General features: G+C 50.6%; 5 protein-coding genes, 1 non-coding gene and 1 pseudogene across 30 annotated transcripts; 2 read left to right on the top strand and 5 right to left on the bottom strand.

The window, feature by feature from the left end:
* Positions 1 to 3,744: 3,744 nt before the first annotated feature.
* Tnnt3 (troponin T3, fast skeletal type) lies at positions 3,745 to 20,745 on the bottom strand. 18 transcript variants are annotated; one of them, XM_021199629.2, is made up of 18 exons: positions 20,671 to 20,741; positions 17,894 to 17,928; positions 17,704 to 17,717; positions 16,791 to 16,808; positions 15,485 to 15,502; positions 15,286 to 15,300; positions 14,265 to 14,276; positions 14,042 to 14,056; positions 11,848 to 11,886; positions 11,272 to 11,290; positions 8,929 to 8,974; positions 8,252 to 8,368; positions 8,083 to 8,160; positions 7,639 to 7,752; positions 7,423 to 7,532; positions 7,173 to 7,263; positions 5,403 to 5,443; positions 3,834 to 3,978 (listed from the first exon to the last, which is right to left on the bottom strand). In XM_021199629.2, the coding sequence occupies exons 2-18, from the start codon at positions 17,908 to 17,910 to the stop codon at positions 3,924 to 3,926; spliced, it is 819 nt and encodes a 272-aa protein (XP_021055288.1). In that variant the 5' UTR covers positions 17,911 to 17,928; positions 20,671 to 20,741; the 3' UTR covers positions 3,834 to 3,923. The 18 variants fall into 18 exon arrangements, with proteins under 18 accessions (XP_021055335.1, XP_029394762.1, XP_021055353.1 ...); XM_021199676.2 differs by lacking the exon at positions 11,848 to 11,886 and having other exon boundaries at positions 3,745 to 3,978; XM_029538892.1 differs by lacking the exons at positions 5,403 to 5,443; positions 11,848 to 11,886 and adding an exon at positions 6,072 to 6,112 and having other exon boundaries at positions 20,671 to 20,744.
* Positions 20,746 to 22,597: 1,852 nt separating this feature from the next.
* Positions 22,598 to 28,308, top strand: LOC115065499 (proline-rich protein 33). Its single transcript, XM_029546735.1, has 2 exons — positions 22,598 to 22,666; positions 26,480 to 28,308. Exon 2 carries the CDS (start codon positions 26,487 to 26,489, stop codon positions 27,804 to 27,806), a length of 1,320 nt encoding a protein of 439 aa, XP_029402595.1. The 5' UTR covers positions 22,598 to 22,666; positions 26,480 to 26,486; the 3' UTR covers positions 27,807 to 28,308.
* Lsp1 (lymphocyte specific protein 1) lies at positions 25,020 to 59,108 on the bottom strand. Of its 5 annotated transcripts, none has more exons than XM_021199394.1 (11): positions 58,954 to 59,108; positions 35,471 to 35,614; positions 33,337 to 33,495; positions 31,312 to 31,408; positions 30,887 to 30,979; positions 30,655 to 30,698; positions 30,442 to 30,523; positions 29,565 to 29,699; positions 29,180 to 29,257; positions 28,937 to 29,043; positions 25,020 to 25,383 (listed from the first exon to the last, which is right to left on the bottom strand). In XM_021199394.1, the coding sequence occupies exons 1-10, from the start codon at positions 59,019 to 59,021 to the stop codon at positions 28,954 to 28,956; spliced, it is 990 nt and encodes a 329-aa protein (XP_021055053.1). In that variant the 5' UTR covers positions 59,022 to 59,108; the 3' UTR covers positions 25,020 to 25,383; positions 28,937 to 28,953. The 5 variants fall into 5 exon arrangements, with proteins under 5 accessions (XP_021055053.1, XP_021055064.1, XP_021055071.1 ...); XM_021199405.2 differs by having other exon boundaries at positions 25,020 to 25,378; XM_021199412.2 differs by lacking the exon at positions 58,954 to 59,108 and adding an exon at positions 47,623 to 48,144.
* A 16,136-nt stretch (positions 59,109 to 75,244) lies between these two features.
* Tnni2 (troponin I2, fast skeletal type) lies at positions 75,245 to 77,906 on the bottom strand. The gene is made up of 8 exons (XM_021209069.2): positions 77,854 to 77,906; positions 77,206 to 77,235; positions 77,007 to 77,013; positions 76,517 to 76,558; positions 76,298 to 76,426; positions 76,069 to 76,158; positions 75,567 to 75,743; positions 75,245 to 75,433 (listed from the first exon to the last, which is right to left on the bottom strand). The coding sequence occupies exons 2-8, from the start codon at positions 77,211 to 77,213 to the stop codon at positions 75,338 to 75,340; spliced, it is 549 nt and encodes a 182-aa protein (XP_021064728.1). The 5' UTR covers positions 77,214 to 77,235; positions 77,854 to 77,906; the 3' UTR covers positions 75,245 to 75,337.
* Positions 77,907 to 79,313: 1,407 nt separating this feature from the next.
* Syt8 (synaptotagmin 8) lies at positions 79,314 to 84,662 on the bottom strand. Of its 4 annotated transcripts, none has more exons than XM_021208705.1 (9): positions 84,551 to 84,662; positions 81,469 to 81,672; positions 81,198 to 81,385; positions 80,718 to 80,816; positions 80,430 to 80,588; positions 80,189 to 80,356; positions 79,947 to 80,052; positions 79,724 to 79,857; positions 79,314 to 79,640 (listed from the first exon to the last, which is right to left on the bottom strand). In XM_021208705.1, the coding sequence occupies exons 2-9, from the start codon at positions 81,566 to 81,568 to the stop codon at positions 79,407 to 79,409; spliced, it is 1,188 nt and encodes a 395-aa protein (XP_021064364.1). In that variant the 5' UTR covers positions 81,569 to 81,672; positions 84,551 to 84,662; the 3' UTR covers positions 79,314 to 79,406. The 4 variants fall into 4 exon arrangements, with proteins under 4 accessions (XP_021064364.1, XP_021064381.1, XP_021064374.1 ...); XM_021208722.1 differs by having other exon boundaries at positions 81,198 to 81,367; positions 81,469 to 81,579; XM_021208715.1 differs by having other exon boundaries at positions 81,198 to 81,367; positions 81,469 to 81,579; positions 84,562 to 84,662.
* Positions 84,663 to 94,834: 10,172 nt separating this feature from the next.
* Positions 94,835 to 94,942, bottom strand: LOC115063071. Its single transcript, XR_003842951.1, has one exon. It is a non-coding gene; the product is annotated as a U6 spliceosomal RNA (small nuclear RNA).
* Positions 94,943 to 102,081: 7,139 nt separating this feature from the next.
* LOC110332098 lies at positions 102,082 to 103,706 on the top strand (annotated as a pseudogene).
* Positions 103,707 to 104,305: the final 599 nt, after the last annotated feature.

The raw sequence follows: 104,305 nt of genomic DNA, 5'->3' as shown, positions 1-104,305 counted from the left end.
CCTCCTCCTCCTTCTTCTTCTTCTTCTTCTTCTTCTTCTTCTTCTTCTTCTTCTTCTTCTTCTTCTTCTTCTTCTTCTTCTTCTTTTGATTTTTAATCCTCCATTACTGTGAGTGGCATGCTTAGAACCAGGGCTTACTGGGGTTTCCAGTTCCCCACTCAGTTCTGAACCATAGCCAGGTTCTGGTACATGGAGCCCTACTGCTCAGGGTAGCGGCCTATGGTGTTCCCAGCTTAGTCATTCCGTTCAGGCAGTTCTGGGCTGTTCGGCTGCCTTTCAGAACAAGGCAAGGACATGAGATTGGTTTCTGTATCCATGAGACTCAACACTCTTTGTATTAATTTTTCTATATACATTTCTGGAGAAAAAAATCTAAAAAAGTGCCCAGTCACACACTGTGTGTGTGTGTATGTGTGTGTATGTGTGTGTAGCCTGTGCATGGGTGTGAGAGTAAGTATGTCGTATGCCGTATATGAATGGATGAACACCCCTGGGCCAGGGTGTGTGTTGAGGTGTATTCACACATATGAGCGACTGTATTTGTGAGGGCCATTAGTATGTGCACACGTGGAGTTTTGAGCTATGTTGGTGTATGTGGATACTGGGTGTGGACAAAGAGGGACTTCTGCTTGGTCACACTTTACCCAGTCTCCTTTGTCCCCTGCCTGCCGTCCTATCCCTGAACTTCCTTGTACAAAAGAAGGAACACTAGGGCTGGAGAGATGTCTCAGCGGTTAAGAGCACTAACTATTGTTCCAGAGGTCCTGAGTTCAAGTCCCAGCAATCACATGGTGGCTCACAGCCATCTGTAATGGGATCTGATGCCCTCTTCTGGTGTGTCTGAAGACAGTGACAGTGTACTCACACATATAAAATAAATAAGTAAAAATTTTTAAAAAACAAAAATAAAGAAGTCTCACTACTAAGTCAGGTCAGCAAGCCCCTCTCCTGACACCTGAGTACCCTCATGTGTTTTTAGGGTGCTTCTTATTGGTTGAGATCAGATTTGTGTCTTGCCATATGTTACTTTGTATTATGCACATTTAAAATATGTTTTAATTTTATTTACTTATTTATTTATTTAATTTATATGAGTACACTGTAGCTGTCTTCAGACACACCAGAAGAGGGTATCAGATCCCATTACAGATAGTTATGGGCCACCATGTGGTTGCTGGGATTTGAACTCAGGACCTTCAGAAGAGCAGTCAGTGCTCTTAACCGCTGAGTCATCTCTCCAGCCCCCTGTGTTTTTCTTTCTTTTTTTTTTTTTTTCAAGACAGAATTTCTGTGTAGTCCTGGCTATCCTGGAACTCACTTTCACAGAGATCTGCCTGCCTCTGTCTCTAAAGTGCTGGATCAAAGGCATGTGCCACCATACCCAGCTTGGTTTTGTTTTTCTAAAGAAATTAGGCTGTGTTTTGCCCTGAGAGGTTGCATTTTATATGCAGTTTTTGACTCCATTGAGAAGATGAGGGTGGCTGAGTGCCTTGGTGGACACAGGAATGATACCATCTGCCCGGCACCACACAGGACACACAGATAGATAAATAACACTCTTGAGAGTAGGAAGGCTGTCACCCTAAAAATGTATTGGGGTGAATTGGAACTGTAGGGGCACACAGGCATATTGAATTAATACCAGAGAAGCCAGACCCAAGAATTCACAGACCAAGAAAAAGGTGGACATCCCTCACCCAAACTTCCTAAAGAGGTAGAGACCTGATACAGGGGATGGATGGAAATGTCCCTTTTGCCCCAGCCATCTAACCACCTACCCAGTGTGTGTGTGTGTGTGTGTGTGTGTGTGTGTGTGTGTGTGTGTGTAGAACTGACAGGGAGAGGATATCTAACAGGGAGAGGGACTTCTGCTCAGTTTGGTGCACACTGTTGATAGCTTATTCAATTGCTATCCCCCTGTTCCTTTGTCTGGACCTGCTATCTATCTATCTACCCACTGGCTCATCTAGACCCAGCCCTGCCCTTCACTTCACCTCACTCCTACTACTGCTCAGCTCTGACCCTACTGCAGGCCCGATGCTACAGAAACCACTCCAGCCTCTCCAGCCTCTGCTTTAGCATCCTGCTCGTTATCTTATCAATATGGAGACTCTTATAGCCCTAGCAACTTCCCAGTTTTGGCTTCTCAGGACTCTGAAACTTCCTGCCTCTTTAAACCTTTGTAGCCATTATGTAACATACATATATAGATAGAGCTATAGATAGATATATTTACTGTGTGGTGTGTGATCTGAGAGTCAATATTAGTAATTAAGATTGGAATGAGAGAACCTGTGTTTGCCTCGGCCAGGCTATCAAAGATAGCAGGATTATCTGGCAAATGTTGCCATTGAAATGGCCTTACCTTGTGAATATACTGCTATTAATCAATACATTCTGACATTGTGGAAAGACACAAACATGTTTGTCTATGTTTCTCACTTAGCATATTGAGGATACCACCCAAGCTATGTCTAATCCTCTAGTCTTCCTTCAGCAGCATCATATGAGGTCTACTTAGCCGGAGACCGCTACCCTGGTGTCTCAATCACTGTTCATTCCTGCCCTTTGGTTCTATGTTCCCTGCCCATGACAGATTGGCTGAACCCATCTCCAATGCAAGGTATGCTGCTGGCCCTAAAGTTGGTTTGATGTTCATAGAATCTTCCCCATTGGGCTGCAGCCAGGGTCAGTGAACAATTTTTTCTTTAACACTGTGCACATGCTGGACACAGAGCATCCAGATACATAACCATACAGTATATTTACAGCCCTGTGGTGTGTGTATGTCTCCGTGTGTGTGCCTGTGTGTGTGTCTCCCACAGAAACCAGAGCAATGTGTATTGGGGTGCACAACCAGATGGGGTTTACACCACCCTCTGTTGGGGTACACATTCAGATGGAGTCTGTATCACTGTATGTGTTGGGGTACATGCACAGATAGAGCCACACTGCTGTCTAATGGGGTACATGTACAGATGGATTACATGTGCTCTCTGGAGGTTGTATGCTGCCCTCAGGGGCCTGGTGAGGGCTGACTACACTCCCTGTCTTTCATTCAGGGCACTGGCTGCGGCTGCCCTGCCTCCCCAGTCTTCCTGGAGGTGTCTGTGCACAAGCCCCTTCCTCTATGAATACCTCGCTGTGCAGGGCTCCGCGTCTTGATCCAATTTCTGTGATTTATATTTTCCATAATTCTATTTGGTCAGGACTTTCAAATTTATTGTACAGTTGTGTTCTGTGTTCCCTGTAATATAGGAGAACGCTGTTTGCCGAGCTTGCTCCCTCGTGGGAAACGTGCTTTCCTGCATTCCTCTCCCCCCTTGATGTGCTCGCCGGAGCCCCCCTCGCCTCCCCCCTTTCGGGGTGTCTGCAACGTCTCCAGGCAGCCAGCCTTCCTCCCTAGCCCTCCTGAGGCTGGGCTGTTTCTTCTTTAAACAGTGCTTTTTTTTCTTCCCCTTGGGCTGCCCAGGCAGCTTTCTAACACGGAGGGCTCTTGCTCTGGTTCTGGGGACAAAGAAAATCTAGGAATAAAAAAACCTCTGATAAGAACAGCTACAGACCGAGTCCTGGAGGTGCATTGGGGTGCAGCACCCTGTACAGTTGAGCCCTAGTTGCCAACAGCAGTAAGATACCCTGAGTTTTCCAGGGCCGTTCTGAAGTGTGCTCCCATGATGCTCCCTGTCCTGCAACACTTCCAGCTTCCCTAGGTCCCTTATGCATGATAACATAACACATAAACAGTAGAAGGGAGTCTGATAACTTTATTTCTAGACCCCAGAAGGCGAGGGCATTGCAGCAGGGTGGGTCCTGAGTTCCCAAAGATGCCTGGGCATGAGAACTGGAGAGTGCCAAGCTGGAATACGGGGCCCTGGCGGGAGTCAGGGTTGATGGTCTCTGCTGCAGTGCACCTCTCTGCTCTTTTACTTCCAGCGCCCACCGACTTTGCCCTTGGCTGTGGCACCGGCCTTCTTGCTGCTGCAAATGGGAAGCAAAATGTACTGAAGGCTCAGAGGGTCCAGCCAGCTACAGGAGACCTTTAGTTCCCATCTCCTCAAGCTGTCTCCCCGACTTCAACTTCGAGTGCACACACCTCGTTCCAGCCTGAGCTGACTCACCTGCAGGAGGCCTGACAGGACCTGGGCACTAGTGGAGTTAGAAGAGTGTTAGCTGGTTATCTAGGCTCACCTGTTCTCCTGCTTTGGCCAGGGGGACTACTGCAAGCAGACCCATGCCATATGCTACCTTTGAAAAGTAGTGTTTTTGAAAAGCCTGTGCCTTTCAGGATGGCAGCTAAGGATAGCCAGTTCCAGGACTTAGGGACCTCATTCTCTGAGGCCTTCTCTACCCCAGCAAGCTGGAAGCAGGATAAGTACTGTGCGAGGCTCTGGGCTGGCAGGAGGATGAAAGTACATGAGCTCTGGAGCTACCCCAGTGGGATCTTGGGCTGGTGATGTGGCCTCACGGGCCTTCCTGAGCACCCTGACACATGTGTATACCCATGAACACATGGCATTTCATCAAACCAGCCCATCATGAGATGTGAGCCCATAGCCCCTTCCTGTAGTATGGAAGGAGGGAGAAAAACCCCAAGAAATGGGAAGTCTAAGCAGCTCCACATGATTTTTTTTCTTCAAATGTAAAAGCCCCATGTCAGGGTCAGCCTCAGACACCTAGCATTATATCAAACTAAGAACCCGGCAAGGGGGTCACTGTTGCAACAGGTCCTGGCGTCCTGTGAATCTGGTTCCTTGTGTGGAACGGTTACCCTCCTGAGGGATCAGTTCATTTATTCATTCATCCATTCTCCATAAGCCCTTCTTTTCTCCTCCCATCTTCTGTATCCCAAACTGGCCTTGAAGTTTATTCCACATTCTATCTTGAACTTCTGATCTCCCTGCCTCTAAAGTTCTGGGACTATGGATGTGCTCCAACTAAGGTACTCAGATCCAACTAAGGACCTGTGTCTGCTGGACAAGCACTCTACCTACTGAGCTATACCCTCACACCACCTCTTGTTGTTGTGGTGGTGGTTGTGGTTGTTGTTAATTGAGATAGGGCTTCATGTAGCCCAGGCTGGTCTTAATCCTGCTTCCAACTCTGGAGAGGCATTGAGATTGCGGATATTCATTACCACACCCTGTTACAGGCTCACTGCTGGTTAGCACATCATAGAGGGGGACTGTATCACCTCCCCACCTGGCACCTCCTACATGCAGGAGAGGAAGGAGCCAGGGGGTTCCAGGGCCCAGTTAGTCTTGTTATTGCCCTGCTTAGGGCCAGCTACCAGGAACCCTCGTTCAGGAACTGGCTAAAATGCCTAGGTCCTACGTAGGGTTGTAGGTGGCTAGCCTTGGGGACTCTAGGCCCAGCATAGAGCAAGAATGGGCTGGGCTACTTACTGCTTCTGGGCTTGGTCAATGCGGCTCCTGAGGGTGGTGATCTGTAACAACACAGGTGACTTACTGTGACAGGGATCTGGGAAGCCCAGCCAGGCACTGGCCAGGGGACACATGTCTTCACCACAGGGCAGGCCAACTGTGGCATCTCCACTGTATCCTCACTGCAGGGACACAGCCTCCTGTACCATTTTCCTTACTGTCTCCTGGCTCCTTTGTGTGAGGGCACTGTTCTTTGTCCTTGGGCTGTGTCTTGACTTGCTCTCTCTAGCTACCACACACAGCAGCTCCCAGCTGGACACTTACCTTGTGGCTATGGCAGGAAGCAGACAGTCACAAGGGACAGGGTGGAAGTAAGGCCTTTAGACCTCCCTAAGTTCCACCACTGACTCCTGCTCCTTGGTCCGTGGAGCCTGCTCCTGACTCGGTGGCCCAGAGGCTCTGGCACCAAGTGGACTTCTGGGAAGGCAAGGGCCTTCCTTTCTCATCTGCCAACGAGGGCATCAGGCCAGCCTCATAGCCACCAGCAGAAGTCAGGAGGGAGGAGCTGGGGCAGGAGGGAAAGGCCCTTTGCCACCAGTGTCCTCAACAACCCAAGTCTTTGCCATGCGAGATGCTAGCTGAGCATTCCACACCCACAAGCCTGGCCTACAGCAGGCTCTGCCTACTCACAACTTGGCCAGCATCTCCACTCTGGCCCGGACAGTCATGATCTAGAAAAATCAAGATGGTTACCAGGTTGGGTGGGCAGCTGAAGCTTCAAGGCCCTGATGTGTATTGTGCCAGTCTTCTGATGAACAGGCAGACTCTTTGAACCCAGGGGACCAGATATGGGCAGAGTGTATCTGGAGGTTATAGGTTCCTGACCCAACTCCTGTTGCTGGAAAGAGTAGCCTGGCATCTGTTTGGTGGAGCCTTCTTTGAACTAGCTTCTGGGGTAGCCTTGAGGCTGAGGGATGAATCTCTTTCTAGGGATGGCCAGTGATGGAGCTGTGGAGACCAAGGCTCTTCAAAGTTGAGCAACTAAGACCTATGTCATCTACCCAGAGGTTGCAAGAAGGTTTTAGCTCATCTTCCCAGAGGTTGGAAGAAGGAGCCAGGACTCGATGATTGTCTATCTTGATGGCTATGGAAGATGCTCGTGCATGAGCTCCTACCTCTCCCCTCACTGGGCACTGGAGGGTCAGGAGGGAAGGACAGCACTGATTGGCCAGTGAACCCAAGGTATTTGCATTTGCCCTAAGCACACTAGGCACTAGGACAGGTGCCCTTCCCCGCATCCAGGGTGTGTAAGAACAAGCTTGCTTCTACCTCATTCCTCAAGGAAGGGCCTGCCCCATTTCTGCAGCCCCTTACCTTGCCCTCAATACCTACGAAAGTTGCAACCCCATTCCATATGCCCTGACCTTCCTCCCAGGCCCCAAGAGACACAGTATTGAACTCTCCTTTTTCACTTTCAGATGACATATGAGTCACCCTGGCTATAGGCTTGCCTTCCCTGAAGAGGAACCTCAGCAGTTGGAGAACACCTAACAGTTCCAGCTACAGCACTGGCCAATTCAGATGAAGGGCCCAGGCTGATGGATCAGGCTTCCGCCCTGCAGGACATTCTCCAGTAGTGGCCCTAGCTGGGCTTAGTGAAGCCAGGTCTCAAGGCAAGGGTATGACCAGAGTGTGACTAGGATGTAGGGAGAGAGTTGACCACCCCCACCCCAGCTCCCCCAGAGAGTAAAAGACTCTGCAGGCCCCAAAACCAGAGATGCCCGGACTCACATCATATTTCTGACGTTTCAGCTTCTCCCCAAACTCAAATTTGTCAGTCTCCAGTTGGTACAAGGTATCCCAGAGTTCCTTGGCCTTGTCCCTGGAAGATGGAAAAGAGGGGGTTTGATGGGGTGAAGCTAGAAAGGCAGAGCCCAGGGCCTTGCTTCCTCCTCCAGCAACCACAGAGAGCTGTGACTCCATTCTCTGGGGGAGAGGAGGGAAAGGCCCGGCCCAATTTGGGAGCCCCCTCCCCCCTCACCTCAGCTTGTCATCGCTGAGATGGTCGATGTTCAGGGGCTTGCGTCTCTCGGCAAGAATCTTCTTTTTCATTTCCCGGGCTGTCTGCTTCTTGCCTCTCTTCTGGTCAGCCTGGGGAGGGGAGAGGGGATGGAGGGCCCGGTCTCAGAAAGGTACATGGGACGAACACCAGCCTCACTTGAAGGTCATCCTGCGGGGTCCTGAGTGTGTCCCTTACCTTGGCCAGGTAGCTGCTGTAGTTGGCACCCATGGAGGATAGAGCCTTTTTCTTCTTCATGTCATCTTCAGCTCTCCTCTTGGCATCCTCCTCCTCTCTTCTGGCCTTCTCCTCCTGTGGAGACCCCATGCCCCACCCCAAGATCCTCAGGGGCTGTCCTTTGAGCAGGCTTCAAGGACTAGCTCTGGTCTTAGAAACTCCTGGAAGGAAGGTGTTCTTTTTCAGGGTTTCTGTAGAGCAAGAAGTACTAACCCGGTAGTACTAATGCCAGGTAGTGCAGAGTGGCAGGGAGGAGAGAGGATAGGATTAGAAAGGAGCACACAGAGCTAATCCGGTAGCTCTGATTGTTGGCTCTAACAGAGGCTCCCAGGATAAGGAAAATCTAAGACCCTGTGCTTTTCTGGCTACATAGGCTTGGAGAAAGCGGGATGTCATAGTCCTTACCGCCAGTCTGTTCTGGCGTTCCCGCTCCTTCTCAGCGCGGATTCTTTGTTGCTCAGCCCTCTCTGCACGGCGCTTCTCCTGCAGCCAAGAGGGCAAACTGGTCAGCCCCTCCCTGTCGTGCCCAGTCTCTGCAGAGTACCCAGCAACCTCCCAGGACAGCAGTACTCACAATTCTTTCTTTAAGTGCAATTAGCTCCTCTTCTTCTTTCTTCCTAGCTTCAAAGTGACTGTCAATGAGGGCTTGGAGCTCCATGAGGTCCTTGTTCTGGCGTTTCTTCTGGATGTCCTGGGGGCGGGGGTGGCAAGAGAAAAGTTTCTACCCCTTCTTGCCAGCCTAGAGTCCACCTCCAGCTAGGGAAACCTTCTGTCAGGTCCCTACGACTGCTGCCTTCCTGAGGCTCAGTGTGGCCTTGGGCATAGGGTCATGGAGGAACCTAGGCCCTGGCTGATCATAAAGCCAGTACCACTCTTGAGGTGGCCTGGCTCAGACTTGGCTCTGTTATCCTCAGAGATAGCCTCTTGGGCCTGGCAGAGAGGAAACCGTGAGATTAACTTGCTGCAGACATGGATGAGTGCTTAAATAAATAAATGGACAGATGAATGAGACAGTTGAGAGACGGGCTGGGCTGATGAGTGGATGGATTTGTGGGTACAAGAATGTATGGAGGGAATGGGAAGGGACGTTGACTTCCTGGGGTCTAGGAGTGAATTAGGGGAGTATGGCCTAGAGTTGGCCTGTCTTGGGTCTGGCTGCTTGAGAAGACATGACCTGAAGCCTAACCTGAAGTTCATAGGTTTTTAGTTCATAAGTTTGGGCTCAGGGTGTTCTGGGCCCCATAAACTTACATCAAAGTCTACTTTCTCCCCTTCCGGGATCTTAGGAGCAGTAAGTCTGGTGAAGAGACACAGAAGTTGTTTCATAAGCAGGGACAACTGGGACCATCCCACAGAGGAGCCCAGCCAGCCTCGAATCTAGGCTGGCCCTCCTCTTTCTTGCACCCTGGCACCCAACAGAGCATGTCTGTCTCAACTAAGGCTACTTTGCCTGGTTCTTGGTTCTTGGGTTTCTAACCCATGCCCCTGGGAGTAGTTTGTCCCTTCCTAGAAGGTATCACCCCGCTTGTGCCCATCTCTGTTTTGCTCACTGCTTCATGCCACCTTTCTCTGACACATAAACACATGGAGCCAGGTCCTAGCAGAAGGCAGGGTGACTGGCTACCACAGGCCCTCCAGGGGCAGTGAGTGACTGGCATCCGCTTCTGGGGTGAGACCTGTCCTGTGGCTCTGGACACTTTTAATCTTTCTTTCTGAGCACCCAAATGAACGAGAGCCTGTAAGGGGGAAAGGAGCCCCCAGCCCGCTGGCCGAGCGACCCCCTCCTCCTGCCAACACATTCCAGATGGAGCACGGAGCCCAGACAACCGCGGCTTTTAGAAGCAGGCCACAGAAGAAAGGGGAGCTGAATAGCGATCAAAACCTGGAGAGGGAAGGGGTTTTTCTAAGCTCTGAAGCCCCAAAGTCCCCTCCAAGGGAAAGCTGTGCAGATGATGTTGTGCAAATGAAAAACTTATGTATGTGGGGGGAAAAAAGAGCAAAAATTGAAACGCAGAGGGGGAAAAAAACCAGACTGAAAAAAAAAAAAAAACCCTTTTCAGCAAATACAGAGAAGATTTATATCCCTGAGTAAACGGGCGATTAAGCAAACACGGAGACGTGTCAGCTATGAGATAAACGAGCAAGGGGCACAAGCCACTGACTTGCAAAGAAAGATGACCAGTTAACAAACATGGACGGTTAGTGGTGGTGCCATCAGAGGAATGCTAAGACAAACAACCATGAGATGCGGTTGGCTGTTCATCAACGGGTGAGGGGCAGACGCCTGTTCCCGCCTTTGGGCGCAGAGGGTGTGGGACACAAGCCTGCTCCCAGCCCACATAGGAGACCGCCTTGGCTGGGCCCTGATGGAAAGCAGCTTGGCAGTCAATGTCAAAATCTTCAGAGCGTTGGTCTTCTTTGACCCAGTAATTCCAGTTCTGGGAATGTGGCCTAGGCAAATAGCCCTCAAGATGGAAAATGATTTCTGCCCAGTGTTATTTATGATTGTAAAATATTGGGGGAAGCCTGTGATCGGGGAATGGTTAGGAAAATTATGGTTTGTCCAATTGATGGAATATTATGTGGCCATTCAAAATATTTAAGAAGACTATGTAAAAACATGGAAAAATACTTATGAATAGTGCTAAATTTTTTTAAAAGCAGAATTCAAGGCTATATAGACAGTCCCGTGCTTGAAAAAACATAGTCAAGATCTTTATTTTCCAAGAACTTCATGTAGAAAAAGAACAGGAAGAAATAAAGATCTTTTTTCCCCTCCCTGGTCCTTTCCACAGTCTGGCTGGTGGGTAAGTAGGAGAATTATGGATGGATTTTTTTCCCCTTCATTTGACTTTTATGTATTTTCCAAATTTTCTTAATGAGGTGTTTTATTTTCATATTGAGAACATAAATAATTTTTCTAAGATGAGAAACTATCTCAGAATCCTGCATTACTTTATGTGAACTTGATTTAAAACAGCATTCAAGGAAGGATGTGGGCCAGCCACACTCTTCACCCAGCTCCGTTCTTCTCTGGAGGATGGGGAGGGAATGAGGGGCAAGTGCCAAAAGTTCAACCTCGTTCAGAGTGGGGGAACCGACAGAGAGGTTCAAAGGGACCGGAAGGAGTGAGGGCATGGAAGATTGTGGATTTATCTACCTCCTGGTGCACTCACAAGTAAGTGAGGCCAGGGTAAACCCTCTGCAGAGTGGCTCACAGGGGGCTCAGCCCATGAGCAGTCTGCTCTTTTGGACTAGGTAGGGCCTCATCTCAAATGGGAAATCCTCCTCTCAAGACCATTAAAAAAAAAATCTATCTGGAGACCTGGGCAGTATCCAGCCTGCAAAGGCATGGCAGACATGTGGTGCCTTCAGTCTCAGTTCCGAGCTTTAGTCTATGGCCAGTGGCCTCCTCCTTGGCTGTACTGCCTGATGGGAAAGAAGCAGAGCCTACTGTCTTTCTATTCATTTCTACTGGCAACTATGGTCCCTAGTATCCTCTGCTGCTTGAGCTTTCTTCTAAATCAGGCTTGGGCATCCCAACCCACCCTGTTCTGGGATTCCCCCGTAGCTCTGCCTGGATCCCACACTTACTTGGGTCTTGGTTTCTCCTCTGGTCATGACAGCCAGGATGGGAAGAGGAAGAAAAAGATCAGGTCAGAGGGGATGGAGCTTCCTGCTGCAGGCTGGGGGGTTCTACTCAGCCCATCCAGGCCACCCTCCTTCTCTGAAGCACTGTGCTTATGAGGTTCCCTAGGGACTCTAAGAAGGACTTAGGGTGTGGGTGTGAAGGCAAGAAAGGGAGAAACCACAGAATGATATACATGTCTCTAGAGGGTTGGGAGGGAGGGAAGGTAAGAAGACAAGAGGCCTGGAAAGTCTGGGTGACATCTGGGATGCTGGCTTGTCTCTACTGACCAACCACCTGCTTCTAAGTGGCAGAAGCCTGACCCTAGCCCCCTAACTCCATGGTGGATGCAAATAAAGCCTTAGCATCTTGTCAATGAGGAACCATGCCAGGGAGAAAAGAAAGACAGACAGATAGACATGGATGGATAGAGTGGAAGGGCTGGAGAGTCAACAACAAAGACACACTGAACTGTTGGTTCTTCTTGCCAGAGGCCTGTGCAGGTAGAGCAGGGGGCTGCGACAGCGGCTGGCAGGCCTTACCTTCCTCGTCCTCCTCCCGCTCCTCCTCGGCAACAGCATCTTCATGGTGTGGGCGCAAGCGCACATGCAAGAAAAAAGCCACGCAGCTGCAGAAGTGCAGAGGCCACACAGCAGCGGTGGCCACATGGAACAGCAGAGGCAGGCACGCACAGAGCCCCCTGCCTGAGGGTGGCAGGGTGGCTCCTACACCTTCCCATAGGTCTCGTCCCCTTCATGGATACTTGCTGTCCAGGCTGGCCTCTAACGCTCAGTGTTGCTAAGGATGGCTTTGAACTCCTTATCCCCCTGCCTCCACCTCTCAAGTGCTGTGACGATAAGTGTGTTTTGCCACACCTGATTTATGCAGTACTGGTAATTGAACCCAGGGCTTCATGCATGCTGGGCAAGAAAGCTTGGCTGTGAGGAGGGAGCATGGGGACTGGAGCTAGGTGTCCCACTGGGAAGATCCTGAAGCTGTTCTCTACCCTCCAGCTGTCATGGAACCTTCCATTGCCTTCTACCACCTAGCCTTGTACCTGGGAACATACTATGGTTTTTACAGTCTCTTTATTGCAAACTCTTTGTAAAAAGTCTTTGTTCATAGAGTCTGCCTAGGATCCAAAAATATTTTTTTGGCTCATCCGTATCTGTGAGCTTTGACAGGTTCAGCCCTAGGACAGGGCCTCCTGATCCTGAGAACCTGCCCTCTGACCCCTGAGAGGCTTTTTCCCATGCATCTTGGTGGGGCCTCTCTTCTTCCCTTCCTTTAGAGCCTTGCTAGGCCGGTTGTCCTGAGGAAAGGCTGCTTCCTCTGAGTGTGACACACTCCAGCGAAGGCTCGGCCTGGTATTGACCACAGCTGCTCACTATCACCCTTCCTTGCCCTGCCCTTTAGCCCTGCTCTGGCTTTAGCAGAAGCAAGGCTGTTGACATGCGTGCATTCACTCTGCCTGGAACACAGTGAAACCTGACAGGGAAGCATCTGGGACTCCTAGGACATTTGCACTTGGCCAGGAGCCAACAAGCCCCATCCAAGGTGTGGGTGGAGGTCTTGCTGCCTGCTCTGACCCGTGCCCTTCTGGAATACCTAGCTCTCACCCCTCTGAAAGACATGGTTACTTAGCAACCAAAGCATGTGACAGCACTGCCTGAAAAGGCAGCTTAGATCTACAGGAGAGCCTAGTGCCACTCTTGCCTAACATCTTAGGAGTGGCTGTCCAGGGCTCCATGGAGAGCTGCAGAACCTTAGGGAGGAAGTGAAGGGGCTGATGGGCTCACCCTACCCTTATGACATTCTGGGGACAGAGAAGGATGGGGTGCTCCCAAGAGTTGTATGAGAGGCAGCTGCATAATGGCAAGGCGAGGCTTTCCCCGCCCCTGTCTGTCTCCCCACCCTTCTGTCTGTCAGAAAAATCTCAGTTCTGGTTCCGGGGAGGCCTGGCAACCTAAGGTGTGTGACCTGAGAACATCCCTGGGTCCCTTTAGCATGTTCTAACCCAGGTGCTTCCTTTCAGGCCCAGGCACCAGGAGTCTGCCAGCATGTAAACAGAGGGGCTGAAATGGATTCCCGGAGTTCAGCCCCTCCTCCCTTCCCCAGTGTAACCAGCCCTGCTGCTAGGCTGACAGCCCCCCTCCCCCAACCCTGTCAGTTCTGCTTGATGGGTGTGTCTGGCGCAGGCCCAGGCCCTGGATGGGATGCTGGGATCTGACTGATTGCCTGTTCACATGCATGGCCCCTGGCAGTTCCAGGTCTCTGACATCCCCACCTTGGGCCTCAGCCTGACTTTCTGCTTTACCCCACTTGCCCCTCCGCCCTCCCTTCAGCACCCTCCTTACTTTCCTCCCTCTGGCTTGAGAGCCGAGCCGGGTAGGCTGGAGGCTGCCTATCCAGACTCCTTGCTTTGCTCTATACATCCCGATGAGGCCACAGAGGGTCCCAGTGGATCTCCGGCCCATATGTCCCACTCAGTCTTCCTGATGGAGGTGCAAGAAGAACCTGCTGTTCCTCGGCCTTAACCACTGTGACTGGGGACTGCACTGTCAGCCATCTAGCCAGGAGATCAGGCTAGCTTCCCTATTCTGTACTGTCCTCAGCCCGGAGGCCTGCAGGGCTTAGTTGGTAGCGGGTCCTTTGGAGAGGGTGTGAGAGACTGTTAATCAGAGAGGGGTAAGGGAGGAGGGGAAGGCCATGGCTGTGAGGAGGACCTGCACCTACCTTCTTGGACTTCCTCTGTGGAGCAGCACCAGGGGAGGAGAGAGGGAGGGAGGAGAGAGAATGAATGAGTGGAAGGCAGTGTGGGAGAGGGGGACAGGGACAAACAGGTGTGTAGTAGAGATTGGTAAGTGGCACGGCACCCTCTTGTTCCTTTTTGGCTGGCTCCTGCACACACCCCCACATAGCCACATATGTCATGTGGCATTGAAATCAGGTCACCTACCTGGTTCGGGGGCTAAGGAGGGCCACGGAACAAGAGGCAAAAATCACAGGTCAGAGGTCAGAGGTCAGAGAAAGGATCCAGGTTAAAAGGAAACAGCCGATCACCGAGGGGTGGGATACGTGCAGGAAGCGAGCAAGATACTGTTAGAGTTAGCTGGGGTCATGACACCCTCAATCCCAACAGCCCAGATTCTGACAGCCCCACCCCCCCCCGGCTCAGAATTTGGGAATAGGAGGGGCTGAAGAGAACAAAACTCACCCCCCAACCTGTTCTGCCTTACAAGTAGGGAAACTGAGCTGAGGGTTGGGACACTGGCTCTCCCTTTTGTCACAGAGTGACATTTGGTTTCTTCCCTCATCTGCCCACCTCCTGTTTGCCCTCGTCTGGGTCTCAGTCCAGAGCTGAAGCCTACTTGGAGGCTCTGATACCCCAGGGGAGCAGAGTCTATTCCAAATACTTCTCTTGCCATCCAGAGCAAGGTGCAAAAGCCCTTTCCTTGGAACTCTGCATGGTCTAACCCCTAAAGAGGGTTGAGATGGGGCCGGGTTGATGGGGAACACAACTGGATAGGAAAATTGACTTGGTCTGTCCTCATATCAGGCCCTGAAGCAGGGCCTCTGGCTAGTCCTGCATCTCTCTCTAGTGACCTGAGCTCTTTGGACATTTATTTGGTTTGGTGGTTCTGGCCTAGCAAAGGTCTTGGTCATCACCATGGACTTCTACCGACTTATCTAGGGAAGCGGACTCGGCCCATATCTGGCTCTATAGTCTCCCCCACCACTCCTGCATGAGGCTACCCTCTCTGGCAAAATTTGGGGCAGCTGTGCAGGTTCTGGGGATTCTTGGAGTTCTCATTCTCTTTGGACAAGCATTGGCCATGATTAGTGGGTTACATGGGGCCACATGGGGGGCCCCTTGGTTGGCTGGCGCCTCCTTGCTTTCCCACCCTCTTCCCCACACCACATGGCTCCAGCCAGACCCTGGGCTCCACATGGGGACCAGAAGTCCTGTATTCTCATACCTTCCTCCTGGACTTCTGTGGCCGAGGAATGCCAGGTAGTGCAGAGTGGCAGGGAGGAGAGAGGATCGGATTAGAAAGGAACACACAGCAGGCCCTTAGAGACAGAGGCTGATGTCACAGCCCTATGAGAGGGGAGGTTACATCAAATTCGCCATTAGAGGGCAAGGGCAAGTGGGGGTCAAGTCCTAAGCCAACTCACCTTCCTCTTGGGCCTCCTCTGAGGATAATCAAAGGTGACAGAGAGATGGCATGTAGGGAAGAGAATGAACAAGGACAGACATTAGAAACAGGGGGTTTCCTGAGTTCTCTTGGGTCAAGCATGAGGAGCAGGTCAGATTCCCATGCTTGGCCCACAGCAGCTAGATGCAGTGAGCAGGGATCCTCAAGCTTCAGCCACCAATGTTCCTGCTGGGGTACTGAGTTTGCACCTTCCTCAGGTCTGGACCTCTACTCCCTATATCGCATGACTAGGTGATGGTAATTCTGTTCTATAGGGTATGGAAGTGAGGATCAGGGGTGAGCTCATGTGTTTAACCATTTCTGACCTAGAAGTTCCCATCTAGCTGCCAGGAATGAAGGTAGGCCAAGAGTCTTTGAGAAAACAAGACCCTATGGCCAGCCCTAGGGAAGGGCAGCCCCCCCCCCCCCAGGGCCACATTTCACTCAGAAACCAGCCTTTCCATCTTCTGACAGCAAGATGTTTGCTCAGGTTGTTAAGGTAGCAGGTATTTTCAAAATATTTTGAAAACACAGCACCCAGCAGCCTTTGCAGGATGGCCTGTCTGGTGAGTTGCGTGAAGTCTCCCTGAACTGAGCAGGTGCCAGGAGCAGATAGCTTGTCAGGCCTGGGAACCACTGTGCTGGGTGGCTCCCAGGTGCACCAAGACTCAACGTTTTGCCCGCCCACACCTGCCCAGGCACGACAGAGCCAGGGAGGGGTCTCCGGCAGCCCAAGGGTACAGTGAAGGAGAGAAGAGAGAGAGAAAAGGTAAGGACAGAGACAAAGAAATAGAGAAAGATGACAGAGACAAAGAGACAGGGATAGAGAAAGGCAGAGATAAAGACAGACCCAGAGACATGGAGACAAAGAGAGACAGAGAAAGCTGGAGAGACAGATAAGGAGACTAAAAGAGAAGGTACAGTTCTCTTTTACAGGGGTTACAGTGTGCAAGGTCAAGACCCTTGTTATTAATGAATGAGTTTTAATGGCCAGAAACACACCCCACTTCACACACCATGGACACAGTGACCACCGGGCATGTGTGAGTGGTTAAGGAGTGTCTATTAATCCATCGAAGAGATAGAGGATTAACAGTTTAATTAATGATCAAGCCATTGACCATTAATTAAATAATGGCATTATTAATCACTAACAGTTAATTAATAACGGGTGATGATGGTTAATAGTGCATTCATGAGGAAGGGAGTAGACAGTTAATTGTCAGCTCAGGGAGGGTCCCCCAAGGCCTTCCCAAGGGTGGGCATTGAGAGGCCTCCTGAGTTACCTTCCTCTTCGTATTGTTCTGCATTAGAATAGAACAAAAAAAAAAAAAGGAGCCAAGTTAGCAGAGATAGGACTGGAGGGGGTGAGACATTTGAAGGACAACTGGCTCTGTCCCTAGACAGCCTGGTTCTTTCATTGGCTAGACATCAGACTGGGATCTTCAGTCCAGAGATGCTTTGTAGTAGCATGGGGAGATGGTCAGTCAGCAAAGTGCTTGACATATAAGTCAGATCCCAGGATTCAAATAAAAGGCCAAGTGTGTTTGCACACTCTCATAATCCCAGGGCTGAGGAGGCAGAGACAGGAGGACCCCAAGGGGCTTGCTGGCCAGCCAGCTTAGGGTAATCATCAAACTTCAGGTTCAGTGAGAGAACCCCCTGTCTCAAAAGGCAAGCTCCTAAAAATGACATCCAAGGTTGACCTCTGGTCCACACATATGAACACATCTGAAAACACACACATACACACAACACACATGCACACACACATACACACACACACATGAACACAGAGGCTTTGTGGCCTTTTAATCTCAGCCACAAGGTAGATATTGGATGTCTCTAGATCTTATGTCCTACTGTGGCCATGTGAGTGACCAAAGGTGACAAGGAGAGGGAAGCTGCCCACCCAGACTCGAGTTCTCAGGGCTTCACAGACATGCAAGTATACAGGATTGGGGCAGGTCAAGGTGTAAGCACCTCGGGGGAGGGGGTGAGTAAGCCACAGATTCAAGATAATTTGGGAGAGGGATGTTATTGAAACTCAATGACTGATCTAGCTGGTCAGGGACTCTTGGGCAATGGGTCCCCAAGGAATGAGTTCTATCCATAGTCAAAGCTCTCCTCCCCACAATGAGAGCAACTCACCTGTCTAGAGATGGAAGTAAATAGAGGGAAAATAGAGAAGACACTTACCCTCAACTTGTTCACTGTCATGGTGGGGTGAGTAACGGTGGAGAGAGAGAGAGAGAGAGAGAGAGAGAGAGAGAGAGAGAGAGAGAGAGAGAGAGAGAGAGATGAGCTTGAGCGACTGACTTGAGCCAGATGTCTGTAGGTGCCAGGAGTCCCATCCCACCAGCAAGAGAGGTGACCATATAATACTCACGTTTCCTCGTCAGACATAGTGGCGGTGGGTTGTATCTGGAAAGGGAACATCAGCAGAAGGGACAGTGAGGAATTACCTTGGGTTAGAAGCCTCACAAGAGTGGGCTCTCAGAGACTGAGGCCTAGAGGGGATGTGTGTAGACTGCAATTGAGGGCTACTTTTTGATTCCCCTGATTGGCCTTTCTCCCCATGACTTTGATCCCCCTTCTGCTTTTCCTGGCTCCAGCCTGGAATTTAGACTCCATAGCTGATTGGCTATTGGAAGGTTGTCATATGCATTCCACCCTGGACAGATGTCCCCTCTCCAGCATTTTCATGGAATGCCATCCAAACATGCACAGGTTGTGGGTAAGAGCTTCGGGAACCTCTGGATCTGGGGATATCCTTGCTTGTCTCAATTGATGGCCTCTGGCTAGGGAATCACCTCAGAATGGATGAGCCCAGCTTTAAGGGGAAAGATATTCCGTCTGCCAGCTCTTCTTTCCTGGGTGAGCTCAAACTTCCTACTGTGCCTCACGTTTTCCTTGGGAGTCCAAGCTCCATTTGGGGGTACCCCAGGTCCTCTTTTGAGTTCTCTGAAATCCTCTGAGGTACCCCTTTAAATTAGAGAGCCCATACACATTCAATCTCTTTGTCGCCATTCCTGTGAAATACATGGAGACTGAATTCACCGGGGTGGGTCTGAGAAACTTCTCTGTGGGAAACCAGAACTTCACACCCATGTGCTGAATGGATTGAGCTAACAGAGCCTCAGATCTCCTAGCACTATGTCTGGGTCTGGATATATAGGCTCGGGCATGGCGGCTATCAGGAGAGAACTTGGTTCCTGTGAACGTACAGTGTCTGGGGCCTGGGAACCTTCAAAGAACTGTATCAGAATGTTGACTCAGGGTTTGACAAACAAAGGTAATAAAAACACAACACAGCTGACTTGAAGACAATAGCTCTGGTGTCCCCAGGGAGCACATATAAGAAAACTGTTGTTCAGGGGCTAAAAATGCACCAGCAGCTTGGTGTTAAGATGGGGGCTGTTTTCTAGGCCCTGTTGATAACATTAGCTTTCCCAGAACAACTGAAACTTCCTGCAGAAATTAACCCACAGATACCTGTGAGGCCCGTGGCCAAGCACCAGACTCAGCCCTGCCTCATCCCAGAGCCTCTGTGTAGACTTTACCAATCACAAGTAAGCCATCTGGCCAGAGCTGCCCCATCATCTTGCTCTGCTCTGATCCCTACCAGTATTAACTGCCTTCTTTACTGTCTTCTGCACTTCCCCCTCCAACAGGGGCACTCTGTGGGGTGGAGCAGTTGAGCCAAGGCCCCATCTGCTTTGCTACCTCTGGTTTCTACTGGACCCGCACACCTGTCAGCAGTGGAGAGAGGGGGTAGTGTGTGTGGGGGGGCTGTCGTGCCAGCAGTGGAGGGAGGGAGTAGTGTGTGTGCATGGGGTGTCATGCGTTTATAAGGAGCCAGTGGCAGCTGAAGTGTCCAAAAATAGGCATCAAAATTAGCAAGACTCCTCTGTCCTGAAACCCAAGATGGCAGGGGGGCAGGGTACTGAGAGCAACCTAGCCATCTTGGCTCCCCTCCTGGCTCCTAAAGGCATCCATCCAGCAAGGGCAGCCTTGCACCCTTCCAAAGTAAGGTAGCAATGCCCTTGTTTGAGGTTGAGAAACTGAGGTTCCTGGTCTTCTATAGAGGTCCAGAAGGCCCACTTGAGCATATCTGTGCCTCTCCACCCCCATTTCAATGTCCCTGTAAATTGGGGAGAGGCAGAGGTGGGGCGTCAGGGATGGGATGGGGATGACCAATAAATGAGCAATGGAGAGCGAAAACAGTTGTTCTGTAGAGGGTTCTGGGCTTAGAAGAGGGTTCACGAAAATAGCCTGTGAGGTCAGTTTCTTTGGGGATTCATGCCAAACTCCTTTCCTTCAAAGGTGACAAAGCCCAAAAAGGGGCAGGGGGCCCTGCCACTCACTTGCTATGGGACCCGTATCACTTCCTGCTTTGGGCCTAGTCTCCTCTGACCAACCTTGCTAGGTGCTGTCTCCTCCAAGGATTCCCAAGGACATCTAGAAAGTTCGACTCAGGAAGTTAGGAATCCCAGCCCGGTGACTTAACAAAGGCGGGAGCCTGGAGGCCTAGGGACCACCTGCTCTCCCGGCCACAAGATCAGATATGAGCTTCCTGCTCAGACCCAGGCTCCTTTCATTCCCTCTGTCCTGGTTCAGCTTGGCTCCTGTTTGTCTTCACCTGAACCTTAGGAATCTGCCCCAGGGGTTCACAGATATCTCTCCCCTGAGCTTCTACCAAGGGTGATCTGAGATAAGCCCAGATCTGCAAAAGGGCAGACCCATGGGCTCCAAGGATGAGTTGAAATCACATTCTTTCTCTAAGGTCATTCTTTCAGAGTCTCAGAGGGGCTCCAGCCAGCTGCCAGGCAGGCAGCTGCAGGCGCCCTTAGAGCTCTGAATGATGTCCTCTGACTCACTCGATCCTTATCTCACCCTCTGCCCTTCTTCCTAGATCCTACCTTAGGAGGTCTCCTTTGTCCTGAGTCACCCAGGAGCCCCGCTCCTTCCCATTTCCTATGCCTTTCTATTCTGGTTTAGAGCCAGATCTTCTATGTCATCCCAAGGCTCAAGCACCATGCTTCTCGTCACCAATATACAACACAGCAAGAGGCACAGGACCCATTGAACTCCCCTTAGATGCTAGGCAGCCAAGCCCGGACACAGTTGCCCACTCCTAGGCAGGCTGTTCACATCCATACACACCTGCAGTTGAGTCCGAGAAAGGCTGGGGGCTCCTTGTGGACAGGACCAGCGGCAGGCACTGTCCAACAGCCTCACCCCTTCATGTTATAGTGACATCTGATCTTCTCCGGCAGCCCATTGGCCAGCAGATGGGTGGCTGGGGCACGGGGCATGGGAAGGGGGAGGGTGTGCCCAAGCAGGCCCCTGACCAAGTATAGGAATGCCCCAGACGAGGAGGCCCAAGGAGGCAAGGATGGAGGAGACATGCCTGGAGGAGGAGGCAAGGTCCCCAACTGTTCCAGAAAGGTGTCAGCTGCTATTTTTACCTACCCTCCCCCTCAGCAATGGGCACATGCCTGACGGGCTGAGGGAGAGAGGAGGAAAGGATTGGGTCTAGACCAAGGTTGTTCTTGAGCCAGGCTGTTGGGGGAAGGGTCATCAGAACCTGGGTTTTGGGTTCTTTGGTCCCCTGTTCCTCTGCCCAAGGTGGCTTGTAGGAGTGGGTACTTTGTTCAGATCGGTGTCTAACTCTATGTGGCACCTCCTGCAGCTCTGCCCTGCTTCTCCATCATAGAGACATCTCAAGATACCCACCAAACGAAGAACCCTGGCCCATGTCACACACAGCCTTCTTTGAGGCCGGGTCTATTATTCAAGTGGACATCACTGGAACACGTCTCATGAAAAGATAGGAGAAATGATGACCTAAACCTTACCCATGGTTGTCCATCTTCTTCAGTAACTGGGGAAGGCTGAGCAATGTTTGGGCCTGTTATTGGTCTGAGGGCTCTATACTAAATAGTGGACCTGGAGGTCAAATCTCTGTCCAGGGACGTGGGCCCTGCTGAGCAGACCTGGCTATGAGCAGACCTGGCCGTGTGCCTGGCCTTTTTTTCCTTAAGACTCCAGGGGGCACCATCCAACCATGGACACCTCCTGGGCCTTGTGTGCCTGGTCAGCCTCTAGGGAAACTGAAGCATCCAGTAGCAAGAGACCAACCTGGCATTAGCCATTCACTCTCTTAACCCTCCCAGACCCCATGGCTTGGGCGTGCGTGGCTGGTGGGGTCTGTGGATCTGTTCAGTTCAGGGGAAAAGCCAATGTGGAGTGTAAAGTAATGGTAGGTGAGTCCTAGAGAACACAAACAGGGCTCTGGTCCTTTTGCATCCTGAGATTAGAGACATCAGGATGACCAGCAGGAGGCCCACAGTATGCCAGTCTCAGCCGAATCTTGAGAGTTTCTGGAAGGTTTGGATTGACCCACCATCTACCTCCTGCGTGTTAGAGATGGGGCCATAGAATGCCAGAGACACAAGATCCAGCTTGTGATCAAAAGGAAAGTGGAGCCAGTCTTCTAGCCTGCTGGCTCATAGAACAGAGCTTCTCTCCTGCTCCCTTCTGCTCCAAGTACCTGCCCCTTAGAGGCCCCTGGAGTTGTTGGGTCACCTCAACCTTCCTGGACAGAGCCTATGTGTCCCTCCATACCCATCTACACCATTAGATAGATAGGGTTCAGTGAGCTCTAAATATTGTGGATGCCCAGCTCCATCTGGCCTTGAGGGTCATGTAGAGTTTATGAAGTCCCACACTAGTGCCAAAGGGACTCTAAATCTCTGTGGTGAGGTTAGCCTTCCTTCTCATCTGGCTCTATTGAGACCAACCAAGCACACCACTCAGCTAAAGAGCACGGAGAGCAGACATGGGGAATTTTGTCCAGTCTATTGTTGTTGAACCCCTGAATCCAGAAACTTTTGTCTGAGAGGAATGAGGGTCCTTAGAGGTCTATAAATGGGTATGCTACCATCTCTGTAGTGGCTCCTCATGGCCAGCAGGGGAGGGTGGCTACCCACTTCAGAAGCCTTTGGCATACGCTTTCAGTGAGGTCAGAGAGACCAGGCAGGTCTTATTTTGAGTAACAGTCACCTCCTCCTCAGGGGATCAGGCCCAAGGTACAGCAGGACAGCATAGAGTGGGCACTGCTGGACCAGCTGCTGCCGTCCACCAAAGACTCAAGCAGGTAACACATGCAAGGTAATACACAAAAGGTCCTATTTGGCCTGGCTGGGGCTTGGTGGGGAGAAGACAGGACAAAAGGCTCCCTGGGTATCTGAGAGAGAGAGAGCTGGAGCCCCTGGTGAAGGGGGGGGCAACAACGTCCATTGGATGGGGTATAGAGACTGTCCCTGTTCTATCCAAGAGACCAAGAAGCAGTGGCTTTTCGGAGTAGTTGTGAGAGATCCCTCAAAGTCAGTGAACATCCATCTGATTTTGACCGGGCCTGGAGGACAGAGGAGGCTGAGAAAAGCCTGTCCTTCAAGTGTCCTTACTCCTGTGGCCTATATGGGTGACTCCCAGAATAGTGGGGTTTTCAGAGGCTACTCAATCTGGGTGCTGAGCAGACTGGGATTGGAAGAGCCCCTGGACCCTGAGCCTCACCCAGCGCCCCTACTTGACCCACTGTGGCTGGCTTTGCCAAGCCCAGGATAGGATTGACTGACATGGCACTTGGGACTCAGCCACTGTGATCTGGGCAGCAGCTGTCCCCATGCATGAAAGTGCCTCCTGGTTCTAAAAACACACTGATTGGCTGTACAGGTGTTAGGGCACTTTCCGAATCCTGAAGTGGAGTGGGTCTTTACTTTAAGTAGGGCTTGGAGGAAGAAACTGCAGCTATTGGGCCTTTCAGGAGGCTGGCAGGAAGATGGAAGGGCAGTATCCCGGTGTCCCTGGCAGGGTGGGCAGTGTTACAGCAGAAGGTAGACTCCACATCTGAGGCCCAAGTAAGAGTTAGTGAGTTGTATTCAGAAGGCACACCTTGCATTCTCCTCTTGAGGTCAAAGAGAGAGGCTGGGCAAGTCACAGGAGCATGGTGCAATAAACACATTGCCCCATCACTTGGCATGCCCATTTTGGTCCTAGGCTAGAGTCTAGTTCCCGGTCCCATGATGGACCTTGAAGCAGCTTCTACCTTCTACTCTTGGTCACCACCTCATTTGAGTATAAAGGTCAGGGAGTGTCCTTTGTCCAGAGAGAAGTTCCTGGTTGAACAGAGTAGAGCTCTATCATGGTGAGCAGGAGAGATAAGGCCATTTACCTGTCTGCTTCAGCAACTGTATCTGCTGAGCTTTAATCTTCCAGAGCTATGTGTTCCTACCAGTGGGGTTTGAAGTTTCCAAAGAGTCAAGATTCTGAGTGTCTAGGTGGATGTCACAGTCAAGGTTAGACCACTGAAGCTGTCAAGGAGCTCAAGATTCTAGAGACAACAGGTTTTAGAGTCAAGCCTAAGGGTAGGCCTGGCAAAGGGAGGGTGCCCCTGAGAAGGACATCCCACTGCCTGGTTGCCATTCATCCACTTGTTCAGCCCTTATGTGCTTGCTCATCCTCACACATCAGCTCTTACATCCACTATTTTCCTTCCTTTCTTCTCTCCTTTTACCATCCATCTATTCATATATTCATCTATCTGTCCATCCATCTAGCCACCCATCTTCCCACTCAACTACTTTCCCATAACCTTATCCACTCACCCATCACCTATTCACCCATCCACCTGCCACTGTTTACCCACCCATTATCAATTCACTTCTCCATCTATTCATCCATCCATCTCCCCATCCACCCATCCAGCTACTCCTCTGTCTACCCATCAATTATCTGTCCTTCCATCTACATGCTCACCCACTCATCAATATATCTATCCATTTACTCATCTCTCCATCAATTCATTTTCCCACCCATGAACCCACCCATTCATCCATCTGTTTATCCTAACACCCACCTGTCTATCCATCTATCATCCATCATTCACATATATACCCACCCATCCACCTACCTAATAACTCATCAATCATTCATCTTTCCACTTCTCTTCTTCTGTCTTCTCATCTATCTACTTACCTATCTGCCCATCCATCCATCCACCCATCTATCCATCCATTAGCTACAATCCATCTAATTGCCTATTCATCCAACAATCCTTCCATCCATCTATTCATCATCACACCTCCAGAGAATACTCTCTGGGTACTAAGATAGGAAATGCCTGGTGGCAGCACTTGCCCTTAGTGGACACTACCAGGAACAGACTGAAGTGCCCTTGTTCAGGTGCTATGAGGTTTATTTTGGTCCAAGCAAGGACGTGTCATCGAAGTGTCATGTTCTGGAAGAGGAGTAGGCCATATCCACTATTGATACCCCAGCTTGGGTCACCTCATACCTCAGCTCCTGGAGCATAACGCACTGCAAGGCCAAAAGACAAGACAAGAGTGATTGCCCACAGAGCTGATCAAGTCTCAAGTGGCCAACAGATGTGGCCCTTTCTGTTTTGATCACCGTGTTCCCTATTAGTGAGCATAGGAGATCCAAACGCATAGGGGACACTCAATGCACTTTATTGCACAAAATGAAGGATCTGCCACAGGGCAGGACTCGAGAGTCCTGAGCATTCTGCATGGGGACAGTCACCCCTTGGAACTGGTTGGGATGCTTGTCTTCTATCCTTCATCCTTCCTTGGGAGCTCTTGGCTCCTCTAGGGACTGGTCCCTTTAGCTGATGGTGAGAAGCAGAGTTGGAGGGTTGGTCAAAGGATGAGAGGGCAGAGAAGATGGAGGGTCCAGGATCAAAAGGAGAGGCTAGTGGCAGCTTGGTTGTTGGAGGCACGAGAGCAGGCCAGACTGTCAACAGGAAGCATTTTCTTGGTCAGGGCTGGGAGTGGCATCTGGCTGGAGTCTATCCTGGGAACATAGGCAAGGGTATCGGTCCGTTAGGCTAGAGTTGAGGGAGAGGCATGGTCTGCCCCCTCCACATCCCTACCTTCCTAGTGGCCACCAGACCCTGCCATACCCCTTATCATTATCTGGGGAAAGCTCCTGCTTACAGTCACTTGGAAGACCTGCTGTCAGAGTGAACTCAGTATTCTTGGCCTGGGCTGGCTTAGAAGGGAATACTGACTACCTACTGAGGCAGACTTCTGGAACAGAACCCATGGTTGCCCCCAATCCCCAAGTACCAGTTCCCTAGATGTATCCCAGAAGCTGGGAGCAAGTGGGAAGACTTCTGCAGCCCCCTTCCAGGATTCGCTCCCGCTTCAGCAGGGCCAGCCCCTACTGTAACAGCCGCAGGCCTCCTTCCACCCCAAACCAGATGGCCTCCAGCTTGGCCCAGATGCCATTTGTCAATGTCCTTGCAAACACGTGGCGCCCAGAAACCAAGATAGGCAGCTTGGCCAGGACCACCCTCAGCAGGAGGGCTGTGGGGATATCCCATTTAGTATAGCTCAGCGAAAACTGCTCCCGTCTTCCAGCCAATCTACCTCTAAGAATACAACCTCATCTTGCCTGAGCCTTTTGGCTGCCACCCCTTACCACTGTCTCAAAGCACATGGACCTGCCTGTGGTCAGGCTGGTGACAGCATGGCGCCCCTCACGTGTCTGCAGGCAGCCTGCCCTCCACCACTGTCCGGTAGTTGGCCAGGCAGAGGCAGTTTGCTTGAAGTTCATCAGTGGCTCTCTGTTCCTGTCCTGTGTTACTCTGAGTCTGGGGCCAAGCAAACACTCGAAGGTGGGCCAACTTTGTGCTGGGCCATCTTAGAAGACAGAGCCTTGAAGGCAGATACTAGTCATTGTCATTCCCAAGTGACCTGGAGCCACTGTAAGTTCACCTCCACACCAAGGTATGGTGAAGCCACCCACCCACAGTGACTAAGTGGGGCTTCTAGTAGCTGAGTCTGCACATTCCCCGACCTCTTCATACAGTAAGAAAATGCCCAGCCTCTCCTGTGGGCAGGGGAGGGAGGGTAGTCTGACCAATGTTTCTCCCCCTCTACCCCAGGCCAGGGATGCTTATTTCGGTTGTGTCGATACCCCCGGCAGCAGGTGGCCCAAGACCCGAGCCCTCCCCTGGGCCCCCGCCACCCTTGCTGCCCAAACCAGGAAAGGACAACCAGAGACTTCAGAAGCTACTGAGAAAGGCTGCTCGGAAGAAGATGGCGGGCGTGACCCCCACCCCACCTGGGGCCTTCCGTACCTCCCTGTCCCCTGTGAGTGAGGCCAGTCATGACCTGGAGACCACAGTCCTGTGTCCTGCTGAAGCCCCTCACACAGTGGCCCATTTACCCCGCTCCCCACACACCCCCATTATTCAACATGTGGCATCACCCCTGCAGAAATCCACTTTCTCTTTTGGCCTTCCCCAGCAAAGGTCTCTGGCCACTCATTTCAAGACACCTTCTAGTCTTGAAGCTCCAGCCCCAGAAACTGCCTGCCCCCGCAGTGGCTTTGCCCATGTATCTGCTCCTACAACAGGTGGTACCCACATCACTCAAGTGCATATCCGGCTGTCACCATCCTCACATACTGGGACTTCTGAGTCCCCCAGAATGGCCCTGGATGGAGATAAAAGCCTGTGTACTTCTAGCACCCAGCCTCTCATCCCAGTGGCTCACATTCGCCCACTGCCTGTTGGGGTACAGGCAGTTAGTCCTGGGCCCGAGGAGCCCCCTATAACAAGGCCACCACCTAGCTTTCAGGCCTCAATGAACAGAGAAAGTGGCGCTAGGGTGGTGGTGCCCATAGCCCCTACATACCGCTCACCTGGACCCTCACCTTATAGCCCAGCTTCTGCAGCTCCTGAAGCAAAACATCCAGAAGAGCTGCCCACAGCCAGGCCTGCCATGGAGTCCAGGAATGTCTCTAGCCTCCCCGGAGCCTCAGGCCCCTCAGACCTCCACCCAAGCCCTGTTCCCAAAGTTGCACCTAAGCCCTCCCTTAGTGGCTGGACACGGCTAAAGAAGCAGCTGATTGAGGAGGCAAAGGAACCTGCATTTCCAGAGCTGAAGCTGAAGCCGGAGACAACACAACCAGAGGTGCCAGCCCCTGTGGGCCCACAGCCCCCTGCCTCCCGAGCCTCCAGGATGTGGGATGCAGTGCTGTACCGCATGTCACTGGCTGAGTCCCACAGAGACCACCCTGTGGGGTCTGGAGAGAGGGGCCACCCTCTGGCCTGCCTCAGCCGCCTGCCTTTTCTTTGCCGACCTCGTTTCAATGCCCGGAAGCTACAGGAGGTGGTCCGGCCTCCTCCTACCTTCCACCCCATACTGGAGCTGCATTCTCGGCCCAAGAATTTCAACCGGACAGCAGAAGGTTGGAGGCTCCAGTAACGAAGCCAGAGTGGCCTCTGGGACTCTGGACTCTGGTGGACAGAGACTGGCTGAAGCTGAGCATACAGAGAAGAGAGCCTTAGCCCTCACGAGTGAACAGGATGGGGCAGCAGGGTGTGTGACCATGGTAGCTGAGTGCTAGCTGTGAAGAGGAGCCTATTGGACAGATACAGATCAGTTGGTGGGAAGAGATATGGCAAGTGAGAGAAGTGATTGAAGCTGGGAGCATGTCTCTGGAGGTGGTTTAGGGCTGTGGAGAGTGTGCATTGGAGAATGTTCATGGATGGTGGGAGCCTGACTTCAGGTCTAGGGACTGTGGGGGACTCTAGTTCCAGAGAAAGAGAGCTTGGATGAGGCACATAGGACTGTGCAACTGAGGAAGAATTGTCCGTGGTTCCATAGGTATCCCTTCTGGTTTCCTGACAGCAAGGGCTTACTGGGTAAGACTGCACCAAATGTAGTGTAGTGAAAAATCACAGCCAAGTTCCAACAGTTGGGTAAGGGTAGGTCGGGCTAGAGGGCTACAAAGAGGCAGGATCCAGAATTAGAGAAACTCCTAAGATCTGCCAGACTCTCATCAGCTGTGAGAGGAAGGATCCAGAAGAGCCAGGTGTGGCTTCCCCTTATAGCCACCATAACAAGATTCAGCAAGGGTTGAGCTGACAGCCCCACCTGGGATGTGATGGGTATTACAGTTGTAGACAGAGCTACCCAATAAATGTATGGATACTACATGGACATCACTTTGTCTTCTTAAATGGGATGGGGAAAGCCACAGAGTTCTCAGGGGCCTTTAGATGGGTAGAGAGGCCAAGGCAAGGTCTCAGCTCCTTTACTGGATGTATGATAACCCACACTCATAGAGGCTGTGCCACACCCACCCTCTCTAGTGCTGGTTCACACGATGATGAACCCGACTGAATAGGGTGGAAGTTCTTAAATGGAGTTTTGAGTCTCGTATGGACAGTACTGGGCCAACAAGACCCTGCTTAAAGGGACCAAGTTCTAGGCTTCAGGTAGCCAGACAGAAGATATGGCAACTCTAAGACCAGGTCTTCAGTCTTCAAGACCGATAGGGCCCACCCATGTCCTCAGGAAGACCCATGTCATTCTCTGGTTCTTGGACTCACCAGGATGCAGACATGGTCTATGGTGCTGAGCCCTCGTCCACAAGAACTTTCTCGTACTTCCCATGTCCAGTGGCCACAAACTTGTACCGCTTTCCAGATGGGGTGCTCTGTTAGGTGAGACTAAATGTTAAGGAGAAGCTATGGAAGGAAAGACTGACCCTGGGAAGACTTTGGAGATGGCAGCAGTAGCCATCTTTGATTACTATCAATCAGTCTGTACCTATCACATAGATCCCTACATACCTTGATGGTGGATGAGATCTTGGAGCCTCCTTTCTGCTCCCACAGACTTTTCTTGCTCATGTCTCCAGCTACTATATCCTGGGGGCAGACACAGGGTCTATCATAGGACAGATACTCATCATGGGACCTTTTCTTTCTGCCTGGTGTTTCCTGGCTGGAAGGTGGAGGACCTACCTAGCTCACTTTTGGCAGGGAGGAAAGTAGTATCATACTGTGTGTTTATCAGGACAGCATGAATTTTTCCTTGAGCCCTGAAGCCTATCCATCCACACTCCACTTTGGCTTTCTCAGGTTTGCTTTTCCAAAGGACAACTCCCAGCCCCCATGATGGCCAACTCCCATTCTCAGGCCTTCCCAGTTTGGCCTGCCTGGGAAGGACTCTTACCTGGCAGAAGGGTGTCTTGGAAGCAGACTGACTCTGCACCTCTCCTGTTTCCCAACGAGTCTTGGTACTGGCTACAGCCATGCTGGGTAGCTCTATGGAGGGCTGGCGGGACAGCTTAGGAGTTCGGCCAGAAGACTGTAGAGGAGATAGAACCCCAAGACAATTACCATGGTAGACATCAACAGTCCTCATTCATCTTTGCATTTGCCGGAGGTAGGGATTCAGGACAGATGTCCTACCTTTATCTGGCACCCCCAGTTCTGCCTCATGCTACATTCATGTCTTGGGGCTGGAGGAGCATTAGTTGGATGGAGTATGTAAATTAGATGGAAAAGTTATTCACTGTGATGGAGGAATACCTGAAGAAAGGGTGTTGGTTGAATAGAAGGATGTGAACTTGATGGAGGAGAACTCACAATGAATAGAGAAAGAGCATATAGAAGAATGTTGGTCCAGTGGTTGAGTGGAGGAGTGTTGGTTGAGTATAGAGACTCTGATTGGATGAGGTGTACTTGTTAGATAAACTGATATTGGTTGGACAGAGGGTGTTGGTTAGGTGGAAGGGTATAAAATGATGATGGAGGAGTATAGGTTAGATGGAGGGATGTTGTTTAAGTAAGTGGGCTTTGTTAGATGAAAGAAGGATATGCTGTATAGTAGAAGGGAGCACTGGCTGAATAGGGTGTATGAGAGGACAGAGGCATGCCTACTGTGATTTAAGAGACCTAGGGTTTACAGAAGAGGCAGTGTGAGGTGGATAGAAGGACATTGGTTGGATAGAGAGGGGGGTATGATGCGACGGAGAGAGTTGCTTAGGTGGGTGTATGATGTCATATTAAAGAGAAGGTTTGGTGTCAGAGGTCTGAGTATACTTCACCTCAGTGGCCTGGGCATACTGCCGCAGGCGTTCATCGATTGTGGAAATGGGCAAGGTTGGTTGAGACTTCTTCACACTGTTGCTAGGGGTGGAAGAAAGGATAAGCCTTATGTTACCTTCCAAAGTCCTCCCAGAGCACTACATCCCCTGATCTCCACCTACAGACACTCTCCCACCCTGTCTTTGAGGAAGCCAGAGAGTAGGCCGACACACCTCTTTTTAATGGAGCGGTTCAGGGACTCTGTTCTATCAGCCAGCTGTGGAGTATGCACAGAAGTGTGGGTCATGGATAGACACATCAGGTCCATGTTCTATCCCCCAGTGAATCTACCCACTACCCAAACCCACTCTCACATCCCCGAGGTTTACCAGTACCGCAGGAGGTGCGGAGAACATGAAAAGCAGACATAAATAGCAACCAAGGGGGTGCTCAGACTTCACCTACTTTGGTGGTGGGGCTCAGGGGAGGTGAACTCAGCTCAACAGTGTCTTCTAAGGCCAAAGGGCTGGGGGTCCTGACCTGATGACGTATCAGATGCTAGGGATAAGAAACACAGGCAGCTTAGATGACCCCTCCCTGCACCCTCCTGCCCCACCCAGGGCCTGTCAGAGCAGCGGTCTTCCCCTTCAGGGGCCTCAGGCCTGGTCTGGCCCTGACATGCTATAACTCTGGAATCCCTGACTGTAGGGAAGAGTCTCTTGGTCATGGAGGAGGGACTTGCCCCGAGGGTCACCAGCCTCACCACCCTCCAAAAATAGGTCTTGGAAGGACTCGAGTGTAAGGTTGGGGGTGATGTCTCTTCTACGCTCGTTTATGAGAACATAGCACCCACAGAGTGTCACAGACCTGGCCCCTGAGGAGGCTCTCACCTCTTCGGCCTCCCCAGAACCCCCAGCAGCATCCTCTGGATTGGGCTCCCTGTAGCTCAGGTTTGACTCCTCCAAATGGACTTTGGCTTGGTGAGAACTATGGGAGAAAAAAAGAGACAAAGACAATTGTGGAGGATCATTTTTTGCTTGGTTCTAGGCTATTTACAGTTCTAAGCCTCTGGTGTGTCATCTGTAAAATGGGGGCAGTCCAATGGGTCAGTATGCAGAGCTCTTAAGACCACAGTGATCATAAAAAACACGTCTCTGTCTCTGTCTCTGTCTCTGTCTCTGTCTCTGTCTCTGTCTCTCTCTCTCTCTCTCTCTCTCTCTCTCTCTCACCAAAAGACAACTGAGGGAATCAGTGCTCTCCTTCCACCATGTGGGTCCTGGGCATCAAACTCAGGGTGTTAGGCTCAGCACCTTTACCCACTAAGCATCTTACAGGTCCAGCCACAGGACTTTTGTAAAAGGATGTATAGGGCTTTGTTCAAAGCCAGCACTGTCTGCTACGACCTCTGTGCTGAGAGGTCCTACAGGCTCTTTTGAAGACACTAGCTACTCACTGTATAGGGCCACCCAAGTACTGAAGCTGAATGCCTCCTATAGCTATCTGAGCAAGGCCAGCTTCTGGGGGCTTTTGCTTTGTCCATATATGGGCAAAATGGGTCAGTAGAACATAACATTGAAGAGAGGCCATTAGGGGCCCAGGCCCGGAGTGTATGGGGGTGCTGGGTCAGCAGAACACTCCAGGGAAGGGACTGCATTACTGAGGCGAGGGGCCTTGGGGAGGGGCAGCTAGCCAATGGGCAGCCGGGCGTGACTCTGTGTTTGAGCGGCTCTGAACCTGGAGGGGGAGATAGTAAATTCTTGTATTTTCCATGATGTCAGGCCCCTTGGTGAATGTGCCAGCCAAAACCCAAACCCACCGCCCAAGGTGGGCTGGGGTCGGAGCCAGCAGCAGCCACACAGAGGGGCCATTCAAGAGCTGGCAGGCCAGGCAGCCAGGCGGGTTTGAGGGTAGGGCGGAGGCTGGAGCACTACCAGAGTTCTGCTGGAAGATCTAAAGTGCCCCCTGCTGTTAAGCAGGAGAAAGGAATGAGCTGAGGGCAGAGCTGCAGCTGCCTGCCTAGAAACCCAGAATACGCAGAAAGCGCACAGGCAGATAAGGGGAAATTGAGGCTGGAGACGGGCAGACCCAGGATAGCTGGCAGTGGGCAGGCTCAAAACTGGGGCCTCAGGAAAAGACAGAGATCTTGGAGTGCAAAGGATGATCGTGAGTTGAAACTGAAGTTCATTAAATGAGAAAGAGTTCAGCAGTTGCTCCTGCTGGCCCAGGGGCCTCCGAGGGGGCTAGGAGTGGGGTAATTACTGAGGAAAGACAGCTCAGTCCTTGGCTCTGGCTCACTCAAGGCAATAGGGCTCTGGCCTCCAATTCTGGGGCTCCCTAGCAGGGCCAGAGACCCAGGCCTGATGGAAAAAGCAGATTTATCCTCACACCTGGCCCTGAACAGTGTGGGAAGGCAAGGTGAGACTTCATCAGCAGTCCCTCATCTCCAGACCCAAGGGGGCTTTGGGCCTCCGTTCATCCTGATTTAGACAGGCACACACGTCCACACATCTGGAAAACGTGTCCCCTGGGCCGCCTCACAGGCTCACATCTGGAAGTACCTGCTCCCCTTCGTGGGAATGGAGTTCAGCCAGCCTGGGGAGGGCTGGCGGGCGTGGGCTGTACATTACGTAAGTGGGCTGCAGCTGTGTGCTGATGTGGCAGCCCCCCCAGTTGGCCGCAGCTAGTCAGGATGAGGCCCCCCAGCTCTGGGGAACCCAGGAATGCAATATCCCCACTACTCTCCCTGTAGCCCCCTCGCCGGCCGTCCTGCCCTCTATCTCCCTTTTTCCCCTCCTCCCTATCCTTTATACTCTTTGAGCAATTTGGGTTTTCTTTTTTAGGGGAAGCGTAGACAGAAAGAATTGTCCAGGCTCAAGCTGGGGTCAAAGAGATCCGGTGCCTTGGTTCACACTTGCCTCTCCTCTGTTTGTTTCTCCTCTGGTCTCTCGCTTTGAGAGGGTTCAGTCCCCTCTGCAGTCCCCTCATTCCCCCAGAATTGCTGCCGTGGCTCCGGCTTTTGGGACCAGTCACCAAAACCCTCATCTTCATCCAGTTCAGAGCACTTCAGGCTGATGCTGAAAGGGAAGTGAAAGAGAGGGTTAGGGATGATCTTCATGCTACAGCCTATGTTCCTTCCCTTGTATTTTCCCTTCAACCCTAACTTCCAGTGTGAGAGTGACCATCTGCTTCAGAGGTGGCTCTCCATGGCTAAGTTTGTCTCCTTGTGGTCTGAAATCACTCAGGGTAGAGCTGCGCATTCCCTAGCAGCCTATAGCTTCCTGAAAAAAGCATTGTGCTCATTTTCCTAATTCATCCAGGGCTCCTTGAGGGCAGGACTATGGCTCTACCATCAGTCTAGAGTTCCATGAGGGCAGGGCTCCACCATCAGTCTAGGGCTTCCAGAGGATATAGCTATGGCTCCAGCACCAGTGTAGGGCTCCCCGAGAACAGAACTGTGGCTCTACCATCAGTCTAGGGTTCCATGAGGGCAGGGTTGTGGTTCCACCATCAGTCTAGTGCTCCCCAAGGACTCAGTTATGGCTCCACCATCAGTCTAGGGCTCCTTGAGGATAAAGCTATAGCTCTACCATCAGTTTAGGACTCTCTGAGGGCAGGACTATGGCCCCACCATCAATCTAAGGCTCTTTGAGGGACAGGCTATGCCTCCCTTATTAGTCTATGACTCCTTGAGAGCACAACTGTCTTCTCCTTCCATGGAAGGTTCTCTGAGAGTAGAGCTATGCCTTTCCCACAAGTTTAGGGCTCCCTGAGGGCAGAGATATTTCTCCCCTGTCAGTCTAGGTCTCTCCAAGAGCATGGCTTTGTCTCTTCTTTCACACTAGGACTCCCTGAGCACAAGGCTATGCCTCTCCCATCAGTCTAGGGCTCCCTGAGCACAAGGCTATGCTTCTCCCATCAGTCTAGGACTCCTTGAGCACAGGGCTATGCTTCCTCCATCAGTCTAGGGCTCCCTGAGCACAAGGCTATGCATCTCCCATCAGTCTAGGGCTCCCTGAGCACAAGGCTATGCCTCTCCCATCAGTCTAGGGCTCCCTGAGCACAAGGCTATGCTTCTCCCATCAGTTTAGGACTCCTTGAGCACAAGGCTATGCCTCGCCCATCAGTCTAGGACTCCTTGAGCACAAGGCTATGCCTCTCCCATCAGTCTAGGGCTCCCTGAGCACAAGTCTATGCTTCTCCCATCAGTCTAGGACTCCTTGAACACAAGGTTATACTTTCTCCATCAGTCTAGGGCTCCCTGAGAGTAGGGGCTGTGCTTCCCTTGTCAATCCTCAGTTCCCCCAAAGCAGGGATCTGCTTCTTCCTTCAGTCTAGGGCTCCACAAGAGAGGAATGTGTTTTCCTCCATCCATTTAGGGTTCCTTGAGGCTCCTATGGCCCTCAGGCTGGTCCTTACAGCCTTTCTCAAGCTACAGGATGAGCTACTGGGTAAGAAGGAGTTGGGGGCTAGCAAGGACCCAGTAACTGAAGACCTGGCTAAGAGGCCATGACCCCAGCAGCACCCCACCCCACCCAAAGCTGCTGACTCCGAGAAAATGGAACAAAACAGGGCCAGGAGGAAGGGGAGAGTTATTGGAAAAACAGCCCAGCCCAGCCGCGGAGGCCTCCTGGGCCTGAGGAGGAAACGAGCCGGCCCGTGGCCGCCAACTTGGACGTGGCCTCCGTGAGTCACCGGCAGCCAGGAGTTTGGGCGGGGGGCTTGGGAGCCGGGGCCTCATGGCTGGGGTCAGCACCAGTCCAAGTCAGGGCTGGGGCCATTCAGGGTGTCCAGAGCCTGAGTCAGGGCCCCTGGAGGTTGGGAGGGGGAGATCTCACATAACTTTGTGGACCCTTTCCTTTGGCTAGTCAGCATCCCGCAGATGGTGTTTACTGGAGACTGTAATGATGCCCCACGAGCCAGTCCCTTCCTCTAATTCCTACATTGTGGCTCCAAGGCCAATCCTGCCCCGCTCCCCCCCACCCCCCCAGTATGTGTTTCTGTCCTGGTCCTGGGTGGCAGTAGATAGGGGTCCAGGACCCAGCAGCTTACAGTGACTGCTGTCCTGGCTGCTCCAGGGAATGGCCACCTTCATCTTCATCTTTGTCCTGGTCCTGTAGCTGCCTCTCTCGCTCCCGCTGACGCTGCTCACGGGCAGCCTCTTCCTCGTCTTCTTCTCTCCACTGAGTTGTGAGCCTGGAGGGGCCAGCACAGAGACAGTCATGCTATGTGAACGAGATAGTCACACCATGAGCCCTTTCACCAGCTGGTAAGGGTAAGCCCCTGGACCAGTCTGTAGGCCTCAGTTTGGTCCAAGATAAAGGCTATACAAAGGCAGTTGTAAAAGTGCCTGTGGCCAGGGGGGTAATCCCAGGGCTCTATATTCAGGTGACCCTCTGGAAGAGACATCGGTGTTCATATAGGCTTCAGGCAAACCAATGTTGGGGCTGATGGTCAACCGTCCTGTCCTGCTGGCTGCCTCCTAAGTTAGAGCAGAGTTCCATGTGAGGGACCAAAGGAGGGATTTGGAAAAGGTAATAGGGAGAGGAGAGGAGAGGAGAGGAGAGGAGAGGAGAGGAGAGATCAGATAGCTACCCCTAAGGTCCCCATCTGGAACCTTCGTTTCTTCCCCCCAAGAATGCCATGTTGGTAGCTACCACACAGCCTCTAAATGTGAGACTGCATTTAGTAGCCACCAGGTCAGATTTTCTTTGTCTTTCTACAGCCCCTTCCTCTATCTACCTTGAACTTAGGGACATTAGAGTACCTCACACTCACCCCAGAGTTCTCTGTGGAGTCACTCTGGGATATTTTGAAGGAGGGGAAACTGAGGCAAGCAATATCTACAGTCCTTAGAGCAAGCTGATACTCAAGCTCCTTAGAATCCCTTTCCCCTAAGCCAGGGGACAGTCAGAGGAATCAGGCTGATCTGGAGACCCTACACAGCAAACCTGTGTTTCTGGTGTCTAGTAGATACCTTAGGCCTTCACCACTGCCCCCTATCCAGAACCCACCCTCCCCCAAACAACCCAGCTGGAGCTGAGAGGGTCTGGGTCCTTTGTTTCTAGAGTTCTTGCTGCCCCAGGCCCAAGGTGCATTAACTGCTAAGAGTTGTCTCCCTGCTGGGGTCTCTGTGCTTCCCGGGCAGTGTCCGCCAAATGACCCCACATCCCGCTCCCCTCTGGGCCTCAGTCCCCTGGCCAGGAAGCCCTGCCAGTACATGATCTAATCTCTCCAGGTCTCCCCTAAGCCTCTCAGACGAAAGCCAGGCCTCTCCGCAGGCTTCAGGATGAGGTTTACTCCTCCCTCATCCCCCACCTCCCGCCCCACCAGCCACATGGGACCGCAGCCATGCAAGCTGCCTGCCTGCTCCTACCTCGCACCCCCAAGCCGAGCTGCCTGCCTCAGCCTCACAAGGGCCTTCAGCTTCCAGCCTGAGAAAGCTCCTTAATTCCCAACACCTGGCTCCCATCACAGGCAGATGCCGAGAGCCTCCTGGCTCCCTCGATGGCCTCAATCAATGTGGGGGCTGCTTTTGGCCCCTCTCCACCTAGTGAATTATAGCTCTGTGTGTCACTCCTTGCATACACGTTTACCAGCAGCCCCCCAAAGATATCAGGGCAGAGTGGGTGGGGGGAAGAGAGCTCCCCATTCTGCCCACTGCAGAGGCAGACCATAGATACCCCCTGGGGTCAGTTTGTTCTTGCTATCTGAATCTATGCATGTGCAGGGTAAGTGTACATGTATTTGAGCCTATGTGTAAAGTTCTTGTATGTGTGTGCAAGGACTTTAAGACTGGAGCACAGGGTTGAGCTCAGCTCTGGAGTATGGCTATCTTCGGGGGGAGGGGGGGGTCTCACTTTGAATGGGACCAGAGCTTTACCTGTTCTAACAAGAGCAACCTTCCTGCAAGCATTTTTATGTGCAGGAACCCTTGGGGTACTTCACTCTTGGAGCAGAGAGTCCAAGCTACCACAGCCTGTCACCAGCATGCAAAGCCTGGGGAAAGGGGCTGGGGGGCTTGGTTTGCAATGAGTATAGGAATGAGTACAGGGACCCAAACACAGACCTCTCTCCTGACTTGGGTACAGGATACACACACATCTGGTGTGGCCACGTAGGCACTCACACACAGGCCCTCATACACACGTGCTCACACATGAGTACACAGGGTCACTCTCAAACGTGTGCCAGCAAGGATTGGGAACAGGGGATCACAAACAGCAGGTCCCATCCCCTCCCAAGCTCCCTCAGGGGGCCGCCCCTGCCTCACTATTTACTGTTTTGCTAACCATCACCCCGACAACGTGGTGCCGGCCTGAGCCTGGGACTGGCAGGAGGCCAAAGTGCATTTTCTGAGAACATCCTTTGTGGGACCCACACCCCTCCAAAGTTACCCTAATTTAGCCCTTCCTGGACAAATTCATGGGGACACAGTGGGGGTACAGGATAGGGGTCTACTAGCATCACCCCTCCAGTTTCTTGCTGGAAAGAAGCTTGTCCCAGCTCCTGACCCTGCTCTGTGGCTGAGGAGGCCTGGGGCCCCTTTCCCCTGCCTTTTCCCTCCTGCCTGCCTCAAGCAATGAGTAATGCGCCCCCTCCCCATGACCTCACCCCGTCACTATTCCACAGCTGGGCTCCGTTCTGGGAACTGGAAGGGGGTGGCTCTCCTGGGGTGGGGTGGGGTGGGGGCCTCTGGCCTGGGAAAGGCGCCCCCCGGCCAGCGGCCCAGACCCCTTGGCACGTTCTTCGGAGCTGTCAAGACTCTGGCGATGGCCGCCCCGCCCGTGGCCCTGGCCCCGCGCAGCTGCAAGGGATTTGGCGTTCCCGTACAAACGCAATCAGACCATTTCCTGAGTCTGTTCTGGCTCGGGGGGCCCAGGGCTCAGCCTGGGGGCTGAGGAATGGGGCCCTGTCCCCCCACATCCTGCCCACGCAGTCACAGGGCTTACCACAGGCTGGGGCTGGGGTTGGAGCTGGGCCTGGGGCTGGGGCCCCACCCAGGTGCTCCAGGGTGTACAGACCCCCACCAGCTCCCGCTCTGAGTGGAGCTCTTTAACTCAAGGCAGTTGCCCCTGCCTTCTGCACCCCTGCTCAATGTCTTGTCCCTCTTCACCCACTGCCCCCCCCTGCCCCCAACCCCGTGCTTCCTAGATCCTGCTGAGAGCCAGGAGCGCCCATCCTGGGTCCAGTTTTCCCAGTTACCCACCCTCTTTGTTCTCCCAAGGATAATTCCAGGTCGGCAGGCTTCAGTCCCTGTTGCAATTCTGCCCCCTGCAGGCTGCCCATGTGACTGCCCCCTCCAGCTAATTTGAACCCAAAAGTCAGTACCTGTACTGTTTCTACACTCCTTAGAGAGGATTGGGGAGTGGGATCTTTCAGGCCTCCTCTAGGGACCCCTCCTATCACCATCTCCTGAGTAGCAGGGGACTGGAAGTAGTGAGGAGCCTGGGGGGCAGCCACCAGAAGTGGTTGAATTGACTCTCTGAGACCACCAGGGTCCCTTGTCCTCTGGGGAGTATCTTTCCCAAGGTCACAACCCTGCTCATCAGGGGTTTGGGAGAAGGGTCAGAGCAAGGAAAAAAAAATCCTCCTGGTGCAGGTTCCCAGAGATAGGGACAGACCTCTGAAGGGGGATTCAGGGTTAGTCTTGAGCGATTGCTGTAGGTCCCCAGCCATGTCTCACACTTCTGAGCACCTGTAGCTGTTAGCTGCCGGACCCATTGATTGTTGGATATAGGGGTCCCATTCCCTGTGGGAAAATCTACAGAGGGGTTCGGGTGTACAAATGCTTAATATCGACCCAACTCCGGAAAGAGGCGTGGAGGTGGGTATGTGGGGTGAGCTCAGGGTGCAGAGCCTGGTTAGTAGGAGAGTGGTTATGTAAGGCAGGCAGGAGAGTACAAGTTCCCTCCCTGAGGCTCAGATGAGGAGAAAGGGCCCTGGCCCCCATCTGGTTCTGGCTCAGTGTGCTCTCCATCATCTTTCCAGCACAGCACGGGCATGGTGGGATTACTTTTCTTATTGTCAGGGTCAGTGTGATGAACTGGGCAAGACCCTGCTTCCACTGCCCAGAAAAGCACTGCAGAAAGCTGTTTGAAGGGGTGGGGCACGGTCTTGACAGCAGTTATGAAGGATGACTGGGACCTTTAGGTCAAAGAGAAGGAGAGTGACATGAAGTCAATTGTTCAAGAAGTATGTAGACCTCGGAGGGACTCCATGGGCCAGCAGGGTGGCCCTTCCAGGCATGAGTGAATCCCACATGCAGGAAGCCCTGGTTCTGTTCAGGAGCAGGCATGGAAGGATGGAAGAGTGAGATGCAGGACAGAAGTAAGTGGGAGGGAGAAGCCAACTCTGTTCTAAGCTGGGAATGGGGGACAGGGAAGTAGCCTTCAGAACGGTCCAGTGTCCATGGCATGTGCAGCAAGACCTGGGCTGGGAGAGACACTGAATGGAGCATGGGATGAGAGTGCCCCTGGAGATAGTCAATACTAGGTCATGGCAGCCAGAGCCCCATCCTGAGGGTGGAGACCTCTAAGAGGTTCTTCAGCAGTAGCCTGAGTAGCACAGAGGTAGCCAAGGGGAGCTGGGGTAGATGGCACAGGGAAGGCTGGGTTATTTGGCTGCCTGGTACCCAGGCCTTCCTAACCCAGAGTACTACCCAGGGCACTGTGGTCAGCATATGCATCCAGGAAAGGAGGAAAAAAACCATCCAAGTTAATACCGGGGGCTCAGCCTCAGTGGCTCAGATTCTTAGGCTACTGCCCGTGGTCACAGATATGGACAATCAAGCACACCTATGGGATCTGGGCTTCCCACTTTTAAGAACTGAGCCCTCTATTGTGTTCTGAGTGCTTCTCTGCCCTGTCCTCGGGACACACAAGCAGTCCACATCCTTGGGACTTGGTTAGTGTTTATCTGTGCAAGGGATAAATAGCTCTGAAGGGTTATGGTAGTGAAGCCTAAGGGGTGGGCCTTGGGAAGAGCAAAAAGTTAAGATTGGTTGGCTGGGGCTATGGGAGTCATAGAAGGTTCTGGGCTGGGAGAGAAGATACTCAGAGCCAGGAAGCTCTGGCTGCCTCAAGGGTAGAAGATAGACGAGGGGGGCACACAGTCAGTGAGGAGTTAATTGCTGTCATGGGAGCAGCCCAGCACAAGGGCCCTGGGATGGGGATACAACATGGAGGAAGCTGCAGAATCAGGATGAACATATCTGTTTCCTGCCCTGGGAAAAGAAGAGCGGGCTGGCAGGTGGGAAGGCAGTGGGGAGGTGAATTGGGGGGAGCCTATGGGTGCATGTCCCTGGGGGAGCAAGGAGAAGGGTTAGGTGGGACCACAGCTCTTCAAGGGAAGGAGGAATGAAGGAACTCTCCTACGCACTCGTGTGTGAATGCACACACACACACACACACACACACACACACACACACACACACACACACGTCCTATACATAAGAAAGACTCCAGGCCCAGCCTGGGGTTCTAGGAGTTAGACCTCCTGCAGAGGGCCTCAGAAGTGGCTGTGAATTCCAACTCTCTCCTTACCAATGAATGGTGCTGTTCATTGTAGGTGGGCCAGATGACCACCACTCTTGGTACCCTTTGAATGCAAAGGCTCTGGGTAGGCAGGGCTCCTGGGGACTGTCTTCATGAACAGCTAAGGAAATGTGCCTCCATCATAACCTGTGCTGTCCCCACAGGCCATACTCCGCCCCAATTCTGCCTTTTCTTATGGGGCAGCACACTGTCTTGGAAGACATCTAGTTGCCTCTACCCAGGACTCCCAAGCCTGCGGTCTTCCCAGCTAATCTCTGCCTGGAGTTCAGTGCCAGGGACTCTTAGAGAAGGCCTTCTGCCTCTGAAACCTGTCAAACCACAGTGTCAGGCTGTGCTTCTGGCTCTCTCCTCTGCCTTTGTCCCACCTGACCTCTCTTGATCACTGGATACAAATGCCACCCAGCCAGCATCCCTTCAGTTCTTTCTGTGGAACAGAGCAGCGTTGTCCCTCTATTTTCTTGCAGTTGAGGAGCAGGGAAGCAGAGGCTCTACCTGGGCTTACCACCCACAAGGGGAGTCAGAGAGACCAAGGCTTTTTTCTGACACCATCCCTGGCTTTGAAGGCTTGGGAACCTGCTCCTGCTCATTGACACCCCAATATCTACTACATGCTCTACTGCCCCCACACTAGCTGCATTTGCCTTCCTAGGACCATGGTACCCTCCCTTTCTTTCCTAAGCATTGCCCTGACAACTGGTGCCGACTATGGTAAGCGTTCCACTATCCAGTGTATCTTAGCCAGCCCTGACTGTTTGGCGTAGATCAAGGGCCACGTAAGCAGCCACAGGTTCTTTTAGTCACACAGGGTAGCAGATGGAGACATGCAACCGATACAGTATACTTAAGGCAAGGTATCATTACCCATGCTGCCCTGGTGGCATGGGGGTGGGAGGGGCTGCTGCAGAGTAATCAGGGTATCAAAAACATAGGCATCTGGTAGACATCTCCAGAAGAGACCGTGGTTTGGGGGATCTGGGGAGAGGAAGGTGTCCAGTGCCAAAGCTGGGTTTCCCCAAGAGTGTTCTCATATTCCCATCTTTAACAAAGGCACACCCTTGTGTCCCTATGTCTTTGGTCTAGGCCCACAACCTTCTTGTTGTGGCTCCCTGGCCTCTGGGGGCCTTACATGGGAAGGGGTGTTTGTATCTGCCTCATATCTATCCTTACCCCACGATCTAGAGCTACCCACTTAGTATCTTGCCGCCTGTGTACTCCTTCCTGGGGTGATGCACACTCAGGTGAGGCAGGCACCATCTCTCTTCTGGGGTGAAGGGATGTACCTTGGGGGTCTACCTAGGGACCACAAAACCCTTTGGAAGAACCTGGCTGAGTCAGGGGTAGTCCACACCATTCCATCACAGCACTCAAGCTGCCCAAGCAGGCACACCCCAGCCCCCACAAGTCTGCATTTGGAAAAGGTGTCAGATAGAGCCTCAACTCAAGGTGTGGCTGTTTCAGGGGAGTCTGTAGCTGGGTTCTGCCAAGGCTTTATGATCTTGAGGCTGAGAAAATAGGAATGGTGCAGGCCCCTCTATCCCACACCTCTCCCAGAGGCTGGATCAAGATTCCGCCGTCAATGTAGGGTCTAGAACCAAGTTGGTTGTCCCACGAAGAAGATCATCCCCTCCCCTGGGTTTGGGAACCCTACCTCTTTATGATGTGCTTCCTGGTCAGTCCATTGCTGGCAGCTTCCTCATTCAGGACTCCTAACTCAATCATCTCAATCTGACCATTCTCAGGTCACCCTCAGGTCTAGGGGTCACCAGAGCCTAGACCTCCCTTCTGTCACATCTTGTCATGACGGCGGCTTGTGCTGGCCTGAGCTTGCTTTCTCCCTTCACTGGCTCTGCACACTGTGTCCTCCGTGTCACTGACCAGACTTGTCACAGGTGGAGGCCAACTGCACAGCAAGCATGAGACTTCCCTGGTGCCTAAGCTCTGCTGTTCAGAACTGCCTTCGCTTGGCATCCTCATCACCAAGCTCCCGGTGGGAACTGGGCTCGAAGAGACCATGGATCACAGCAGCAGACAGCCCTGGCCAAATGCTCACAGCGCTCACGAGGCAAGGCTCTGGCATACTCCCTGACACGCGACAGTGGCTGGCACTGGCTTGAGACTGCCATTCCCTCCTCTTCCCTCCCTTGCTGGCTGTACCCAGATCTACCTCACCCCAAAGGCCTGGCTGCAGCTCTCTTAATGGACGCTACTCAAATGCCCCATCCTTCATCTGGTCACAGGTTTACCCATTGTCTCACTTGATGCCCACCTGGACAGATGTGTGGCAGGTGACAGTGTGTGTAGTCATGTCACTCTCCCAGCCCATCATTCTATGCCTGGCCCTGAGTCCCCGTGTGCCTCAGTTTTCCTGCCTCTCTGAGGAGCCAGACAAGTAGCTGGGCACCCACTGATTGTTTTCAACACATATCTGTTCCCGGATCAAGGGGACACCCTGCCTGGCCCTGTGGCCACATCTGTACCCTGAGTGCTACCAAACCCCTCAGAGACTGGGGTGCAAAGGGAGGAAGAAGTCTATCCTGGGTCGCCTGTTTCAACTTTCAGCCAGAGATATCCTTCAGTCCTTAAAGCTGAACCCAGTTGCTGCATGAAGCAGGAAAGGGCCAGCCTCCCATGGGCTGTGAGAGACTCACACATCCCTATGGATGTCACATCAGCTGAGGTCCCTGAGCTGGTCCCCTGGGCCCATTTCTTGGCCAATGCCTAGAGATAAACTGAACAGCCATATTTGAAGGAAAGAACAGGCATGATGATTCTCACAATGTCCCCACCACTTAGACTGAGCCTCAGAAGGGTAGCGTTCTAGACCTGGGAGACCTGTGCATGACAGGATGACCCCCTTGCCCTCTTTAAAATAAATGCTAGGAGACAAGGCAGCAATAGGAGTCGAGGAGCAGGACCTAGTGTGGGGGGGGCGGGTCCGGGTTCAGGGGGATACCAGCTTCTCTCTTCCTCTCTTCCCACAGCTCTTTGTCCTTTACCCATCTCTTGCTGGCTCCCGAGCCTCTTCCTGCTGCCTCCACCTTTATCAGTCCCCTTTCAATACCAACAGCTCCCTGCCCAGTTCAGCTAGGCAGGGGCAGCACAGAAGGTACTCTCCCTCCGTTGCTGGCTAGGAACCCCCTCCCCCACCAAGCCCCTCTGTGCGTCTTACTCTTTTCCACCTTCTCTGTTCTTCTTCCTCTTCTCCTTTCCTACCTGGTAAGGCACATTTTCTCAGGGGACCTCCAAAGCCTCCAGGAGCATCCAATGTGTTGCTCCCTTGGCACCAGCATCTCCAGGGCAGGCCCCCGTCTCCCCTGAGTACCATCGGCTAGTAGCAGACCCTCAGAGCCACATTCCTTATCCTTGGGAGGTCAACCTGCACAGCCAGATCTCAGGCTGAGGGCCAGATCTGGTCTCACTTGGTAACAGAGTCCGAGAACCTTTCTCTGCCCACGGAAACATCTAAGGGGTTTAACCCCAGATACCATCTAAAACCCCTATGCCTACCGTTAGCCACTTGCCCACTTCAACCCCTATGCCCACCTGAAGCCCTTTGCCCTCTTGCCATCCATGTGCCCACCTGTCCTCTGTAGACCTTGGTGGTCCATCCTGGCATTGTTCTCTGGAGAGATGCTCTGGGCCTGTAGCAGTGTCTCTGGGGGCTATGCCCCTGCTGCTATCCCAAGGGTCCCAAGAGCCCCTGGGTGTCCCCTCCTGACTCCAGCAGAAACAGGGAGTGGGTGAGTCTCTGGGTGCCTTGGCGCCCTGGCTGCTGCTTGCTGCCTGATCTACCCAGCTCTGACGCACCGGCTGGGACTGGAACCGGAACCTCAGTCCTCTGGGCTCTGGCCCTGACACCCTGCCCAGGGGGCTGGGCCACTTGGTCCCTGTACCCCCTGCTGCTAGCTCGGCCAGGCTCCAGGCAGGACAGGCTCTGGCAGACAGACCACCCGGCCCGTGGGGGTGCCGCCCACCGGCCACCCGGCCTGCCAGGGTGGGGCTACCCCACCCTCGGGATCTCAGCCTCCAATGGGCCCGTGGAGCCACGCCTCCCTGGACACTGTGGTTGGAGGCCTGGCTTCCCCTCCCCCCACCGGGCCACCCAGCAGACTGCCAGCCCCATCTGCTACCCTCTGCCACATGGGATCCCAAGGACCCAGCGGGCCACATGTTGGGGTGGGAGCCTGCCTGAAGAGTCTTACACCCCTGGGGAGCCATAGACAGATGCCATGCTATCTGCTGGTTGATGGGTGCTGGAATAGATGAGACAGAGGCTCATACTACCCAAGGGAGCTTTGGTTGGTGATGCTGGCCAAGGGACTCCCAGCTCAGACTCTTGGGCCAGAATCAACACAAGGTGTTCCTGACCAGTTCAGCTGCTCTTAAATCTAGGCCCAGAGGTCTGCAGAACCAGGTAGCTGGCTGAGAGCCCAGGTAATCATCCTTAACCCTGGCCTGACCTATGGTGGACCTGGAAGGACCCTGACTCTCCTGGGACAGGAAGTGGCTACTTAAATCCCTAGGTCAAGGGAGTAGGAGTAAGCCTGGGGTTTGGCCAGCAACATGTTGAGACCCCAATTCACACACAGACTCAAAGTAGGAGACTTGGGGGGACTTACTATCTACTTTCTCATTAGTCCATAAAATTGTATTTTTTTTTTAAAATTTAAACTGGATTCACTTTGCACCTTGGCCTCTGCTGACCACACAGCAGAGCTTGTCACAGAGGGGACTGTCAGGCCTCTGCTACCAGGTGTGGTGAGAGAGCCTTGGGTTCCTAGGGAAGGATCTAGACAAAGGCAATGGATGGGAGGAGGTTGGTTCACCATTGCCTTCTGGGTGACCTTGAACAAGTCACTCGACCTCTCTGAGCCTACTTTCTTTGTCTGTCTAACAGAGACAAAGTAGAGAGCTGTCCTTGAGAAACGGGTAAAGTGGTCAGTGTTGGATGCTACAGACATTGTGGACAAAGAACATGACGGGGCCAGGGGTGGAGGGTGTTAATGGTACAAGATGGTAGCATACATATGTCTGCACATATGTGTGTATCAGTACACGTGAGGGTATGTGACCCCAGTTCAACCGCAGGACCAGGCTCCCAAAGATGCACAGCTTAGCATATATCTACCCCAGACACCACCCCATTTCATCTATTTTAGACCCACTGTACATGTGTACACGTATTTCTCTATCATCCCTCACAAGAGATAAACCCCTGGATCCACTCCCCCTCTATCCTCTACACCATTGGAGTTGCCTAAGACCTCCCAGGGACTTGCCCCCCCTGTCTTGCCCACTGCTTAACCATTGCAAGACCTTGGTCTCTGGGTTTCCTACCATATTTCTTCAGCTCAAGACTTTGAATGGTGCCAAACCTAACCCCTGCTCAAGGTCTTGCCTTGTCTAGAGCTTTAATGGTCCCATCGCCCCGCTTCTGGGTTACCAGGACATCAGCTTGGTGGTAGGACTCGAGGCTATGCCACTCCACAGCCACTAGGGTAGTGGGACCAGTTTCCTGCTTGTTATATGGTACTAGTGAGCTAGAAAGATTGATCAAAGCTGCTCTTAAATTTTCAGGACACATAACACCATAAGGGATGGTAACAATGGAGGGTACATCCCAGTCTGGACCGGAGAGACATATAGCCTGTGTGAGGTGGCCATGCATAAGGACCCTGAGCAGGTTGGGTGAGGCCTGAAACGCTGGCATGAAGCACGGACATAGTATTTGGCTGGGGGCTAGTGTGGAGAAGGACTGAGAGACCAGCTTAGACCCACTGCTGGTCTTGACCTTGGTTGCCAGCTCGGACCACATTAGAGCTAGATCGTAGAGATAGCCATCTGCCCACCACCCCATCTGTGCCCTGTCTCACCACCAAAAGCCAGGACCAAAACACAAAGAAATATGAAACAATGCCAGTCGTACCCTTCAAGAGCATGGGGTTTAAGCAGCCATAGAAGTGGGCCAGGGAACAAGCCACCAGATGAGCAGAAGAGCTAAGCCTTCCTGGCTAGGAAGACCATGGCAGGCTTCTTGGAGGAGGTGGTACTGCAGCAGAGCCTTAAGGCTGGAAGAGGGAAGAAAAGGAAGGGCACAGCAGGTGGCTCAGAGCACGCAGCAAGGAACCCTTAATTCCTGGCAGTACCTGAGAGCTGCAGGTTCTGGGCCTACCATTGTCTGCTCCCTCTCACACACTTTACATAGGAGAAAACAGACCCTCAGAGGAAAGACTCAAAGACCTGAAGCCCAGTGGCCAGAGTCAGGGTACCCAAAGGTTCCAGTGCCTCCCACTCCCAGGACTGTCAGCTCAGTGGTTTTTGAGGTCTAGGGCTGCAAGTCCAGTCTCATTTGTAAAGTGGGGGTGACTGGTTAGGAAAAAGACATGGGGAGGGAGGCTTGTGGCAGCTACTCTGAGGATAAATTCTCCGTGGGTCCTGGGGACACACAGGGGGTGATGGGAGGAAGAAGTGCAGCTCTCTGGCTGGCCAAGAAGATGGTTTCGTGCGAGGCTTCACTATCTTCCTGTACACGTGCATAGGCAGCCGGGCACAGCCTGTGGGCCACATATATTGCCAGTCTGGGCGTGGGGGTTACCACTGTCGGCAAGGGCACCTCGGGCACCATGCCTGGGCTGGGAGGGACCTACCTCAGCAGCTTCTCCAGGCCCCGTTTGCTAGCATTTCTCCTCAGGAGTGCGGGGCCATTCATGCTGCAGGCCTGCCCGACGACGCTGGTGACCTGGCCTGACCCCTGGCCCTGGGGACACAGTCTGCAGCTTCAAAGGCTCCTGGTGCTCTGGCCCAGCACCTCTGTTCTCCTCTGCCTTCTTCTCCTTCTCCTCCTTCCCCTTCCCTTCTTTCTTTCCCTTTCTTCTTCCCTGCCCTGCCCTGTCCCTTCTCCTTGTCCCTCTCTTTGTGTCCTTGTCCCTATCCTCCTCCCTCTGTCAGTCTGTCTGGTCTCTCAGGCTCTGACAGCCCTTCCCTGTCTCCTCCATCTGTCTGTCTGAAGGATGTCTGTCTGTCTCAGCCCCTCCAGCCCTTGGGGGCAGGGGTCTGGGGCTGGCTCCCAGATGGCAGCCCCAGGCCCTTCCACTGTCCCCGGACCCTGTTTCTGTGGGTCTCTCTCCCCTCTCCTTTCTCAGGATGCTTAGCAGCTGCTTTCCTTTTGTCCCCCAGCCCCCTTCTCCGCCCCCTTGGTCTCCTCCACCTCCACCACCTCCTCCTCCTTCCGAGACTAGTAAAAATGTCAGAGAGAAACCCTCCCAGCCCCGCAGTGTGGGGGCCTGGCTGGACCTCCACGCCCGCTTGTGGGCAGCATGGTGGTCTGCCCCCCTCAGACCATCTTGGCAGCTTCTGTCATTTCCCACCTCTCTGCCTACCACTTCACTCTGGGTGCCTGGCCACAGGTCACCTCACCATCCTCAGAGCCTCTTGCCCACCTCTGCCTGCCTGCTGGTCCCTGCTTTGAGTCCTGCTCTCCCTGACCCCTGGTCCTCTCCTCCCAGGTCTGGGCCTCAGCTGCCCCTGACCTGGCTTACTGCCCCTCCTTGCCCTTCTCTTCTCTGGCGGTTTCATCCCTATCTCAGTATTCCTCCTACCTTCCCTCCCCCATTCCTTCCCCTCCCTTCTTCCTCCCCCTCCCTCCTCCCCCTCCCTCCTCCCTCCCTCTGGGTCTTCATTTTCCCTCTGTTTATTCCCAGTTCCCTGCTCTTGTATAACCTCCAGGGGAGGCTGGGCACCCCAGGAATCTTCCCAGGTCTTAGTTGGGAGGCTACTGCCCTCCCCAGAATCTCAGGCTATATTCAGAGCAGGGAATAGATGCCACAGAGAGCACCTTCCTTGGTGTAGGGAGCCAAAGTCCCCAGAGTGTAGGAGGGTACCGGGTGCCCTCACCAGCCAGCCCCCCTACCCTATCCTCTGGCTCAGAATCAGGGACAAAGCAGCCCAGCCCATTGTTTTTCTGGTTGGGCTTAGTCACTGTGACTCACTGGAGAACACTGGAGGCTAGTGGCTGGGCTGGGGGGAAGATGCCATAGGCCAGTTTTGGGTGAATAGGCTTACATCTGGTGGCTTCCCGGATCACCCACACTCATAGCTGTGGATAAGCAGTACTGCTAGACCCATAAGCTGGATGGGAAAACCAAGGCTGGCCAGCAGCACTGGGCCAGGTCCACAGAGCCAGAGTCTGGCAGAGCCAAGACCATAGTTGAGTCTTTGACTGCCCACTGTCTCTCTCTACACAGCTGGCCTCTAGTTGTCCTCCATCTCCACACTTGGAAAATAGGCACAGACAAGTTACTTGTGACCTCTAGGTGGGCCAGGAAGTCAGATCCCAGGAAATCTGGGGACTACTGAGGACGGAGGTAGGTGTTGGTGGGTCACATGAACAGCTCACTGGTGGCAAGGAGAAACACCTTAAAGGTGGCAACACAGATGCAGTCGCACATGGATCCCCAGATCAGATCTACAGTGACCAAAAAGCTGACTACTTGCCTTTTCTGCCACACTTGCTACAGGATGAGATCCGGCTGTTCCGTGCTTAGCGATTACAGCATCTCCCTCCCCCAGAATCTCCCAGGAGGAGAGAGCCAGGGTGTAGAGCAGAGACAGCAGAGCCCACTGTGTTTCCTTAATAGCACAAAGACATAAGAAACAACACACTCTGAAACTCCCTCTGGTGAGCCCAAGCTAAAGAGGTCACCCCGTGGAACCAGACTGCCCAGGAAACCAGCTTGTTCTGTGCCTGCATCATAACTTACCACACCACTTCCTGGCCCCTGTTCCTATTCCAGCTAGACAGCCAGGAATGACATGTGGTTGGGGCAATTTGGGTTCAAAAGAAGGAAGAATGTTTCCAGACAGGGGAGGGCTGCCTTAATCGGTGGTAGTTTTCCTGAAGAGATGTGGGATGATTTAAGGTTTTGAAGCCATGACATATATAGACAAGGGGACAGAATGATACTGGCCTTACTGTCTATTATTTTTCTACCTATCCACCCACTCATATACTCATATACCTACATACTCATTCATTTATCTACCTACCTATCTATATATCTATCTATACATCCATCCATTCATTTACCTGTTCATCTGTACTTTCATCTATCCACTGGTCCACTTATTATTAAGGGAGACTGGGTATATCACAGTGAGCATGCAGGAGTTAGAAGATTTTTGTGGATCTGGTTCCTCTTTCCTTCTTTACATAGATTTTGGAGATCTAACTCAGGATACCAAGCTTGTATAGCAATTACCATTTTACCACACTGAGTTATTTCATTAGTACACTCAGAAGAAATGTTTAGCAAGCCGCTTAGAGCACAATAACCCCCTGTTACATACTGACTAATACTATCTACAGATTCATCCTTCAATTTGTACATACATTTGTCTAACCAGGGACATTTCTTCAATCCATACTTTCATCTCCAAATAGTCTTCTGTTCTTATTTTCATTCATCTGCACAGATATCTATGTTTTATTTATATATTTTCCATATTCATTCATAAATCTGTCTAAGACATCTTCTAGGAAGCTGCACACACAGCTGCACACATCTTTGTGTGTTGCACTATATGCATGGTCATCCAAGCAAGTCAGTAACACTATAGGAAATCAGCCTCCAGCACAATTATCATTATCTACTCTTCCCCCGCCCCAGCCATCCCTCTACTCACATATCCATGTAATTATCCACACGTTTATCCATCAGTCTGTGTGTTTATTCAAGAAGCACGAACTGAATTCCAATAACTTTTATGTTCTGGGAATTCAGCACCACTCTCCAGGGCTTGCTGACATTTTAGTGGGAACAAATAAGTAAATATGTATCAACACATTGCAGATGATGGTTAATGCCGCTAAAAGCATGAGTCAGGGTAAGAAAATGGGGGGGGGGACCAGGGGACTGAGGTGCTTTGTATGATATTAAGGAAGAAGAATTTAGTGGGAAGGAATAAGTATTTCCTGGTTTAGAAAGGATGGAGAGAGACCGACTGACTTTCTCACAATGGGAGAAAGCAGAAAGATAGTACAAAATTTATGATGGACAGGTGTCTTTTTATACATCTGTATCTTCAATAGTTCACCTCATACCAATTTATCCATTTATTGATTTGTCATTTGTTTATCTTGCTATCTACAAATCTATTGTTATATCTATTTATCCATTATTTATTTACAGTCACAATCTGCCTGTCTTGATATTATATCTGTCTAGTCATTTATCTATGTCCTACCTGTCTCCTCATTCATCTACCTATTCTTTCATCCCAAGTGTCCATCCTCCAACACATCCATTTATCTATTCCCCACATCCATTTATCCACCTATACATCTATCCATGCACATATCCACCCAGTATCTATCCACTCTTATGCACTTATCTATCCAACCTCCGTCCATCCATATATCTATCCATTCATTTACTCACCCACCTGCTCACTCATCCATCCATTTATCCAACTACCCACTTACCCATATACCCATCTACTCACTTATAAATCTACTTATCCACCAACCAGGTCATCTACTCAGATCCATCGAACTACCCATATATTATCCACCCATTTACCCATCTATCCACTCATCTATCCATCCATACATACATCTACTCACCCATATATCCATCCACCCACCTATCTATTCATCAATCCATCCTTCCATCCAGCTACCCACATCCATCCATCTATCCACCCAGTCAGTCATCAATTTATGACTGCACTCATTCACTCAATCATCCATTCATTCAACCATCCACCCACCACTCACTGTATATGCACCTGTTCATCCATTTTCCCACATACCCATCTACTTACCTATATATTCATCCATTCATCAATCCATCCATACAACCCCCATCTACCTACCCATCCATTCATCCATCCATCCATATATCCAAACAACATTCAGTCATCTATTCACCCTCCCATTCATCTACACACCCATTTATCTATCCAACTATCTACTCATCCATATATTCATCTATCCATACATCCATTCACCCATATAACCACTCATTTATCCATCTATCAACCCATCCATCACCCTTATATATTTGTATGATCCATTCAACCATATATCAATCCACTCAGTCATCCATTCACCTCTTCATTCATCCACATACCCAGTCATCCATCTATCTACACCTCATCCATCCACACCTCATCCTTCCATCTACCCATCCACATATCCACTCATCCATACAACAACACATTCACATATCTACCCCTTCATCCATTCATCCATCCATCATTTCTTACTTATCCACATACCCACTCATCTATCCATTCATGCATGCATTCATCTACCCATCTATTCACCCATCTTCCTACTCATATATTCAGTCATCTACTCACCCATTCATTCATCCATCTATCGACTTATTTATCCATCTATCCACCCATCTACTTATTCATCCACCCACCCACCCATCCATCAATTTGTTCAACCACCCACTCACCCACCATTCACCCATATATCTACCCATTCACCAATTCACCCACCCACTCATCAACACATCCATTCACTACACATCCATCCCTCTACACCTATTAATATATCAACCATATATCCATCCATTCATCCATTTTCTATCTCATTCATCCACTCATGTATATCCACCCATTCAGTCAATCATTCACTGATTTCATCCACCTATATATTCATCCAGTCACCCATCCAACTCACACATCTACTCATTTATTCACTCATTTATTAATCCACTTATCTTTCCATCTATCCACCTACTCATTCATCCATCTACTCAGTCACTCATCTGCCCATCCATTCAGCCATCCATCCATCAACTCATCCATCTTCCCAAATATGCATCGACATTCAGTCATCCACTCATCTCCCATTCATCCATCCACCCATTTATTTATCAATCCATCCACTCATTCATCTAACTCCACTCACCCATTTGCCCACTTATCCACCTACCTATATACCCACCCATTCGGTCATCCATTCACCCCCATTTATCTAACCAGCATTTATCCATCCATTCACCTACCCTTCTACTCACTCATAAATCTACCCATCCACCAACCAACTCACCCATTCATCAATTCACCTATCCATCCCACATTCACCCAACCAACCATATATCCATCCATACACTCACTTATATATCATCCGCCCACCTGTCCATCCTTCCATCCATCTATCCATCCACTTCCGATTCATCCACCTACCCATCCACTCGTGCATGCTTCCTCCCACACACCCATATATCCACCTACTCATCAATCAGTCCATTGACCCCATCTGTCTATCTATCCTTTTATGTATCCATTCATCTGTCCATTTATTGATTTATCCATAGATCTATCCACACACTTACCTATCCATCCATCCATCCATCCATCCATCCATCCATCCATCCATCCATCCATCTATTCATTCATCTATCTACCCACCTTGCTGTTCCCATACTTTCTTTTTTCATCCACCTTTCCCTATATTCATATATTTTCCACTACTGATTCTTCTTTTATTTTCTTATTTCCTTCCTCTTCTTCTTCATCTTTTTTTTTTAAGTGACTAGACATGGCTCAAAAGCTCATGGCTTGAGAATAAAGCCTCAGGAGGTTAGGTCCCTCTTATAAAATAGACCCTAAACAGAACTTGGGAAGCATAGATCTTCTTCCTTGTCCAAATATCTTTATAACCCCCAGCAGACATATTCCAACAGATATACTCACAGGCCAGTGTACTATATGGAGAAAGACATAATGGGTCTACTGGCGGCAGGGTCTGGGATAGTGGCTTTTAATAGTAATGTGGCTCTGATTTACATAATAGGAACTCTCCAAATATTTCCCCATATTCATCAGCTCCATGTGTTCCCCTTTCCAAGCAAGGTCTGGTGGGCCAGAGCTAAGGGCGGGACCAGGGATCCGGGTGTGGTGATGAAGCCAACTGTGGTTGGAGCCGAGACTAGGAGAAAGGGTAACCGAGTCTTTCCAGATTTCTTTGGAATAAACTAGCTATATTCATCTGTCTTGAGTTCTATTGCTCTTTGGGGAGATATTCCTGGGAGAGGAGGGAGAGGTAGAAGGTGGGGAGAGAGGGGGGGAGGAGAAGGGAAAATAAAAGGAGAGAAAGAGGAGAAAGAGAGAGAGGATGGAAGAAGGAAAAAGGAAGGAGATGAAGAAGAGAGGGAAGGAGGAAAGAGGGGGAAGAGGGAAAAGAGAGGAGGAAAAGGAGAGGAAAGGAGAAATAAAGGGAAGAGAGGAAAGTGAAGGGAAGAGAGGGGAGGGAACGGAAGAGAAGAGAAGAAAGGGGAAGGGAAGGGAAGAAAAGGAAGGGAAAGAGAAGAGAAATGAAGCCTTTCCTAAAGGCTGCTTTTAGGAAAGAGGGTACAGTCACCTTGGGGTGGGAGGGTGGTTCTCCTTCGTGCAGACAGAAGGATGTGAACCTGAGAAGACCTATCTACTAGGGATGAACCCCCATCCTCATGTACATACCCAAAAGGCAGATTGTAAAACCAAGAGTTGAGATAGGACCCATGCCACCCATGACAGACAGGATCTCCAAGACATTCTAGGCAGCCTTCCCATAGCACCTGGTCACAGTGGGCTGGGGTTATACTGGCCCTATCTATACCACCCACAACCTACTTTGTTCCACCTGTGAGGTGTCCTGATATGAGGAAGGGCTCAGAGGGAACAGATGCATCTTGAATTTGCAAATTACTTCCTTCTGCCAACCGATGGGGGCAGTCTTTCTTCCATGCCAACTTACAACTTCCCAACTTGGAGGTGATCAGCAAACTGAGCCTGGCCACAAGAAAAAACAGGGGCTCCCCTGACTTACCCACCGTCCACACGCAAACTTCTACACTCTAAACCCATAGCCCCTTGCTTTTCTGCTAGCTCCTTGGTTCTGGGCAGGAGTGGCTGGCTGGTGAAAACCTAATCCTGGGAATTGGATGGGCTGTCATCAGGTAGCCCCTTTATTCAAACCTGTCCTCTGCAAGAATCAAAGCACTGAAATCCAAAAAGAGGCCCTATGCCTCAAGGCCAATGGGAAATCACCCAAAAGTTACTCTGTGACAGGAAGACTGGGGTTCTGTAGAACCAGAAGAACTCCCCACAGCCTTATGGTCCAGTGCTACCATAGCAGATGCAGAGATTCATGGCTATACTGGTCTGGACGGTGCCCCATAGAACACTTCTACCGCAGCCTGGGATGTCCCCACAGATCACTTGCCACTCAACCTGGGCTTTCCCCACAAAGTATCCCTCACCTGGACCCAGTCTATGTCCAATAAAGACCACTGGTTCCTTATCAACTTCCTTTGAATAGCATTGGGTTCACTCTGAGGACTCTCACCAGAGTACCCTAAGAAGCAGCCTGGAACAGTCTAACCTAGGTCCCAGCTCTTCACCCTAAGTCCACAGAGGGCATGTCTACACATAGAAAGCCATCTCTAAAGTGGCCATTCTTGTAGTGATGGTGTTACAAGACCTTTGCCTGCTAGAGTCTTAAAGAGCTTGGCAAAGACAGTCCATGAATCTTAGAAGCAAGCAGTTGCATTCTGAGTGTATAGTTGGGGAAATAGAGGGTGACACTTTGCCCTTCTTCCCCTCACCTTGAAATGGCATCTCAACCCCTATCCCAAAAGTCTGAGTTCCTAGAGGAAAAGGCCTGGCCCACTTCCCATGGGTCTCTTCCCCAGACAAGCCTTTTACCTCCTCATGGCTCACTAAGCCTTCGCACATATCCCTCTTAGGGAAACTGAGGCAGAGGGAACCCCTAGTAGAATAGTAGTGTCACCCTGGTAAGGACATCCTGACCTGGGCCCTCTGTCCCCAGCCTTTTCCAGATCTGCCTACCTCACATGGGGAAAGGTGGGCCTGTGATGTCCCAAATGTGCCAGGCATCTGGTTTCCCCTCCCCAACCTAAGATAGGGATCTGCAGAAGCTGTATGGAAGGGGGTAGAAAACCTAGACAGGCCAGGAGGAAGACCACTGTTTGGGCGAAGTTTGGCCTCCTCTCTGTCTTCAGGGAGCTCTGACTTGGCCCTGCCTGGCTCAGCTCTGCCATCTGGAGAGAGAGAGAGAGAGAGAGAGAGAGAGAGAGAGAGAGAGAGAGAGAGCGCTCTGGGACTCAGCTTCTAGGCTTTCAATCCTCACAGCACACTTTGGGAGGGCAAGGTTGCAGGGAGGGTCCCTCCACTGGGCTCCTGCCTCTCGGGAGAAGACTCTCAATAGTGTTCAAAGTCTCTGACTAAAGTTCAGAGGGTCAGAGGGACACGTGGTCTAGGAAGGAACCCTGCCTAGGTAACCCTTAGATTGTCCTGTGGGTCAGCAGGTTTGGACATAGGCCAGCAAGGTCTCCAGGATAGATAAGGTTCCAAAGCAGGACCCTCAGCAAAGCAACATCAGATGCTGAAAAAAAAAAAAAATCAGAATGCAGACATCCCAGGAGCCAAATAAGCCATACAAATGAGAGGACAGATGGCCAGGTAGAATGGGTCAGGCAGGCCTGTGCAGAGACACCCCTCTACCTGAGACTGCTCCCAGTAAAAGGAGGCATGGCTCCACACAGAGCTAGGGTTCCAGGACATGGATAGTGTTTGAATCCGAGGCCCGTGAGGGCATGCTGAGCCTCTCTCTGTAGCTACACGACTGCCTTGTAGCTTCTAAGGCACAGCACAGTGGAGGTGTAAAGGGAGTTCAAGTTTGGTCTTAGGGCAAGACATTCCCTAGGCGCCACCCAAGCAGTCTCAGCAAGTCCCTTGCAGTCCTATGGAGATGCCACCCCCTGCTCCCAAGGGACAGGAATAAGCTACTGTTGGGTAGTCAGGCCGGAAGAGAGCACCCCAGCAGAGGAAGAGTGGCAGGCTTGCATCAGTGGTGTCCCCACACCACTCGGGAGTGGTACACAGCAAGCAGCCTTCCTGCCTTCTGAGGCTCTGTGGGAGGGGCTTGACTGCCTTGGACTTGGCATGCATATGTGTCCTGCCATGCTCACCCTGGTATATATACCAGGGCAGGTATGAAGGAAGTGTCTGGCTTCTGCCTGATGCGCCTAGTCCACTGTGGACAGCACAGCATGGGGATTCCCCTGATCTGATCCAGCCCAAATGGACCCTGTTCAGCTCTGGGCTTCTGGGGCTTCCTGAATGGGAACTTCTTAGACCAAATAACCCCTTCTGGGCACCGGGGACTTTTCTTACCACTTCAAACAGGAGAATCCCCGGTCTGTGAGTCACCCTGTACAGGCACAGTGTCTCCTCCTCCAGGGTCTCAGTTTCATTTTGAAAGGTCAGTGGTGCACTTTGTTCTTTCTTCCTCCATTTTTGGGGAGGAGGTCTTTAAGGGGCTCCCAGGCCCCTTTAAGGCCTTAGGATCGTGGAACAGGAGTTCCTGACTGACAGGCACAGGTGCAGCCCAGCTCCGATCCTACAGCAAGGTGGCTAGGGATCGGCTGTGACTGCCAGAGCTGTGGGCACCCTTCACTGTGCTGCTTAGACCTCGGCATTTGAGACAGCTGAGAGAGGGGGCCGAGGAAGGACCTAGGAGGAGGGTGGGGCTGGCTTGGCTGCTTGAAGCTGCCCTTCTATGGGCACAAGGTGGCAGGGGCACTGACGTGCAGGCATTTCTGAACAGGGTCACAGCTGTTGCCTGTTCCACACACCCTGCAGCTTGTGTCCTCATCCAGCCTGGGCAGAGTGTCCTTGGAGCCCTTCTTGGGATGTCACGATGCATGTCCCCCTTCCCAGGAGACAGCCTTCATAGAGCCTTTCTGGGAACAACATGGCCCTGGAATCCCAAGGCTGGCACAAGGGTGCTGACCCAGACCGGGCTAGTCTCCGCTTAGCCTCAGACTCCTTTCCTGGCCTGAGGGTTCCCTTGACAGCTTTCAAACCAGAGTTCAAATGCAAAGCAATAGTGTGGAGACACCCCCCCCTCAACATGCACCCCTCAAAGTGAGGCTTCTTTCCAATATCATTGATAAAGACCTGAGGAATCACTGTTCCTGCCCAAGAGCTGGAGTCCGGCTCCATCTTACAAGGCAGCTTGGGAACTGCAGAGAACCTGCAACCCCTGCAAAGGTGGGCCTTCTCTCCTTGAGCCTGTGGCTGAGCCCTAAGAGTCACACCCTCCCTGGCAGCCTAATAGCCCGGGTAGCAATTTTATGTTTTACCTCTTTCTTCCCCTTCCTCTTACACACCTGGACCGCAGCCCCCACATTCGGCTCCCATGAGGCTGCTAGCCTCTGACCTGTACCAAAGATCTGACAACTCTCTTCTGAGACCTGTTCCTAGGGCAGGGCAGGGCAGGCACCAATGGTCTGGCTTAGTCTCCAAGTCTACCCACTAACAGCTTCCCTTCTCATTACCCCCCTTTCCCCCGCCCTTATGAACCAACACAGGGAAGACCCTCCACATCCCTTTAAATTGCAGATGCCCTTAAGCAGCTGACAGCCTACAGGCCTCTGCCCAGCCCTGTCTGTTGCAGGACAGTGGCCCCCTTTACCTCTGCCAATGTTCATTCCCATACCCACTGTACCTAACAACAGTGCCTGGTCCACAAGACACCAGTGACCTTCTCTATCTTCACATAGCAGCTTTGGGAACCCCAGAGGCCTGGTCACCTCTCAGTATCTTAAGGCAGGCCAGACCCCTCAGACAAGCCTACAGGTGTGGGAGGCCAGGATTCCTAGGTCCAGTTTCTCCCAACACAGCTATTGCTCTCTCCTCCTGTTCAGGTCATATCCAGCCACTCCTAGTTCCTTCCACACCAAGCCTCCATCTTCTCTGTTCTGGCTATGAACCCTAACCAGGGAGACCCAGCTTTCCCCAGTTAGGCCAAGCTGCAGAGGTAGATAGAGGAGACACACACCTCTGTGTAAGAGAGGGTTTCTGAAGGCTATCTAAGTCTTCATTTGGTAACCACTACCTGAGACTCTGCCTACTCAGGACTTGGCACAAAGCAAGCTGCCCATAGTGGAACTCACCCTTCGCCATCTTCTGCATGGAGCTCTTCCTGTTCCTCGCATCTGGGATCTCTGGCAGCCTCCGCCATGGGCCTGGTGTCTTCGGTGTGGGTGCACTTGTTATGGCTCCTGGTGCTTCTCTGTAGATGGGCGGTGGCCTAGAGCCTCAGCCCCCCACCCTTCCCGCCCCAGGTTTCACTTCCTCCTTCCTGTAGCAGGTTGAGGTTTGAAACCTATGGGGCTTTTTTTTTTTTTTTTTTTTTTTACTATGTTGCTGCAACAGAAGAGTTAAAACAAACAAACAAAAAACCCAAAAAAACAAAAAATCAACCAAACCCAAACCACTCATCAGGAAGTGTTGAGCAAGCTGCAGCCTCCTAGAGTGACAGAAAAGGGCTGAGGGTAGAGGCGAGTAAGGATGCTCCTTACAACTCTGGCCCACAGACCTGAGAATAGCTAGGTCTCCTGAAATGTCCAGAGTCCATGGTCCCTTTAGTGTCTGTGGACTGCTTTCAATTGCTTTGCATGGAAATCTTCTGTGCTTCCAAATGTGCTCATAGAACATGGTGGAACCAGTTCTTGATGCTTCAAGGTCATGACCTTGGACACTCTTAATTAGCCTTTGCTCTCCAGCCATGTCCAGGGTCCCACATGTGGTGCTCCCCTCGTCTGTGGTTCTAGAGCTTGTCTCAATCTGTCTCCATTCCTAGCTGCTGGACGCTCTTGTCTCCCTGCTCTGTCTGCTCAGTTCTCTCTAATCCTGCCTCTGTGCTCTGGGCATTTGGAACCAGTCTAAGAGTCAGTTGATGTTCCCAGCTATGATGGGGTGGGTCATGGGTTCTCCTGAGAGGCAGCACCAGAGGAAGGACTGAGGCTTTTGGGAGGGAACCAAAGGGACTATAAAGGAATGACGGAGAATGTGAGACCCAGATCCCAAAGTCACGGGACTTAGGCCGAAGTGTCACTGGGCCAAGTTGAGGCAGCCACAACATGGTAGAGACTCTCTCCTTGAAGCTTGCTGACCCAAGAGATAGAAAGAAAGGAGCCAGTGCCCTCTTTTCCAGCACTGGGCAATGGGTGACCTCGGAAATCTCACTATGAGGTCTTGCAGGAGAAGAAGAGCAGAAAGGCAAGAGAGCCTTAGGGTATTGGGAAACTCAGTGGAAGCCATAGAGTGTCATCTAGAGCTAGACCTGTGTTTGCAAGCCTGCCTGACTGCAGCAAGCCCTTTCTTACCCACATGGCCCAGCGGAGGGCAAAGCCTTGCTCACTCTATCCCAGCCCCCGGGAGGGGGCAACAAGAAGACCAAGGTGAGCAGTGTTCAGCAGACTGGGCAGGACACCTGCCTGCTTTCTCCTCAGCCTCCTCTCTCCTTTTGCACTTTACTTCCTTGGGACCCTCCTAAGTGCTCTGTTGATAAGTGGCTGGGAATGCATTTGGCAGGTGACAGAGCTATGCCACTTCTGTCCTGACACCTCTTAAGAGGTTTTCACTGGTTCCTATGTCTGTCACAGGGCCTGGCCATCCAGGCACCTTATCGGTGCATTCCAGCCACTAATCTACGAACTTTCTGTGGCCTGTTTGTCTTTAGGGCTGGGGGATGGGGATGTGGAGACCATTGGCTACCTACAGACTGGATTGGTCTCCTAGTTTTCAGGACCTCGAATCCAGCAACAAACATCTTTCAGATGGAGATTCAGACCCTAACAGACAGACCCTTCAAGCCTGCAGAGCCAGCTCTGCCCAAGGGGGAAGTGTTATAAAGTCAGCCCCAAGAATAGCAGTGTGGAAGGCAGAACTCCTGAGAGGAGACGGGTCTTATACTCAGGTCATATCACAGGAGTGATTTCCCTGTAAAAGTAAATTGTGGGCTGGCAAGATGGCTCAGTAGGCATACATGATTCAGACCAAGCCTGATGATCTGAATTCAATCCATCAGATCCACGTGGTAAAAGGAGAGAAACAATTCCTACAACTTGTCCTCTGATCTCCACACACGTGCCCTGGCACATGCACAGCAGTACTATCTGGGAATTCCAGACACTGCTATATGACCTCCCTTTGGCCTGCTGGTTGGTTCTTATGGCTGAAGGACAGGCACGTGGAGGCCTTTGGCCACCTATAGGTTGGACTGACTTCCTAATTTTCAGACCTCTGAACTAGCAGCAGCTAACATTTTCCAAACAGAAATTCAGACTCTACCAGCAGAGACGTGTGTGTGTGTGTGTGTGTGTGTGTGTGTGTGTGTGTGTTTTATAAGAGCCCGTCCTAATGGGTTGTTTTGCCACTTGATGGGCACTAAGAAGGCTGTACCAGGAGTCACCCTCATGTTCCTATATGCCCAGCCTCCAGATATGTAAGCATGTCTTTGTTGTTTATAAGTCACTCTGCCTCAGGGATACTGTGTAGCAGCAGAAAGCACATTAAGATCCCTGGGACATGTGGGTGCTATGTGAGCTGCCTCATTCATTATTTTAGTCCCATTTGAAATGGGAGATTTTTACCTTTTCTGAGTTTCATGCAGACCCCAGCCATCAAAGAGGGTGCCCCTGCATTCCTGGCCTGTCTCCATCTTCCCAGACTGATGCAGAGGCTGAGCCCTCCCATTAAGGATTGGGTTGCATATTCCAAGATGCATATGTTGAAGCCTTAAGCCTCAGGACTCCAGAATGTGGCCTTATTTGGAAATTGCCTCTCGTTGCAGATGTAACCAGTTAGGATGAGGTCATTGAGGGGAAGGGCCTGCTCCAAGATGATTGGTGTCCTTTCAAAAAGAGGAAATTTAGGCTCACTCACACACACACACACACACACACACACACACACACACACACACCACCCCACACCAGAGAGAGAGAGAGAGAGAGAGAGAGAGAGAGAGAGAGAGAGAGAGAGAGAAATCATTTAACCCCATAGTGCCTACTCTATCTATCTAGTCTTCTGCCTCCAGAATGAGAAAAATATGTCCATTGTTCATAAGGTTTAGATCTGAAGTGTTTCTCATAGGCTCACATTTTGAATGATAAGTCCCTAGCTTGTGACATTGTGTGTGTGTGTGTGTGTGTGTGTGTGTGTGTGTGTGTGTTGCTGGAATAAAACCCAGAGCCTTACACAAGCCAGGCAAGTGATCTACCTCTGTATCCCCAGCCCGTTGTGGTGCTAATTTTAAAGACTATTTGTGCAAGCTGCACACACTCACTTTGAAGCCTTTGGGAGGAGGAGCCAGCTCTGGCAGAAGTAGGTCAATAAGGACAGAACTTCCCGGGGTCCCCCTCCTTTTGTTTCTGGGTTGTTTTCTTTACTTTCTACTGAGACTCTGTTGAGGTCAGGCTGTGCCCTACTCTAAGGGACTCCATATGGTAAGAAACAGTATAAAACAGTGGCTTTTGAGGCTGTGACATTGCTTTGGGAGACACCATTTCACAAACAGCTTTGCTTTGACTCCATTTTGATGGAGAAGAAAGACTGCAGCCCCTGGTGGGACTCAGAACTGCGCCATCTGTCAGGCACAGGCACTCCCTAGCCAGTACAGACTGATAAATAAGTATTTCCTGGGAACAGAAAGGGAGTCACACCATAAGTATATGGGTGTGTGTGTGTGTGTGTGTGTGTGTGTGTGTGTGTGTGTGTGTGTGTGTGAATTGAAACCGTATGGGCACGTGAGTGTATTAAAATCATAGAAACCAGACCAAGAACTTATCAGGCACCAGACACCAAGGGAAGGGTGTTACTTCCTCACTTGCCCCCCACAAACTGATGGTCACCTACCACTGTGACGGCATGGGCCGTACCAAACCTATCATCTGTTACCTGGTGTCAAGGACCGACAAGCAGAGCAATCCCTGGCATGTCTCAGGAACTACATCTGAGCTCAGTCCCCTCTGTTGATATGTCCCCTCTCCTTGACTGCCTGCCAGTCTACTTTCATCCCTCAGGACCTGAACCCTCGTTCCCTTTGGATCTTTCACCTGGCACCTAGACTCAACAGCTTCACTCTCACACCTTGACTGTAGCAGCTGCTCACCCAGCACTGGTTTGGTTTGTTATCTTATCAATGCAGACCCTCTCTCTCAGCCTGCTTCTGGAACCTCTTGAACTCTGCAGGAGCCTGGGACTTGCATTCCTTCTGCAAATTGCATACAACACTATGGATACAGATTCATTTATTGTGTGCTCTGTGGGATCTGAGGGTTAATATTAGCAATTAAGATTGGAAAGCAAGAACCTGCATTTGTTTCAGCCAGGCAACAAGAGGGCAAGTTGTGATCATTGAAACCACTAAACCTTATAAATGTATTGTCAATTAATACATTCTAACATTGTTTAAAGACATGAACTCTTTGTTTCTGATATAGTGTGCTCGGGGCAACCTCCATGTGAGAGCCTTCTACCACATGTTCTCACTGTCCAGGAAGGAGCCCCTCTACCCTGTCCTTCCTGCTGTGATGAACTGAAATGTTCCTCCAACCAAGCGCCAACATAAGTTGTTCATTCCTTAAATTGTGTCTGTCAGGTATTGGGCCACAACTGTATATAATGGTTTAGTCACCATCTACAGAACACTCAGTGCTGACATCCTGGGTGTCTGTCAAAAAGGCCCAGACCCTCAAAGGCCTACAGGACAGGAAGCTTCCCCATCTTCCCTATTCCCACAGGTTACATGATGATGCTCTGGAACCTAGAGGGCCCTAGAGAGCGCCTTAGAGTCTTGCACACTCAATCTTTCCTCCCCCCCTCCATTCCCCTCCCAATTCTCAGTAGACTACTTGTCTGTCCCTCCTGCTTCTCAGAGGACATAGAAACCAGGGTTCTAGGTGTCCTCATGATGGTCCCTTCCAAATAGGAGAGCAGAGAGCTCTCATTGGCTGCAGCACTCCTTGAGCCCTGGCTTCTAATCCTCCCACATTTCAGGGTCACCCCATTACACAGTCCTCCCCATCTCTTTCAGTGCTCCATTCTCTACCATCACCTTTATTTCATCTGGACCAACAAGTGTGCTAAGATAGGGTGCTCCTGGTAGCAAGTGCTGGCCATTTGGCTGTCTATGGTGTGTGTGTGTGTGTGTGTGTGTGTGTGTGTACGCACACTCTGAACTCCCTGACAAAAGCCCTGGTCAGACACAGCCCTTTCTCCTGAGCACACCCCAGTTCATGCACATCATTCATTCACTTGGAGTCATTGACTCCTCAAGCTCCAAGGGCAGTATAGGATCAAGACAAACCCTGTCTCTACACCTAAAATAGTGTCTAGGGTCGAAAGACTCATAAAGCAAGGGAGGATTCAAGCTAATGCTGGGATGTACCCTGCTCTGCCTGGGAAGACAGGATGAGCAGGCCTAGTTGAGGAGACTGCCTATGAACCAGACAAGACGAGTCACTTGGAGCCCTTAGAGCTGGAAATATCTTCCAAAGGCAGGAACAAGACCTGAGCAAGTCCACTTCTGGTTTGTTCTCAGCAGTGGACAGAACTGCAGGCAACTGAGGTGGCCTCTAGGAGGGTAGTGGTATGGGCAGAGTGACAGGGGTGAGGCATTATGGAGATTGGATGGCCTCACTTGAATAAGGGACTGCAGGGACAGGATGACGCCCAGGTCCTGGATGGTGGGCCCAGGTGGAACTTTGACCAGCAGGAAAACAGAAAGAAAGGCAGACTTGGAGAGCTGAGGTTTGCCTGTCATTTGAGTGTAAGAGTTCTAAAGATCCCCAGGCTATAGCCTGGATTTCTTTTTGCGGGGTTTAAAGGAAAGAGGGGATGGGTACTGTTAGAAATACATTCAGGACCACAAAGAAAGAGACCATCATTCCAACTGCAGTGTTCGGACAAGGCAAACTTTCCTCCTGATCAAGAGGCTGGGCTGTTCTGGCTTAGGTGGTGACTGTCTTCCCCCCCAGTCACAGGGGCCCTCAGTTCTAATTTAGTTGTGTAGTCTGAAAAGAATCAGCACACAGAGAATGAGGGAGGAAAGGAAAAGGGTCACTGCTCCAGACCCTCAAATTCTTGGAATGCAGCAGGGAGCCTTTGTGTAAACAAAGGTTTTACTGAGTGGGGAAATTAAACAATTTGTGTAAGTCTTACAAGGTGGGGGAGATAAAAATATTTGAATTCCTTGTTCTTAACACAAGTTTTATAGTCTTTGATAGAAAAAACTCATATTTGATATTGCTTATAAGTCCTTCCTTATTTTTAACCATTCTGTTCTGCCTTAAAGTAGCACACTGAAATGGGGAGGGAGTGCCCATCTAGTAATAGTTGACTCAATACGAGATAGTTAGGTCCTTACAAAGAATTAATTATTGCACCTATTTTACAAGCATGGTTTAAGGTGAACCCACCTTCCTAGAGGTAGTCCCTTGACCGGGAGACTGGCCTGGCTCCATTGAAGTGTTAAGTCTACACCCAGACCAGAGATCCTACTGTTTTGATAAGGAAGGGTTTTCTCTTCACAGGCTGTTATTGCTACTTTATTATTCTGCCCCTCTAAAGACCCTAGAAGCACTTGAGAACAAGATCAGACATCCCAAAACACTTTTGGTATCTTTGGCCCCTGGCAAAAATGAAGCTGCCAAGAGTCCTAAAGGACATTTCTAGCTTGTAGTCAAGAACAAAATTGGTTACTTTTCTTTGGGATCTTTTTACCCTAAACTGCCTAGTCAGTTTCCACCTCCTGATCTTATCCTTCCTCCCTCTGAAGAGGTAACCCTAACTGCCATTATAGCATTGGGTTCCTGACTGGTCTGGCAGCTTCCAGCTTGTCAGGTCCAAAAGAAACTCTCATCCAGGGTTTCGGAACCAGATGTATAAAATGAGGCATGACTGCTCCAAGGTATGGTGGAGGAGGAGGTTTTTTATTGTAGATATAAACAATAGTGCAGCCAGAGGCATTTGCAATAGTCCAAAGAAGGGAGAGAAACTAGTAGACTAAACATCACCAGCAGACTGACCTAGGCCATGAGAGGAAGGAGAGATGGAGAGAAAGAAGGGAAGGGATGAGAAGAAAGATTGAGAACAAAGAAGAGAGAAGGCCAAGAGGGAGGGGGCTGAAGAGAGGGAGCATAAAGGATGCATAGCCCAAATGACAGGGTTATATAGAAATGAGAAGCTGGGGGAAGGGAAGCCCACGAACTGGAGAGGTTTAGGGTAGGGGGCAGGACAACAAGAGCCACGAAGAGCCCGGATGCCAGCATGGCCTCTGTAACAGGTACCTGCAATGCTGAGGGAGCCTGGAGGCCAGAGTGTGCTTTGGTAATGAGCACCACTTAGCCATTTGCCCTGGTTTCTTTTAGACTTGACATGGCTGAATTTGGGTTGTCCGGTATGGCAGTTTTGGGGTACCCCTCAAGAGGGTCTATCTAAAAGACCCCAACTGTTAGATATAGGAAAAGGGAAGTCTTTGACTGGTGGCTAGAACAGATTTTAAAATGGCCAAGTCAAAGCCCATTAGAATCTCCTGGGCTCACACGAGTTTTCATCTATTGGGCTCTTCGTTCTTCGGCATCTAAGATTGGTTTCCAGAGTGATGAATGCACAGTTTGTATTCATGCCGTTTGATGGCTGTTGGATCAGCTAAGTTAGCATGCTGTCCTTCCCATATGACTTCTAGATAGGGAAAGATGAGATATTGGGCCGTCATTTAAATTTTAGGTTAAAAAAACAGCTGACGTGTCTTCCTTGGTTTCAGGCAGGTACTGGCAGTGAGCCAAAGTCTGAAGTCTTATATCTGGGCAATCTTTTTATCAAGAAGAAAATATTAGTGAGATATAGTTGTCTAAATAACATCTTCTGTAGACTTATCTGTAATGTCTGGGGTGTATAACCCATTGGACTATTGCCAATCCTCTTGGTCGACCATGCAGGTAGTCAAGATTAATTTCTGTCTCTGTACTGTCAAGGTCAGTTGAGGGTCTGGTCCTCAGGGGTCACTTGGGCTTGAGAGGAGCCTCTGACTCCCTAAGCTCTTCTTTACCAGCTGTCTGTATCTGTGAGATAGTCAAAGGCCTTGNGTGGCCTGACTGTGGCTTCCCTCGGAAGCACTGAGGAAATCTCTCCTCTGTATTGACCTCCTTTGTAGGCAGGATGCTGGTTAGAACTCACTGAGTGGTTCTCCATGGCCTCCCTGAACAAGAGAATAGGTGACTGTTGGCACCTGCAGAACATTTTGAGATGGACCACAGTCCCCTGGGACTTCAGTGATCTTGGGAGGCAAGAAGAAAAATATTCTCCTGTTAATAACCCCTCTAACTGAGTTAGTATAGTCTCCAAGGATGGTCATTGAACATCCAGAAGATCAGTTACACCAGTCTGGTCATTTCAACTACTGTATAATATTTTAAAAACCAGATATTACTAAATAAACTTTGACAAGAAATCCATTTAGCTATCCTTAGGATTATTGATTTTTGAACTTAGAAAGCTGAAAGACATTAATCTATCTCTCCTTCTCCCTCTCTCTTCTCTCTCTCATACTCACAGACACACACACACACACATGAATAAAGTTATGCTACTTGGGCTAATACCATATACATCATCTCAAAGTTTCATCCTTTACTTGTCTTAAATATCTTGCTCAGACCTTCATAATTTACATAAGCTTTCTAGTCTTTTCCATTCTAGAAACATCTAGCCATTTTAATCTTCATATATATAAATCCCTCTTTACTAAAAAACAATTGCCATGTTTACTTCCCTTTTAACATTTTCTTCTCTTTTCTTTTTCTTTTTCTTTCTCTTTTTTCTTTTTCTTTTTTTTTTTTTACTTGTGTCTTTCTTAATACCCTGAGATACAATAGCATTAAATAAATGAATTTGCTATCTGTTGTGACAATTTTCTTCCTGAGGGATATATCCCCTCCTCAAAAAGTTCCAAAAGATTCAATCTCATCAAGTTCATCCTGGGGAATCAATGAATTTATTGGGCTTATTTACTGACTGTGGGTGAGGAGTTCCTGGCTGGAGTGTGGATTCACAAGAGCAGCCACACTGGGAAGTCTACACTCGGTGTGTATAATGGCTTTCTGCTAGCTGCACCCCCTTCCCCCTTAACATTCCTAGCATATATACCTTTAACTCCTCTCCCAAATCATGAGGAAATGTGCGATTAGGGCAGAATTGCATACAACTGTCCAGGAGAGAGGCTAGATTCTCAAAATGAAGGCCCAGTGACCTTCATTACCCACTTCTCTCTATAAAAGAACATCCACTGCCAACAAACACAGCATCCGTCATCTTTTGTGAGTAGATATAGACGACCTTATGAAGACAGTGATGGCTGAACAGTCCCACTTGAATAAAAGAAAGCCAAATAGGAATGACACACATGATAATCATGTATTAATTAACATTGCCTAGGTCCATACTGTTAATTGTGAGGCTTTGAGAGTTCCCAGGTAATCCTTATATAAAGACAAGACAGTCTTTATACACTGTATGGAGTCACTGGCACAACCACATTTTTGGTTTTGAATGAGTACATGCAGCAGGTACACAGAAACCGTGGATGCATAGCAGAATATCATCGCGTTATGTTTACAGAGTACAACAAAACTCAACTAAGAAATCTCTGTTAAAACTGTGATGCTGAAGTTATTATTGAGAGATCTTTAGACAGAGGGTGCCTCTATTCTCTCCATAGATGCACATCCATTAGCTGTTTTCACCACAGACAGTTTTATCTTGTGAGATAAATACCACTACACACATAAGGATATAGTTCCTCTGTAAAACTGAACACACTGGTTTACATTGGACAAGGGACTTGCTGTTGACGCCAGTGGCAACTAGTTGGGCCCCAAAGCACCTGCGTTTCTTATATTCTGAATAGATTTGTCCAGATGAGTGTCATCATCTGTTGAGTCATATATTGGGAAGAACGATTAAAAGAGACAGAATATATATGAACATATATTATTATATACTAATATAATATATATTAGAGTATTATACTAGTTAGAAAACTTGAATCTGAATGGGCACCTTCTCATGATTGGTGTCAACATCCATGACTGAGGAGGATCAAGCAGATAGAAGTGTCTGGGACCATCCCTGGATAGACTTGAATTGGCCAGTACTGACAGTTCAGACACATCTGTAAACGGAGGCAGACAACCTGAAAAAGCAAGTACCCTCCTCCCTATAAAGAAAAGTTGTTAGACAATACGATACTTATTTTTCTATAAAGGCCACCTTTTCTCCTCTAGCTCATATTCAGATGAGGCCTGTGTGTACAAAAATACTAGACATTTCTTTCTTAAGGCCTATGGATGAAAGCAATTCCAATGGATTGAGATACAGTGATGGGGAGTCTTTACCTCGATAACTACCCAGATGTGAGACAAGAAGACATTCTGGAATGTCTCCCAGATCTTTTTTGTCTCCTTCTGGAGAGTTCCTAGCTCTTATTCCTTTCCTCATGAGTAACCACAAAGAAAGGAGATATCTATCACATTAGTGGCTTTATTGATATGGACCTGGTACCTGTATACTTCCTGTCCTAATTAGCCACCAAGAAGAAGAGAGAAGATAATTCTCTCCAGATTATCCATGCCTACAAACGTGACTCTAATAACCTGTGACCCTACTGAATTCTCTCTGTATTTTTTCTGGCTGATTTTAATCTGTTTATGCTAGATTCCCATCCAGTAAAACTCCTGGGGAAAAATATATCCTCTTATGCCAAAGAAATCAATCAATTTCTAATGATTGTATAAGTTAGGTTGGATTTTGGCTCCCCTGTGGGTTAAACTTCCAATGTTTCCTTTAAACACCCCCTTTTGCCCTTCACATTTACAATCTGTCTGTTACATTTATCAGCCTTGAATAGGAGGCAAACATGAAAGCACTCAGGGCGACTTCCTCTTTTTAAAGATGGCTTTCTATCACTTGGGTTGCCTGGGTTAGAAAAGGCATCGTATAATTTACTACACATTGTCTTGGAATAAGTATCCATAATCTAGAAACTACAGTACACAGAAAGCATTCACAATAACTCAGCAAGAGACAACATCAAGATGCTCTTTGCACTTTGCCTGTTTCTGTCAAATCAGCCAGACAGTGAAAACACAAGCATAGGGATGCAGGGCCTGATGGGGCAAAAACAAGTAGTCGAGAAGCATGGAGCAGAGGAGACCTGAGTAGCTTAGAGACAAATAGTCTTGGAGATTCTGGGCACCAAAAGCAGGCACTAAGACCCAGCATAGCCTGCCTCTCCAGCCTTGTGCCCAAGCAGATAGGTTCTTTCTTGCCTCCAGCTCTTGTAGCTGCCCACTGGCACAGCCTGTCTAGCACCTGGCCATGTATTCTTTTAGTTCCCTTGTGAGTGTCCTAGTTAGGGTTACCATAGCTATGATGAAATACCATGACCATAAACAAGTTTGTGAGGAAAGTTGTTGATTTGACTCTCGCTTCCACATTGTAGTTTCATCACTGAAGGAAGTCAGGGCAGGAACTCAAGCAGAGCAGCAACCTGAAGGCAGGAGCTGATGCAGAGGCTGTGGGGGAGTGCTGCTTACTGGCTTGCTTCTCCTGGCTTGCTCAGCCTGCTTTTTTATAGAACCCAAGACCTCCAAACCCGAGGTGGTGCCACCCACAATGGTCTGGCCCTCACCTATCACTAATTAAGAAAATGTCCTACAGCTGGCCCTTATGGAGGCATTGTTTTCAATTGAGGATCCCTCCTCCCAGGTGAATATAGCTTGTGTCAAGTTGACATAAAGCTAGTCAACACATCTTGAGAGCTGTGGCTTTCAAGACTCCACTGTGGGCCGATGCAAATTCACACGAGCACTGTTTTAAATCCAACCACTTCAAAGTGTCAGCTTCTTTTGATACCTGGCTAGTGTCAGAGGCACATGGCTGAGAAAACTCTTTTTTTTTTTTTTTTTTTTTTTTTGAGAAAGGGTTCCTTTATGTAGTCCTGGCTGGCCTTGAACTCAGAAATCTGCCTGCCTCTACCTCCCAAGTGCTGAGATTAAAGGCATGTACCACCACTGCCCAAAAAACCTCTTAAATCCCTTCTATAAACCAATAAATAGATCATGGAGAGCAATGAGTCAAAATTACAAAGCAAAAAACCATCAAAACAAACAAACAACAACAAAACCACCCTAGAACAAACAACCAAGATGGAGATCTGATGTTGCTTCCTTAGTATGATATAAAAGGGGACAGTCCCCTGAGGGCTCAGCGGCAACAGAAAATCTATGTTTCTCCACTTTGATTATCACATGGCATTCACTGTACTTATGATGTCATTAACCAAGATGGTGGCAAAACACATGGTTACTTTCTGGTCATGAGCCCACCCCATGATAAAGTGAGCTCATGCTCTATCAGGGCACAAGCCCCTGTGGGACCCACACATAACACAAATTAAATGTGGATAGTTTCACCCATTTCTTTAAAAAGAAACATTTGTAAGGTTAGCAGGGCTGTAGGTAGGACATGGTTCCTATGGCCTCGCTGGGAGGCCCCAACTAGAAAAAATAAACAAACAAACATCCAGAAGGAGGAATTCCATGGTTTCAACCAAGAAAGTTGAGTCCATATAACTTCCCAGGAAAACTGTAACTGTGGACACCAAGTGTTATCATCTGGGTCTTGTTTTAACTTCCACTCACCCCTAGGCAAAAGGATTTTGCTTGGCACCGTTTTTTCCACTCAAGCCTGTTGGGGGGCTAAGATCAGATAGTTCTGTGACTCCCCATCTTGGCTAGAATTTAAGACCTTTGGAAAACAATTAGTTAAAATAGTTAATCCTAATTTAAAACTTTAGTGGCCTTGAGTGGCGCTTTTACCCAGTTAGAAAAATCAGCTGATGGATGGCATCCTCTAAGGAGGTAAGATTTAACCACACCAAGAGACTGCTTTTACCTCTTACACCAGGCCTGATATAAACTTTCCCAGGTTCTTTGAGGGAACTGGATAGAGAGAGAAAGAAGAAAAAAATCCAGTGCTCAGAGAGATAGAGACAGATTCTTTTATAAGATGGGGAGTCAGGTTGGGCCTGGGGCTTAAGCCCACAATGCTAGCTACTTAGGAGGCTTGAGGCAGGAGGATCCAAGTTCAAGACCAGCCTAGGCAATTTAGTGAGACCCTGTCTTAAATAATCACAAAGAGCTTAATGGTAAAACACTTAACATAGCTTAATGTTAGATCACTTGTCCAGTGCACATGAGACCCTAGGTTCATTCCCAAGTGCTTAACACGTAAGAAAGATGGAGATCCAGGCCTTTGCTAGAAGCTCAGGTTTATACGGTCTGAGGGACATGGACAGTTGGATCCATAAAAGGGGGTTCTAGGAAAAGACTAGGTGAGGAGCACAGGCTTGGTGACAGATGGGAGATGGTTCGTGAGTTGATCATGATGTCAAGGATTCAGACAGGCCAAGACAGGAGAGCGAAAGGCGAGTCTGCTTTGGTGATTGCTTCTTTAGTCGCCTTGGTAGAAAGCACAGGCAGAGTCGGGGGCATCAAGATGACTATCTGGGTCTGTGCAAAGTCCCAGCCAGCAGCAAAGTGGTAAGGTCTCCCATGCCAAGTCATTGGTATGGCTTGTTTTTTCAGGAGCATGACAGGCTGAGGAGTGGGGGACCCCATCTGAAGATGGGGGGAGACAAACAATGGATCATGCATATGGCAGAGCAGAGAGCCCTGATGGCAAGTTGGTCATTGCATGGATGCCATTGAAGATGGGAGTTAGAGAAGCAGAAAGCTAAAGGGACAGGATGGAAGCCAGGTAGGAAGCTGAGGTTCTGAAGTGGTACCCAGGGTTCAGGGCCCTGCCCACCTTTGTCTGGCTATGCTTGCAAGCCCACACTTACTCCCCATTCTTACCCTACCCTCCTAAGCCCTACTTCCTTGGTCTTCAATAACCATTTTCAAAAGCAAGGCCTTGCACTCAAAGTTTTAAAAGCAAAACCTCAGCAAGTATCATGTGGGATATCAGGGGTTCCTCAACTTTTGACTGCACTGTGTTCCTGTAGACATTTCGCATCCCGCATCTTTCTCTTCCTCTCTTGCTGTTGGTCCTAGGCTCATCTTTCCTGTCTCTCCCTCTCTTGCCGCTGGTCCTAGGCGCTTCTCATGTCCTAGGAGACCCTGATTAGCATCTCATCCCAGATCCTACTTCTAGTCCTTACTCAAAGAATCCTTCCAGACGCCCAGACAGCCATGCCCATACCCTGCTCCATTCAGTCTTGCTGCTTTGTCAGCTGAGGCAAGACAGGGTCATTCTGTGGGGGTCACAGATGGCATTAGGCACGGGGGCAGGGCTCTGCACAAGGCCCTTGGGTCAGTCAGCTTGGTTTGATTTGTGGAGGTCTCTTGTATTTCATTCACTCACTGGAAAAATGTAGCAAGTACCCATAAATCTGCCATCTCACCCAAGAATTATATCTCCCAAGATGTAATTCTCGTGAAGAGCTCTTCTTTTTGCCCACTGCCCCCACCCACCCCAAGCAAACACAATCTGGATTTTTGTATTTGACATTTTCTTGGGGTTTTTTTGTTGTTGTTGTTGTTGTTTGTTTGTTAAGATAGTTTCATCCTAGAGTGGATAATATTGATTGTCAATTTGACAGTATTTAGAGTCATGTAGAAGACACACCTATGAGCATTGGGTGGTTCACATGAGAAAGACTCCCCTTATTTGAACATTTGGTCCCAAGTTTGGTGACCCTGTTTGGGGAGGTCTAGGTGGTACAGCCTTGCTGGAGGAAGTATGTCACCAGAGATGAGCTTTGAAATGAAAAGCCTAGCACCACCTCTGGTTTGTTCCCTGTGCTTCATGCTTGTGATTGAGATGTCTCCCTGCTCTGGCCACCATACCTACTGCTTGTTCTGTGTTTGCTCACCATGATATATTGTTACATTCTGGAACCACAAGCCAAGATAAACTTTCTCCCATAAGTTGTTTTTTTGGTCAAGCTGTTTTATCGTAGCATCAGAAAAGGAGCTGATACTTTGACATGTCAGAGAGGGAGTTTCTCAAGGAGTCACAGAGGTGGGAAGACCATTGTCCTACCCATCTTTTCCCTGTACAAACCTGATCTTGGAACACCTGTGTCCCTTAAACATAGGTTCCTGTGGGACCCCTTTTCCTCTGACATCGCCATGCACAGCTTCCCATCAAAGTGTCATGTAATCCCTGGCCCCTAGGCACATGCCTAGTCACGTCGCTCTGCATCTGAGCCCGTCTGTCTCGGACTTGTTTTGCCTAGCTCTGTGTCGAGGTAGAACTGTCCCTAAGGGTCTGGCTGCTGCTGTCTGGACCTTGGGAGAAGGTCCAGGACCGAGGCTCTACCTTGATGGGCTTTGGGAGCTGGTGAAAGGAGCATGGTGGATACAGGACTGCAAATGCTGGAGCGAGGGCCAGGGAGCCATCCTCAGTGAAGTGCATTTTGAAGATTAGTGGGCACCCGCCAGGGTTCCTCATGGCTCCAGAATGGGGGCAACTGCTTCTGGAATCTCCCCCCCAACCCCCAGAGGTCTAGGACCCTGATAGTATCTCACACAAAGCAAGGGTGTGGACACAGCCATGTGAAAGTGACTCTGATAAGAGTTGGGGATATTGTTCTAGCTAGGCCAAGGCCTGGAATTTAACCGAAAAAATTCCTTTCAGGGCCAAGGTAGGGCCTGCCACAGCTCTACTCAGGAAAAGGGACCCGGGTCTTACCAACAGAGTATAAGCCTCTGGAGGAAGTGGGGAGCTGCTGACTCAGAATAGCCATGTGCACTTCTGTAGGATGGTCTGAGCCTGTGGCCCTGCTATGAAGTCAAGTGCTGAGCCAGCCTAGGCTCTATGTTCCTCAGGGTGCCTTTGTGAGGTGCAATGAAGATCCAGGCAAGCTGTGTAGGCCCATCCTTCATCCCTTGTGTACAGAGAGGGGAAGGCACTAGTGTACGAGGAGGTGGGGTTGATGTAGGCTGAGTCTGGGGATGGACACAGAGGTCAGCCTTCCAGGATGGCTTCTGACTTCTGGCCTCAGATGGGACCCTGAGAAAGGCCAGTGCTGAAGGAATGGAGACTGAGCCTGCCTTGGGGTGTGCCTGCCAGAACCATTCTGAGTGAATGACTGTCCCAAGAGACAAAGAAGCTGATCCCAGACTCCCACTCAGGTATGTTGGAGTCCATGGTCATCTTTCTCTATGTCCTGTCATGTTAGACAGGTCCAGACATTGACCATACCCATCAGTTACAGGATACAGCCCAGGGTCTTTGAACTCGACCCAAGCAGTGTGGCCTCTCTGATCAGTGCTGATCAGGAGCAGGGCTCCAGAGTGGGCCGAGACAGAACTAGAGCACACCAGTGGAAGGGATGCGAATCCTTTATTGGGGTGAGGCCAAGTACTCCCAGACTGGATGTTGGGTGCTCCCCCAATGCTGGGGTGGGACTGGGGAGGTGGGCAGTTAGGACTCAGACTCGAACATTTTCTTCCGGCCCTCCATGCCAGACTTCTCCTCAATATTCTTCCTCCAGTCACCCACGTCACGCAGGTCTCGCTCCTGAGGGTAGGACCAGAGAGGTCTCAGATCCACCCCAGTCTTCTCCAGACTACCCTGGGCCTTGCTTCACTATCTATGAAAGGGACTGTGAGTGGACTCTCCCTCTTGGCTCTTCCCCTGGGCCCTGACCTACCTTCTCAGTGTCTTCCTTCTTGACCTGCTTCAGGTTGGCCCTCAGGTCCATGCACACCTTGTGCTTTGAGCCCAGCAGCGCCTTCAGCATGGCGTCGGCGGACATACGCACCCTCCGAAGTGGGGGCCTCTTGAACTTGCCCCTCAGGTCAAATAGCTTCTGGTTCATGTCTTCCAGCTGGGAGGAAGGAGCAGGAGGTTTAGGGGCCTGACAGCCTCCATGTCCCTGATCTTGCCCTGTATCTTTGGCCTTACTTTCTTATCACCTGGCTTCATCCTATAGCAGTTGGCCTCACCCCCATATCACTTGGCTTCACCCCATGTCGTCTGGTTCCACCTTCATATCGCCTGCGCTACCCTGCAAGCCACTGGCTCAACCCCATGCCATATGTCCCACCCTCTCACCATTGGCTCCTCCCCAAGCCATATGTCCCACCCCCTCACCATTGGCTCCACCCCATGCCATATGCCCCACCCCCTCACCACTGGCTCCTCCCTCTCACCTCCTTGCTGCTCTTCTGCACCTTCACCTCCATGTCATATTTCTCCTCTTCAGCCACATCGACCTTTGCATGCAGTTGTTTGCAGAGTTCCTGGGTGGGCAAGCAGTGGGTGGGTGGCCACCCTGATACTTGAGGACCATTGTCCCCTCCCACTCCTGATCAGTAGGGTTGACCTGCTGAGGAGTGGGGATAGTAGGGTCTTGGGTGGTATGGGACAGGAAGGAACTACCTGCACTTCTGACATGGAGCCTGGGATGTGCAGTGGCGGGCAGTGTTCTGACAGGTAGTTCTCCTTCTCAGATTCACGGCGGCTTTCCTCTTTCTCCAGCTCTGTGGCCGCTATCTGGAGCATCACACTCTGAGAAACAGATCGGCGGGAGTGAGGGTCTGCAGTCAACTCCCACCCCTATCTCTAGATCCGCAGGCCTTTGCAGCAGCCCGCCCTTACCTTCAGGTGCTGTCTCCGGGCCGTGATGGCCCTGTTGCGCTTCTGCAGGACAGGACAGAGGGGTCAGAGTCAGGCCTTAGCTGGAGCTCTGACCTGCTTAGAGCCATCTGACTTGGGGTTCATAACAAAGCCACTGCCCAGGACCCTGGTTTTTTTCCCCTAGTCCTGGGACACATGCCTGTGGTCCTGACTCTGCTTAGGTGGTACATAGGGCTGAAGCAGGTAATGGGGATAAGGAGGCAGTATATAGCCAGGCCTCAGGGGCTGTGGGCAAGAGGAGGCCCGGAAGGTGAGTGGTGAACAGAAATTAGAAAGGAGAAGTGATTCCCTTGTGACAGGCCCAAGTCTTACTTCCCTTGCCTCATAAAGCACCGGGCAGGCACTTCCTCTCTCTCTGGGGTAGTTAAGGGGGTGGGGCACTTGGGGGCCTTGACAGGGGTATCTTCTGTCCTAGCCTCAGGGGACCATTATAGCCTCTAGTGATACTCACCTCCTCACTGTCCCAGGAGGAAGAGGGAGGTGGGAGTGGAAGAAAAAAAGAGAAGTTAGACTGTGGCTCACAGGAGTAGCCATGAAACCTAGGGTTTGATGGGGTTGAAGGGGTGGGTGACAGCCACAGAGGGCAGGGAGATAGGAAACCCAAGCCCTGGTGCGGGACTGCAGTGCAGGTCACCCTGGGTATCACTTACTCTCCCATCCTGAGATCTCAAGCTCTGATCCTGTGGGGAGAGAGGTGATGGTGTCAGTGTTCGCCTTTCGTGAGGCTAGGCGTGGAGACCTGGCCTCACTAGGTTACTTCTGCTCTACCCGCAACTCAGACCTTCTCAGAGGGCAAGGATTTGGAGGACATCCCCCCCCCACACCCCCACCCTGAGGGTGAGAAGTAAGAGGAGAAAGTGTTCCCAAAATGTCCCAGGCGGGGCCTGAGGAGCTGCAGCTGTCCCCGAGGGAGGGATGGGGTGGGGCTGGCCAGCACAGGTGGCTGCCAGGGTGAGCCTGTTATTTTTAACTCTTGCTCCTTTGGCTTGAGAAGTAAATGCATGGAAGAAAGTGCTCTTCTGTGTGGCCTGGGGGCTCAGGTCTCTACTTGCTTGACCTGAACATTCTCCTGCTTGTGTGTCCGCAGAGTCAGGGCCTGTTATCCGAGGCCCCTTGTAGACCCCTGCCTTATCCCAGCAGCACCTGTTGCTCTCAACCCTAGATCTGTGGGAGACCTCAGAGAGAGCTGTCGGCAGCAGACCCCAAACCCCCAAGCCCCTGCCCCGGGGAAGTCCTCCTATGAGCTAGCCTGAGTAGTGTTCTATTCTCCCACCTCAAGAAGATGGGCCGGGCCTCACCTAGATGCTGTGCAGCAGTGCTGGGAGCGAGGTCAGGCCGGCAGCAGTGAGTTGGGCTGGTGGGCCAGAGGGAGGGGTATAAATTGCTTTCCCTGGGCCGGGCCCCTGCTCAGAAAGGGCATGGAGTCTCCTCAGACCAATGGGGGCCCAGAGAGGAGGAGAGCCTCCCCACCTGCCCAGCCGCCTGGCCAGCCAGCCCAGGCGCTGGCCTGTCCAAGAAGTCTTGGGGTGGGGAGTGGGGGGTGGTTTGCTCTATTTATGTCTCAATGACGAGTTCAAGATGCCACCCTTGTTCCTGCAAGAGCCCTCAGGACAGCAAGGGTAACCTTCCATGTGGGTCTCCAAGGTACCCAGCTGAACCCACTGAAGTCTTCCTCCGAAGGAAACCGGACTTCACCAAAAGTAGGCTGGAGTCATTGTCAAATGATATGTGTGGTCTTGTAGTTTTGCACCCACTTGGCCGCTCATTGCCTGCTGGGTGTTCATCATGCCCCGCTTGGACCCCTGGGCTGACTGTTCACCTCACCAGTCCTCCTGCAAAACTGCAAACACACACACACACACACACACACACACACACACACACACACACACACACACATATACACACGCCCCAAACAAAAACAAAAGCATTCTCTTAGGCCCTGTGTGGAAGGTAGTCAGGGCTCAGGAGAGTGGTGCCCACCTCTTATAGTGAATTTGCCTTTCTGCCCAGGAAGAGAGGGTCCCTGGACCAGCAGCCGGGCCTCTCTCCGCCTGCCACACACCCTGCCCATGGGTGCCTCTGCACAGGCAACTTGGAACTTGTCCTTCAACCCCAGAGAGTGGTGCCACCGCCCTAGGAACCTTTCTCTGACCTGTGGGGGCTCAGGGCCCTTGGTTGCCTAGGCAGGCCCTGCATTGCCCGGCTCACTGGGGCCAGGCCCTCACTCCCTTCCCGCTTCTGAACCCCACCCAGAGACACCAGAGCATGGCTTGGCCTCAACCCATGCTCTGGGGCCCCTGGGGATCAGAGGAGGGTTAGAGCTGCTAAAGCCCGCCAGATGTGCTGGGATTAAGAGGTATATCACAAGCCAGGGCTGTGAGCCCCCAAAGGCCCCAGAGCAGCTTCCAAAGACATCTACTGCCCCCTGCTGATAGTGCATAAGACACTGTATCACTGTCCCTCATGGTGTTGGGGTCTCTTCCACAAGCTGTACCTACCCACAACTCCCCCTCAATTGCCCTCTTTGCCTTCACAGAGCCAGCTCTAGTCTCCTGGTCCTCTACCAGTCCTGGCTGGCAGAGAGGGTGGTGCCCATTTTCCAGGGAAAGAACTAGGAATCAGGCCTTGAGCAGAGGCTCAGAGCTGGCAAATCTGTTCAGAGCACCCTACCCCAACCCTGAGAGGACAGTGGTGCCAAAGTGTAGCCCGCCTTGTATCTCAGATCCTCCTCACGGAGCTCCATCAGGACACTTGAGTGTGAAAGAGGGTGCATTTATTACAGAGATCTGAAAAGCCTGCACAAATATCCACAGCTCTCCATCTGGGAAAACTGAGACCTGTGGTGTTTTCAGGAGCGAGGCCTAAGCAGGGGAAGGCGAGGCTGCAGGGCAAGAGCACGATCCACTTCCCTGGGGGACCGCAGGTGGTGCCACTGGGCGACAGGCCGCCGAGCATGGGCCAGCATGTCTGCCCAGTGCTGTAGGGGTTGGCCTGAAGCCCGGGGACCCAGCAACACTTTGCCCACAGGCTCAGTCCGGAGCTGCAGACCACGGGTCCAGACAGCCAGCACCAGGTCCACACTCTGCAGACATGGAGAGGGAATGGTTGTCAGTTTGGCCTGGCACAACATCTCAGGCCACTCTTCCCTTCCTCCTGGTTCCCTACCTGGAGCTGGCTAATGGGAACCTGGAAGACGAAAGCCTCGTTGAAGTAGGGGGTAGTTGTGCCTTTCTTGGAGGATGTTTTGTTCTTCTTCCATTTTCTCTGGTTTAACATAAGCTGGATCTTCACATAGGCCTCTGCACGAGCGAGAAAGTTCAAGAAGGGAGTCCCAAAACATGCACACGGCAAGGGTCCAGCTCCCTGTCCACACAAGTATAACTCTCACCTGCAAGCCCCGGATTCAGACCCCGAGCCTCCAGTACAACCACAGTCAGACTGCCTGAGCTGGGTACGTAGCGCAATGAGAAGCACAGCTCCCCGATCTGCTCAGGCTATGGGCAACAAGACAAGGCTGCAGCTGGGAGGGTCATCCTTACCCTTGGGAGTTTGGGCTCAGCAGGTACAGCACTCAGCCTTGGCCTCACCCATGTTACAGGTAGAGTCTGGGCCCCTACCAGCCAGGCTCACCTCAGTGGTCCCTGGAGGGCCTAGCTGGTACCAGCTCTCCAGGACATGTTGAAGGTCCACGGTGCCCAGGGGTAGTTGGAGCTCGCCCAGTGGCTCGTGTTCTGAAAACCGCTTGAAGTCCCACAGCTGCACCTTCAGAGTAGCTTTGGGCAGCTCTGCTGGTGGGACCTGAAGACAGGGCTATGAGCTGGGTCCTGCTGCCCTGGCTCCAGTCCACTCTATCTACCCAGACTAGACTTACCAGAAAGCAGCATGTCTCTTCAAACATGGGACAGAGCGTCCCTCGGTGCACCTTTGTCTCGTGTCTTCTCCCAGCCTGGGTGGACACACTGACCCAGGCGTAGGGGTCTGCTGTGCCCTCAGCCTTCAGGTTTCCAGCCTGCCTCAGGCCCACTCTAATCTGAGGGCCAGTGGGTTGGTTCAGCCTGGGGTCGGGAGGTTCTTTTCTCCTGTCCCCCTCTACCTGGCTCTTCATTCATCACATTCTCCATCAACCACAGAGTCTCTGGACCTGCTGAGTGAGCCTTACCTCCTGGCTTCCAAAATCATACTCCAGTGACAGCAGGAGTCGTCCCCACCGTTGGTCACCCCCAGAGCAGGGCTCTAGGCAGTCCACATCTGGCTGAACCTGAGGTGGATGGTGGGGGTTCAGACAAGTATAATTGAGACCAATCTCTAGCCAGAGATCTGGACTATTGTAACACAGATCACACCACCACCTGCATTCCAGCCCACATGTCCCCAGCACAGCTCCCTGAGACCAGCCAATCTCCCTTCAACATGACATATATGCTTCTACTGCTACTACTGTAGCTTCCAGTGGCCCATGGACCAGCATCTGCCTGCTTCTTGAATCACTCCTTCCCCATCACCTCTGCTCATCTCCTTCCGCTGAGAAGAAGGCCTGCCAGGGCCACCTTGAGCTCCCTAGCTTGAACCTTGCATCAGCCTCCCTGGAGTGAGCCAGTACAGTCTTGGAGACAGGTAGATTTGGGTTTCTGCTCCTCACCAGGTGAGTAGTGGTGCTGTTACAGGCACTACCCAGGCCCACAGTTTCTTTATCCTTGGGTTGCTTCCTGTGGCGGTGGCGGTGGCAACAGCAACAGACGACACAGAGCAGACAGGAGACTAAGAGGACTCCAGCAGCAAGGATGGCGATAAAGAGGGTCCAGCGAGGCCCTAGGCCGGGGGCACAGGCTCCTGAAATGTCTCTCTAGAAAATCTGGCTCCCCACTAGGCTGGACCATGCCCACACCGCTTTTGAGGTTCCAACCACTCACAGGGGATCCTGGTAATGAGGTCTGGGATGAGACTGGGCCCAGCTGTGGCATCAAGTGGGGCAGAGGTGCTGAGGGGGTTTGAGGCGTGCCCCATCTTCATGCTCCTATCAGCTTTGAGGAGATAGTTGTGGAATCCAGGTCACTTGAGGCGTGGTCCTTTGTGTACTGACTCTTCACCTGGCCGCAGCCAGTACTGAGTCCAACCTAAGCAAGAAAGTAGCCTAAGGTGACCAAGGGCAAGGACTCTAGCCAGGAAGCCAGGCAGAGAGAGGCTTTGGGCCTTGGCCAAAGCACTGACTTAGCTGCTGCAAGCTTCAACTCTTGCCACTTTTTCCAGTTCCCAACCCCAGCCAAGTAGGACAGGCCTGGCCTAGGGGCAGCCTGGTGCCTGCTTTTGCTGGCCCTTGCTTACTGGGACCCTCCAAACCTACATATCAGGAAGAATTCTGCCCCCTTTTTTTTCTTTCTAGAACTTAGAGGCCTTTTCTCATTTTTGATGATGTCTTATCTTCTGCAGAGGACCCATCATAGCTCTCTACATTCCAAAGACCTACCATCTTCTACAAGGTAGTACAGTTGGTTCACTGTAGCCTCAGGTTCAAGAGTAGCTTGGGCTATGAGGTCATGTAGGAGGGAACTGGGGATGCAGGGCACAGGGCCACCAGCAGGTGGGCATGCGCTCCAGCAAGCCTACGCTAAAGGAGCTTTGCTGGCATGGGCACCAGGCCAGTAGTGCCTAAGGATGAGGGCGAGGTAGGGGCAGGCAGGGGCATGGCATAGCTGGGAGAGCCTGAGCATTCCTCCATGCTGAATCAATGCTCGCCCAGACTTGCCTACCTGCCTGCTTGGCCACCCTTGGCATGGGAGTGTAAAGGAGGAGGCCATGAAGCTGCTTTGGCCTCTGTATCCTACCTGCCTGGGGCCTGAAACACCTGGCAGGCTGGCTTCTTCCCCTCACACCCCCGTAAGCAGAAAGGGTGGGGTTCTCAGCTGGGGACTGGGAGCCACTGTGACTCGCTGAACTCAGGACCTTCCCCCCACCCCCTGCAGCTTCCCTAGATGGCAACAGCTGGCCAGAACTCAGTTTCTAAAAATTGAGCCTAACGCCACTGTGCCGGGAGAGCCTGCCAGCTCTCCTGCACACAAGTTATGAGACCAGCCCACCCCTCCAGGGGTGACTAATAGACCCTTTTGCTCTTGTACCCTCTGCCTGCAGTCCCCAACATGATTCCAAAGGATAGCTCCTCCTGCAACATCAGTGCTTCACTAACTGGCAGGTGGAAGAGAGGCAGCCACAGCTCACAGAGCCCAGAACCCTGCATCCCTCAGTGATTCGGGGCAGCTGCACATCAGGAAGGGACCAGGCTCTACCTTCTCAGTCTCCCTTTAGAGGCCCTCCTGCACACATGCAACCATGATGTTTTCAAGGGTAGCCTGAGGCTGGTGCTCTGAAGTTGGCATGGCCCTGGAGCAGAGGTGCAGAGGGTTTTTAACAAGAAGCCATATGACTATGGAGAGTGGTCTGGTGGGCATCTGGAAGGGCCACAGTGCTAGGCTGAAATTCCTCAGTTTTTAGCACAAGTACCATATTTTAAATCATCCCCAGGCCCTATGAATCATACAGCTAGTCCCTAACTTGGTCTCAGACTCATCTGTAATTTGGTGATGAAGTAGGAGCTTGGTGAGTCCCCTGAGGATGGAGAGAGGTGATCTGCAGGCCTCAACAGCCTTCCTGTCCACGAATATCACTCTCGTCTGGCCTTCTGAAGGACTCTGCTAGGCAGGAGTTCATAAGCAGTGGTCAGAGCACCCCCAGTAGCTCTGAAGTTGGCATGGCCCTGGAGCAGAGGTGCAGAAGGTTTTTATAAGAGGCCACAATGACTATAAAGAATCTGGTAGGAGCCGGAGCTGAGATGTTGTTCCTCAAGGGTCCCTAGCCCAAGAGGGCTAGGGTCAGGCTCAAACAAATCTGGCCTCCATGTAGGGCTCAAAATATTTTACTATTTGGAAATGGTGGAGCTGGTATGAATGTTGGGATTAAAGTAACATTGATCTCTCTCTCTCTCTCTCTCTCTCTCTCTCTCTCTCTCTCTCTCTCTCTCTGTGTGTGTGTGTGTGTGTGTGTATGTGTGTGTGTATGTGTGTGTGTGTGTGTGTTCTTGTTCAAAGTCCTCCCTCCCTTACCCTAAGAACAAGTGGCACGGGGAACAGAGGATCCAGAAGTTGTGACTTCTAACTGTATGTCACTCAGGAGGGCATCCTGGGTACCATGGCAGTGACACATGCCTACAGGGGGCTTCAGGCTGTTTGGAAGCTGTCTCCTGAAAGATTCTGAGGCCTCAGAAACACCAGCTCCTGGTACTAGGGAGAGTTTCAAGGCCCGGAGACATGGAGGCCCCTTAGGACCCCCAGGTTCCAATGGTGGTAAAGGTGCAAGTAGAAAGACAGCCACCAGGTGGAGCCGTTCTTCCCGCTGGTCCCCACCTATCAGTAGCACTCAGTTTGCTACTTTAGGGAAAAGTGTGAGCAGCCTGCACAAGACAGAAAAGAGGTGTCATGGTTCTCTAGTGCCACCCTATCGTCCTGCTCTGGCAGCCTGTCTTCTGTGACTGCTGCAGAAGTCTCTCTCAAAGGACTAGCTGTTTGACCTAGGAAAAGGAGATGGGAGTCCCTGCTCCATCTCCAAGCCCCTTCTGGGCAGGGTGTCTGACTCACACCTGGGTCTGAGGCCTGCACCCATGGCCTCAGCCTCTCTCAATCCACGCATTCTCCAGGGCTTGCTTGAGCCCTTACCTTCTCCAGGTATCCCTTTCGGGTCCCTCACAATGACCCAGTCTTGTACTGGATGTCATCCAGTGATCCCTTTAAGACGGGAGCCACGCAGAACAGTGCTAGGCCTCTCCTCCAAATTCTCTGTCAGCCCAGGGTCAGGTACTCATTTCTGGGTTAGACCTGCTGCCAACCTCACCTACCCTCAGCCTAACCAGGCTTGTGCTGTTTCATAGGTAGCAGGTTTCTGAATTCTTTTCCCCCAGAAAAGCAAGTCACCCGTTCCCAAGCACAGAGGTGACCCCTTCCTCACCTGATACCTACTGCTTCCTGTGACTGGTGGGCTCGGCCTGCTTGCTCAGACCCTAGCCACTGGGAGGCTGATTGTCCACTCTCGGGCAGCGCCTGACGCCCACAGCAGAGCCGGCGGTGCCTGTTGCTAGTGATCAAATGAATCTTGCGGGGAAGAAGGGGTGTGGAGGCAGGGCTTTGGGGAGCCCCACCTAATGACCGGAACTGCTGGCCCTCATAAGCCAGGAAACTCCCTTGAGAGCGAAGGTCTCCCCTCTCTGAGGTCCTGGAGCAGTTATCTCTGCTATCTTGGGGTGTTCCTCAAGGCTGGAGGTTACTCCAAGCCACACCAAACTTTGCAAAAGGGGGTGATAGGCCCGCTGGGCTGACCTCTGTGCAGGCTCACACGCCCAGAAGTCCTGAGTCACAACCTGCTTAGTTGAAGAATGTGCCCCCTGGCAGTGCAGCACAAAGAGGGCGGAACCCTGTAAGGGAGCTGCCTATCGCTGTGGCGGACTATCCTGGGGCCATGGGGGCCTGACTGACTTCCCTGCCACCCTCAGAGAACGTTCTGGAGCCCATCCTGACCGTTCCCTTGAGTTTTTAGCTTCCCAATGAACAAGCCCTCTTCCTGGTGTCCGAGGTTAGATTATTGGCAATAATCTGTTCGGTTAGTTTGGATCCAACCAGGGTTGTAGTCTGAGCTCCTCATTGTGCTCTGACCAGTTGGTCCGGTCTGACCACTCTACAGCCAGACAGTCAGACACTGGAATGTGTAATGGTTAACGTCTCTGTGCTGACGAGACAGGCCTTCTTGAGGAAACTTCTGCTGTAGAATGCTCTGGGACTACCTCGTGTGGGCATGAACATCCATGCTTTTCATAAATGTCTCTGGGCACGTGGGCAGAGACATGAGATGGATCTACCCTCTGGTATGATTCAGGTTCTCTAACAGGGACTTAGAAATAAGATCAGAGGGGCCAGTGGTGTGCCTGTAGAGATACCAAGACTCCCTGGTAGCAAGCACCTGTACTTTGGGACCCAGCAGACCCCTGTGCAGCAGAGCTTCAGGCCCCCCAAGTAGCTCCCACAACCTGGCTGTGTAGGGGCTTTGTGCCTCTCCAGAATGAGGGCGCCTCCGTGGCGAGACGGCGTCTGAGGTTCTGAGGCAGGAAGGGGAAAACCAAACAGAGCTGGCAGCCCACGGCCAGGCCCGCGGCCCCCAGACGGCGGCTTGGCAGCCAGAAGCCCCATGGAGACCCTGGCGGGGCTCCTGGACCCGGATGCTTCCTTTGAGGATGCCTGGGGAATGTTTGAGGTCAGAACACACGGCAGACGCTGGCGAGAGAGCCCGGAGCCTCTGGCAGGGAAGCAAGAGACGTGCTGGGATGGGACACGTGTTCCCTGTCTGTACTGACCCTGCTGTGGGCCCTATCCTCCTAAGCACCCCCTTTTACCTGGTGTCTGGGACAGCAAAAGATGGATGCTCAACTTGTCCCAGACCTCTATATGTAGCTTGTGTGTCCACTCAGGTTATCTATGCCTTTTGCATTGAGAGAGAATGCACCCCCAACATCCAAGCATCGGAACAAACCCGAACCCCATTACCTAGCTACTTTGGGAAGCTGAACCCCAACTTCTAAACATCTGGGGAGCCTGTACTTCATTACTTGAACATCTGGTAAGGCTGCATCCATTCACTCACACACTGGAGAATGCACACTGATCCACCACCTAGTAACCCAAAACACACAATCCCCATCTCTTAACCACCCAGGAAGGCTACACCCCATTGTCCCAGAATCGAGAGAAATGGCACCATTATCTGGGTCTCTAGGGAATGTGCCTCCTGTCTGTGCTTTGACATAGGACTATCACTGCAAAATCAGGCCCATGCACCCTACTTGAACGTGGTGTTACGCTGTGGCTTCCTTGGATAGGACACACTGAATTTTGAGACTCTATATTGGAGACTCCAGGGATGTGAATCCTGATGCTCGCCATGTGTGGATGAGTCTTCCATCTCCTACATGTATGGCAACACACGCCCTATTATGGTGGTACTCACTCACTGGGTAGCTGGATGCATCTCCCAAGGGCTTCAGAGAATTGGAGTCTAGGGCCCCATCTATCATATAGCTTTATGAAGGCCTCATACATCCTGATTTGGGAGGGAGGTCTCTGTTCATCTAGGGAAACTATAGAGTGGTGTCTTTACATTTGTGATTTGTGACATTTGTGAATACCTGGGGTACATGCCTCATGTACCTAAATGTTTCTGCAGCTGAGTGACCTGTTTTCTGTTCATTTGGGAACAAAAGCTTCATTCTGTGATCATCGGGGTCTTGGACAGCCTGTACCCCACTTGTTAGGCCTACTGAATTGCCCATTGACACAAGGTACATAGGCCCGCCTGCCAGGCTGGAGGCCCAGGGCCGGTGCTGCGTTCCTGTGGTTTTGGACACGCCGTTCATGGGCATCACACTGCTGTGTGCGTCCTATTCACCCTTGTCTCAGCTCTCTGTGTGCCATTCATTGAGCTCTGGGCTGCCTGCCCAACCCTAGTCTCCCAGGTGTCTACACTCTGTACCTGTGCCCCATGAACTGAGCCTGCTGAAGAGCTGATTGCTGAATTCTGATCTCTGTACTCCATGGGTCTAAATGTGTGGTACCTATGCCCCATGAGTTCAGCATGGAGTCCTCACAGTCCACCTTATCGTAAGCCCAAGTTTCCCATTCATAATCTCTTTAGCATCTCCATCCTTACCACCCCATGTCCTCGAAGTGGGCTTTTGTGAACAGTTGGGTTTTACAGACTTTATCCAATTTCTCTCCCTGAATGGTATAGCAACAACTTCTTTATGTTTTTGAGACAGGGTCTCATGTAGCCTAGGCTGGTCTGGAACTTACTATGTAGCTGAACATGACCTGTAGGTTCTGATCCTTTTAACTATACTTCCTGAGTGCTGGGATTGCAGGCTACCAAGCACAGTTTATACAGAACTATGGATCAACTCAGGGTCTCATGTATACTAGACAAGCACTCTACATATTGAGTTTCATTTCCAGTCTTCTCTGCTAGATTCTGTGTCACCCTTTGTTGGATTTCTGACATTGGTACTCTGCTCACTTGAGTACTAGGGTGACCAGACTATGGAGAGCTGGTACCTCATTTGTCTGAGTATCTAGGTGCCTTTTACTCTCAACATCACAATAGCTAGGTTCCAAGAGCCCCACTTTATGAAGCTCACTGTCCTGTGTCCTTCTATCTGAGGGTCATCATGCTCCACCCCAGTCCTCTCTGCACAGGAACAGCTGGCATCCACCTCCAGATGTCTGTGTGCTGCATATGGATTCTCAGAGATGGGAGCACCTTTCATACATCTCCACAAGTATACTTGGTCCATCGAAGGCTGGGTTCAGCCCCATTCTCTTTGCCTACAGAGCTGGAGATATGGTGACTGTGTCTTCCTTTGAGCTAAACAGAGTTCATGCTCATGTTCCCGGTTATCTGGGCCCTGCAACTTCTTCCTGGGAACCCTGGCTTTTCTGGGTGTCTGGCAGCCTGCCCCTCATTCCTCTAAACTGCTAGGTAGAAAAGACTTCAAGAATCACCCCACAACTCCCCCGCCCATTTTCCAGGGGCTCAGCCAACCCTCCCCTTCACCCTGGAGCTGTGCGCCAACCCAAGAGTGCTGGCTGACGCTGACATGCGCCCCCACTCCAAGGCTCCAGTCTTCCTCTTCATCATCGCCTGAGGTTTGGACAGCTTGTCCTCCTTCACCAGGGTCTTTGGCAGCCTAACACCCCACTGCCTGTCTCTCACGTAGGCCCACATCCCAAGGCGAGGGCCCCCAGCAGCCGTTCCAAGATCCACTGCGTCTTTGGATGTACACTACCCATTCATCACTAGCGGGCGTCACGGCCCATGTGAAGCCATATCCCTTCTGGTCCCAGTCTCTATTCATGCATGGCGCCAGGCTGGCTGCTTCACCTTCTGAGCACCAGAGTTCCTGCTGTGGATCTGAGGACCCCTACAATCTAGCAGCATGTGGAAGATATGAACCACACTGATGCAAGAACCTGAATATCTTGCACCCCCATAATTGAATCCCACAGTGTGGTGTCAGACACAAATAGGTGACGTGACCTTTTGACTGTGTCCAGAATTGGGATACTATCCCTTGTAGCCCCTATCTTACTGCCTGAGTTTAGTATAACTGTGGACCTTAGTACTGGGGTACACTCTCCCCTATCCCACCAGGGCTTTAGGGTGACATGTGTTTACCATTACCTCTTCCTAGACCTCACATAGGCCCACATTCCAGGTCGGGGCTCCAGGGTGGCCAGTTCTAAGCTCCAGTGCATCTTTGGATGTCCCGACCCATTCAGGAGTGTCTGGGCCCAGTGAACCCATTCATCCCTGTCTCAGGGCCTCTGTGCTCTATTCATGCACAGCCCTGGGCGGCCTGCACCCTGTCCACCCCCATCTCACAGACAGTCCGTGCATTGTCGCCCCTCTTCCAGGAACAGCTGCCGGGCAGCCAGCAGGCACATTCCGGGGTTTGGCCTGAAGCCAATGCAAACCCTAGCTTTGCTGGCGCTAGCAGCAAGTGGGGCGCAGACTAACAAAGGGGAGGAGGGCAGGCATGGAGGGAGGGAGAGTGGAGACCCTCAGTTTGGGAGCATGTGATCAAAGGCTTCCCTAGACACACACTGTCCTCCACCCAAGGGAACATTGGGAAGCCAAAGCCAGCCCGGGACAGAGACCTGTCCTGAACTGGTTGCCAGCAGGAGCAGCTGTATGCACAGGGTGGGAGGAAGAACCCTCCACCACAGCCGCTATTTCCTGACCAGGCTCCCTCAGCTGCCCACCCACAGACATCCCACTGGCAGACTCATCAGCGTCAATCTGGGCAAGGTCCCAGGCTCAGGGGGTGGGGAGGTGGGCAAAGGTGAGCATGGGGTCTCATCTCTGTTGCTGTAGAACCTAGCCCCTCACCAACCCTAATGGGGACTCTTAGTAAATGGGAGAACCTCTGGAAAGTGGATATCTGGCTTCTGGGCCCTCTCAGGCTGTTTACAAGATAGCCACAGGCTCATCTTGTTTCCAGGCCGGTGAAGGCCAGAGAAGGAAAGCTGATTTCTTGGGGTCCTATGGATGTTGCCTGGCAGTCCAGAAGCCCCTGTGCATGAAGACCTGGCCTACTTTCCAGGGTCCTTGGTAGACAAACTGGTCACAGCTCTCCAAGTCTGTGTGAGCCACCCATGTTCTCTGGGTGTTGTGGGCCATCCGTGCTCTCTGAGAGTGAGAAAACCTGGGCTTGCTGTGTGTACATGGCTATCCATGCTCTCCAAATGTGAGAGCACATGTCTGGCTATCTGGATCGCTATTTGGTTAGTGTGTCTGGGTCAGGGAGACTACAAGGGCCAGACCTTTGGGTCCCTTCTTACGTGCTGGAGTGTCTTGCCTTCCAGCTCTGCCAGGCTGGCCTGACTTGCTCTCTGTAGCTCTGACAGCCTGTATTCTGGTCCTGGTGTAGGATACCCTCTTTCCCATCCTGCTGGTCATTCAGGATCTTAGCTCCCTAATGTCCCCTGCTGTCCCCCTGTCCCAAGGTGCCCCTTAGTCCCAGAGATCTGGCTCCTGAGACTACCTGGATTTTGGTCAGGATAGACAAGAAGCACCATCAAACAAGTCAGGTACTTTTGATGGTGGCTAAGGTTTTCCTAAACTTGTATCACCGGTGGGATTTTTATAGACAAGGTATTGTGAGGACCACTTCAGCTATGTGGTGCTGAGCAGAACCGTCTTCTGGGGGACCCTGCCATGAGGGGACCCTGCTGTACAGAGACTCTTCTATGTGGGCACTCTGCTCTTCAGGGACTCTGTTGGGGGAGAGGAGGGTGCTGTACAGAGACCCTGCTCTAGGAGGACCCTGCTGTGTAGGGGAACCCTGTCTCCCAGGATCCTGATGTGTAGAGACCCTGCTCTGGGGAGAATCCTGTGTAGGTACCCACTCTGGTGAACCATGTTATATAAGCACTCTGCTCTAGTGGGGACCCTGGTGTACAGAAAGCCTGTTGTGTGGGGACCCTGCTGTGTGGGGCTCCTACTCTAGTCCCTTCTGTGGGGGGACTCTTCTCTAAGGGGGTACTTGGTGTGTGCTGACCCTGCTTTGCAGGGTACTATAGTATAAAGACCCCTGAAGAGAGAGTTAGAGATTCCCTTGCACCCAAGGAATAGCTTCCAAGATCAAAAAAAAAAAAAAAAAAAAAAAAAAAAAGGAAGGGACCCAGTCAGCTATGGCCCATAGTCTTTCTTTGAGGTCACAGGTTCCCTCAAACTCCCAGGGAAGCCTGACTCACAGATGTTTGGAGCCTGGAGGTGGTTAGAGGTGCTCCCTATAGGTGACTGAGTGCTTGTCCTAGGAATGATATGAAAATGATTTGGCTTCTGGACTTTGGGGCTTGTCTCGTCCCTCTAGGGTCAACCCAAAGGCAGTTACTGGATCTAAGAGGAGCCATGATCCAATATGCACCCAGAGGTTGGGCACAGCGGACACCAGGCGGATTCAAGCCCCAGGCGAGGCTGAACCAGCCAGACTCCCAGCTCCCCCTGCTGTCTGCAGGCTGCTTGGCCTGACCTCCCGCTCCTTCCCGACCCCTGCTCACTCCCGGGCCTCCTTCTCTTTGGCTTCGAAGTCCAGACCAGAAGGCTGGCAGGCGTTTGGGCGCCCCCTTCTGTACACATGCCTCTTGCAGGGTCCCAAAAAGCGCTGCAACCTGACCCTCTTTCTCACAGAGGGGCTGTCCTAAGCTCCTGGATATTCAGATTTCCGGCTTGCTGAGCAAAAAAAAAAAAAAAAAAAAAAAAAAAAAAAAAAAAAAAAAAAAAAAAAAAAAAAAATCTGTGAGAGGGGAAAGCTTGTGCTATGCTGTCCCCCAGACTCTTCCAAACAAGCAGGAGAATCACTGGGACCCCAGGCCATCAGCTCTCTTGGAAGAGACTCAGCATTCCCATTGACTCTTCCTCAGTCTTCAACCCAGCGTCAGGCTAAGGCTGAGGCCGAGGAAGGCCTCCGTGCAAGGTAAACAGCCAGCAACAGGCGTGGTTCAGGGCATACGGAAAGCCAGACAGGTGCTGGCTGAGACGAGGAGACTTCACTGACCAGCAAGGAAGATGAAGAACACAGACATTAGGCCCCAAGGGAGCCAGGCAAGCAAGAGGCCTTGACCACATGATGAGGCACCTGCCATCTAGCTGCTGAACCCTCCAGGAAGTGCAGCCAGCTCCCTGCCCTGTGTCTAGTATGCATGGGGACACATTCAAGGACATGGGCACGGGCAAAAACTGCAGATAAGCAAATTTACAAGCACAGCCATTCCTGAACACATACACACTCTCCAGCTGAAAGGTAAGGGGCCACCTTGACCTCCAGATAATAAAGCAATAGTGTTTTTTTTTTTTTTTTTTTTTTTTTTTACCTCAGCAGTGGCAAGTCAAGGCCATGAACCTGCCACAGCAAGAACATATCTTGGTTTTGCAGCTCACCAGCTCCCAGGTACCTTGCCCCACCTGGCAGGATTCTGGTAAAATTGTCATATTATTGACATGTTAGAGACCCTGGCCCTGCAGGTAGACCCTGGCAGAGGAGGGTGCACATAGGCACAGGCTGGGCTGCCAACCTCTTAAAGTGGTGCTTGACTAGAACCCAGGCTTTCCCCAACCCTGCTTCACTCCTAACCACAGCCATAGCCTTTGCTCCATACAAGACACCTGGCATCTGACTGGCCAGAACCTGGTCCAAAATCAAACACAGCCTTGTGCAGCAGGATGGGGAAGAGGCTCAGTCTCCCCTAGCACCCTCTAGATGTCCCTCTTCTGACTTTCTTGTCCTTGCTAATCACAATGTCCCCAAACTACGGGTCGGGGGTGCTCTTCTGTGCCCACCTCTTTTGGGGTCAAGGTGCTCTATGCCTCTACCTCTGATACCTCTGCAGTACCACGGTCTGCATGAATGGATGAACAGAGAGCCTGAAGTCTGCTGCCTCTTCTGTTTATACTGTCTGCTTGAACTGGGCCTCCATCAGCCTCCCCACCCCACCCCGCCCCTCAGGTACCTTCTCTGGAAGCCCTGTTGAGACTCCTAAGCTTTAGAAACAGTCTCGAGGGCAGGTCTACCAGATGCTCTAGGTCATCCTCAGGCGAGTGCTCAGGGATGTACTATGGCAAGCAGTGGGGTCAGCCTTGGGCCTGTGCCTCCCACCTAGGTAGGGTCTCAGACCCCTTTATTTCCAGTCACTGAGTCGGTATCTTGGACACAGAAATATTTAGGTTTGTGGGTCCTGGGAATTTGGTACTAGGGGCCTCCTCTCCTTCAGTTTGCTTGCCAGCTTCTGAGGGCCTGTATATACCTGGCAGACTTCTTTGTACCTGTGGTGTAAATTCGGGTTTCTGGGTCATCCCGAGACCCATAGTATATTTGTGCACCCATGTGCATATATGTTTTGGTGTGTGGCGGGTGCATTTGTACAGATGCATTTGCAGGTATGTATGTATGCACTTTGGGTACATGTGTATATGGACACATGTGTATGTGTGTGTCCAGATTTAAAGGAGGAACATGTAAGAGTGTTCCAGCATTCATGTGTTCCAGCACCTATGTGTGAGTATATGTGTGTGTATGTCTGTGTGTGTATATGGGTCAGTGTGTGCGGGTACATGTATGTTTGCAAGTACCTGTGCATATATGGGTGCATCTGTGTATAGTATATATGTGTATGCATGTGCATTGTGTGTGCAAGTACATGTGTATGTGGAAGTATATGTGTACACTCAGTTACACACAAATGAATATTTTTTTTTTTTTAGAAAAAGAATCAAAGGGACAAACTGCTGTTGTCCCCTGAGCAAGGCTCAGGAGCCACAGGACACGTTTGCAGCCTGCTGACCAGAGCTGAGCTCCTGGTCACAGTCACCTGCAGAGGGCGAGGGTGGGCTGGAGGCTGCAGGCAGTTGATTCTTCCAGAATGTACATCACACTGACATCCTGCTATTAAGGAGAAAGAGGTACTGGGATGAGAAGGCAGCCATGGCTGGATGAGCATGTCCAGCACTTGGTATGTGTACATTTCCTGCTTTGTCACAGCTCAATGGAGTGGAAAAAAAATCCCAGAAGCGGTGGTACATGTCACATGTATCTGTCACATTCGAAAGGACTCCTGGAAAACATCAAGGAATGGCATGTAACTGAATCAAAGGAGAGCCAGTGACCCAAGCAGGCACCTCCCAGCACAGTCATCCAAGCATTTGGCAGTGCTGGGTGGCATTTCTGGAGATGGAACCGAAGGACTCACATGTGCTCTAACACTGAGATCTCCAGGCCTCTTTTTACTTTTTATATTGAGACAGGGTCTCACTAACTTGCCCAAGCTGGTCTTGAACTTGAGATGCCTCTATCTCTGCTTCCATGCAGCTGGGATAAGAGGCCTGAAGCACCAGGCTGAACTGCTCATTGAAATTATACCAAGCATTTGGCAAGGTGCTCTTCTGAGACAGGGAAGTTCAATTTACAGTAAGAATAAGGAAGCATCTGGTGGTGGCAGTAACTCTAAAGCCTGTCTTGCCAGGAATGGGAAGGCCAGGACCTGGTCAGAAGTGGCCTCAAAGCCCAGCTCCCTAGGCATGGGAAGGTTGTGTTGCATGGAGTGTACTAACACTTAGGAGACTGTGTGGGGGTGTGCACATTGTCATTTGTGCCCTTAAAGTGTTTGTGTGGATGTGTGCTTTGCAGTAACTTAGTTTCAGTGCTGCAGTTGCTAACAGCTTTTTACATTGTTCTGAGTATCTCAATATAATAAATGAATGAATGAACAAAAGCATGTTTATTTCCTTTGGAGGGGGTTACTTGTTTACTTGTTTATTGAGTTTCTTTGTGTTTCAGCCCTGGCTGTTCTGGAACTCAGTTTTCAGACCAAGTTGGTCTTGAACTTATTGAGTTCTGCTTGCCTTTGCCCTAGAGTGCTGAGGTTGAAGACATATGCCACCATGCTTGGCTGAACATATTTAGTTCTTAAATTCTTTTTCTTTGACAGCCAATTTTTTTTAAAGATTTATTTATTTATTATATGTAAGTACACTGTAGTTGTTTTTAGACACTCCAGAAGAGGGCATCAGATCTTGTTATGGATGGTTGTAAGCCACCAACCATGTGGTTGCTGGGATTTGAACTCCGGACCTTTGGAAGAACAGTCGGGTGCTCTTACTCACTGAGCCATCTCACCAGCCCTGACAGCCAATTTTTAAACTATGGAATGCTTCATGAATTTGTGTTATCATCCTCACACAGGGGCCATGTTGATCTTTTCTGTGTAGTTTCAATTTTAGTATTCATGCTACCATAATGAGCACATTAAATTCTTAAGATGCTAAAGATGTTCATTATTCTATCCAGATTTGTGGAGCTGTGCACACAAATAAGCACACAGGGCCATGAACAAGAGAGATTCTAGGGTTTCCCCAGTCAAGTAATAGGTTAACACAAAGCCCAGGAGGACTAACATTAAATACGTTTGTGAACACATGTACATGTAGGCATGTTTGCATATGTGTAAGCTTATGCATGTGGCATATACGTATGTGAGTTCATGAGCTCATGTGTATATAGTGTATATATGTGGTGTGAGTGGTATGCGTATGAGCTGGTTTGTATGTGGTGAATATGTCTGTGAGCACATATGTGCATAAGCTCATGTATGTGTGGTATTTATGTGTGTGTGAGTGCACATGCTTGCATGTATGAGTACATGTGTGTGGTTTATATGTGAGTGAGTACATGTGTGCATGTATTTATGTTTGTGTATTCATGTGTGTGTTTACACATCAGTATGAACCTTCACGTCACTCCTAACATCATGAAGTGTGGACTGTGGTCCTATGTAAATGTCCACTAGTCTTTACAGAAAACTATTAACCTGTTCCCATCGATTCAACCCTACCTTTGTGGGTTCCCACAGACCCAGGGTGAGGCCCCAGTTCCACATTCTTCCCAGCTATTTCCTGTCAGACATTCTGAGTGGCAGGAGGTGAGAACTAGCAGCTTCTATTTTAATTTCTACAGTTCTCAGTGTGTTGAGAGTCTGCTGCAATTTGGGTGGGAAATATCCTTTACATGCTTGGTTGTTTGAACACTTGGTCCCCAGGTGGTGGCATTGTCTGGGAGGCTGGGGAACTTCTGGGAGGTGGGACGTAATCTGAAGCTGAACATTAGGATAAGAAACTGTTCCGTTACCTTTCCTGGGGAGTCAGGGGGGAATGTCTATTCACTCCAAGTACATCACTGACAACAGATCAGAATCCATCCAGCTCAGTGAATCTGTGAGATTGGGGTACAACTTACGGGAGATGAGTGAGGGCATTTAAAGGAGCATGGATACCTTAAAGTTAACTGCAGCACGGGAAAGCCCATCCCAGCATCAGTGATGACTTGGTAAAGCTGCACTCCTGAGCTCTCTGCACAACTGGTAGGCAGTTCCACTAAAGAGTCCTCTCTGGCAGTTGTTACTGTTTATATAAGCTGGGGAGGGGCCGAGTCTTATGTTTCAGGGTCTTCTAGAACCTTGTAAGTTTCCTTTACTTCTTGATCTTAAGGAGACGCTCAAGGAGGGAATGTTTCAATTAGGAAGAAATCACATAAAAGGAGTCTTGAGGGTTAGAGCCAGCCTAGGAATGCCAAAAGCTTTGCTTTGCTTCCTGGTTGGCTAAGGTGCGAACAAGCTGCACACCCCCACTGTCCCCACCATGCCACCGTGTCACCTCATGTCACCCCATGTGGCTTCCCCACATTGATAGACCGAATCCTCTCAGTCTCTGAGCCAAAATGACCTGGATTTGTTGAAGTTGCTCCCTCTTTGGCACAGCAACAAGGAAAGCAACTGATAAAGCGTGTCTGCCTGTCCCGTTGTGTTGCCACAGTGTCTCTTGCTTGCACTGTCTATGATGCTGGCACACCTGCTTAAATTTTCTGTCTGATGTCTTGGGTTCTTTGGTTCCTTCTTAAAATTTGAGAGCCCATGACCTATCTTGTCACAAATTCTCCACTGGATAACTGACTTGCAAGTATTTCCTTTAAATTATCTGTTGCTATTTTTTTCTTTTCTTTTCTTAAGAAGAATTTTATATATTTTTGAAGAGGTCTAAGCTCCTGCTGTGGCACACATGTGGAGGCCAGAGGATAACTTGTAGGAGTTCTCTCCTTCCACATGTGAACTCTGAGCATCAGGCTTGCTGGGCCACACCTTTTCCTGCTGAGTCATCTCACCGGTGCCAAAGGATGTTTTGTCACTCACACAGTAGCCTAATGTGAATTGTCTTTAGAAAGAGTATGCAAAAGCAAACAGGAGGAATAAAAAAAAAAACAAACCAAATATATCACATTTTAGAAGAAAGTAGTTGCTTGCTCAAGACTTTGTTTTAAAGGGGGAAACTTAGAGGTGTGGTGTTTTAAACCAAAATAATTTCTGTTAACATGTTGAAAGAAGAAGAATGCACTCCCTGGGTGAATCAATGTCATTAAGTGAGCCACCTGGGCCACACAGAGCGTGCTGAGAGGCACTGATCTAAGCTGCTTCCAACAGCTCTTTAACACGGCATCTTTTGTATGCTTTAATTATATCTTCCTCCTCCTTTCTCCTCCTCCTTGTTCTCCACTTCCTCTTCCTCTTCCTCCTCCCCCCTCTTCTTAGTCTTTCTTCTCTTGACAAACCTCTCTTGACAGATAGACAGACAGACAGACACACACACACACACACACACACACACACACACACACACACGCACAAGCTGGGATCAGCTGGGCCATGCTCACTCTGATGGATCATCAACCTGGAAACTCATCAGGTTTATTTTAAACATCAGGAAGATGAGAGATTATATATTCTCACATGAGGTCTCCATAGGGGAGTGGTCTCAGGTTGCAGTCATCCAGAAGGAAGAGGATGCATCAGTTGCTAGTTTTTGCAAACACTGGTCAACCCTCTGAAAACATTGGTACTTGAACCAGAGGAAGGCTTTGCCGATTCTGAGCCTGGCCTCTATAGGAAAGACTTTGTAGACCTTGGAGCCTCAGCAGAAAGAAGGCGTGAGTTTGAGGCCTTCGGGCCCTGGTCAATAATGCACAGTCACTCAGGATTTTATCCACCATTACACACCCATTCAAAGCTGCATCAGCTCCCAATGCTAACACTAATGTCTCCTCCTCCCAGTCCTTCTCTTCCCGTCCACTTCCTCCTCCTCCTCCTCCTCATCTTCCTCCTCCTTGTCCTCCCCCTCCTCTTTCTCTCTTCAGGGCCAGGGATTTGAGACTACGTCTATGATATGCTAGGCAAGTGCTCTCTTGAGCATCTTTCCACTTTCTTGGCAGAGCCTTTGGAAGAGCAAATATTTTCAAGGTCAAAGTTAAACACAACATTCTCATCTGCCACCTGTGTTTTTGATACGAAGACCTGTCTTACAATTAAAAGATTGCCTTGAGTCTCAAAAGAGACTGCACCTTTAAACTGTACTGAGACAGTAATGCCACATCTGTAGTCTGTTATGGACTTCCTATTACATTTGACTGACCTTCACTGAGGGCACAGGGAGTTGAGTGACACAGCTTCCTAGTTAATACACTTCATTTGAAAAGCAGGCGACAGGACCCCATTGATGTCCTTTTGGAGCTTCTTGGCTCTTTTAGATCCCACACACGTTTTTGAATCCTGCTAGCATCTTGATTGGTTTGTATTAAATAAATCTCCAGAGGAATTCAGAGACAGTTGGTACGGGAGCGGCTCTGAGTCTCCCGGGGGCTGAGCACAGAGGTCAGGGTGCTCATTAAGCATCTCTGTTCTTTTCCTCCACTCTCCCTCTTCACAGCTTGCTCCTTATCTTTCCCTAGAGCAGCAGGCATCCGTGGGACCAAGGCACTGTTGCTCAGACCTGGAAGCTGAGTCTCACATCCCAATGAAGAGGAACACAGCAGAGGGAGCCGTGTTGCCAGTGGGGTGGCATGCCCCAGCAAGCCCAGACTTAGGACACCTCAGCCCCACATGGAGCAGCCCTTACTGTTCCCAGAACTGACTGAGGACTGCATCTACCCTCTTGGAAAGTCTACCTCTGCCCGCTCCCTTTTTTGCATTCTTTAACAAAAATTGTCTTATTTCTGTGTTTTGTGTATTTATGTGTTGTGGTGTACCCACCAGAGAAGACTTCTCAGATATGGGTTCAAACCAAAAGAGAATCTTTCTTAGCCAGTGACTACATTGGATATTCAAGATCCCAGCATAGTCCTAAGTCTTTCTCAGGGTGAGCTTTTAAACACCAAAGCCGTATCTCAGGTTGACATACTTCAGTTAACAAAACAGCTAGCTAGAGGCAGAACTGCAGAAGCTAAAAAGTAAGACTAGTACATTTAGAGTCTCCCAGAGCTATAAACTTTGATGGACTGACTATTCATTTTAGATTTGGCAGGTGCTGTCTGTATGCTGAGTTTTATGGCCCAAATGGTACTTCCATCATGGAGTCAGTTGTGCTAAGGTCTGGGGGCCTGCACATACATAAGTGTGTGCTTCATGTTTGCAAATGCCAACAGAAGCCAGAAAAGTACACCAAATCTCCTGGAGCTAGAGTCATAGACGTTGGCATGCTGATAGATATGGGTGCTGCGATCTGAACCCAGGCCCTCTGAAAGAGCATAAAGTGCTCTTGACCACTGAGCTATCTCTTTGGCTTCCTTTTAAATTTCCATCACTCACTCACACACACACACACACACACACACACACACACACACACACAGCGGAAGTGGGTAACATGTGCAGAACCTGGTTCTTTCTTTTAGCACGTGGGTCTTGGTATTGAACTAAGGCTGTCAGGTTTGGCCGTAGGCTCCTTTACCAGGAGTCATTTCTCCTGACTGAGAACTTTCTCCCTGAGCCTGGTTGCTTCACCAACATTACAGGCAGGAAGCACGGGGGTGATGCATTTTGCTGAGAAGCCTGATTTTGTGAAGTCTGGAAGCCCCTCAAAGGAACTGAAGACCAAAAAAAAAAAAAAAAAAAAAAAAAAAAAAAAAAAAAAAGCAGCCGGAAACACTCAGTCCAGGAGCTGAATTGGGTCGGAGTGTGAATTGGGAAGGAGAAAATTAAATTACATTGGGCAGCTTAAAAGATAAGCGTTAACAAGGCCTGTGCCATATGCTCTGGGCTGTAGGAGATAAGGATGTTGCATCATTCACAACAGGATTTCATCTTCTGTATTTCAGCGGCAGCCAGAAGGTCATCGCAATCGTTCTGTACCTGGTTCTGTCCAGGCACCTTTGCCTTAAATGCCAGTGTGCCAAAGTGGAGTCAGGAAAGTGGAAGGCAGAGATGTCAGCCCTGTGCCACACAGTCTGTTCCAGGTGATGGTCAACTGTGCCTTCCTTCCTTCCTTCCTTCCTTCCTTCCTTCCTTCCTTCCTTCCTTCCTTCCTTCCTTCCTTCCTTTTGTTGTGACAGGGGCTTATGTAGCCTATGATGGATCAGAACTTGCAATGTAGCTAAGGATGATTTTGAACTTCTGATCCTCTTGCCTATACCTCTTGAGTGCTTAGGATTGCAGATGTGTACTGCCATGCTCAGCTATTTTTGTGTTTTGGGGAACACAGGGGTGGTTTGAGATATAGGGTCTCAAGTATCCCAGGGTGACCTTGAGTTATTTTTTAAACTTACTTTATTAGTAGTATTATTAGTATTATTATTAGTAGAAGTAGTAGTAGTATCGTCTATGTGCCACATTTGAATGCGTATGTAGGGGGTCAGGGACAGACCTGTGGAGTCAATGTTCTCTTTCCACCTTGACACAGGTTCTAGGGCTAGAACTCAGGATGCTGTGCATGGCAAGTACTGTCTTCCCTGAGCCCTGGCCTTAAACTCTTAACCCTTCTGCCTCTATCTCCTAAGTGCTGGGGTTTCTGGAATGTTCCACCATGCCCTGCTTACAGGCTTCTAATTTCCTTGGGATTCAGACCACATAGTCCAGGAGGCACGAAGCTTTTGAGTGTTTGATGTATGCACGCCTCTTCATCTGCTTTGTAGTCAGGCTGGCGTGGGTTTCACAGTTGAGCAACGTGCTCCTAACTGGGAGAGAGTATGAGCAATCAGATCTATCGAAGGGATAGATATTGAAGCTTCCAGAGGAAACACTGGGGCCTGGGGATTTCATATAAAAAAGATTTCTTTTATTATTTTTAATTTTGTGTATGTATAATTTTGTGTATGTGTAGGTCTGTGTGTGGGTATTTGCATTAGAGCGCAGGGGCCACAGAGCCAGAAGAGGGCGACAGAACTCCTCTAGGGCTAGAAGGACAGGGAACCGTGAGCCACCTGACAGGGCTAGGAACCAAACTTGAGCCTCTTCAGCCTCTTTAGTAACCTTTGGATGATAGTCAACTTCCTTAACAGGCACAGAGACCTCTGGGGGAGCTTCTGCACTGCTCCTCAGATTTGGGTTGTACTGTCCCCTCCTAAGCAAAGGTCCTCTGGGACCCTGAGTGTGCCATGGTGCTGGGTCAGCTCCTCTCTGCCTGGGTGGGGTTCAGACTCAACGAGCTCGCTGTTGTCAGAGGCTAGGGGGTATCTGCTTAGCTGGATGTGTTGCTGCAGGCCTCAGGATGATTCCAGACTTCGGGAATCTGAGAAAGGAGGGTCTGGAATTTGATGTCAGCCTGTTACCCAAGTTCCAGTGACACAGGGAGACCCTGGCTCAATTGAGGTAAGGAATGAAGCGAGAGACAGCTAGGATTGAGGGACATTTGAAGGATGGTATGGAAATCTAGTACAGAGGAAAATCCCTAAAATATACGAAGGCAATCCTAATGAAGTCTCATAATAATGGGGATGATGGAGTCCCAACTGGCCATCTTCTGTCACCAAACAGGTCTTTCAGTACCAGGACTAGGTTGCATTCAATTAAATTGCTGGCTAAGGGGGTTCCATGGAAATCCCCAAACAACTCAGGCTGATACGAAGACAATAGATTGCTCTCTGTAAACTTGTCCCGTTGCCAAGGAAAACATCCACACAATTCATTGAACATAGAGATATCAAGTTGGGGCACGCATGGAGCCTTCACCCCTATGTTCTAGTGTCTTTGGTACAGTAAGGTACTCTGCAGGCTACCAAAAGAGAAACATAAGCACCAAGTCAGCTACAACCCCTTTAATTTACAATACGCCCCGCCTTCAAGAGATGCTCAGAGTCAGGCAGTTGTGGCGCATGCCTTTAGTCCCAGCACTTGGGAGGCAGAGGCAGGTGGATATCTTAGTTTGAGGCCAACCTTGTCTATAGAGTGAGTTCCAGGACAGCCAGGGCTACACAAAGAAACTCTGTCTCAAAAAAAAAAAAAAAAACCAAAAACCAAAAACCAAAAACCAAAAAGAGGTCTCCTCAGCCTGTGCCACTGCCGCTCGTGGTTCGGGTCGCGCTCCTTCCGCCCTGCTGCCTGTTTGCAAGTGCTGCCCAGCAGGCCGCCATGGCGAACGTGGCCAACACGAAGCTGTAGGACATCCTGGGTGTCCCTCCCGGCCCCAGGGAGAACGAGCTGAAGAAGGCATACCGAAAGTTAGCCAAAGAATACCATCCTGATAAGAATCCAAATGCTGGAGATAAATTTAAAGAAATAAGCTTTGCATATGAAGTATTGTCAAATCCAGAGAAGCGGGAGCTGTATGACAGATATGGAGAACAAGGCCTACGGGAAGGCAGCGGCGGAGGTGGTGGAATGGATGATATTTTCTCACATATTTTTGGTGAAGGATTGTTTGGCTTTATGGGCAATCAGAGTAGAAGTCAAAATGGCAGAAGAAGAGGCGAGGACATGACGCATCCACTAAAAGTATCTTTAGAAGACCTATATAATGGCAAGACAACCAAACTACAACTTAGCAAGAATGTGCTCTGTAGTGCATGCAGTGGCCAAGGTGAGAAGTCTGGAGCTGTTCAGAAATGCAGCGCTTGTCGGGGGCGAGGTGTGCACATTATGATCAGACAGCTGGCTCCAGGAATGGTGCAGCAGATGCAGTCCGTGTGCTCCGACTGTAATGGAGAAGGGGAGGTCATCAATGAAAAAGACCGCTGTAAAAAATGTGAAGGGAAGAAGGTGATTAAAGAAGTCAAGATTCTGGAAGTCCATGTAGACAAAGGCATGAAACATGGACAGAGGATTGTGTTCACTGGGGAAGCAGACCAGGCTCCAGGAGGGGAACCTGGGGATATTGTTCCAAAGAGATGGGAATGATTTGCATATGACATATAAGACAGGACTTGTTGAAGCTTTATGTGGATTTCATTCAGTTCACATTTAAACATCTTGATGCCCGTCAGGTTGTGGTGAAATACCCGCCTGGCAAAGTGATTGAACCAGGATGTGTTTGTGTTGTTCGAGGTGAAGGAATGCCACAGTATCGTAATCCCTTTGAAAAGGGTGATCTTTACATAAAGTTTGATGTGCAGTTTCTTGAAAATAACTGGATCAACCCAGACAAACTTTCTGAATTAGAAGATCTCCTGCCATCTAGACCAGAAGTTCCTCATGTTACTGGAGAGACAGAAGAAGTGGGGCTTCAGGAATTTGATAGCACTCGAGGCTCTGGAGGTGGTCAGAGACGTGATCCTATAATGATAGCTCTGATGAAGAGAGTAGCAGCCATCATGGACCTGGAGTGCAGTGTGCCCATCAGTAAACTGCAGGCCACTGCACAGGTGAATTTTCTTTCCACATTTGCCGGATTTGCCAGCTGCTGGAGTACCTGATGAGTCCAGATGAACTGATGGACATCTGTTGATCTATGTGTCACTTCTAAAATTGGTATAGTATCCACAGAGTATATAATTTAAACTAACCACAAAGCTTTACATCTTCATTTCGACTGTTCTGTAGCAGAGTAAAGCACTTGAAATAAGACTCCCTTTCACATGTGGGTTATAAGTTTCAGTCCTGGTATCTGCTTGATTTTTATCAGTTTTGTGTAGACTTTATGTTTCATATTTTAAACTCAAATCCAGCATTGTAAAGTTTGTACAATTTGTCCTGAAGCTTTGTGTTTGGCTGCACCTGCATAAGCTGCTACAAATAGAATAAAGAATTCATAGCCTGTATTTAGATGCATGGGAAAATGGGCTTTGCACACAATGGGTTTGAAGCTGACTGGGAACAATGGAAAAAATTACATTAGCCATGGTTGTAAAGTTTTTTTAGCTTTTTTTAAAAGCCATTTTGTGAAAGGTTTCTGAAACTTGATAATAAAAAGCAGTTGGTGTAAAAAAAAAAACAGAGAGAGAGAGAGAGAGAGAGAGAGAGAGAGAGAGAGAGAGAGAGAGAGAGAGAGATGCTCAGGCAGTAATGATGTGGAACTTGTGGCAATAGCTAACCAATATCTGATTTGACTTAAGGTCCACTCCAAGAGACAGAACCCACTCATGACACAGTTTGGGTGGTCAAGAGCCAGAGGCTAGATAACTGAGAGACCTAGGGTAAAACCAAATACTGCTGGCTTAAAAAAAAAGTAAATAATAATAACAACAACAATAATAGTAAGAAGTGACAACAAAATTACTTCTAGTTATACTCTGCCATACTCAGATGGGTGCCTTATTCTGCCATCATGTGTGTGTGTGTGTGTGTGTGTGTGTGTGTGTGTGTGTGTGTGAGAGAGAGAGAGAGAGAGAGAGAGAGAGAGAGAGAGAGAGAGAGAGAG

Source organism: Mus pahari, chromosome 1 (assembly GCF_900095145.1).
Source record: "Mus pahari chromosome 1, PAHARI_EIJ_v1.1, whole genome shotgun sequence".
NCBI classification, from domain to species: Eukaryota; Metazoa; Chordata; class Mammalia; order Rodentia; family Muridae; genus Mus; species Mus pahari.
The sequence above is the reverse complement of the archived record's forward strand: the minus strand, read 5'-3'. Positions and strand labels throughout refer to the sequence as shown.

What these genes read in the sequence shown, in the direction of transcription:
- LOC115065499 (XM_029546735.1), top strand. Translation starts at nt 26,487, where the DNA reads ATGCTTATTTCGGTTGTGTCGATACCCCCGGCAGCAGGTGGCCCAAGA.
- Lsp1 (XM_029546747.1), bottom strand. Translation starts at nt 42,694, where the DNA reads ATGATTGAGTTAGGAGTCCTGAATGAGGAAGCTGCCAGCAATGGACTG. An exon ending in AGGAAGCACATCATAAAGAG is followed by an intron (nt 35,615 to 42,623) that starts GTAGGGTTCCCA and finishes TGGCCCCTCCAG; the next exon opens with GCTCACAACTCAGTGGAGAG. An exon ending in GTTCTGGGGAGGCCGAAGAG is followed by an intron (nt 30,980 to 31,311) that starts GTGAGAGCCTCC and finishes TCTTATCCCTAG; the next exon opens with CATCTGATACGTCATCAGGT.
- Tnni2 (XM_021209069.2), bottom strand. An exon ending in GCTCCATGTCAGAAGTGCAG is followed by an intron (nt 76,159 to 76,297) that starts GTAGTTCCTTCC and finishes TTGCCCACCCAG; the next exon opens with GAACTCTGCAAACAACTGCA. An exon ending in AGAAGGAAGACACTGAGAAG is followed by an intron (nt 75,434 to 75,566) that starts GTAGGTCAGGGC and finishes TCCTACCCTCAG; the next exon opens with GAGCGAGACCTGCGTGACGT.
- Tnnt3 (XM_021199629.2), bottom strand. An exon ending in TTGCACTTAAAGAAAGAATT is followed by an intron (nt 8,161 to 8,251) that starts GTGAGTACTGCT and finishes TCTTGGCTGCAG; the next exon opens with GAGAAGCGCCGTGCAGAGAG. An exon ending in CTCAGCGATGACAAGCTGAG is followed by an intron (nt 7,264 to 7,422) that starts GTGAGGGGGGAG and finishes TCCATCTTCCAG; the next exon opens with GGACAAGGCCAAGGAACTCT.
- Syt8 (XM_021208705.1), bottom strand. Translation starts at nt 81,568, where the DNA reads ATGAAGATGGGGCACGCCTCAAACCCCCTCAGCACCTCTGCCCCACTT. An exon ending in ACAGCACCACTACTCACCTG is followed by an intron (nt 80,817 to 81,197) that starts GTGAGGAGCAGA and finishes CATCCACCTCAG; the next exon opens with GTTCAGCCAGATGTGGACTG. An exon ending in TTCCCATTAGCCAGCTCCAG is followed by an intron (nt 79,641 to 79,723) that starts GTAGGGAACCAG and finishes CCATGTCTGCAG; the next exon opens with AGTGTGGACCTGGTGCTGGC.